This window comes from Lampris incognitus, chromosome 10 (genome assembly GCF_029633865.1).
Source record: "Lampris incognitus isolate fLamInc1 chromosome 10, fLamInc1.hap2, whole genome shotgun sequence".
Taxonomy (NCBI): domain Eukaryota; kingdom Metazoa; phylum Chordata; class Actinopteri; order Lampriformes; family Lampridae; genus Lampris; species Lampris incognitus.
Window position 1 is genome coordinate 48780427 of NC_079220.1, and position 127500 is coordinate 48907926.

General features: G+C 46.2%; 9 protein-coding genes across 15 annotated transcripts; 2 read left to right on the top strand and 7 right to left on the bottom strand.

The window, feature by feature from the left end:
* Nucleotides 1–25530: 25530 nt before the first annotated feature.
* slc25a10a (solute carrier family 25 member 10a) lies at nt 25531–40814 on the bottom strand. Its single transcript, XM_056288598.1, has 11 exons — nt 40725–40814; nt 33441–33560; nt 33174–33288; nt 33031–33079; nt 28165–28206; nt 28037–28080; nt 27870–27940; nt 27688–27780; nt 26287–26364; nt 25992–26048; nt 25531–25632 (listed from the first exon to the last, which is right to left on the bottom strand). Exons 1-11 carry the CDS (start codon nt 40812–40814, stop codon nt 25531–25533), a joined length of 861 nt encoding a protein of 286 aa, XP_056144573.1.
* Nucleotides 40815–42089: 1275 nt separating this feature from the next.
* Nucleotides 42090–47636, bottom strand: mrpl12 (mitochondrial ribosomal protein L12). The gene is made up of 5 exons (XM_056288260.1): nt 47430–47636; nt 46452–46647; nt 46247–46321; nt 44910–45047; nt 42090–43025 (listed from the first exon to the last, which is right to left on the bottom strand). The coding sequence occupies exons 1-5, from the start codon at nt 47486–47488 to the stop codon at nt 42909–42911; spliced, it is 585 nt and encodes a 194-aa protein (XP_056144235.1). The 5' UTR covers nt 47489–47636; the 3' UTR covers nt 42090–42908.
* A 224-nt stretch (nt 47637–47860) lies between these two features.
* Nucleotides 47861–50307, top strand: zgc:103625 (methyltransferase-like 26 B). The gene is made up of 8 exons (XM_056287268.1): nt 47861–48007; nt 48147–48353; nt 48457–48659; nt 49273–49435; nt 49558–49617; nt 49748–49815; nt 49944–50022; nt 50171–50307. The coding sequence occupies exons 2-8, from the start codon at nt 48339–48341 to the stop codon at nt 50216–50218; spliced, it is 636 nt and encodes a 211-aa protein (XP_056143243.1). The 5' UTR covers nt 47861–48007; nt 48147–48338; the 3' UTR covers nt 50219–50307.
* A 1769-nt stretch (nt 50308–52076) lies between these two features.
* On the bottom strand, nt 52077–68466 carry hgs (hepatocyte growth factor-regulated tyrosine kinase substrate). Of its 6 annotated transcripts, none has more exons than XM_056287263.1 (20): nt 68331–68466; nt 67128–67212; nt 66872–66947; nt 65544–65636; nt 64576–64693; nt 64423–64475; nt 64271–64339; nt 64004–64128; nt 62495–62606; nt 61128–61253; nt 60946–61041; nt 60025–60063; nt 59765–59929; nt 54958–55171; nt 54641–54813; nt 54383–54523; nt 53256–53439; nt 52925–53058; nt 52636–52818; nt 52077–52214 (listed from the first exon to the last, which is right to left on the bottom strand). In XM_056287263.1, exons 1-20 carry the CDS (start codon nt 68365–68367, stop codon nt 52116–52118), a joined length of 2322 nt encoding a protein of 773 aa, XP_056143238.1. In that variant the 5' UTR covers nt 68368–68466; the 3' UTR covers nt 52077–52115. The 6 variants fall into 6 exon arrangements, with proteins under 6 accessions (XP_056143238.1, XP_056143237.1, XP_056143241.1 ...); XM_056287262.1 differs by having other exon boundaries at nt 64576–64696; XM_056287266.1 differs by having other exon boundaries at nt 61128–61226; nt 62495–62579; nt 64576–64699.
* Nucleotides 68467–71236: 2770 nt separating this feature from the next.
* cldnk (claudin k) lies at nt 71237–72320 on the bottom strand. Its single transcript, XM_056287349.1, has one exon. The coding sequence runs from the start codon at nt 72299–72301 to the stop codon at nt 71654–71656; it is 648 nt and encodes a 215-aa protein (XP_056143324.1). The 5' UTR covers nt 72302–72320; the 3' UTR covers nt 71237–71653.
* Nucleotides 72321–73750: 1430 nt separating this feature from the next.
* Nucleotides 73751–81074, bottom strand: btr02 (bloodthirsty-related gene family, member 2). Of its 2 annotated transcripts, XR_008810812.1 has the most exons (9): nt 81019–81059; nt 80860–80907; nt 78398–78670; nt 78200–78277; nt 77402–77650; nt 77174–77306; nt 76535–76561; nt 74414–75057; nt 73751–73834 (listed from the first exon to the last, which is right to left on the bottom strand). XR_008810812.1 is itself a non-coding variant. In XM_056287347.1 (7 exons), the coding sequence occupies exons 2-7, from the start codon at nt 78665–78667 to the stop codon at nt 74513–74515; spliced, it is 1302 nt and encodes a 433-aa protein (XP_056143322.1). In that variant the 5' UTR covers nt 78668–78670; nt 81019–81074; the 3' UTR covers nt 74510–74512. The 2 variants fall into 2 exon arrangements, 1 of the variants encoding a protein (XP_056143322.1); XM_056287347.1 differs by lacking the exons at nt 73751–73834; nt 80860–80907 and having other exon boundaries at nt 74510–75057; nt 81019–81074.
* A 2499-nt stretch (nt 81075–83573) lies between these two features.
* Nucleotides 83574–84782, bottom strand: LOC130119842 (GTPase IMAP family member 4). The gene is made up of 2 exons (XM_056288434.1): nt 84764–84782; nt 83574–84598 (listed from the first exon to the last, which is right to left on the bottom strand). The coding sequence occupies exons 1-2, from the start codon at nt 84780–84782 to the stop codon at nt 83574–83576; spliced, it is 1044 nt and encodes a 347-aa protein (XP_056144409.1).
* A 6221-nt stretch (nt 84783–91003) lies between these two features.
* rsad1 (radical S-adenosyl methionine domain containing 1) lies at nt 91004–98150 on the top strand. The gene is made up of 9 exons (XM_056288435.1): nt 91004–91186; nt 91402–91535; nt 91706–91910; nt 93042–93407; nt 94015–94078; nt 94185–94332; nt 97308–97362; nt 97625–97728; nt 97842–98150. The coding sequence occupies exons 1-9, from the start codon at nt 91004–91006 to the stop codon at nt 97984–97986; spliced, it is 1404 nt and encodes a 467-aa protein (XP_056144410.1). The 3' UTR covers nt 97987–98150.
* Nucleotides 98151–101022: 2872 nt separating this feature from the next.
* On the bottom strand, nt 101023–102672 carry rasd2a (RASD family member 2a). The gene is made up of 3 exons (XM_056288648.1): nt 102298–102672; nt 101979–102222; nt 101023–101513 (listed from the first exon to the last, which is right to left on the bottom strand). Exons 1-3 carry the CDS (start codon nt 102670–102672, stop codon nt 101023–101025), a joined length of 1110 nt encoding a protein of 369 aa, XP_056144623.1.
* Between the last annotated feature and the right edge of the window lie 24828 nt (nt 102673–127500).

Below are 127500 nucleotides of genomic sequence, written 5' to 3' on the forward strand. Positions count from 1 at the left end.
GGTGGGGGGGGGGGGGGGCAAAAAAGGAAAAATTAAACATAAAGCACAAATTTTGGTTCCTCTCCGCAGCGTATGGCAGGGCTTACAGCATCCTTTAAGATGCAATCACACTGTCCTGAGCAGCTGTATAACAAACCTTTTTTAAACCCCATTAATGATATAATAAGAAAAACAAAACTGTAGGTCAAATATGGTGGTACTAGAGAGATTAAAGAACGACTGAAATTATTTCAGTATTCAATTATGCAGATGCTGCATGTGTCATGCATACAATGCATGGCAATATTTTTCAACAGGGTTGCTTCACTGGCAGAAAGCCATAACTTAAGCAACAAAATAACAATAACAATTATGTCCTACTTGGATCCTTTGAATTAACTGATGTGTTTGGACAAAGTGTTTGGCTAACAAAACATCATCCATCAGAGGCCTGTCAAGTAGAGGATGCTCCAACGTTCCCTATCAGCTGATGCTGAAAAGTAATGCAAACAAATAACTGACTGCTTTACACAAAGAGAGACAGACTAAAGGTTGATACTGTCAATTGGAAATGTGGCAAACACAGGCGAAAATTCCGTTTTATTCATAAATATCTCCATTTTTAGCTTTTGTGGTTAATATGGAAATATTCGATTTTATCTTTGCATACATATAGTAAAACAATACGTTTCCGCGTTTAGTGCAGAACTTCACTTTTTTTTTTTGTTTCCAAATTGCCAGAAACTCTCTAGGAAAGATAATTCACTGCTAACCACAAACATAATCTCTACAAGAAATTTTCCCAAGGTGTAGAAGGCGAGTTTTGTGACTTGGTAAGATTGATATGTCAGGAAATATTGATGAACATATTACTTCAGCTATAATTAAAGGTGCAACTCAAGCGACTGGGGAACAATTGGTAGGCCTAATAAATGTGTTAAGATGGTACCATGGTGGAATGAAGAATGTTCTGAAGCAATTCGAAATAGAAACAGGTCATTTAGAGAATTAAAAAAGATGCATTCTTTACAGAATTTATTAGATTATAAAAAAGCTCAAGCATTGGTCAGAAAAACTGTCAAAAGAGCAGAAAGGTTGTGTTGAAGAGGATTCTATTCAAATATTGGGATGACAACACCATTAGATAAAGTATGGGGAATGATGAAAAAGATGAGGGGGAATCAGACAGGAACGAAATCTACCTGTGTTACAAGATGGAGGGGCACTTGATTTTGGTAATATGGAAAAGGCAGAAATGTTAGCCAAGAACTTTGTTAAAGTCCATAATTCAGATAATTTCACAGAAGAAGGTACAATCAACAGGCAGCAAATGTTAGATGAACACCCCAATGTATATGAGAAAAGAAATGTATCTCACGAGTATTTTAGATGTACCTTTTTTCATTCATGAGTTGAGAAGGGCGCTAAATAAGTGTAAAATGACTGCCTGTGGAAAAGATAATGTATGCTATAAAATGTTGTCTAAATTAAGTGATTTTGCATTAGGAAGGCTGTTGGAGCTGTACAATAAGATATGGGAAGAAGGCAAGCTTCAAATAGTGTGGAAAGATTGTTCCTGTCAAAAAACCTGGGAGAGACCCTAACACTCCAGTTAGTTATAGGCCTATAGCTCTAACGTCACAAGTATGCAAAATTATGGAAAGAGCGATGACAGAAAGGTTGACGTATTACATAGAAAAGGATGAATTAATCACTTCATGTCTGAGTGGGTTTAGGAGAGTGCGTAGTACTTTAGATCCATTGTTATGTCTGGAGTCTGACATCAAGAAAGCTCAAGTAAATAGAGTGTGTTGTATCTGTTTCCTTTGATGTGGAAAAGGCTTATGACATGATGTGGAAGGAAGGACTCTTAATAAAATTGGATATTATGGGTGTTGGAGGTAAAGTATATAATTGGATTAGGGACTTTGTATTTGGCCATGCTATTCGAGTTCGTGTCGGGAACTCATTTTCAGAGAGATACTATGTAGTTGAGAATGGAACTCCTCAGGGTAGTGTGATTAGTCCTCTTCTGTTCTCCATTATGATAAACAATATACGAGCAGGTAGGTCCACATTTTGGTAAGTCACTTTTTGCAGATGATGGAGCACTTTGGAAAAGGGGTAGTAATATAAAATATCTTGTGGGAAAAGTTCAGCAGACAATTATAGAAGTTGAAAACTGGTCTCTGGCATGGGGGTTTACGTTGTCAGTAGAAAAATCAGAAACTGTATTTTTTACAAGGAAAAGGATAGGAGAAGATGTTAGTTTAAAACTCTACGGCCAAGGATTAAGGAATATTAAAGCATTTACATTCCTTGGAATATGGGTGGATGAGAGGGTCACATGGAAAAATCACATTGATAAAATAGAAGATAAATGTAAAGAGTTTCGAATGTTATAAGATTCTTGGCAGGCACTATGTGGGGGGCTGATACAGTTACTTTAAGGATAATTTATACAGCTTTAATTAGATCATTCATAAATTATGGTTTTATAGTGTTTGGCTCAGCTGCATGTACTTCTTTAAAAAAGCTAGACAGAATCCAGGCTCAAGCATTAAGGTTGTGTTGTGGAGGAGTCAAGTCTACACCAGTATCAGCACTTCAGGCAGAAGTTGGAGAAATGCCTCTTTATTTTAGAGGGAGACAGTTAATGGCTAATTACTGTGCAACTCTGCAGGGACATAAAGATTCACATCCTACAAAACAGCTTTTAGATATGAGACAGTCAGAACAAAGTTAAAAAAAGAGTTTGTGTTGTTATCTGAGATATATGTAAGGAATTTGGAATCAAAGACTCGAATATTAGTCAAACTGTTTTAATATTAGCTGTTCCACAATGGTTACTACCTCAACCAGTAGTAGATTTCTCTATATTGGATCGTTTACAATCAATGTGCAGACTTATCTGAACACTGTTATACGTGCCATATATGGACAATATATACATATATTTACTGAAGAATCCAAAAATCCAGAGAATGGAAAGATCGGTTGTGCATTTTATGTTCCTGAGATAAAGGTCAGAGTGAAAAAGCAAGCGAGTGATCACTTAGCAGTGTATATAGTAGAAATGTTGGCTATCTCATTAGCTCTTCAATGGGTAGAAGAAATTCAACCAAGGCAAGATTTAATTTGCCCAGACTCCAGTGCAGCCTTAAATAGCTTAACAAAAATACATCTTCAAACTGTCGACAAGATATTCTCTGTGAAATATTACAGCTATTACACAGGGTTGTTAGATTGGGAATAGATGCTCAGTTTGTGTGGATACAAGCTCATGTAGGTATTAGGGGAAATGAAACAGTGGACCAACTGACCAAAAACAGATTGAAAGCAAGTCATGTAGAACTGTCAGTTCCAATCAGCAAAGCAGAAACAAAATCATTTATAAGACACAAAATCAGGCACAATGGCAGGAATTATGGGACAATAATCGAAAAGGAAGACATCTATCTGTACCGGAGCCAACAGGAAGTAGGAGTAGAAAGGACTTGGGGGAAGAGCAGGAGAGAACAGAACATCAGTAGCAGGTTAAGATTAGGTCATGCAAGACTGAATTCGTCATTGCAACTCATCAGGAAACATCAAACTGGGAACTGTGATGTCTGCCACCAACCTGAGACTATAGAACATGTGTTTTTTTATTTGCCCAACATATGCAAGAGAGATCCGCATATTTAATAATCCGCAAATATATAAGCGGCAAGATTGAGATGGCTTGGGCATGTGTGGAGGAGAGATGCTGGGTATATTGAGAGAAGGATGCTGAATATGGAGCTGCCAGGGAAGAGGAAAAGACGAAGGCCAAAGAGGAGGTTTATGGATGTGGTGGGGGAAGACATGTAGGTGGCTGGTGTGACAGAGGAAGATGCAGAAGACAGGAAGAAATGGAAACGGATGATCCGGTGTGGCGACCCCTAACGGGAGCAGCCGAAAGTAGTAGTAGAGAGATGCAAGAGAGAGAGCCAAAACTATATTGGAACAAAGGAATTATGCACATGGACAAGGAACACTGGGAATGATGTACTTAAATACACCTTCACCTTTCTCAAGGATACTGGCCAGATGGGAAGGATATAATTTAAGAATAGACCGCCACACTACCCGGACACCAGGAGATATTCTCCTTTGTGGGATTAAAAGGTAAATCAGAATTCCAAAATAGATATGATAGACACATTTTCAATACACGTTCAGTGTACTCATGCAGTGGGATGTTGCATTTTGTGTGCTGGTATAGGCATAAGTGAATGTGTACCCACCTCACAGTTTCTCACCCCTTTCTCTCAAGCTAGCAGACAGAATTGGTCGAATGGTGAACTGGAACAATGAAAAAAAAATTTTCAACTTACCCCAGCAGTTAGTTTCCAGGAAAAAGAAAAAAAATAAACCTTCACTGTGTCTCTAACCTTGACACAGTATAAACTTTAATCAATAAATGCACTCTTTTCTCACACCGGTGGAGTTTCTTCAAAGTGTCCTGGGACAATAAAATAACCTTATTCCTATTTTCAGGGTGAAATTCCTTCCTAAAACTGCTTCACTCTGCTACTGAGGGGGAAAAAAATGTGAAGGCAGCTTAAGGCTGCGCTTCCAGAATGTAACCCTAATGCCCTGGTTACCCCTGAAAACCAGACTCTGATCAGAACCAAACCAGACTCTCATCAAAACCGGGCTGCAACCTCACTCAATCTGCTCTTCCAGCAATAAAACAAAACAGTTCACAACAATACACTTCGCCGTGGCGGTGCACAGTCGTCCTACACTCCGTTGCACAGTTCGTGTAAAGTTTGTAAATTTCCACTCGTTTAACCCGCCAACAGTGTCCGTTCCGCCCCGCCGCACGCCGAACAATAGCCGAAAACCTTGTTTTAAAAACGAATTCCTCCTTAAAACCAGCGCTGGAGTGGACGAGGTCAAGCGGTAGGGAATAAATACTCACAGGAGGGAGGGAGTGAGGGAGGTGGGGGGGCGAAACATCCAAACTTGCCGAAGATTCGCTGACGATGGCGCTCCTTACGGCAGCACGGACGGCCCGTTCACCTCAAACACGGCAGCCGTCGTCCATTTCTTTCCTTGTGTCTCGACAGCCTACTCGCACGACTCCGTTTTGCAGCTACTAACCTTTGGGTTACATTACCACAGTCAAAAATCAACTTCTCGTCCACACTTCCACCGCCTTCCTTATTTGGCCGCCATGTTCTCCTTCTTCCCGTAGTCAAAGATGTCCCGCCCTCTGCCACCGATCCTCAACTTCCTCTCCTTCCAATACGCCCACAGTTCCTGTCAGTCACTGATCGGCCAATGACGTGCCCACCCGTCACCAGAGGGCTTCAACCCTCTGCAAGCCAGTCAGTCCGATGCGGCTCGTCGCCACATCAGTCGAAATCTTTATAATCAAACGTTGTTAATGCAGTACTAATTAATGATCTGATAACGCGCTTACAGCAAATTTACATCCACCTATAGTTTTGCACGCAAGATGTTTTTGTATTGTGGAGCCGGGACGCGAACCCGTATCTCCCGCACCGCGGGCGACATTGCTAATCGCTCGACGAAAGGGTCCGACTCGTTAGCCGAGGGCTACCGAGCCTATCCATCCGTGGTCGTTGCAGTATCTACTCCCTCATAGTTCATCCGTTTCACCCCTCACTGTGACCTCAGATCCTCGTCCGCCCCCTGGACTCTGCAGCCCGCCAAACACGCCTTAAGCGAAACCCAGCGTAACCTCACGAGCCATACTCAGAGAAACTCGAAGCTCAAACACAAACGGTTTTCCGTGTCATGGTCCAACCTTGGGCGCCCTTTCGACAAACCTCGTTCTCATCCCGGCGAGAGGGGGCCCATTTGCGCCCACAAACATGAAACTGGAGCGTGTGAGAGGGAAAGTGCTTGAGAGTTTGGGTAGGTGGTAAATGCGATGCGTCCTGCTGGAGTGGAAAACCACTCTCGCCGCATGTGCACCGCAGGGGGAGTGCACGGGCTGGCTGGAGGAGGCCAGAGTACACAAAGTGCCTCTACGCGCTCTTGAGCGACCCGGCCGTCCGACACCTCCACTACCCAAATAATGAGATGATGCATCCGCTGATTATCAAGATGGACCCCGGTGCAACACCGAAATCGCTTCCGATTTAACAAGGTCGGTCATAAAAAAAAAAATCATTAAGTGTTAAGCGACGTCCTACCTCGCCTTTCACGGGCTTGCACTCGCGCACGTCTCTTGTGACGGCAGGCTGGTTGTATGTAGAAGGAGCCAAGGCCAGACATCTGGAAGCCATTGGGTGTTCAACGGGCCCCGGCTGCAAGCTCAAGGACAGACTCTCTGATTCAAAAGTCTGCTTCGGTTTTGTCATGCCGTGGTTCAAATATTGATTTATGATAATGCCGTCATGTATTCATTGACTGAACGCTAGAAAAACAAACGATGAAGCGAGCTCACTCCAGCAGCGCTGACGCGAGGCCAGGAGGCCTGGTCCGGTCCTGAAGCTGACTGCTATATTTGCATACGTTTCTGTTTACCTCTTGTATTAGTGCTACTGAGACCCGGTGGCGTCGGCGCTATATGTGATCTCCTTTTCTTTCCTTTCTTTTTTTTTTACACCCCCGAACCCCACAGGCACAACAGTGATGCTCGCACCACCTCCCCCAGTGTAAACCCCTCTGTGTGTGTGTGTGTCTGTGTGTGTCTGTGCAGATATAACTTTCATGTGATTCCCAATTTTTCTGCATTCCCTCGGGGAAAAACAAAGAGAGAATAATAAAATAATAGGTCTCAGACAGCACAAGGGACCCCCCCTCCCCCATTAAGTAGATCCACTTCTTTCACAGCAACTGCAGGGCTGCATGAGTCAATGTCACTTTATTTATTTTTTTATTTTTTTATTTTTTTATTTTCCTTACACAGACCTTCACTTAGCCTAATCCCATGTGAAAAGTTTGAATAAAACAACTGTGAAACCAGATTACACCGCCGGAATCAACGCAGGCCTCGTTTTTGAAATAGCCTCGAAAACCATCCTGGCCGTCTCTGTCCTTGTGTTTTTTTAAAAAAGAGAGAATGACCAGCATGGGAGAGAAGAGAGTGTCTTGAAATTAGAGTCCATCGGTCACGTCATGTTAGGCTGATAAGAAGTATGATTACCTTGGTCTGCCTGTCCGCTAATGGCCCCGGTAAGTCCATCGATGTTATCGAGGCATAACGATGGACGCAAGCCCCCCCCTCCCAAATTTGAGTCATCATTATGCTTTTGTTACTTCACTTCCTGCTGTAACGACCAAAATGGACGGACATTAAAGCCAACTGCTAAATTGCCCTGTCGAGGAAAATGGACCTGGAGCATTTGGATATGACACAACATGTCTCCATTACTGTTGTTTTTTTGGGGGGGGGGGGGGGGTTTAATGTATTTTATTTTGGGGTAGTGTTTGACCTTATCGGACAGACTGGCTGACATCAGCATAGTGGTCTAATATGCTCTGTTAGCATGAACTCATGAAAAACAAAAACAGCCACGACGAAGAAATTAGATAAATAAAGGAAAAGGAAAGAAATTGGAGATAAAATCTAATATTTTCAGACGGACAGTCCGAGAGCTCCGGGTCAATATTCTGTTAATACCAAGGCTTATGGGGAACATAACATGCCGGGGCCTGGAACACCCCCCCCCCCCCCCCCATCAAGTGCAGTAGCAGCTCCCTGTCTCTGTCTCTGTCTCTGTCTCTCTCTCTCTCTCTCTCTCTCTCTCTCTCTCTCTCTCTCTCTCTCTCTCTCTCTCTCTCTCTCTCTCTCTCTCTCTCTCTCTCTCTCTCTCTCTCTCTCTCTCTCTCTCTCTCTCTCTCTCTCTCTCTCTATCTCTCTCTCCTTCTCTCTATCTGTGCTGCAGCTTTCCAATTTTCTGTTTGGATAGAATGAGTTCATTGGCTCGGCGTTTCATTTAGAGACACCGAACGGCTGAAGGCAGAGGTGAGGGCAAAGAAAAACAGGGCCAATCTTTGCAGTACATCGACATTTCAGCAAAATTGGTTGGAATTTGAATTAGTTCGATACATGCCTGCAAATTAGAGCGAGTTATGAACAGGTTTGTGTTCCCCACAAAAAAAAAAAAACTGGTTGGTAGCAGGGTGGAACGAAAAAGCCTTAAAGTCCTATTTCTGATGCGAATGTGAGGGCCTTCCTCTGAAACCGATGCCCGGACGTGGTTGATGGCGCGAAGCACCGGTACACTGGCCTTCAGTGAATAGAGGTGAGGCCATGCTATCATCCGTACATAATGTCTTGAGCCCTGTTATGTTATGTTAATCCCATCCCTGTTTGACTTTTGTTGCAGTCAGCTTGAGGCTTGGTGGTCTGGCGGGCTGCAGGAGGCGATGCGAAGCCGAGAGGGAAGACGAACATTCGGACCTCCTGAGAGAAACCCGACGCCCACTTTCTATTCCATGAACTTCGTCCCGCCATCACTCATTGGCTCGCCTGTGATGCTGTGCCAAACCGAGCAGATCAGCACCGTTGCCACCCAGTGGGAAAACAGGCAATATGATCCATGCAGAAAAGAGGGAAAAGAGGTATATGTTTGATGAAATGTTGCTACCCTGGGTCTACCATCCTGATCTACTGCATGAGCCAGAGGAGCCAGATCAATAGACAGAGCCTTTGTGGTTTCCAGCAGGGTTCATTTGGAGGACTTGGCCTCTCCGGCTGGGGAAACTGGAGGAATTGGACTTTTGTTTGGATAAAACAAGCTGAAAATCCAGCTGAGGCTTTTGTTTGCTACTTAGTAGAGAGGGTTTTTTTGCAGAAGTCTGCATGGTAAGTGTTGCTGAATAAATTACACCAAGCAAACATCCATTCTCATTAACTGAATGAGGACCATGTATATGATCCAATGGGGTGTTTGTCGTTCCTTTAGCTCTTATCATTTGCATGACAATTTGGAAACACAATCCAATGAAATGACCTGTTATTAAGTTAAACTGTTCACCGCAGTATGCAGATAGCGATGCGAACATTGATTTTTCTTCATCTGGAGCGACGGTGCAGAACACAAAATCCCATCATGCGTATCAAGTTCAACTGACTCCATGACCCAGAAAGTTTCATTATTTTTCTAAATTAATATTTTTTTGGGTTGTCTGGAAACTGGTTTTGCTCAACGCGGAAGTGGCTCAGCAACCCCTCCCCAAGCTATTCTATCCACTCATATGAAAGCGGTCTTAAGGCGTGTCGCTGTGCATGAATGTTTACTGGGAAGCACCTTTTGCTGCGGCGCAGGTAAGGAGAAGCAATGCATTGATAGACCTGTTGCTCACAAGCCTACCCTACCCCAACCCTACGTTTAACCACTAACACACACACCTGGGCGGCATGGCGGCGCAGTGGTTACCACGGTTGCCTCACAGCAAGAAGGTCCTGGGTTCGAGCCCTGGGGTTGTCCAACCTTGGGGGTCATTCTGGGTCCTCCTCTGCATGGAGTTTGCATGTTCTCCCCGTGTCTGCGGTGGGTTTTCTCCGGGTGCTCCGGTTTCCCCCACCATCAAGAAGACATGCAGGTCAGGTGAATCGGCCGTACTAAATTGTCCCTACGTGTGAATGTGTGGGCCCTGTGATGGCCTGGCGGCCTGTCCAGGGTGTCTCCCCGCCTACCGCCCAATGACTGCTGGGATAAGCTCCAGCATCCCTGCGACCCTGAGAGCAGGATAAGCGGTTCAGATGATGGATGGATGGCTGGATATACACACCTACACACAGTCAGACATCACACCTCTCTTATGCTAAATAGGGTTTGTATACAGACTGATTGACTGATTAATTGATTGATTGATCGATCGATCGATCGACTTGTGTCAGCAGCTAGTCGTTAATTTTTTTTCAAAAAGTTGATCTGAACTGTGAGAGTTGTGCTCATCTGAGTGCTGCTAGTCGTGTCTGTCCTCAGTCTGTCTCTGGGGAGGGAACAACGAAAGCACCCGAGTATAAACAGGAACAAAGGCAGACAGCGGAACGAACCACTTCATTCAGTGCAATGCTGGAAAGGGTCAAGGGCTACAGTATGACAATATGCATGCAACAAAGAGATGGAGGAGAGGTCGGCAAGTGCACCTATGCAAAGCAGTAGTGTTTATTTTCTGGGGGAGAATGGTTGGGGTGTGGTTTGACAACACTTGATTGGCTTCATGCAGTGTGTAATAAGCGGAGGAGAGGATTGCAAGAGGAAAGAAAAATTGAATTCAGTTTTACATACATTTGGCTTCCTTCTGCTGTCAACATGATGTCTTAATGGGAGGCTGATTGCTTCCCAGATGTTTTCAGCTCTTGCCAAATGTGCTTATGAGGAAAGGAGGTGCAGTAAAAACTGGGTTTGACCGGTTCGGTCAGTTGCTTTTCATCTGTGTGAGGATTTAAAAGAAAAAACAAAATCAGTCAAAACAGGTAAATGCCCTCTGAACTGCTGTGCTGGATTTTGAACATTCGGAAAATGGTCCAGAAGAAAAAGGCTTTCTCTACGTCCGCGGCCTTCAATTTCAAGGATTCGGTATCTGTTGGTAATGTAATGGTAATTTTAAAAAGAAAATTGCTGTATCACTCAGGGGAGTGTGAATGGATATTTTGCTGTAATGGCTGGGAAACGTTTTGTCGTTTGAGATTTACTTTTAAATCCTGTGTTTCAGCAGCTACCAAACTATGCACCTGTATCTTTGGGTTATTTTCCCAAACCAAACCCTGAAATCAATTGCTGAAGACGTTTGCAAAAACTTTCCATATATCATCTGCATGCACAAATGCTAGAGATTGGGGCAGATGAAAACAATGTTTTAATTTTGATATTTACGATCCATTAGATGTTCTGGTATGGATACCACAAACATTGGGCGCCTGTCCCTTGCAGGTTTGTCCCCCGTTTCCTGGGTTTCTCTGGGACTAAGACATGTCTTGGCGATAAGGCCTTCACAGACTTTGTAATGTTTGCAGGCCAAGTTGAGCGAATGGCCAGTATGAAATGAAATATCAAAAAAAGTAGAGGCATCCGGGTAGTGTAGTGGTCTACTGCGTTGCCTACCAATATGGGGATCGCCGGTTCGACTCCCCGTGTTGCCTCCGTTTTGGTTGGGCATCCCTACAGAAACAATTGGCTGTGTCTGTGGGTGGGAAGCCAGATGACGGTATGTGTCCTGGTCGTAGTACTAGCGCCTCGTCTGGTCGTTCGGGGCGCCTGTTCGTGTGGGAGGGGGAACAGGGCGGAATAGCGTGGTCCTCCCATGCATTATGTCCCCCCTGGTGAAACTCCTCACTGTCAGGTGAAAACAAGCGGCTGGCGACTCCACATGTATGGGAGGAGGCATGTGGTAGTCTGCAGCCCTCCCCGGGTCGGCAGAGGAGGGTGGAGCAGCGACCGGCACGGCTCGGAAGAGTGGGGTAATTGGCCGGATACAATTGGGGAGAAAAAAAGGGAGGGGGTGGTTTTATTTGACACACTGTCACCCCCAGTTCAGTCAAGTCATCATACCCCACTCATTCTGTCGTTTTCCCTGTTTTATTTTGAAGTTCTCACCTGTCCTGTCTTGTCGTGTCAGTTCCTGCCCCCGGTTTGTCATCAGTCAACCCCGTGTACCCCACACATGTTCCCCAGTCCCTGCTTAGCTCCAGCACACATTCTCCCCCGTTCCTTTGCCAGGTTAAGCTGCCATGTGCTTCATGTCTCGCTCTGTAGCCTCCGCTCTGTTCATCTGAGACCCGTTGCCTGCCTGTTTTGAACCTTGCCTGTTTAACGCACTTTTGATTCTTGCGTTGCTCCTTGGCAGGTTTGTTTGCCTGGATTGCCTTCTCTGGTTTTGACCTTTGCCTGCCTCATCCTCCCCGTAAGCCTCTGTAGCCATTATGAAATCAGTGAACTGTATCAGTCTGCCTCAGTCGTCTCCATTTGGGTCCTTCCCCTGTATTCCTGTCACCCCGCTTGCACCAGCCGTGACGCTGCGGGCTGACTCTATAAAGAAATATGAAAGCAACAAACTCATTTCAGGGTAATTTGGGGCAGGTCGCATGACGATTGTAATGTCCGTAGACGCCTTGTCTTACTGACATAAGAATAATTCAAGAACGAGCCGACTTCGTAGGTTCTTAACTGTGTAGCTTTTACTAGCGTTCATCCGACATACAACCTTCATAACATGCGCTTCTTCACTTCCTGTATACGTCACACGCACTGCACGTACACCCGTGAGTAGATCAAGTTAAACACGTGACCTTTCATTCATTACATCTCCCCCTCTAAGATGATTTTCTAACCTGTATATCACCCCCCTTTTCACAAAAAATAAAAAATCCCCCACAATACACAAGTCAATACGCCTCACAAATCCAGCCGGATTGCAGGCTTGCTCACCCTGCCAGAGCGAGTAACATATGGTGTGGAAGTTGGCATTTCTGCTGCTCGGGACTCATCCGTGTTTCCACTCTCCCCTGGAGTGACATGGACAGGATCCCTGCTGACAAAGGTGAGTGTTTTGGGTGTGGCCAACAGGTGGCGCCTGTTCCTTCTGTAATGTTCACCTTGAGCTGTCTCCACTATGTAGGATCTGGGAGTGGAGCTCTGACTGTGAACAACTGCTGGCATTGTCCATGTTTTCTGTCCATCAAGTTTGGCGAGTACTGCGTCACCCGAGTTCAGTGGGCGCAGTGTCCGCACACCGTTCCTGCGGTTGTAGTAGAAAGCCTGCCTCGATTTGGCTGCGGCGTCAGCGGTTTTGATCAGTTCCTCTTTAGGCCAGGCCGGTTTCAGGTTATGCTGCAATGTGGGTAAGGTGGTTCTGAGTCTCCTACCCATGAGCAATTCCGCTGGACTGGCTCCAGTGGAAGAAGAGGGTGTAGCTCTGTATGTCAACAGGGCGAGGAGAGGGTCTTCCTGCCTTAATATGCTTTTGGCTATCTGAACAGCCCTCTCTGCCTGTCCATTACTCTGGGGGTAGTGTGGGCTTGAAGTCACATGGATGAAATCATAATCCTCACTGAACCTCCTCATCTCTTCTGAAACTAGCTGTGGCCCATTATCGCTAACTACAATTTCAGGGATACCAAAACGTGCAAATGTAGCCTTCAGCCTAGCTACAACCTGACTGCTAGTAGTTGTTGGTAGATTTAGGATCTCCAAAAACCTGGAATAATAGTCAGACACTATCAAGTAGTTTTGCTTTTTGTACTCACACAGGTCTATGCCAACTTTCTGCCATGGTCTGGATGGGAGCTCACTTGACATTAAAGGCTCTTTTCTCTGTGTGTTCTTGTGTTCTCTGCAGAATTGACATTGCTGTATCTTTGTTGTAATGTGCTCTGTCATTTTGGGCCACCACACTGACTGGCTAGCTCTCTCTCTGCACTTAACTATCCCCTGGTGCCCGCCGTGTATTCTGTCTAAGATCACCTCCCTCATCTCTGTGGGAATGACGATACGACTGCCTCTGATGACTAAACCATCTACCTCAGATAACTCCCCTCTCACCTGATAAAAGTCTCTGACTGTCTCCGGCACTTTATCGACATACTCAGGCCAGCCGTGTCTGATGAAGCCCAACACTGTCTGGAGCTGCAGATCCCCATCCGTGCTCTGTTTTATCTCCTGCATCCTTTGAGGTGTGGCAGGCACCTGGCACACGATGGCATCAATGTGCGCTGCAACATCATCATGAGAAGCACCATCTCCGTAGCACTGCTCTGGGCCTCTGGAGAGTGCATCAGCCACAGCTAAAGTTTTGCCTGGTGCGTATTCAGCCACTGCATTGAAACGCATCAGCCTCATTAACAGTCTCTGGCACCTAATGGGCACATTATCCAAGTCTTTGCTGTTCATGAGAGGCACTAGTGGTTTATGATCGGTGACAAGTCTGAAATTGTCAAGCCCAAACAAGTACTTCTCAAACCTTTCACATGCCCAGACGCTGGCTAAGCACTCTTTCTCGATCTGTGCGTACCTTGTCTCTGCGTCACTCAGCCGTCGGGAGCAGTAGGCCACGGGCTTCCAGTGTTCCCCGTGCTGCTGGAGCAGAACGCCTCCCAGCCTGTAGCTGCTGGCATCTGCTGACACCACCGTAGCCTTAGTGACGTCATAAAAGGTGAGTACCGGGGCGGTGGCGAGTGCTGCTTTAAGGTCTTGGAATGCTGTGTTCTGTGCAGGTCCCCACAGCCACTCTGTCGTTGCTTTAAGCAGTCCATAAAGCGGCTGACCTACAGTGGACAGCTCTGGGACGTATTTTGCCAAATAGTTCACCATCCTGAGGAACCTCTTGAGTTCCGTCACGTTCTGGGGCTGAGGAAAGTTCTCTATTCCGGCCACTTTGTCCGGGTCAGGTCTGATGCCTGCCTCGTTGATGATATGACCAAGGAAGCGGACTTGTTTCTGTTTGAACTTGCATTTCGCTTGGTTCAGTTTGAGACCTGCTGTTTCAATGACCCCCAGCGCCTCTGCTAGGCGCCCGTCATGGATTTCCTCAGTCTCTCCATGTATAAGGATGTCATCCATGTACACCTCTGTGCCCTCTAGCCCGGTCAGAGTTTCCGCCATCTTTCTCTGGAAAATCTCTGGAGCACTCGTTATACCAAATGGAAGGCGGCAGAAAGCATACCTCCCAAATGGGGTGATGAAAGTGGTGAGCCCCCTGCTGTCTTCATGCAAGGGGATCTGGTAAAACCCACTTGCTGCATCCAACGTTGTGAAGAACTTTGACCCTGCGAGCCTTGGCATTATTTCCTCCATAGTGGGCAGCACGTATTTCTCACGTTTCACTGCTCGATTCAGCCTCCTGAGGTCAGCGCAGCAGCGAACCTCTTTCTTGTTCGGTTTCAGCACCGGCACCATAGCGGCGCACCATTCCGTGGGCTGAGTCACTTTTTCAATAATGCCCTCATTTTCCATGCGCTGCAGTTCTTTCTTAACCAGTGGTACAAGTGGCAGCGGTATCCGTCTGGCTGTATGCACCGCGTATGGCTGGGCACCCTCCACCAGAGCTATTTTCACTGGGTCTGTTTTCAGCAGTCCACTTGAACCGAAAACTCCACTGACCTCATTCATCCGCTTCACTAGACCCATCTCCACTGCCTCTGGACGACTCAGCAGACAGCTGCCTCTCCCCTTGATCACATACACTGGAAAGGAGTATTGTTTCTCCTTGTAGTTGGTTGCGGCTTGAAACTGTCCTAGGCAGCTGATGTTTCCACCTGGGCTTATGAAGCATGTGTCAGGAGGTCCCAGTTTTATGTTTGGCTTCAGCTTTTTAAATGTCCCTTGGTTGATAACAGTAGCGTCAGCCCCCGTGTCAATTTTAAAGGTTATTGGTACATCACTTATTGTTAAACTAACAGTCCAATCTTCCTGACTGCTCTCTTTGCCAACTTCTCCCAGAAAGTACAGCTGTTTAACCTCTTCAGTGACTTCTCTCACCGCTTTAGAGTGACATACACGCTCCCAATGTCCCTTTTTATGACACTTGTTGCACTTACTGTTCGTTGCAGGACACTTCCGCTCATCGGTGTGCTGCGTCTTGCCGCACCTCCCGCATTCATCTACTTTGTTGGTTGCCGGACTGCCGCCACCATGACGCTGTCCGCCCTTTTTGTTTTGGCGTTCGTCCCGCCATCGGACAACATTGACGTTAGCCAGCTGGGCCTCTGGTTGGTTAGCTTGGAGGCTGAGCTGCTTTGTTATTGCCTCCACCTGGCGCACTTGTTCAATGACTTTCACCAGAGTAAGGTCCGCTGTGAGCTGGAACTGACGGGAGAGCACCTTATCTTTTATGCCCACTACCAGACGATCTCTGATATGTTCATCCCTCTTGTCCCCAAACTCACAGTGTTCAGACAGCTCATACAATGTCCGGATGTACATCTCCGCTGTTTCTCCTGGCTGCTGGCTACGTTGATAGAAGCACGCCCTCTCATGTATGATGTTACGGCGGGGAATAAAGTAGTCATCGAACTTTTTCAGTACGATATCATAGTCCACTTTATCACCCTCCGCCGCGAAGTCAAACGAGCTGAATATCTTTTCAGCCTCGCCGCCCATTGCATAAATCAGCGAACTCACTTGAATCTCCCCGTCGTCTTTATCCAGCTTTGTCGCGAGCCTGAAGCGCGAAAACCGTTGGTTCCACTCCGGCCATTCAACGGGGCAGTCAAACTTGAATTCACTCGGCGGATTAAACTTCGGCATGACCGCTCGTGTTCCGATACACAGACTATTCTGACACCATGTAATGTCCGTAGACGCCTTGTCTTACTGACATAAGAATAATTCAAGAACGAGCCGACTTCGTAGGTTCTTAACTGTGTAGCTTTTACTAGCGTTCATCCGACATACAACCTTCATAACATGCGCTTCTTCACTTCCTGTATACGTCACACGCACTGCACGTACACCCGTGAGTAGATCAAGTTAAACACGTGACCTTTCATTCATTACAACGATACTGCCATGTGAAAGTCCTGCGTTGTGTTCCTGCTGTCTTAACCCTCGAGATGTCCACACATTCTGTAAGCTGCCCTTGTCTTAAGGGTCATAATATGACCCGCCTTCATTAAACCTCTAAATTAAAGCAATTTTAATTTAATTTTAAACCCCAAATCTGTTTTGCACGAAGAAACAACCTGTCGTTCATCACAAACTTTGTGACTATCTGGGTTTTCCCTCTTCACAGTGCAGAAAGGCTGCATTTAATCGGTGGACACCACTCCTTTTTATAGGGTCACACATGATCCAATCCTAGTGCCCTAGTGGTGTACAGCTTTCACGGAAATATGAACCGAAACAATATACATAATTTTTTCTAATGTTGGGGTCACTCTAGGTAAAGTCGTCAAATTTCAGGTTGAAAAAAATTATTATTTAGAGTCTTTTCTCTGTTGTTAAACACTGTTATGGACCCTTTTGACCCGTAAGACAGCAGAAGGGTTAAATGAATGCCCCTGTCAGGGCATTCATATTTTTCAATTTTCAGTTTCAAACCAAAATCTGATACCCCCGGGCTTATTTCCCACTGATTCATTAAGAGTAGGAGAGGAAGGAAACGACAGATAAAAGGAAAGGAGAGAAAGTACGTTTGTGTGAATTAACTTTGTGCAGACAAGCATGCATGTGTGTGTGTGTGTGTGTGTGTGTGTGTGTGTGTGTGTGTGTGTGTGTGTGTGTGTGTGTGTGTGTGTGAGGGGACACACACGTGTACATGAGCGTGCACTATTATTTTTCCTCATGGTCTGTGGTATTTTACATTACCGGCATCCCTAATGGATATTGTCCATCACAGTGGACATTCTGTATTCTAGCAGCGATAGAGTGCATGATAAAAGACAAGCCACTAACATAAACCTTTTGTCTGCGGCCTCGCTCCGATGTAAGGCAAGACAAACTAAAAGAGGGGGAAACCTGCTCAATTAAAGGTCCAGACAGCCAGACAGTACCTGTATGGTGGTTTAACTGTAATTGACTTAAAGCAAGTGTCCAGCTCTTCAAGCTCTGTGACAGCCACAGGTGGCAGGAGTGTTTTCTCATCTGATCACTTTTCGATTTCGCGCAACTTAAGCTCTCAAAGGGAAAAGGTTAAGCTGGACAACAACATATCATCTGCTACCAGTTAAAGTATCTTATCCATCCATCCATCCATTATCCAACCTGCTTATCCTGCTCTCAGGGTCGCGGGGATGCTGGAGCCTATCCCAGCAGTCATTGGGCGGCAGGTGGGGAGACACCCTGGACAGGTCGCCAGGCCATCACACAGGGCCGACATACACATTCAAACGTAAGGACAATTTAGTATAGCCGATTCACCTGACCTACATGTCTTTGGACCGTGGGAGGAAACCCATTCAGACATGGGGAGAACATAAAAACTCCACACAGAGGATGAACCGGGATGACCCCCAAGGTTGGACTACCCTGGGGCTTGAACCCAGGACCTTCTTGCTGTGAGGTAACCACGCTAACCACTGTGCAACCGTGCCGCCCTTAAAGTATCTTATCCACCTGCCAAATCAGTAGCTGGATATATCATTTCCTGTTCACATGCTTAGGTACAGCACGGTGGCGCAGTTAGCGCGGTCGCCTCACAGCAAGAAGATCCTGGGTTCAAGCCCCGGGGTAGTCCAACCTTGAGGGTCGTCCCAGGTCGTCCTCTGTGTGGAGTTTGCATGTTTTCCCCATGTCTGCGTAGGTTTCCTCCGGGTGAATTGGCCGTACTAAATTGTTCCTAGGTGTGGGTGTGGGTGTGTGGGCCCTGTGATGGACTGGTGGCCTGTCCAGGGTGTCTCCCCGCCTGCTGCCCAATGACTGCTGGGATAGGCTCCAGCATCCCCGTGACCCTGAGAGCAGGATAAGCAGTTTGGATAATGAATGGATGGATGGATGCTTAGGTATAATTCGCTTTGTTTCATTAATATCTATCATTAAGCCACTGTTCTTGTGGACTCTGGTTTTGCCATAGCATTGCAGAGGATGACCTGAGGTGAGGTTTAGACACAGGACAACTATTATAGCTCATCAGAGAACCAGACAGACGGCAGGTTAATGCTGGGACATGGTGATTTATCTCATTTTGAAAAGTGAGCATGATAGATTGCACGCCATGTGAAAAGAACAGAGCACAGTCCTCATCTGAAACCCACATATTTGCACACACTCCACAGCCGTGCCAAGAGTCAGAATCCTCCCATCTAAATGCAAAAGTAAAGCCGTCTAGCGCACATCAAAGCTGCAGTTGGCAATATTATTCCACTATAATTTTGGTTGAAATACCCAATTTTGACCATTGCATGTCGCTAACAATATTTGATTGGAGGGTTCCTTCATAGAAACATCTGAGCGCCTGGCCCTCTGTTGTTGTTGTTGTTTTGTTTTGTTTTGTTTGGTTTGGTTTTTTGTAAAAGGGACCAGTGTGGAGTTAGAAAACAACGAGACAGGAGACGTGAGAGTAGACGTAGTCGAGGTAGTTTACTAGCTCCAACTTTGCATGTCATACGTTCGACAACGACACTGAACTGTGTACCGGAAGCGGAAGTGCATTATCTGACCCCTCGCCTCTTCCCTTAAAGGTACACCGTCCTCTTAGGTGAATGTCTCTAGTTATATAGATGTGGGTCACCACACCTGGTCTGAATCAAACAATCAATCAGGGTTCACTACCACGTAACTAGCCAATCACAGCGACTCTGTACAAACAAAGGGCATCCGGGTTTAGCACGCAGCAGCTTGTGCTAAATTTCCAACACTTTCTTTGCTTACAACGGCGTACAGTCCTAAACAAGGTAAAAGAGAAGAGCGATGCGGAGGTCCGTGACAGGTAGCGGCAGCGCTTGCTTCTTCCCTCTGGGTGCTGTACTGATGACAGTAGCTGTCGTAAAGAGGTTGACTTGACTGATGGTTGATGGCTGTTTTAAAGCTGGTTGTGACTTGATGATACTTAGAGTAAAGCTGCACAGCCGGTTGTGAGAGTATTATTTACATGTTATATAACATTACATGGTACCAGGATTTATAGAACACGCGGTAAGGACATACTGCTACGATAGAAGAAATAAAACCTCCCAGTAATCTGCCACTGGAAGGAAATGTGGATGAAAGCTGGCGCGCATTCAAGCAACGTTTTCTTCTCTCCATCACAGCGATGGGTGGTGCCTCGACTAGCTGGAGCACGTAAAGTAGCTTTGTTGCTAACAGTGGCTGGCCCACGGGCTATCGAGGTGTATAATATTGTAACGATCACACATAAGTAGGCTCGGTAGCCCTTTGCTAACGGGTCGGACCCTTTAGTCGACTGGTTAACGTTGTCGCCCGTGGTGCGGGAGCCACGAGTTCGCGTCCCGGCTGTGACGGTCCCTGTGGTTGCCCCCCCGAATTTGCTACATTGGTGTCAGAAGTGGGGTGTTGGAGCCTATCCCAGCAGTCACTGGGCGGATTGGACTCTTATCCTGCTCTCAGGGTCGTGGGGATGCTCGACTAAAGGGTCCGACTAGCGATGTCGCCCGCGGTGCCGGAGGTACGGGTTCGTGTCCCGGCTGCGGCGGTTCCTGTGGTTTCCCACCGAATTTGCTACAATATATTCACATTTGAAGCTGATGATGATAAAAGAAATTATCTGGATAAGGTGCTTAAACTTTCGATGAATACTGCACAACTCGAAAAAATGAAATCTGTGAGAGATTTGTTTCGCTCCCGCGTGCAAAAACAGGGAAATTCCTCTGATGCTTTTTTGACTAACTAGAAAACGAGAACGCAAACGTGTAACTCTGAACAACCTGAGGACTCGATGATATGTGATCAAGTTGTTTTTGGAATATTCGATAAGAGGGTGAGAGGAAAAAATGCGTAGGGACTGTGGCCTAACATTGGATGGTGCAGTGAAACTTTGTCACGCGAGTGAGCTTTCTGCTATGCACGGGAAAACGTTCGGAGGGTATAGCACCACAGTAATGGGTACAAGAACCCTTCTTTCTGGCGTACGGAAAAAACTGCAAAATGTAAAGGCAGAAATCACTTTGCTAAGATATGCATTTGGGAGGACAAATGCTATTGAGACACAAGAGGCATTATTTATTGGAATGGTGCAAAACGAGTCAAAACAGGTCAGATGAAGCAAATGAAGTACATTCTGTAGGACTACAGGGTGACGTTTGGATAGCTCCTTTGCTGGTAAATGACACCATATTCCTTTTAAGGTGGGCACAGGGGCTAAGGCAAACCTAATAGGCTGGAGTGATGTACAAAATCTCAAAGCAAGACCCAAAATACTTTGGCTTTGGAGGCATATAATGGAAAAAGCATTAAGGCAAAGGGAACATGTAGGCTAAAGGTTAAGGGTAAGAATTGCACTCACCAACTGATGTTTGTTGTAGTACCTGATGGACATTAGTCACTATTGGGAGATAAGGCATGTGTAGATATAGGCTTGGTAAAATGAGCTTCTACCATCAACGAAATGGCATATGTGCAGAGTGAGCCCCAAAACAGTGCAAACCTGACTCATTATTTATTTAATATATATATATACTTTAATGATCCCCGTGGGGAAATTACGCTCTACATTTAACCCATACTAGCTGTGTAGCTTGGAGCAGTAATGATGCTGTAACACACAAATATGCAGATGTATTTCAGGGTGTTGGAGCACTGCCCTTTACATACTCCGTCAAACTGAGAGGATATGCAACCTGTGATTCATGCACCCAGAAGAGTTCCACTGGCTCTCCGTGACAGACTAAGGGCAGAACTAGACCGCATGGAGGGCCTGGGTGTTATATAGAGGGTTGAAGAGCCCACTGACTGGGTAAATTCCGTGGTCTGTGTCAACTCAAAGAAAAATATTAAATTGCGTGTTTGTATGGATCTGAAGGATCCTAACGCCAGTATCAAAAGAGAGCACTACCAGATTCTGAAAAGAGGAAATAATCAGTGAAATGGCAGGAGCAAAGTACTTTTCCAAGATGGATGGATTCTGACAGCTGAAGATTGATGAAAACAGTGTGAAGCTGTGCACTTTTAACACCCCATTCGACAGGTACTCATATCAGTATTTACCCTTTGGAATTAGCTTCGCCCCCAGAATCTTCCACCGTGCAATGAAACATATTATTGAGGGGCTGTGCGGGTGTACGTAGATGATCTGGTCATATGGCTCTCCACTCAGAAGGCGCATGACACCAGACTGGAGAAAACTCTCAGGAGAATACAGCAATATGGACTCAAGTGAAACAGGGACAAATGTCAGTTCAGCGTCAGCGAGATCAAGTTCCTTGGGGACAAGATCTCCACGGAAGGGGTCCAACCAGACAGGGCAAAAGTAAAAGCCATATACGACATGGAAAAATCAAAGGACCGGAAATTGGTGTAACGGGCCCTTGGCTATTTGGGAAATTTCATACCGAATTTAGCAGTGAAAGCTGCTAATCTAAGAAAGCTATTATATCAAGAGACAGAGTTCCAATGGGGACATGAACATGAGACAGATTGGAAGGGGCTGCTACATGTTCTAGCAAGTGAACCCCTACTGAAGTTTTTCTGCCCCGGAAAGAGAAACGTGTCTACAGATGCCTCGAAGGAAGGTTTAGGGGCTGGGCTTCTGCAGGAAGTTGAGGGAGCAAGGTGACCATTGGCGTATGTGTCACGCTCCATGATGGCTACAGAATGCGGATACGCAGAAATCATAAAGGAATGCCTTGGTTTGGCTTTTGGGTGTGAACATTTTCATACCTACATCTATGGACTTCCTAAAGTTATCCTAAAAACAGACCATAAGCCACTGCTCAGGATTGTAAAACAAAACCCAAAAAAAACTGTGACATGTCGCTCTGGATACAGCGCCTAATGATAAGACTGCAGCGTTATGATTATGAGCTCACGTATGTGCCAGGAACACAAATGTTCATTGCGGATAGGCTGTCCAGGGCTGCACCGTGTGTCACATACAACAATGAGTCAGAAGAGGATGTGGCTCTTCATGCGGATATGGTCTATGCAGCATTGCCCACCACACAGGAACAACTCTCAAAGATAACCCCAGAGACATCAAAGGACCGTGTTCTGAAGAAAGTGATGAGCAATCTCCACGAGGGATGGAAGAAGGGGTCATGTAAACAATATTATCACATTTAGTCAGAGCTCTCTTTGGTCGACGGACTTCTGCTTAAGTGTGACAGGATTGTGGTGCCCACATCGATGTGACAGGAAATGCTCACCAGGATACACAAAGGGCACCTGGGTGCGTAAAAGTCAAAAAGAAGAGTACGTGAGGCTCTCTACTGGCCAAACATGAACTCTGATATTTACCGGCTGATCAGTGAATGTGCTACATGTCAGGAGTATCACTATAAGCAAACAAAGAAACCCCTCATTACTACAGAGTGCCCATCACAGTCTTGGGAAAGGTTAGGAACCAATATATTTCACTATGAGGGCAAAGTCTATTTGTTAGTCATAGTTAGTTTGTTACTGTTCCGATTATCCGGAATTGAAGTCAGTCTTTTTCAGGCAGGGCATCTCGCTAATTCTGGTTTCTGATAATGGCCCTCCCTATGCCAGTCACGAGTTTCAGGGCATTTGCTTCAGAGTATGAGTTCAATCATGTCACCTCCATTCCTCTTTATCCTCAGGCTGACGGGAAAGCAATGAAGCGGGTACGGATTGTGAAAAGAATATCAAAGAAAGCAGCACATAGCAACACTGACCTGTACCTGGTGCTGATGTCATACAAGGCAGCCCCGCTGGAAAGTGGCAAGTCTCCAGCCAAGCAATTTCTGGGTCGCAAGATCCGTACTCAATTGCCCAGTCATGGCTCATGCATGCCTGAACACAGAGATGAGCTGTGAGCAGACAAAGTCAGAAAAGACATGTCATGATTGCACAGCCACTGATCTTGTGCCTCTACAGGAGAAGGATGTAGTTCGCACAGGTCATGAGCTAAAAGAGCCATCATTCTGCAACAGGTCACTTCCAGGTCATAGAGTGTCATGACAGAGAATGCCGATGTCTTCTGCAGAAACAGGAAGCATCTTTTGAAAACCACAGAGTCATTGTAACCACAGGGGTACAGAGAGGATGACCTGATGAGATAGGAGCAATGGCACAAAATGATGAAGGACATAATAGTGACAATGTGACAGAGGTTCTGTGTGGTGCTGACATGGCCATAATGGACACACCTACGGAGGTTCAGCATCCTGTTCAACTGCGGAGGTCAGAGTGAACCAGAAAGCCTGTGGTTAAACTGGGCCTGTAGTTGCAAGTTGAAAAGACTGTACAGTAACCGTCATCGACTCTTGGGTGTGGGTAGTGTTCATAATTTACCTGTCAATGTTTTGAAAGGTGTAGTTTACAGGGGTGGGTAGTGTTCATAATTTACCGGCCAATGTTTTGAAAGGTATAGTTTAAACTACTTGTTCTTTATATGCTTGTTAGTGTTGTTTTCTTATGATAAGCTGTCTGCTGTATGTTGTCTTCACTGAGGGGGGAAGATGTACTGATGACAGCAGCTAACGTTAAGAGGTTGGATTGACTGATGGTTGATGGCTGATGTAAAGTTGGTTGTAACTTGATGATACTTAGAGTAAAGCTGCACCGCCGATCGTGAGACTATTATTTTCATCTTATAACATGACAAGCCCGACATAACTAGCCGAGTAGAACAGATGTTTGATTGCTAGCAAAATGCGTGTGCGTGTTTGGTACGTCATTTGGTGTCAGGGGCTTAGCGGAGTGATGCGGGGCAGCGGGGGGGAGGGGTGGTGGAGGTTTTGCATTGGAATATTCATGTTGTCTAATATGTTGAGTGTTTTGCTTTTCAGTATGCGCCATTGCATCCAAAAGCAATGGTTTCCAAGAGAGGACAATTTTAAATAAGGGGCACTTCCTTGATCAATCAAGTACCACCTGTGAGTGGCAAACCTTACAAGAAATTGAATGTGAATGTGTGCTTAGAGGAAGAGTAATGCTCAGACAAAGCTAAACCCCCTAACAAGATGGCAGTTCCATGAGGACACACAAAGCATCATGTTTGGAGAATGTCATTATCTCATCAGTGGAAACGACCTCGTTGACATCACCTTAATGTTGTCTATTTGCTGAAACACCTGAGGGGCCCTTCCAAGTTATGGCTTCACAGTATTACCAATATGAATGTTTTGAATTCCTCCACACATTCTTGGAAAACTTTAGGAGGAAGAGAAATACAAAACCAGGCATGACACACACAACAGAGGTTTACATAAAAAAGTTTACTGAATAATTCTCAAAAAAAATTACATCTTTCTATTCCTACACATCGACCTAATAAAGCCAGGAAACCAGACCTGCAATTTCTATAGTGTAACACTGCCCCCTATAGGTCAAACAAGGTACGTCAGGCAGAACTGGTCAACTGCAGATATCTGGTTATAGCTTATAAATACGTTTTTGTTTTTTTTACCTTCACACTGTTCACTTCTATAACATTATAATTCGTTAAATGCAGTACAATTACACCTTTTATTCTAATTAGCTTTCCCTCATCCAAATCAATGGTCCAAAGATACAAGGTGTCATCTACTATCATTCACTGTATCGACCCATTTCACTGTGGGAATTTAAAGCCCTCTCAGGCTTCAGCTGGGATCTATGGCTACATAAACAAACTTGATTTGAATTAAAATTATTCATAAACATTCTGTCACAGATGTTTTCTATCGCCAAGAATGATCTTAATGTCAATACCAATGTATGGCTGTATAAAGGGGAAAAACTGCTTCTTTTCCTGTCTAGTTAATATGAAACCTGATAAAATCAAAGTCCTTCTTTTTGTCTCTGGGGAATTAAGAGAGAAACGAGAGCTGTATCGGCATGGGAGCTCTTTGGACTCCTTGTACTTTATCCAGTCAGTGCCGTCTTGCTGGGTCCCGCCTATAGTCTGGAGTTATGGGAGTAGAGCACTGTTTTTCAAGGCAAAATTGATTCCTCTTCACCACCACAGTGCTGGGTTGAATCCATCGCAGAGGGATGTCTGGAGTCACAGAGCCCAGCCACGGCTACTGACCGCCGTGGACCAAACTCAGGTTACCACCAAGGCTCCAAAGTGCTTCTTCAGCTGTTCCAGGAATATGAAGGTGAGAACTGTGTGCGGGATGAGGCGGATAGCAGCTGGAACAAGACCCTGGCGGCACAACCAAACCATCAAGTCCAGGAGTAGGGCAACATTTACAATAGCATAAAAATCAGTATTTGTGGGGTTTTTTTTAATGGATGGGGGGGGCACCTCATTGCTAGAATGCCTTCTACTAACTGAGGGCCCCGCTGCTTCTGCCTTCTTTCAAAACAACCTTAAAAAATTTGTTCAGGAAGTTTTTCCTTCCTTTTTTGAGTGACAACTCACACCCCGCTCCACTCCTAATTCCCACTGTAATCTTGACAGTTTTGCCTTGCAAAACAGTGCTTTGAGATCTTCTTTTTTTTAACATAATCACTATCCCCATCGTCTATCATGCTCTCATGAATATTGAGGACTGAATCTACCTTGTAGAAAGCCTTAGGGCCCAGCTTGGCTGTCTCTCTCAGGCAGTGAAACACACCCTGAAACACAAAGAGACAAAACACTTTTAAAGAGTGTCAAGCTGCGTAACACTCTTCACCGGCCATGAATAAAACATGTTTGTCAGAGAAATGATAAGAGGATTGAGAGACAAGTCAACTCTTCCAAGGAGTTCTAACCCAACTCCCCCGCAGAGAAAAAGGGCTTACTGATCATCGATGTTTGCTGTGTCAGCTGGTGTGAATTACACGCAAAGAAAAAAACAAACAAAAAACTCACCCCATATTCCTCCTTTGAGTTCATTAATCTCGTTTTAACAACGTCCAACGGTTGGCAGAGGACTGTGGCACAACCCCCCTGTGGTGAAGAAAGTTCCTGTCATCCATCTATCTGTTTTTTCAGTTGACATACTGGGAATATGATTTTTCTTTGAAAATGACAAAGACTACTATGTCTACTATGTATACGTGTCACAGCAGCACCATTTTTTTTTACACTAATAACCACTGCTAATAATTTGCCACCAGAGCAAAACTGCGAATCCTTCATTATAGTTACTGGTTCACAAACCCAGATCAGTCAGAGTCGTCCATCCCTCTTCTCGACTAATGAAGTTTTCTACAGACTCGTGTCTCACCAGCCTTCTGGCAAAACAAGTCCATGTCATGCACACAATGTTACGGAGGAGGGTTAGGGTAGATTTGGGGAGCTAACTCTAAACCCTACATCATGGAAATAGCAGGTCGAGTGTCATCAGTGGAAAAATAGCAGGGACAAACAAGCTTCTGTCTGTGGCAAGCTGAAGAATTAGTGGCAACTTCGCTCGAGTTAAATCAGTAATTGACCCGAAGTCATGTAGTTTTCAGTAAACAGTATCACATGGCTGAGACAGTAACAAAAGCTCTTTGGCATCGTTGTTGATTGGCACATTGGGAATATCTTTGCGGGGCATCCGGGTGACGTGGCGATCTATTCCGTTGCCTACCGACACAGGGATTGCCGGTTCGAATCCCCGTGTTACCTCCGGCTTGGTCGGGCATCCCTACAGACAGGCCGTGTCTGAGGGTGAGAGGCTGGATGTGGGTATGTGTCCTGGTCGCTGCACTAGCGCCTCCTCTGGTCAGTTGGGGTGCCTGTTCAGGGGGGAGGGGGAACTGGGGGGAATAGCGTTATCCTCCCACGTGCTACATCCCCCTGGTGAAACTCCTCACTGTCAGGTGAAAAGAAGTGGCTGGTGACTCCACATGTATCGGAGGAGGCATGTGGTAGTCTGCAGCCCTCCCCGGATCAGCAGAGGGGGTGGAACAGCAACCGGGACGGCTCGGAAGAGTGGGGTAATTGGGCGGTTACAGTTGGGGAGAAAAAAGTGGAGGGGGGGGGAGGACTATCATTGCGTGTCTTTATTCATGTTCGCCTAAATTGGGAAAAGGTCCACCACCAATAAGTCAAGTCAAGTCAAGTCAATGTTATTTGTATAGCCCAACATCACAAATGACAAATAGCTTAACAGCAACACAACATCCTGTCCTTAGACCCTCTCATCGGATAAGATGTGCCTTCATTTTGTATTAATAAAACGCCGGCATTTACAGCCTTCGATTGATAATACCGTTGTCATTGTAATACCGTCGATAAAACCGCCCAACACACACCAGACTGCAACGAAAGGAAGTGACTCACTGCAAAGACGCTGGCCAGGAAGTGGGTGAGGATGTTGTCAGTCAGGTAACCGGTAGCAAGAACCAGCTGCTTCGACTGGTCGTAACACGCCAGCTGTAGGCACAAAGTTATTATGAATGCCCATACACTTGATTATTAACCTTTTTTTTGGCAGAATTGGCCTCGATAACGGGGTGCTTTACCTGTCCAACGGTGACCAGTGCTCCTCTCGTGGAAGCCATTGTGGCACCAGAGAACAGCTTCTTCATTCCCTCTTGGGTGACACAGTATGATCGATGTTAAGAATGAATGAAATCAGAATCATTTTCAGGTCAAAGTGGGTTCATCGGAGGGTTAACACGGACCTTACCTTCCTTCCATACACGATACAGTCCATCCAGCGCATGGGCGTAACTGGTGGGCAGACAAAACTCAATGCAGTGACTTGCACAAAAACGAGACAGTATTTCTCCTCTCTCAGTTTTCAGATGTACTCACTTTCTCCTGAGCTCTGCTGGCAATTTGACGTCGTTCTGCATTCTTGACAGATAGGAAATGGAGACACTTTAAAGTCAGTCTGAAGTTAGAAATTTTACCAAAGAACTTACTTTCTAATCATGGTGGTTATATCTTTCTGGATCTTTTACTTTTTTGATTCAAGAATAGGGAACCATTGAGTTTTGGGTTTTTTTTTTGTTTTTGTTTTTTTGTGCGTTTTGTTCTCCAGGCAGATATGGAGGCTCTACAGCACAATGATGTACCACTAAGCAATGAAGTACAACTGTTTATGGACATCCATGAGAACTCAGGCCGGCATTACTATTTGATAGACAAGAACAATGTTTTGAAGACTCTTTATCATTAAAGTTTACATTTCACACTAGATAAATGAAACATGAGTAGACACACGTCTTTATGCATGGGCAATAATCCAGGTAAGAAAATCAAAGAAAGTTGAATCAGTTCATCTCATCGCTCATCTAAGTGACCTCTTCGGTCTAAACTGACTGCAGGTGTCCCCACCCTTATAAACAATACAGTTGCATAGCGACCGAACCCAACAATGAGCTTCATATGCAAGTAACTAGAGTTTCAATGGCCATGTATACTATTCACAGAGGATTTGGGAATCAATATTTCTGAGGCAATCCCTACCCAGGAGAACAGTAAAATAATACCTCCCTGGCGACCTCTTTGATAGTGGCGGTCCGCAACGGTATTGCCTCTGAGTACCGGGTGACATAGTCTAGGATCATCAGGATGCAGCGGTGGCCTCGCGCTGCCTTTGGCAAGTGGCCCATGTCCATGGCTAACCGGCTCAATGGGATTAGGATAATGGGTGGGGCTACCAGCGGGCCAGATGCTGGTGTCATGGGGGCGGTTAGCTGGCATTCGGCACAGTGTTGACAGCTATCCTCGACTGCCTGTTTGACTCACGGCTAGTAGAGCCTTGCCACAATCTGCTTGTAGGTTTTCTGGGGCCCAAAATGTGCCCCCAAGTAGGTGGGTATGAGTGCAATACAGAACCTTAAAAATGGGACTGGGTACAAGTAACTGGTCATATTGGCTTTTTGTATCCTATATAGCAAACCATTTTGGCACGCAAAGTGAGGATATCCAAGTTCACTCACCCCAGGTTGGAGGGCCCCAACTATCACCTGCACGCCTCTCTGTGCTTGGGCCAGATTTGGATCCTATAGTTGGGCTGTGGCAAACCGGCCTGGCGTTTGGGCGTCTCCTGGTTCAGCAAGGGGAAATTGTGAGAAGAACTCCTCTTATTTGATCGCCTCGGTTGTTGTTCTCTGCTGAGCCGCCTCTCCAGCTGACTCCGTGTAGTCTCCTGGAGGGGAGTTGTGCTCTGACCCCCTTTCAGACTGGTTGGAGCCTCCTGGTGGTTGGTGAGAGGTACTACAGTGCACACTTGAGCCATGGGGTGTCTGCATCTTCTCTTCCTCTTTCGGTTGGTGGTGTTTCCACCACCCCTAGATGCCTTTTTCCAGAGTCGGAAGAAAAGAGGCGAGTCTGTCGCAATTAATACAGGAACTGGGAGGTTGTCGACCACTCCGGCTGGCAAGGTTGACTGTCCTTGGGTGGTCTGAAGGTACACAGAGGCTAGCGGGTAAGTCTTTACATCACCATGTACACAGGATACATCAAACTCACTGCTACAGGTTCTCCTGCATACTCCGGTCTGAGAAGGGTTACTTTGCTGCCAGAGTCTGGTAGGCCCTCCATGTATCTTCCTTGTGCCTATACAGGGATGTGCGGGGCCTTCATGTCTTCATGCTCACAGCAGGAGGTGACACAAAGGCAAGTTGGGGTGGCTGAGGCAACGGACAGCATGGTCACATCTCTGTCTGGACAATCCCCACTATGTGGCCCTCTTTTCCACATGTATAACAACACCTCTCATCCCTCTCACTGGCTGATCTTCTTTGGGTGGGGCTCCCCCTGGCCATCGTCCTCTGGAACCTCCCTCTTTCAGGTCTGTCTGTTTGGCACCAGCCTGCGCTGCCCCTCCCTTTCACCCAATTCTCTCTGGTGGGCCGCATCATCTCCATTGTTACCTGAAGATTTTCCAGAAAACTCACCAGGTGATCTACCCACTGGGGGCTGGTCTGGGCAGCATACTTCTTGGTGTCGGGTGGTAAGGCTCGGATGCATCGGTCTAACACCACTCGCTCCACTGCTGAGGGCCCACCCCCCTCTGTCTGCCAACTTCAAGTTTGGCAGCAGACGGATGCTATCTGAAATGGGCAGCTTGGTTGGGGTCATACCTCCATGAATGAAACTTTTTTGCCCAAGCTGACATGGCAGTCTTCATGGTTTGGAAGGTACTGGCCTGCGTGGGGTCAGGTCCTGACAGGCTCGTTGAGCTTCTCTGGTCAAGAATAGGGCTAGGATTCCTCCCCACTCTGCCTGTGGCCACCCTGCATGGCCTGCAGTCCTCTCAAATATCTCCGGGTAGGCCTCTACATCGTCCTCTGCTGTCAGTGTAGTCAGTACCTCTCTTGGTGTGGGGGTTGTGTCCTAAGAGTGTTGGCCCTGCTGGGATAGTTGATGCACGCCCATGGCCAGGGTAGCTTGGCTCATTAAAAGTTCTGCAAGGGCTGCTTCCATTTCTCTTTTGGGCAGCTGCAAAAATCACAGCACCCGCATTCTCCCCCATATGTGGGGTCCTTGTCCGAGAAAAATACAAGAGGGAGACAAGGTACCAAGTCGTCTTTGCCGTTCATCCATTGTCCATGCTCATGGTTGTCTCTTACTCCACCATCTGGTTGCTGGGGTCACTCTATCTCCAATGCCTGTCTCACAGAATACGGTCAAACCCACGTCTCCTTTTTCAACAAATTGTACTCAGGTTTCTCCCCTCCACTCTTCTCCCTCTCTCCCCAAAGTCTTAATAGTCTTTTTGTCTAGAGTGATTGCAGACTAGATTTGTTAATTGGGCATGGCCGTCAGCTGCTCTCCCTCCAGGGGTCTCATTTAAAAAACAGTGCGTAGGATCCTTACTAAAAGTGTATGTGCACACAAATGCCAAAAATGGCATGTGGCCATACAGGTAGACATAGACATACAGGTGCGCACATTCTCCCGTCAAGTTTGTTTTTATAGATCACAAATTTTGCGTGGGAAGTGGCGTACTCTTCTTTCAGGCTCCGTTTTGTGTGTACGCAATGAGACCCCAGAGGTCTGCCAGCAGAAGTAGGTGTGGTAGTATTGGGAGTTCAAGGCTACTCCCAATGGCTTCCTTCTAGGTGAGCCCTCACAACACACACACACTATGTATGCATTTTTGTGTTGTTCTCATGTGGAATGAATTAAATTGCTTTTGTGTGTACAAAATGAGTTATATCAATAAACTTTGATTGACTGATGTGTGAGGATATTAGATATGACTTTATATTTCTTCACAAATATATTCCTTATATTGATATGGGAATAATTCCCCTTTGGACTGCCCATTGGAATTCAGCAATTGTTCAGGGACACTTGCCAAAAAAACAAAAACGAGGACATGAACACATGTCCCCAGGCTCAGAAATGGTCTGTCCCACTCCCCGCACCACCCTGCTGTCCCATATGTTGTTTATTCTGTTTGCAAATAGAATTACCCATCTGTAAAAGAAGACACAGCAGATCTGCTCCGGTGGGAGTTTACTGAGGAGAAGGGCCACGACAGAGGAACCACTGCCCCATCCAACAAGAGAGCCAGCAACAGATCATGCAGAATACACAAAGGAATAACACTCAGTTTCTCAGTGGGGCAGGTCTCACAGAAGGCCACGTGCATGAGATGCACTGTGCATACACATCAGACAACACACAAACCAAATGAATAACACTGGGCAGCATGTAGGATGGCATCGAAAAGCAACAAATTACTGTAAAGTAATGTATGTTTCCTGTGGAGCACCATAGTCGTGAGTTAAAAGGCGATCAGTGAACGGTAGCTGGTTTATCCTTTGCTATGCTGGGGATAATCATGGCTCAGTAAATAGAGTAGTAATCTCTACAATAGAGCACATGGTGTGAGCAGCCTCTTTGCATGTCTGCAGTGTGTGGCCTCCTGTGGCGTCTGTGAGATGCCATTGTATTTGTAGCAACAACAATGATAATAAAAATAATGATAATTACAATTTCAATGATACGTTTTACTGTATTTTTCTGCATTTCTTAACGAATGAACTCTTTAAATCTACATAATTATTCTTTTTTTGTTGAATGTCAGCTGTGGCGACACCCTTGTAGGTGATAATGTAATTTTGACTTTGACTGTCCAGCTCCCTGCATAATCTTCCCCCGCAGCGGTGATGGACGAGGGCGCCATGTCCCCACATTTACATACAACTCTTAAAGAAATGAATGCATAAATGATCATAGAAATGCCAAATGGGACAGAGAAATGTGAAGAAGAAAATGTTCTTTCTGTTTTACATTCAAATTATCTCTTTACAAGCTGACTGCCACATTTTTCAGTGCGTTGTGGCACAACTGCCGTTAACAGTCAAGCATTTACAATTAAATGCCTGCATTTTGATATTAGAAAACATGATTCTCTATACTAATTATAACAAATGTACCCACACAACCCACTCCACCGCCACATGACACTTCTCCTCTTCCTCCTCTGTCTGCAGATAGAGAACCTGAGGCTGCCGAAGGGCTCGCGTCAGCACAAGATTTGTTCCCTCTTTCACAGGGGCGCTAAAAAAAACCCTCCCATGATGCACACTCATGACTAATGGAAGTAGACCTGGTCCTTTGTTGCTGCTAATGTGAATAAATGATGGAGTTTATCGTGTATGTCGCTCATGTAGTGAACATATGCTGATCTGTCTATATGTCTTTGTGTCTACTCACCTGACGTTCACCATATCAGCTGGGGTTCCGATAAGACCACCTGCAAACCCTGTGGGAGAAGACCCGCCCTATGACCACCGGATCAAGTACTGACACACAGGAATCAAACAGTGCTCTGATGAAGCATGTAGACAAACACGTACCTCCGAGGGCACCCAGTAGGACCTTCTGATAAAATGGCATGGGACCCTTGTTTCTGCTGCTCCACATGTCCCTCAGCGTCTCATATATAGCAAACCGGGACAGGGAATATGTCATCTGGAGGAAAGAGGGTTAAGTCATGATATCAAAACAGCCCGGTCAGGGGGTTAACACATGATGGATGGACTTTAAAAAACCTATGCGATGCATTTATTCAAGCTGTTTAGGTGTGTATACATGGGAAGGTGTCATTGTGTAAGGGTTTCCACCTGCCGACAGAGGGAGGCACTGAGACCACTGTAGAGAGCCAGATAGCCCTCCCTCCTCACCACGCTGACTGCCATGCCCCTCATCGTCATCCTCACCTCATGCTGAGTCTGCAAGTGCACCTATAAATGTCCAGAGATGAGCAGCAAAGAGCCTCACTGACAACCAAAGATCTACATTACAGGCCACTCAAGCAAGAACAATTAATAACAGGCCAGAGACACCGGTGTTTGTTATATGTACACCTAGACCTTGAGGGAGAGTTTAGCATGGTGGGTGAGGGTAGGAGGGGTGGCTGGTAATGTTGTCTCTGCGTGTTATAGGGTATGTTGAGGCTACATTTTATCTTAAGAGCTGGTGGGTGATTTATTTTTTTTATTTCACAAAATCATATCTCTCTCTCTCTCTCTCTCTCTCTATATATATATATATATATATATATATATATATATATACATACACACACACACACACACACATACAGTTAGGCCCATAAGTATTTGGACAGTGACACAATATTTGTAATTTTGCCCCTGTACACCACCACAGTAGCTTTGACATGAAGCAACCAATATGTGATTGAAGTGCGGACTTTCAGCTTTAATTTAAGGGGTTGCCCAAAAATATAGCATTAACCGTTCAGGAATTACAGCCAGTTTTATGTATGGTCACCCCATTTTCAGAGGACCAAAAGTAATTGGACACTTGACTAACAAGCGGTTTGATGGGCAAATAAGACCTTTTCTATCATTAGTCCATGACAAATTAAGCAGATAAAAGGTCTGGAGTTCATTCCAAGTATTTACATTTGCATTTGGTAGCTGTTCATCGGAACTCAACATGAAGTCCATAGCGGTGTCAATACAAGTGACGGAGGCCACCATTAGGTTGAAAAAGCAAAGGAAATCTATCAGATGGATAGTAAACACTTCAGGAGTGGCCAAATCAACATTTTGGTACATTCTTAAAAAGAAAGAATGCACTGGCAAGCTCAGCAACACCAAAAGGCTTGGAAGACCACAGAGCACAACTACAGTGGATGATCGCAGAATTCTTTCCCTAGTGAAGACAAACACATTCACAACATCTAGTGAAGTCAAAAACACTCTTGAGAGGGAGAGGTGTTATTGTACAAGTCTACAATCAAGAGACGCCTGCATGAAAATAAATACAGAGGGTTTACGACAAGGGGAAAACCACTGGTGTCACTTAAGAACAGGAAGGCCAGATTAGACTGTGTTTAAAACATATAAAACCAACCTAGTTCAGGAACAAGGTTCTTTGGACAGATGAAACAATGATTAACTTGTGCCGGGAGGATGGGAAGAGGAAAAGTGTGGAGAACAAAAGGAACAGCTCATGATTCTCAGCACACCATATCATCTGTCAAACATGTTGGAGATAGTGTTATGAAATGGGCATGTATGGTTGCCAGTGGAACTTGGCCATTGGTGTTTATTGATGATGCGACTACTGACAGAAGTACCAGGATGGATTGTGATGTTTATAAGGATATACCATTTGCTCAGATTTAGCCAAATGTCACAACATTGAGAGGACGGCGGTTCACACTGCAGATGGATAATGACACAGAAAAGTGGAATATTCATCAGTGACCAAGTCAGTCACCTGACCTCAACCCAACTGAGCATGCTTTTCACTTGCTGAAGATCAAACTAACGGCCAAACGACCCACAAACAACCAGCAACTGAAGGCAGCTGCCATTAAGTCTTGGCAGAGCATTTCAAAGGAGGAAACTCAGAATTTGAAGATGTCGAGGGGTTCCAGACTTCAGACAGTCATTGACTGCAAATGATTTTCCTCCAAACATTAAATATAATTGTTATAATCATAGTTATGTTCGTTTGTCCAATTACTTTTGAGCCTCTGAGAACAGTGTGACCCTGTATATCCATGGCTATAATTCCTGAACAGTTAATGCCATATTTTTATCCAACCCCTTAAATTAAAGCTGAAAGTCTACTCTTCAGTCACATCTCAAATACTTCATGTCAAATCCACTGTGGTGGTGTACAGGGGCAAAATTACAAATATTGCATAACTATATATATATATATATATATATATATATATATATATATATATATATATATATATAACTATATATATATATACACTCACCGGCCACTTTATTAGGCACACCTGTCCAACTGCTCGTTAACGCAAATTTCTAATCAGCCAATCACATGGCAGCAACTCAATGCATTTAGGCATGTAGACATGGTCAAGACGATCTGCTGCAGTTCAAACCGAGCATCAGAATGGGGAAGAAAGGTGATTTAAGTGACTTTGAACGTGGCATGGTTGTTGGTGCCAGACGGGCTGGTCTGAGTAGTTCAGAAACTGCTGATCTACTGGGATTTTCACGCACAACCATCTCTAGGGTTTACAGAGAATGGTCCGAAAAAGAGAAAATATCCAGTGAGCGGCAGTTCTGTGGGCGAAAATGCCTTGTTGATGCCAGAGGTCAGAGGAGAATGGCCAGACTGGTTCGAGCTGATAGAAAGGCAACAGTAACTCAAATAACCACTCATTACAACCGAGGTATGCAGAAGAGCATCTCTGAACGCACAACACGTCGAACCTTGAGGCAGATGGGCTACAGCAGCAGAAGACCACACCGGGTGCCACTCCTGTCAGCTAAGAACAGGAAACTGAGGCTACAATTCGCACAGGCTCACCAAAATTGGACAATAGAAGATTGGAAAAACGTTGCCTGGTCTGATGAGTCTCGATTTCTGCTGCGACATTCGGATGGTAGGGTCAGAATTTGGCGTCAACAACATGAAAGCATGGATCCATCCTGCCTTGTATCAACGGTTCAGGCTGCTGGTGGTGGTGTAATGGTGTGGGGGATATTTTCTTGGCACACTTTGGGCCCCTTAGTACCAATTGAGCATCGTGTCAACGCCACAGCCTACCTGAGTATTGTTGCTGACCATGTCCATCCCTTTATGACCACAGTGTTCCCATCTTCTGATGGCTTCTTCCAGCAGGATAACGCACCATGTCATAAAGCTCGAATCATCTCAGACTGGTTTCTTGAACATGACAATGAGTTCACTGTACTCAAATGGCCTCCACAGTCACCAGATCTCAATCCAATAGAGCACCTTTGGGATGTAGTGGACCGGGAGATTCGCATCATGGATGTGCAGCCGACAAATCTGCAGCAACTGCGTGATGCTATCATCTCAATATGGACCAGACTCTCTGAGGAATGTTTCCAGTACCTTGTTGAATCTATGCCACGAAGGATTAAGGCAGTTCTGAAGGCAAAAGGGGGTCCAACCCGGTACTAGCAAGGTGTACCTAATAAAGTGGCCAGTGAGTGTATATATATATATATATATATATATATATATATATATATATATATATATATATATATATATATATATATACACGCTGTGGCGACCCCTAACGGGAGCAGCCGAAAGTAGTAGTAGTAGATATAATATATATAAAAACATCAAGAGAGTAAGGCAGGTCCTGAGAAGCCAGCTCAATGGTAGGAATAAGATCCAAGCCATCAACATTTATACCCTACCAGTCATCAGACACTCAACTGGGATAACAACTTGTCCACAGGAGGGAATAGAGCCCACAGATGTCAAGACATGAAAATTCCTCACAATGTACGAAGGGTTCCACCCGAAGTCCAGCACCCTGAGACTGTACGAGCAACAAAAAGAGGGAGGGTGGGGATTGGTGAGTGTCAGAGCCACTGTCCAAGGTGAAACAAGGAGCACCCAAGAGTGCATCAGGAAGATGGCCTCTCAGGACAAACTGCTCAGTGAGCACATCAGGCAGCAGAGGACAGAGGGTGAAGAGGAAGAGAAGACATCGTGGAAGACCAAGCCCCTTCATGGCAAATAGAGGCTGACATCAAGAAATCCTACCAGTGGCTAGAAAAGACTGGTCTGAAGGACAGCCCAAAGGCTCTGATCATAAGCACAAGAGCAAGCACTCAACACCAAATCTATAGAGGCAGGGGTCCACCACAGCAGACAGGATCCAAGGCACAGGGCTGCAGGCTTTGCAGATACCCCTGAGACAGCCCAGCACATAGTAGTAGGGTATAAGATGCAGGCTGAGGCAGCATACACTGAGAGGCATAACCAAGAGTGGCTGGGATAGTGTACAGGAACATCTGTGCCAAATATGGACGTCCTAAAGTCCAGATAGGAAACGCCACCAAAGGTGGTTGAGAACAGCATAGCTAAGGTCCTGTGGCAAGTTCCCAGACGGACAAGCAGGTGCTGGCTAACCAACCAGACATTGTGGTGGTTGGCAAGGAACAGAAGAGAGCAGTAGTGATGGATGTGGCAATCCTGGGTGACAGAAACATCAGAAAGAAGGAGCATGGAAAGATAGAGAAGTACCAAGGGCTGAAGGAAACACTGGAATGGATGGGGAAGGTGAAGTCCAAAGTAGCCCCAGTGGTAATAAGGAGCAGTAGGGGCTGCGACCCCCAAACTGGGAGAGTGGCTCCAGCAGGTTCCAGGAGCAACAGGGCAGCATTGTCATATTATCTAAGTATAACATTGCTATATTTTATATAACAAACTTGCTTACATATTATACTATATCATGTATTACATACTTCAATCAAGCAGTAACCACCAGGAGTGAAAGTTGAAGCCAATGCAAAAGTGCCTTAAGTTGCAGGTCCACTCTGGTCTGGCTCCAAAACACTCTCAGTCCACTATAAAAGTTGTGGTTCGCACTGCCGCCTCACAGTAAGAGGTGTCCTGATTTTGATCCCAACCCTTCTGTGTGTAGTTTGCATGTTCTCGCTGTGATCGTGCCAGTTTATTCTGGGTACTACACACACACACACACACACACACACACACACACACACACACACACACACACACACACACACACACACACACACACACACACACGCACACACACACACACGCACACACACACACACTCCGATATGCATGTTAGGTGTGCAGTGGTGGTGTGAGGGGTGTTTGAATGGCAGATGGTAGTCCCATGCTGGGCAATGACGGCGTCAAAATCCAGCGCCAAGGTCCGCGGTGGTGTAGCGGTCTAAGCAGCGTTATTATTTTTCCCACCTGGATTCCGGGAAGACCCGCCCCTACTCTATCTCTGATTGGCTAACCCTATCCCTAACCCCACCCTAATCCTAACCGTAACCAACCTAATCAACGGAGGCAACGAGTACTAGCCAATCAGAGGCAGAGTTCCCGGAATGCGGGTCGGAAAAAAAAACAAGGCGTCTAAGCATCGGCTTTGTGTCGATGCAGTTGCCCACTGGGGACCGGAACCCCGGTCTCGTCAGATCCGACTATGGCCGGACTCGATGAAGCAGCAATAATTGACCTTTCGCAAAGTACCGCCCCAGAACGGTGCTTGTTCAATCCTACCTTAGCAACGGTCCGTCAAGCTTTCAAACACACAACAAAATGCTGACACGGTGTGCCTATGGGCTCTGCAAATCGGATACTAGATATCTGAAGTTTGGAGGGGTGTAATTTTCTTTGCCTTCCCGAAACCCAGAACGCAAGAAGCGCAATGTCGGCAATAGATTTCGCAGTACAGCAGACCCCATGGCCAGTCTGTTCCAAGCTAAGCTTGCTACTAGCTATTGTAAACTACTAATAAGACACGTTAGCCCCTAGCTAACGGGTCTGACCCTTTAGCCGAGCGGTTAGTGACGTCGCCTTGCGGTGCAGTACACCCCGTATCGAATCCCGCACCGGGCAAGAAAATAACCGGTCACATTGGTGGCAGCGGTGGGATCCGGAAGTGTGCAGATCCTCAGAAGTCTCTTCGGAGCGCGGGAATAACAAAGCGCGAGGGCGCGCTTGCGGGGAGGGTGACGATTGTAAACTACTAATAAGACACGTTAGCCCCTAGCTAACGGGTCTGACCCTTAAGCCGAGCGGTTAGTGACGTCGCCTTGTGGTTCAGTACACCCCGTGTCGAATCCCGCACCGGGCAAGACAATAACCGGTTACACTATTATTGATAGCTAATACAGCTAACGTATTATTACTGTTACTTTTACCCACACAATGCGCTGATTTCTTCCTTCATGTTTTGGTGTTTTCCGGCTACTTCCTGGATAGTTCTGAAATGCTGGACGGGCATAGCAACAGTAACTAGGGGGCGGGGCTTTGCGAAAAGGTCAATTGGCGACGCTGTCTTCGGGAGGGGGGCGGTGTCGGCTTGTGTTCGTCACATGAATGCGTCTCTGTGTCTGTGTGTGTGTGTGTGTGTGGGGGGGGGGGGAGCGGCGGTTCGGCCTGGGGAGTCGCCTTGTCACGGAAGTGGCGAGGCGTCTCCTTCGAGGCTGCCGGCCGGAGAGATGCAGTTTGCGAACGCATGCAGTACGAGGGTGGGTGTTTGAACTAAAATAGGGATCGATTGGCCACTAAATTGGGAGGAAAAAGGGAAAAATCCGAATTTTTTTTTAAAACATCCAGCGCCAACTGAGGCGAATAAGGCATGACGCAAGACACCAAAGACAACTGAAAGCGGATGCGGTCACTGTACGAGTCAGCTGACTGTCAAGCCCAGTTGATTAAATCCTCTCGCCTGACTCAGAGGTTGCAGAGACAGCCAAGGGCCACCAGGGTTTCCGTATTATCTGTCATCATTTCTCCACCTCTGTCATGGAGGTGGACGCAAGGCCAACTGAAATAGAGTTCGACGCTGTAAATGTCAAAGTCTACAATGAAATCAGCCCGATCCAAAAAAACAAAAAAGGCCCCTGAGTCCTTGTGTTACAGCCACTCAAATCAAGGTGTCTTATGGGTTATCTAACTATTTCAGGACAGCACAAGGGTGGGGGGGGGGGTTCATATACAAACAGAGTGGGCAACGGTGACATCTCAGGAAAACACAACTTACTGTCCAAAGATCAAATTAAAAACGTCTCTCAGTATTAGAAAGATGTGTTAAAAGCAGAGACGAAGCTACTGCGCTGAAAATTAAAACGTTATTACATGGTCGGCGATTAAAGGTAACGTTACACTGTAGCTATTGTGCCGCCATCAGCCCCGCACTACGAGCATGCGGTCATACACTGCTTCGAGAAACTACACTGGCAAGTCCAGCAGATCTGCACTTTAAATTTGTTTGCATGCATGGTACTGATCCATACTCCTGAAGTTAGGAAGTACCAACACTGCCTGCTCGGAATATTCAATGCCATGAACTGCACAGACCACTTAGTCCACTTTGTCTAACTTGAAATCTGCTAGCTTGCTGCGGTTGTTACCTTGATCAAATCCAGTGGGTGTGTTAAACAGGCTGCTGCGCTGGACGACAGGCCACCAAAATACCAGCGTGAAACGCGTTTCTCCTGCATGCTGGATATAAAAAAGAGCAAAGGAAGAAAAAAAACCCAGTGTGGTGAGGAGTCAGCCTCCTTTTCTGTGCCCCCTTTAAGTCATGTCCAGCACCGCTGAGGATGGATGGCCAGCTTTCATGCCAAATCTCCACAAAAAAAAATCTTGATATGAAACGTTTTGTTTTCTGGAATAGTCGATATAAGAGTTCAGTATCACATGTCTAGATCGGCTCTTATCGCTCCCTCAACAGATTAAGAAGACCTCCTTTACACATTTCCCCCTTTGCCAAGAGAGTTGTGCAGCTGGTTGCTGGGGTTGGATGTGTACGTGACTGATATAAAAATAGTAAGCCATCTTGAGCAGCTATAGATTTGTGAATGCGCCCCGCCAGTTGTCAGAGGCCAATCCCTGACCCGACGCAAAACCCTCCGCGGCATCTCGGAGGGAGGAAACCCTCCCGGGGGGGGGGTTGCAGACCGGGGGGGACACGGCAGCAGATTCAACTCGCAAACAAGTCACAGGTTATTAAAAAAAAAGCTCCTGTCAAGAATAGATGCAAGCCCCCCCCCCCCGCTTCATAGCAAGTACCAAGCAGCCCAAACAAAGGTCAAGACTTTGCAGGAGACTTTACAGCAGTCTCTTAAAAAGTTCCCCTTGTGTCGTTTTGCTGAGATTCCCTGTGCCCGAGGGAATGTTTGGGTTCACCGGCGTGACGTTGGCCCAAACGAGCGGCGCAGCGCTGCTATGAATGGAGAGGTCGGCTGCCGCGTGCGCTGCTGACTCAGAGGTGGTCTGGTAGGGAGGGAGGGGGGGCTCATGATAGAAACGGTAACCCGACACCCACTCCAGGTCAGAGCAATGGCATGAGGCGAGCAAGTGCTCCGTTTCGGGGGATCTTTGGAGTTCATAATGAAGGATACACAAGGTAAGCACACGCAGAGGTCACACAAGTGCGACGTTAACCACGCCCCCCACCCCCACCCCCTTCCCTTGACTAGAGAAAATGTTATGGGTGTGTGTATGTGTGTGCTTAGCTCAGTAATGACATTACGTGGCAGCATGTTATGACTCTCATTTGTAGTTTTTATAATGTTAACAGGCACCAAATGGCGACTTCTGGAAGTTTTCTGCACCTGTTACATTAATCAACATTAAGACTGATCTCAATTAATGAACATAATCAAGGTGCCCACACTTGCCACACTTGTCAAATATATGAATGCCCCATTTCTCCCGAGACTCACGTGACCCACTGGAATATTTTATTTTTTATTAAAAATGCATGAATAGATGTGTAATTTCAACAGAAAAATTGTCAATGTCAAATTTGTAAGATTCTGGCTAAATTTCCCATGTAGTTTAGACAGCCACATTGACTCTAGATGTCTTCTGACCTCTAGTGGCCAGCAGCAGTACAACAACCGGTGGAATGGAAGCTGTCAGCATACCAGATAAGACACATTTAAAGCATCACTTATACGATGATTCAATAATGTCATTCTCACTACATCCATATTCCCTCTGCATTCACAGGATTTTTGCACAGGAGCAAAATCAACCAAGAGAGAGCGAACAAATGAAAAGGGCAAGAAAGAAAATGTGGATAGTTTCCATTTTAATCACGTTATGGATGATCATATGAGGAATTTAAAGAAACGGCCCTTTCAACTGTATTAAATAACCTGTTTACTTCACCACAATCAACAGCAATAATTACCCTTTTAGCAACAACTTTAGAACAACCTTTGTGGTGAGGTAGAGATACACAGATGGACTTGACTGACTGACTTGGCACCCAGGGCCAGCGTTTCCATAGCCCAGTGGCTCACCAAAACATGAAATAAACAGGAATATGGACAAATGGACAAGCAGACAGCAGGGTGGCCTTTGTGTTCAAGTTAAGAACCTGAAAAGTTCAGTCTGTGTGTTGGACCACCCCACGTGACACAGATAAAGCAACAAATAATGTCAGGAAGGCATTGCTCCATTTCTTTTTGTTTTGTCTCCAGGTTCCTTTCTTCTTTTTGTTGTATAAAAAAAGGGGAAAACTGAATGAAGTAATAAGTGCACGAGCAGCCAAAAGGTGAAGGGCACGAGAAGGCAGGTCAGATCTACTCCAGTTCCACAGTGCCACCTGCTGCCTCCAGGGCCGCTTTCAGTTTCTCTGCCTCCTCTTTGGACACATTAGCCCGGATCTCTTGTGGAAGACTCTCCACCAGTTTTTTCGCCTGGGTGACAGAGGAGAGAAGAAGAACGTTCGTTAAGTGACCCCGAGCAAGTGATCGAAGAAGTTTTTTGCAACTGTTCAGTGAAGAAGATTTTAATGAGAAACGCTCCTTTGTACAGGGAAGAAATGGAAACGGATGATCCGCTGTGGCGACCCCTAATGGGAGCAGCCGAAAGTAGTAGTAGTAGTAGCTCCTTTGTACAGGGATGCACCAAAACTTTCCACCCATTTTAGTAAAGGCCAAATTACCTTGCTCCTATCGATTGATAATAATGCCAAAAATGTTCACCAATATTTATGTACATTTATATTCATTATTCTGCTCAGCAGCACTGTCAAATGTGATTATTTTCATTAATCCTCTCCTCGATGTCCTCCTTAGCCTATGTCAGCAGATGCATCGTGCATCTCTCCGACACGCTGCCTGTTCTGGTCACCTAACATGGGCGACAGTGTCAGCAGTATGGCCCGATTTATGGTTTCTGATCAGGACAGCAAAGTAGCTATTGGTAAACGCTGTTCCACTGAAATATTAAAGGCATGGGCATGAACTTTACATGAACATGAGCAGAGAACTTTCCTCTACAAACTGAAGAAATGAGACCCTTACTTTCCCCAACCAACATTCCAGCATCTGGTCGTAGTCGCCATCCATCCATCCAATATCTTAACCGCTTATCCTGCTCTCAGGGTTGCAGGGATGCTGGAGCCTATCCCAGCAGTCATTGGGCGGCAGGCAGGGAGACACCCTGGACAGGCCGCCAGGCCATCACAGGGCCGACACACACACACACACATTCATTCCTAGGGACAATTTAGTACAGCCAATTCACCTGACCTACATGTCTTTGGACTGTGGGAGGAAACCGGAGCCCCCGTAGCAAACCCACACAGACACGGCGAGAACATGCAAACTCCACACAGAGGACAACCTGGGATGACCCACCAAGGTTGGACTACCCCGGGGGGTCGAACCCAGGACCTTCTTGCTGTGAGAAGACCACGCTAACCACTGGGCCACCGTGCCACCTTGGTCGTAGTCTACAAATCCACCCCCCCGTGACATATTCCCCCATGTCTCAGACGCTGAAAAATATTTTTCAAAAATATCTTTTTTATTTATGCTACTAATAAAAAAATTCAAATAAAGGGATAATGCCCCATCCCTTTGGTTTTGTAAATGAATTTGGATTAAAAAATAAATAAATCACAAATCCAAAGTACAATGCATTTTTATACAATATAAATTCTGTAATAAATTAATTGCAGTTGCATTCACCATTTTGTTTTTTTCTAGATCCCCCTCCTTTTCTCCCCAATTGTACTTGGCCAATTACCCCACTCTTCCGAGCCGCCCCGGTCGCTGCTCCATCCCCTCTGCCGATCAGGGCAGGACCGCAGTCCACCACATGCCTCCTCCGATACATGTGGAGTCGCCAGCCGCTTCTTTTCACATGACAGTGAGGAGTTTCACCAGGAGGACACAGCGTGTGGGAGTAGCACACTATTCCCCCCAGTTCCACTTCCCCCCCTGAACAGGCGCCCCAACCAACCAGAGGAGGCGCTAGTGTAGCGACCAGGACACATACCCACACCCGGCTTCCCACCTGCAGACACAGCCAATTATGTCTGTAGGGACGCCCGACCAAGCCGTGTTGGTAGGTAACGGAATAGACCACCACGCCACCTGGACGCCCCCATCATTTTGGCTTTTAATTCATCATTGCACATCAAGATGTGTTGGCTAGGATTTTTTTCATTGTGGTGCATTGCTACTCGAATGAGGCTGTACAAGGAAAAATCAATTGTTTAAATCAAAGCCTATGACTTCAGTCACACGAATGAACCACATGAGCCAAAGAGCAGCATCGATGATGAGACGTACCTGCACCAGATTCAAGCCCTGGATGCAATTCTTTACTTCTTTTATGAGTTTGACCTTGTCGGCAGCCTTCAATTCTGTTAATTTTACAGTGAAATGAGTCTTTTCCTTCTTGGCTGGTATTTCCTCCTCTTCTATGGACTGGTTAAACAGTAAGAAAAAAAATCAGTTAGAATTATGATAATCAATATGTCATATCTTGTGTCCCCACGTGCAATGTTTCAATACGTAATTTTTAAGGACACTTTTAAAAAGTAATAAAACAAAAAGTAAATCAGCTGGTTTTTCATTGGCTGATTTTAAGCAATTAAAAAAAACATCTCATTGTGTGCAAGACTAGATTACACTATCAAAAACATTAATGAGAAATTCAGGGAAGAGTTGATGAGAATTACATGGCTTTGGAGAAATTCTCAAGTTGCATATAAACCGTTAATATCATATAATCTCTTAATTGGCACATCAACCATACTACCTCAAGCCTTTTTTGGGACTACCTTACTTTTATACATACATATCTTTATATATATATATATATATATATAAATATTTCGGCAGCACCGTTCAGCCTCTCTTATTCAAAACGTCACAAAAACAGTCATTTCCCCCTGCATCAGGCACTCACTACGCTTTCTGATGTGACAGATAGTCAACATTATTTAAACTAAATGTCTTGTTGTGAAAAAGTCAAGCTAATTCGTGTAGCCAAAAATCACAAGGTACTGCTAAAGGGCTTTACAATCAGTGCAATATAGAATATATGCCATTATATGACACCCTCTATCCTCTAGAGTAAATGACCAAATGAGTTTAGGTCAAAGCTATAACCTCTTGACTGAATTTACTAATTAATTCCTTTTTTTTTTGTTGCCATTTTCTATCTTTAATGGATAGTGACAGTAAAGACAGACAGGAAAGGCAGGGGATGACATGCAGCAAAGGCCCCGAGTCGGATTTGAACCCAGGCCGCTGCGATAAGGACTCAGCCTTATGTGGTATGCGCTCTACCAGGTGAGCCACAGGAGCACCCCAACTAATCAGTTCTACTCTAGTAATTAAAGTATAACTATAAATGAGGGGGAGGATAAGAATTAAAAATTAAAAAAAACAATTTTTAAGCCCCAAAGCAGACACAAACAGTGCAGAAATTGGTACTGTATATAGTATCAAGAGGGTGGTTTTCAGATTAAGTTAGCAAGTCAACTTCATGCTTTAGCTTCTTTTTAATGCTTCAGCTCCACAAAGTGCCATTCAGAGGAGAGATCTGAACTTTTTTCTTTTTCTAAATCCAACACTTGTTTGCATTTAAGTAAAAGCCCAATGATTAAAATAACGCTTACCTGAGCAGCAGGTCCAGCTGCTGAACCCATGGCCCCCATTGGCATCATCCCAACATCTTGAATGTTGAGTGTTTTCTGTGATGGAGACAAAAGAAGGGCTTCTGTGAAATATACACCACAGATGGATCGCCCCTCCCCCCCAAATTATGGCCACAACCATGTTAAATCAGGTTTTGCATCATTCACTTTGTATTTCTTGCAATACCTTAAGAAGCTCGTTGAGGTCTGACACCTCTAGTAAGGTGAGGCTGGCTATGTCGTTGACCAGTTGCTGAATTTTGGGGGAATAGTGTTTGGGCGCGCCGTCCAGCGGAGGGGCGGCGATGGAATCAGAGTGGCTAGCTGGACTGGTCTTGAGGAGTCTGAGGGCACTTAGTGCTGGTGTCCGCCGAAGTTCTTGCCTGTGAAGTAAACATGCATTAGCCAAATACTAGTAAATCAAATGAAACCATCGAGGAAAGTATGCACTAGACTCCTTGGGCAATCAGCAGGTTTTTTTAAAGTGCTAACTTTCAAAGATATCTCAAAGAACATGTGAGCGGCTTTCTGGCTACACTGAATAGCTGGGCCAAATTGGTCAGCCTCTCATCCAAACGAGATTTTAAAGCACATCTTTGCAAGTTAAGAAGATGCTCAGCTCATGACAGAACAAAGGTCTCGGTGCAGCAGAGTTCAATACACTATCACAAGTTGCAGGAGCATGACCTTGCCTCCAACGCGTACGTTTTCACTAGAGAGAGGCTGATGGCGCTGTAGGTCTTTTTAATGCATTTCTTCAGCACCAGGCTGGGACGAGGAATACCGGCACGCTGCCGAGTCTCGCGTGTAGCAATAACCAGCGGGGTGCAGCTTAACTCCTGGCATGGGTAGTGTACGTTTCAGCTAGCTAGCTAGCTACGGCTAACTGCCCACTGACCAACCGACACCTGACCTCGAAAACACGATACTGTAAACCGCTTGCCGATCACGACAACACGGACCCGAGGGACGACTCATCTCTGCGTATCCGAGCGGAGAAAAGAAAAGCGTCATGCAAACGCGAAAGCCGTCCGTTCTCTGCCCTTGAACCGCCAGGTAGCTTAGCATCCACAGCTACTACCCCCCACCCCACCCCCCCAGCCTGGCAAAGTATAACCAGAGTCTTCCACCATCCCGGTCCCGGTCGGCCAGTTCTGTTACATACCGGCGTGTGTTTGCCACGATTCGCAGCGCGGTCCGAAAGCAGTGCGTCGTGCAATACATCCTGTCCGCCACTTCCAACAAACCCCCCCGCGATGAAACAGCACAACCGATCGCAAAGTATCACACAGCCTCTCCGTCTGCCGCGAGTCTTCTTCCCTCTCTGTCTCTCTCTTGCGCTCTCTCAAAAGCACATGGCGTCCTTAGCGCAGTTCCTGACCTACCCACAATGCACTGCGCGCACGCAGGGACAGCGGCGAAACTTTATCAACACGGCACAGCCAAACAACAACTGTTCTCTTAAACATGTCGCCCCTTCGTCCGAAAGTGTTTTATCCCTCCGTTATTTGTTGTTTTTTTTTTTAAATATGACACAGCACACTTATATTCCATACACGTCAAGCTACCAGGTCTCCTTCTGTTGGCCGATTTATTTTCATTTTCAATTTAATGCGAAGCTCTGCCGTGATACAAGTGATACAAACATAAACTGATATTATTGTTTTCTTATTACGCACGTTACCATATTGTTATTATTTTAAACCTACAACCGGTGACACGAGTTCTTGTGAGACTACAACGGTATTGGGGGTTTTTTTTAAAATATGCTATGTCAAAATCCCGTGCGGGACAAATAATCATTTGTTGCTGACGTGATTTTAAAACCCGCTTGATTTGGGAATCGAGGTGTGATCTAATGTCACCTGACGTCTCAAAACAGGGGGGGGACCTATGCCAGGGCTGTCGAGAACTTTGGGGAGGAGCGCAGGGCGAGGAATCCTCTTAGCCAGGTAATCTCCAGGTCCATCTGGATCCACATGCTAGGACCAGCCTTCACCAACATGCCATTTCCCTAGCCTCTGTCAACCAGCGCGGGGGCAAGGAAGCCTATGTCGGTTTCTCTGGGGAGGAAATGCAACCCCAACCGGTCAGTATCTGTGCTGCCTTTTGTGGTTTCTCCAGAGCACCCAGGGGGACGCACAACATAGACACACACTCTCTCTCTCTCTCTCTCTCTCTCTCGCTCTCAGGTCATGTTGGTGTCTCCCTTAGCAGAGAGGAACTGGCAGGGTCTGTGTTCGGTTCTGGAGGATGTCCTGGAGGACCAGTCCCACAGGGAGCTGTTTGCGTTAGAACTGGGCTCTGGAACCGGGCAGCATGTGATACACTTCGCCCAGAGGATCCCCTTCATCACCTGGCAGCCATCAGACATCAAGGAGGAGTTCCATGACAGGTGGGTGCGTCGCTAACCTCTTCTCAGATTAGGGGAGGAGGAGGAGGAGGAGGAGGAGGGGGGGGGTTAATGACTAAACACTTTACTGTAGTCTGACACAATCAACAATGGGAAAAAAAGAATAATTTACTGGCACTGTCCATTTTGTTGGTAATCTGTTGTCCTCTCAACAGTACATTATAACTCCTAATAGTGCAATACTTAAATGCTACTTAATTGTGCTACTACTATAGAAGGACCCCTTTATATGCAGATTCACTATAGAGCAGATTAACCTTTAATGTTTTTGTTTTTACCCTCTGATTCAGGTCGTTGTCTAAATCCATTCATTCCATTGTCGACATGAATTATCTAGACACAGATAATAATAATAATAATAATAATAATTACATTTATATACTCTTTGAGTATATAAATGTATGCACAAATTTGATTAGTGATTTAGTAAAGTTGGCTTAAACTTGGCTTCACCAACATTGTGCATCTATCAGTTTACACAGTAGTTCATAAACCTGTTGTGTAATTTAAATCTGCATGTAAATCAAGAGCACACATTTAAGTCGTGTTTGAATTTGGTGGAAAAGGTCACTCTTACTCTGGATATTTCGTACAGTATCAAGGCCTACATTGTTGCAACCAAAGCGAAGACTGTGCTTCAACCCATTCACCTGGACGCCAGCGAGCCCTGGGAGAAATGGGCGGGGCTTCCACGCAACTCCTGTGACGTAATCCTGGCCATCAACCTGCTCCAGCACAGCCCCTTCAAAACGGCAGAGGTGCGTTATCTGGTCAACGTGAACGTTCACCCTGGGAGCATAAAACAATAATTGTATGTCTCCTGAGATCTTTTTCTCATATTTTGGTTTTAAGCATTTTTTAATTCTTATTATATTCCAAGGGTGTATTCGGTGGTGCAGGTCAGGTTCTCAGACAAAATGGACTTTTGTTAACATATGGGGTATGTACCGTTCATACTTGTTAAATCAGACACAAATGGACTCCCAACAATTATATAAGAGGAAGGTGCAACAGCAGGTTGCACAAAGTTATTGTTTCTTCCTGTTGACACCTCGCTGGGCTTCCCACAGGCATACGCCATTAACGGCATCATCACGCCGAGTTGTAATGAAGACCTGGACAGGGAGTTGCGTAAGATGTGAGTGTAGCTTTCACCAGTCAATTATACATGAGGGAACTGCATGAGTAACATCTGTTCGGCCTCCATCTCATTCTCCACGCTTAGGGTGGCAAGGTTTAAGTAGACTGTACTTCTCCGTCCCATAGGAACCCAGACTGGGGCCTCCCAGACACAGACGTACTGAGGCAGCTGGCCTACGGAAATGGGATGCGTCTGGAGAGGATGGTGAGTGAGGGTTTTTGCATATTCGTGTGTGTGTGTGTGTGTGTGTGTGTGTGTGTGTGTGTGTGTGTGTGTGTGAATGCCTTCGTAGTTCGGTGAGATTAAAAGATACGGCATGCTCTTGTTTAATTCCACAATGTTTCATTTCCAGATCGAGATGGAAGATTACAACAAATGCCTGATCTTCAGAAAATTTTAAATACACAAAAAAAACAATCACTGGAAGCAACACGTTTCAGCTGATACTATACTGCCAGAACAACCGAGCACCAACTAAATGCAAAGAAGCTCTTCACTGGCTAAGTGTCTTAGCAGGCACATCGGACATTTCAACAAATTTCATTCCCTTTCTTGTGTTTGGTATGTCTGTGTGTTAAGAAAAAAAAAAACTACACAACTTCAGCACATGTGATGTTCTGGCCTTTCCACAATAACAGCAGGACTAGCAGAGTCCAAATCCCACTTGTGGTCATATTGCAGTGCATTCAGCAGAAGCTGAGTAGACACTGTTGCTTCTGGCATCACTTTCCATCCTGCTTGGCCTGGGATCGAAATCCCACCAGAAACATTCTCTCCCGGCTCTCTCACCGTTTACCTCCCATCTAAATAAAAAATACTCAAAAAAATAAAAATTAAAAATAAAAATAAAGTCAAGTGACTGGGCTGTCAACTCTCCTTTGAAAATATATAAAGGAATGCTGGTAAGATAACAAACATTTGCATTCTTCCTATGAGGGATCATTCATACTGTATGCCTCTTTACGCATCCTCTTGGGGAGGGTATGGAAACAGAGGGGGTGAGGCCAATGGACAATAAGAACGAGATATTTATTAAATATAATCTTAAAATTACTTTGATGTCAGACAGATCAGTATGATGGAACAAAGAATTTCATGTCAATTTATGGGTTACAGAAGTCATTGATGTGGGCGTATATTTCACACATGCGGCGAATCGTGTTCATCCCGGCAAGCACGTTTGCATTTCTGAAGAGACCCTTCTCTTCTCGTACACTTGATAAAAGCGCACATAGACCTAGACACACACACACGCGCACACACACACACACACACACTTCAACTTACTCTGAAGAGAACCTCATCTCATGACACAGTCAACAGCCTTGTGCAAAACAGGGCTGCAGCTTCAGCATCTACACTCTCACAAGCTGTTTTCTTATCAGGCTATTCACCTACTTCAGCATAACTACAGAACATTTAAGGACTGTCCAACTAACACAACCCTCTAAACACACCATCCCCGCTCTAGTCGTCCTAATATTCTTGTTGTGAGACACCCAATACTGAGACATTTACAACAAACAAACACCAAGCTGGGATAACGCTACTGTGTCCGAGTGTGTGTCTGTTTGTATGTGCGCGGGCACATACGCGGGACTGATAATAAGAGACTACACTGGAATGTCAAAATTGTAGGCTTAATGGAGACGCAGATTAGCGCGTCCGATCTCAGGATTTCGACTGTGCCTCCCCTCCTCACGACGTATCCATTCATCCGTACACACATATCCACAGACTCTTTAAAACGAAACAGACATTGCTCAAGCGCCTCCAAAAGCCCCAGGATGATTCTAAACGCTCGATTCCATTTTCAGAAAATAATTACAATTTAACAACATGCAATTGTTCCGCTTTAGAAAAATATGAGACAAAGAATGGTTACGCCTACTGTTCCCCTTGATTAAGCGTTATATTTTACCCACTCAATTTTAAACTCTTCTAGCACTGACTATTTTTTGAGCTTCAGCATTTTGTTTGATAATGAAATACAATGCATGTATCGGGAGAGGGAGATAGAGGGAAGAAACGGCTGAGAGGGTATGGGCTACGGCGCCCTCCCTCGCCAATCCTATCTTCTGCTTCGGTTGAGGGGGTGGCTAAGAAGGAGACGGTTCTGCAACATCATCACAACATTTTCACATTGCCACATCACAGGAAGGTGGAAGGTAGGGAACCATGGCCGTCCGGAGAGGGGCTCCTCGGGAGTCCTCAGGGAGGGAGGAGAGAGACCAGGGGAGGAAGGAGGGGTGTAGTGCGTTAGGTCTTGCAGGGTCAAAAGATCAGGGTGCGGGCGGTCAGTCGAAGGAGATGAGCTGTGCCTCTGCGCTGCCGGGAACAGCCTGAGGGAGTGGCTGCTGCTGCGCCTGCTGCTGCGGGCCACCAGGGGGAGCCATCTAACCAGGGAGTGCATTGGTAAAGATAGGAAGATTAGTTCAAGAGTGAGTTTAAAAATAACCCACATACAGAGAAATGAGGAGCTAAAAAAGCAATAGCTGAGAACATAATTTCTTGATCTGTGCTATACTTAGCCAACAGAGAGCATACCTAGTCATATATGGAAAAGATTAAAAAAAATGTCCCCGTTAGAATATTACCCGTAAAAGCTGCTTGTTGCTGCCTATGAGTAGTTAGTGCAGTGTTAGATACTGATGCCCTGTGCATTCATTACTCAAAGGACAGTGTTTCGTTTTTTTTGTTTTTTTTTTAGCCTGAATCAGACTGTTTTTGACATGACTTGCTGCAGCACAATTACATCTCCCCACAGTTATCGAATATAATTTATCTTATTACAACGAAGAGGGACAAGGGACTGACCTGCTGGTACATGGGCTGCTGGCCCGGCATGTAAGGTTGTTGGGGAGGCATGTTGGGGTCCTGTCCTGGCAGCGCCGGCATCATGTTCTGCATGTTATAAGGCTGGTAGCCCATGTAGCCCATGCCGTTAGTAGGGGCTGCCTGGGACATGGGGGGCATACTCTGAGCTTGGGAGACCACATTCTGTGCATAGGAGCAAATAAGTCGAGTTAAGATACTGGCCTTCAATCTACAGACAAAAATATCTAAAGGACTGTGAAAGTAGGCTAACATGGCCAGTTAGTCACACCTGGTAACCCTGTGTGGGTGTGGGCTGGTAGCTGGAGTAAGCGGGGCTAGTGGTTGGAGGGACCTGACCAGGAGGGGCAGCCTGCCCATTGGTGCCAGCACCCTGGTACATATACGCATTCACCATGTTTGGATCTAAAGGGAAGCAGAACAAATGGGTCAAGTGCCGGGAGCTGCATTTATGGAAGTATTCCTTAACTACGATAAATTTGTGGGGCCATTTCACTAAAACTGTCTAAATATAACAGCAGTCGGATAAAATGTGTCATTTGGGAGTGTAACAATCTTCCAATATTATTTTCACATTTAGCTCCACATTTGGATTTTCTTACCTGTGGCTGAGACAGGCATGGCCTGATACTGTCCGGGAGCAGTCTGCCCTTGTTGGTTCATATAGACGTTATGCATGGGTGAGCCTTCCACCGAGCCGGCAGGGCTGAAGGTTCCTGGGTAGCTGGGTGGTGCGCCAGGCTGGTACACCACCCCTCCAGCCACATTAGGGGGCAAAGACTGCATCTGCACCATAGGACGAACAGCAACTAAGTAAACTAGCATTGTTACACAAGACTGTAGGGCTGGCCAATATCAATATTATATCGATATAATGATATAAGACTAGCTATCATCTGGGATTTTGGATATCGCAATATCGTGATATGACATAAGTGTTACCCTTTCCTGGTTTAAAAGGCTGCATTGCAGTAAAGAAATACAATTTTTTCCCTAACTCATTAGATTATTCTAACCGTTATGTTATTTGTTTCTACCTGTTGAACATCATATCCACATTACTAATGACTGTTTATCAAATATGTAATTATGTAAATATTTTGTGAGAGCTCCAATGGTCATCTCTACATATCATCAAAATACTGATAGAAGTATTCGGTCCATGATATTTGATTTTGTCCATGTCGTCCAGCCCTTCAAGACTGTGACTGAGGAGGAATTTGTTACCCAGCAGCATATTTCTAAAGGGACTAATTCTACAAAATCAGAATCAAAAATATGACACAAGAATGCTACACTGACAAAAAAGGTGTGACCAAATGACCGGGCCTTTAAACTCTGTGTGGAGAGTAGCCTCTACAGGACAAGATCAATGTTAATCTCATCACGGTTATGCCAGGGGCAGTTCAGATTACATGGGGAGGAAGAAAATACATCCCAAAAACAAACAGGATCAACATTGCTAAAAAAGTGTCCCACTAATGATTACAAAAAAAACAGTAGGCCTTGTAGAGTAATTTTTTTTAACCTTCCAGCCTAGTTTATTTTAGTTTTATAGGGTCAGCATTTTCATCCGCAGTTGCTGACTACATGACATTTCATTTCTGTGCCCAATTCTATCCATTGCACTCGTGTTATCCATCTTAGAAGACACACTGAGAACTTCTGACAGGACAAGCAGTGACAAGGAACAAATAAAGTGTAGCTGGGGATACAAGATAGTGCGTACCTGGGCGTAAGGAAGAGAGAAGGCAGGCATCTGGGCCCTCATCTGGATGGTGTGCTTCTGCTGCTCCAGGCGCATCTGCCTCTCCTTCTCCTGCTCCTGGAGACGCTGGATAGCCAACTGCCTCTGCATCTCCAGGTACTCCTGAATTACAAGACCCGGGACAACACATCTTCATCAGCCACTCTTGCAAATACATGCACGGTGTTCCAATCTTTTTTTTTTGTTTTTTTAAATGGAATGCATCCCACCACCGCCTACCTGTTTCTTCTGCCTCATGATTTCCAGTTTCTGTGCCAGCTGGATCTGCCTCTGCCTTTCAGCTTCCTCTGCTGCACGGCGAAGCTTTTCCCGGTGCTCATCTCGTAGGGCATTGAGGGCTGCCCGAGCGTCACGCACCTGAGCCAGCTTATCCTGTAACCCCTCATAATACACTGCAACCCCCCCACATCCACACACCAGAAGCCTTATTTAAACACAGCTATCAAGTCAATCGACGGTAGATGCACCTACAAACACACATTTCCACACAAAGCTTCTTTTGCACATACACACACGCACAAAAAACCAGCACTCACATCTCTTCTCGTCCAACTGGTTGAGGATGTCCAGCAGCTGTGGGTGCATGTTGTTGATTGACTGGAAGAGGGAGAGCACAGCACTGTCGTTGGTGATGCTGCGCCCACGCATGTGGTTGCTTTTCATGCGGTTGAGGAAAGTGGTGACGGCGTTCTGCAGGGCCTTCAGGAACTGCTCGTGGTTCTCCTCTGACTCCCCGTTCTGGTAGGGCTGCTGATGTGGGGTGGGGGAAGAGGACACACTTGAAGGCTCTTGATTCAGTTTAGCAGGTTATCGAAAGTAAAATGGGCTTTTTGCAACAACCATTGTGTGCACAAATTTGCTATTAAAGAGTACGTGGCTATTTGTGGAGTCTTATGACATTCAATAATTTTTTTCTTGATTTAGATTTGTTCGTTGGTAAAATGAAAACTTAAAAGTAACTCAGGCCTGTTGAATGCAAATCTGTATAAGAGACCAGAAGAATAAGTCCATGAATCATTTATCAAAATGCTATTGGCAGCTAAAATGGAAACTGACAAGACCTGGAAAATAATTCCTTTCATTTTTACCAGTTCCAATTCAAGCACTATGATATTTACATGTGATATTTACATCCCTCGTTGTGCAACAACTCTAGATGGAAAGGTAGCATCTCATCAGAGGTTTAAATTCCTACCAAGCTGTTTTTGGCTGGACAGCTCCAGCGGGCCAGTCCTACAAACATGAATGTCACTGAGCGACCATGTTTAGACTGACTGACTGACTGACTGAATGATCATGTTTGACACAATCGGGTTGCTGGATCAGGTGACCAATGATGTCACTGAAGTTACACGATAGCTTGTTTGCAGTCACGTGATTCTGACGACGCGCGAGATTCAGATGGAGGGCAGGAAGTGAAAACAGAATGGACGAGATGGAGCTAGTTTAGCCCGAACTGTGCTAGCTTAAGACGATATTATGAGAGAAAGGTATAAACAGAAAGTAAGATATGTTGGACATGGTCCTTATGTTATGAAGGGTGATTTTTTTGATGAAGTGGTCACTGCACACGTTATCCGACTCCGCTCCTCCCGACCACAGACAACGGTTCGCAAGCCATTTTTTCCAACGTTTTCCATCAATTTCTTGCATTTTTTCCCCCCTCATGAACAACCACTTTTGGTACTCAATAAAACTCCTTGTGGTTTCTCAGTTAATGACACCAAACATAGGCATTTCGAAAGTTTGTGATAGCGCTTCCTATGTAGAAAATCCCTTCCTGCCCTCCATCTGTAGTTCGTGACGTCATATGCAAACAACCTATTGGTCGGCCAGCCAGCCCAACAACTGCCAATGTCTGTCAGTCATCACAGTGTTGATTCCACTGTGCATGGCTGTTGCGTTCCGGCTACGATGCGATCACCAGAGCTGATTGTCCAAATGCCCATCGGTTCAGATTTGTGGACAATACCTGGGTTGACATGTCATGTCCAGATGAACCGATTCAACTTTCTGTGACTAACACCTGTTGATATACATATTTATTTTCTACAATTGCACTTTTATGATTGTGCTGTGATTGTATCGTCACTTTATGTAAAGCACACTGTGTTGCCCTGTGTATGAAATGTGCTATATTAAGTTTGACTTGGCTTGACCTGTCACCCGGGTTCGTCAAAGCCAGGAAGACGCCCAAACAGCGCACCAGCCGATCGAAGGGAGAAGGATGGACAACAGCTGCCGAAGTGTAAACCAGTGGTGATTCCAAATGTGGCCAGGGGTGTCAGAACGGTTGCGACACTTATTTTCCAAACCGCATCTCAGTGGTTTTTTTTTTTTTTTTTGCCTGCCCAAAAATACGCTGTGCCAGAAACTGGTCCCCCCCCCCCCCCCAAGGACTGGGTCCTCTGACACAAACAGAGTAATATATTATACACTGTTAAGCGCCAGGGGGATTGCCGTGACTTGTACATCGGGGCAACCAAACAGACGCTGGCCAAAAGAATGGCACAACACAGAAGGATTCCACAGTCTACACCCATCTACAGGCCAGTGGCCACTCTTTCAAGGATGAGGCTGTGCACATCCTTGATAGGAAGGACCGCTGGTTTGAACAGGGAGTCAAAGAGGCCATCTATGTGAAGAGGGAACGACCATCCCTGAACGGGGGGGGGGGGGGGGGGGGCTAAGAGTACATCTGTCACCATCTTACAATGCTGTGATTGCAACTATTCCCAAATCTTCTGTGAATAGTACGCATGGCCATCGAAACTCTAGTTAATGCTCACGGCAATTTGCATATGAAACTGATCGTTTTCGGTTATTATGTCACTGTATTGTTTATAAGGGTGGGGATACCTGCTGTCAGTTGAGACTGAAGACATCACTGAGATGTGTGACCAAATATTTCTCTCTCAAAAACGTATCCAAATGAACTGACTCAACTTTCTGTGATTTTCTTACCTGGATTATTGAGAATGTATAAAGACATTCTAACATGATCAGTGACAGACAACATGATCATTGACAGACAACATGATCAGTGATAGACATTTGCAGTCAGGCTGCACAAAGCAGATCAAGCCAGGCAGGAAATCAGACACTGGAACGGCATAGAGCATCCGGTCAATTTTCAAAATAAACCACCAGACTCCCAATCATATCTCACATCCCTACACCAACATTACACCATAACCTGTGGCACCAGGCCAGAAGTTCAGAAGTAGGAAATAACAGTAAACACAATTAAAACAGACAAAAAAAGAAATAATTTAACTACGTAGCCTGCTTACCAATGGTAGAAACATTTTTTTTTTTAATCAAGGAAAAATGACCAAATCAACAAGTCAACAAAATCGGGCAGGCAAAACACTCGGTGCCAAGCCTGGTGGAATCAAGGCGTTAGATGACTGAGGGAACAAGTTACAACATTAGGCCATTGGATGAGGTGACTAATTACATCACTGAAGTTACACGATTGGTCGGCTCGCCAATGACGTCACTGGTAAACACGCACCTATTGTATCGAATGTAGCTTAACCATGTCATGTGATATGCTACTTCAGTACAATTTGACAACGAATATTACTGGGACCACTACAAGAAAATTGTTGACGAACATTTAACATCCAGAAATTCACATTAAAGACACTACCACCGACTACCCTGCTCACAAATAGGACACAATTTTGAAAATTGACCATGCACAGTCCAGCCATATACTTGGTTTTGACCTCGTCTTGTTTTCTCCTATTTTTATACAGGACACTCAAATCATCTGTCTTTATATTGTCTTTGCGAGGCATAAACTATGCCAACTGACAGTTCACACATGCATTCCTTTTATGACTAAATGGCATTCAACATTCAAGAATATGAAAACAAATTTAAGAGAAATATGAGAGAGACGTTTAGGTGAGCATGAGGCTCAGGGTCTGTAGCGCCGCATTATGTAATAACGCCGCATTATGTAATAATGTAATAAATTTTCACATCATTATGTAATAACGCCACGTTTTTTTCAAATCAAGACATAAATTTTGGTGGTTTATTACATAATGCACCAAATTATTACATTTTCTTCATAAAAGTTGTTACATATTGCACCGGTTATTACAAAATGCGGATGTTACACTTTTTTATGAAGAAAATGTAATAATTTGGTGCATTATGTAATAAACCACCAAAATTTATGTCTTGATTTGAAAAAAACGTGGCGTTATTACATAATGATGTGAAAATTTATTACATTATTACATAATGCGGCGTTATTACATAATGCGGCGCTACAGGGTCTAAATCTTATACAGTCTTGCCATCCGTTATTATAAACATCAGACTATGTTTTGTTTGTTTTCCCCAAGGAAAACAAATCGAACTGAACAATTACAGTTAGTATTTTTTAACATTTTAACATCCCCATTTACCCACATCCTGCTCCCCTCTATCTACTCCTACCCTGTCCTGCAGGCCCCTTCTCAGAACAGAATTAAACCACATTACAGCAGGTTAAATATAAACACGAAAAATGAAACAAAAGAAACAAAACAAAAAACAAAAAAAATTTAGATAAGTGAAATAAATAACTAAATATAAAGAAGAGAAAAAATAAATAAATAAAGGAATAACTACTGTACTAGCATCTGCGCCACTTTAATGGTCTTTTGGGCTTTGTGAGGTTGGGTAACTGCTGGCCATCCATGTGGTGGGCAAGCTGCAAGGTATTCATTCATTCACCCCAGGCCGGCCCAAGCTCGAGTTCTATGGCGCCACCTCGCCAGGAGGGAGGCAATCAACATATTGAATCAATGGCTTCAAGGGAGAATAAAACCTATCAGAGGAGTCCCTCAGTGTAAACTTTACTTTTTCCAGTTTAAGTAGAAACAAAACGTCCCGTAGCCACGCTTTAATAGAGGGTGGCTGAGAGGATTTCCAAAGAATGAGGATTCTTCTACGGGCGATTAAAAAGGCAAAGGCCATAACATTAGATTGGATAGCAGTTGTAGTGATTTCATCTGGGGGTCTACCAAAGACTGCTATGTGAGGGGACGGACAGATTTTCAACTTCAAATTTTCTGAAATCATGTTAAAAAAACGAATGACAGAAGCCAGTTAGTTTGGGACATGACCAGAACATATGAGCCAAATCAAAAGGGCCTAGGGAATATCTTCATCAATTTTCACCCACTTTGCTTGGGTAAAGTTTGGCGAGCTTAGCCTTGCTATAATGGAGTCTATGAACTACTGTGAACCGTATGAGACTGAGCCTAGCATGACTAGCGGAGGAGTTGACAGCTTCCAGAGCCTTCTTCCAGAAAGCATCTGACAAAGTGGTCCGCTTACCTCCACTATGTTGACTGGCTGGACTGGAGCATGACTTTCCACTGGCTGACTGATTGGTGGCAGGGGCTCAGCCAATGGCACAGGCGCAGGGGCAGAGGGGGTGGGACTCTTACGGGCCTCTTCCTGTTTCTTCTCCCAGTAAGTTCTGTTCAGGTAACGAGCCAGCTGAAATGGGAGGCACATTCATATCAGTATTATGGGAACACAGCAGTATTTTCAAAAGACTAAAATGATGACGGTGAGCTTGGCGTTAGCTGTACCTCTGGGTCCACATCTTCAGCGGATGGAGCAGAAGAGTTCTGGAGAGAGAGATTAAACAACTCATCTAAAGTTATCACTTGCAAAATAATGACAGAAAATAATGACAGAAAAGAAGACACACCAGTGGGGTTTTTTTTGTTTTTGTGGATTTTTCCTCCATTTTCTCCCCAATTGTACCCGGCCAATTACCCCACTCTTCCGAGCCGTCCCGGTCACTGCTCTGACCCCCTCTGCTGAGCCGAGGGAGGGCTGCAGACTACCACATGCCTCCTCCGATACACATGGAGTCGCCAGCCGCTTCTTATCACCTGACAGTGAGGAGTTTCGCCAGGGGGACGTAGCGCGTGGGAGGATCACGCTATTCCCCCGTTTCCCCTCTCCCCTGAACAGGCGCCCCGACCAACCAGAGGAGGCGCTAGTGCAGTGACCAGGACACATACCCACATCCGGCTTCCTACCCGCAGACATGGCCAATTGTGTCTGTAGGGATGCACGACCAAGCCGGAGGTAACATGGGGATTCGAACCCGCAATCCCTGTGTTGGTAGACAAAGGAATAGAACACTACGCCACCTGGACCCCCCCACACCATTGTTTTTTAAGGCTTTAAGAAATGCCCTATTGGATAGCATGAAGCCCAACGAGACATTTCGGCAACCTGAAGCAATCAGCCAAGTTCTTTGTCAGTAGAGTTCTAAATGATTCCCAAAAACATTCTGACGAGGGATCAAAAAAATAAATCTATCCCTTAAATGTTTATTGGACATAGTAACAGTAACTAAGGGAGGTGGGATTTGGAGACATCTTGCAAACATTCAATTAAATGCTAAGTCACATGCAACCTTTCAGGGATATAAAGCATAGGCCTGAAACTGTAAGCATTTATTTTCTCAGAAAGGAGCAGACCAGAACAATTCTTACCACGGGGGAGGAGTAGAGGGTGCTGACTGGTGGGGCCGAGGAAGTCACTGGTGTGGGTTCAGCTTTGGGATACACCGAATATGAATTCTTCTGCCTCTGTAGTTGCACACAAAACCTTGGTATTGTTTTTTTCCAATATCAGATGATTTCCCCAGAGGAATTTTAAAAGTTGCACTACCTACCATCCTCTCCTTTTCCTCAGCCTCACTTTGGGATAAGGCAATAGCCAATTGAAGCTCCTCCTCTTCCTGCAGTGCGGTATCATCTCTCTTGGGGGGCATCTGAGGAGACAGGGAGTGCAGTGAGACCTGGGGAGGGATGGATGGGTAGAGAGGGGGCAGGGTAGAGAGTAAAAAAACCCGTACAGATGTGTAGGCAGGGAACACAGCTGAAGCCTCTAACATGGGACTTGGCAAAGATGAGTTGGATGAAACTCACACCGATTCAAACTCCATTTCCTAGCTGAGAGTCTGAATAATGGATGAAGGGACCATCCATCCATGCTTCAGAAGATGACACATGGGTTTTATGGCTAGGTATGGCAGAACAAGCCTAAAAAACATCTACATGAATAACTAAACATCAGATTCAACCATGTTTTTTGTTTAGTAATGGGGAAGGTGCTGAGGCAAGAGCACTTGCGACTGGGTTCCTTTTTTAATCAATCTCTGGGATTTGGAGTGATCTACCACCACTGCAATTACCACACGTATCTTCATAGCTTTCAGTGGATAAAGTAGACAAACAAAAATGACAGTCTCCAAAGTGGTAACTTTGAGGTACTCCTCTCTATTCTCTAACTTACTCAGTTTGCAGCGCTTGAGAAAATCTGTCTTAAAACGGCTTCTTTGTTGGGCAGTATCCCAATAAAGATCTCCTATTATAGTGAAAGAATAACACCACCGACTCGTCACACCCTCACCACAAATTTATACTGAATTCTTACAACTTCCTTCTTGCATTCAAAACATTATGCTGCATCTACCCCCCTGCTTTGACGGATATCGACTACACACCAGTACGACTTCTTGTTTATAATTTACCACTTTGCCTAAAATGAATTACTGTGGTCATTTGCATTCGCTATGTGCTTTGCAGCTACCCCGCATGCTGTACAGAGCTGTACTTATTTATTTATTTATTTCTGATTTTCCCCTTTTTCTCCCAATTTAGTGGCCAATCAATACCTATTTTAGTTGAAACTCCCACCCTCGTACTGTATGCATTCGCCAACTGCATCTCTCCGGCCGGCAGTCTCGAAGGAGACACCTCCCCACTTTCGTGACAAGGCGACTCCAGGCCGAACCACTGCTTTTTCCGACACACCCAGAGAAGCATTCATGTGACGAACACAAGCCGACTCCGCCCCCTCCCAAAGACAGCGTTGCCAATAATTGCTGCTTCATCGAGTCCGGCCATAGTCGGATCTGACAGAGCTGTACTTTTTATTGTACTTAAAAAAATAAAATAAACAAAAAACAAAGTGAACATGAAAATTCCCCAACAGTCAGCCTTCAGAGCGCCACACAAACATCTCTCTGACTGCTACCTGTGACTGCTGGGACAGAGGGCTGGTCAGGTACTCTGGAGGCAGCTCAGCAGTACCAGAGGACGGGGCTTTCCCCTCGGCTTTCCTGGGTGGAGGAGAGAGGGAGGGGTGGCTGGTGAGGAAGAGGGATCAGGGAGGACAAACATCCTTGTGAATCAGCAGAGGGTCAAAAGTTGTTTGGAACATCAAAAACGCTGAACAGCCATTACACACAAAAAAGGAAAAGAGCAACGCAGCCATGCAAGCAGAGTCAATTAGTGTGAGCAATTCAAACAAACTGAAGGACAGAGTGGCATAAGCTTTAACAGAGCCATGGATGAAACTGTTAGCTCAAAGAGTGCAGCAGCTGATGCTAAAAGCCAGCCTTAAATCATAGCATAATTAAAACTCTTCAGTACAGTGTTTTCAACATGGTGAAGCGTTAAAGCCACTGGAAACCCAAATCCACAAGAACCTTCTAACTATGAAATTCAGGTCTTATGTACATAATAAGCGGTTCGGCTAATGGATGGATGGGCGGATGGATGTACATAATAGTAAGCATCTAAAAAGTATTAGAAATTAGCTTCAATCCAAATTAAAATGATTGTCATTTAAGTTCCTGTAAACTGTCCGTCCTGATATTGGGTTTGAACTGGGTGTGGTTATGCTTGAACATTACGAAAATTACGCAATTAATTACACAAACCAGACAACTGACATGGATTTTTTTTTTTTATGATTGGAGCCAACTAGTCTCTACATAGCCTTTTGCAATTAGCTAGCGCACTCCCGACGGGGCCGGGGAGGCATTAAACTCCCCATCGCCTCCCTGGAGGAGAGGGTCGAGTCAGGTACCCACAGGCACATGGCGGGGATGTCATGGCGAGGCGAGCCGCACAAGTTTGTGGTTCCGAGAGTTTTGTTTGGGACCAAGCCCAGAAAGCACCGGAAGAGGCACAACATGGCTGCCGTTGCATCAACCCTAAGAGCGCACGACGACGGATGACATTAGCACCACCACCGGAGCAGGGGGCATCCGCGCAAATCCAGGGAGGTTCGATGTCCAGACTAGGAAAGAGGTTGTTTACATGCACACTGTGTCATTTTTCGGGTAAAAAAAATGACACACCACGGGCCCCGTGCAGAGGGGGATGTCAGTCAAAAAGGTGCCATGCCTACAGTCTTGAAAAATCTAAACTGCAAAATGAGTTGTTTTTTTTTAACTAGATTTCTAATAGCTATGAACATTTATTTTCACTCAGATTTTTTTGGATGCTTGATGAGACACTCAACTTTGATATCAAATATACATTTTTACTATTTCAAGCCAAATTTCCAGAGGCTTTAAAAAAAGAGAGCAACAGCATGATTTCATTATCAGAAATGTGATACTGAAGCATGAGGCCAGAAATGCAGTTCACATTACATGGGGACATATGCATCAGACTGGATTAAACACACTTCCTTTTGGAAAGAATGGAATTTGAGTTGGTTATGGGTTTTCCAGTTCGGGTTCTGAGTACTCACTTGTTCAGAAGCTCAAAGCAGGGTTCACACACACGGACTTCTTTCTCAATACCAAATTTGGGAATGGTAGAGTACTTGGAAGAGCACTTGCCACAGAAAATCTGACCGCAGGCACGACAATGGTGCTGGAAAAGCCAAAAACAGAAAATTAGGTCAAAAGCAAGTACACACCTACTAAAGTCAAGCAGGTAATAAATACAAAGCCGTGTCATTCAGTAAAAGGCAATCTGTCTCTTCATGGCCTAGTTTCAGGAAGGTTAAGTCTACCTTTCTTGTCATAACACCAAACTGAACTCTGCACCGGTGGCACTCCTCAGCGTCTACCCAGTCTGGGGCCTGGATAAGACACAGAGACGTTACACACCACCACAGACATTACACATCGAATAAACCCAAAAGAGGAAAAAAAAAAAATTTACTCTCTCTGCAGCAAACATTGCATCGCTCTCCTTAAACTCAGGGAAGACGTGGCCTGTATAGAGAAAAAGAACACAGAATTTATATGCCACTAGTGCAAAGATTAATAGGATGATGGATAGTGATATGTACAGTGAAAAAGCCAGCCCACTTACCCTCCACCTTCATGATCTGGTAAGTGTCCTGGACCACCTTGTACTTAGGCTCATTGCGGAAGGCATGTGCCCATGCCTGGATCAAGTACAGAATCTTATTTCTTACATTGGGTTCCGTCTGCTTCTAGAGAGACACCATAAACAGGCAAACGCCAATCAAATAAACAGTCCAGGTATCTATTTTAAACCTAAATTGGTTATATAAGCTTAATTCGGTCACACTGTTTGTTTTTTATTTTTGACTTCGTGTTCTGACTGAATGTCAAACTTTAATATACTTGAGGGCTTAATGTATCACACAAGTAGAAATAATCATGTCTTATGCTATTCTCTCCCTGAATGGGTAGGAACTGAGGCGGGAAGGTCCCAGTTTTTTTCCCGACCAAAAACACGTTGTGACCAGACAATGACATCACCAGGAAGTCAAATCCAGCATGAGCCGCAAAAGCCTGTGTCACATGACAAAGTATCTATCCAATCAGAGATTGCTAACTCATACTCCAATGCAGCTGGCTGCCAAACAGCAGCAGTGAGTGATTCAATAGAGACCTAGGGAAAGCTGATAAGAGTTACAGCCAAGATAACTTCAAACAAATCTACCACTTTAAACGTGACATAAATAGTAAGCAGTCCTTGTAACAAAGCTATCAGGCAATACATGTTTGAGATATTTTAGCGCTAGTTACAGTGTTTTGCTTTTTTTTCTGGAGGGGTTAGCTGAATGACTTATCAGTGTAGGACTATTTACAGTATACGCATCTTCAACAACAGTTTGAACTTAACAGTGAGAGAACAGTGGTGATTTCAGCAAAGGTCAAACCTAAGCAGATTTATGGTTGAGGCTTTCAAGGAAGTTGCGTACAGAGATTTAATCTCTGGGAATACATTAATGAAATGAATGGGAGCAGTGGAGGTTACATCAGAAACTGGTTGTCGAGTCAACAGCTGAGATCAAAAGCCAAGGTCACCTTGAGAAGATCCTTCAGTTCCTCCATGGTCTGCTTACTTGCCACCTCATCATGGACTGTCTGGCCACAGTTTTTTACCACTGACTCCAGGACCTGAACAAAAGACACATTATTTGTAATGTGCCCATGCTGACATCCAGTATGCAGTATGGTACTAACAGCAAATAGGAGATTTTATTAGTGCAAACTGTAAAAGTTCCAATTTTTGAAGAAACAAAATAAAGACTAATAACACTACCAAGAGCTCCTACTTTCATACTAGTTCTTAAATATATTTGTATGCAATTTCTTTTTCCACCCCAAATCTGTTAAACCACCTCTAATATACACAGACTTTACTGATATCATGCAAGTTACATGTCTTATATACATAGAAAACCATATTTCTAATATATTTAGAATGCCAATCACATCTATTTATATTTTCTATGTGTAACTGTGTTCTTTGCTTTATGGCTCAGTGTTATGGTAAATAATGCATCAAGTCAAAACCCCGGTGTGTGAAAACTTGAAAGATTTATACTGCCACAAATTTGGCAATACGTTTCCTATCATTATGTGTAACAATTCAATATATTGTGATATTTTATGATACTACAAAAGTTGTGATAACTTGGAATATTTTATCAAAAGTTTAGAAAAATTTTATAAAGAAAACACCTCAATATGCATAAAATCAAAGCAACTACAGCCATAACTAGTGTGGCACTGGCATGGCCTGCTGTATTGTTGTAGTTCTGTGCAGCCCTATCACAATACTACACCTTCCACATAGTGGTTGGAGATGTAAAAATAATCAAGTAGCGTCACTGCCACATCTCCTATGTAATCCTAAGAATCGGTAGTGTTTTTAAAAATCCATACAATCTGCTACTACTACTACTTTCGGCTGCTCCCGTTAGGAGTCGCCACAGTGTATCATCCATTTCCATTTTTTCCTGTCCTCTGCATCTTCCTCTGTCACAACAGCCACCTGCTTGTCCTCTCTCACCACATCCATAAACCTCCTCTTTGGCCTTCCTCTTTTTCTCTTCCCTGGCATTCAGTATCCTTCTCCCAATATACCCAGTATCTCTCCTCCACACATGTCCAAGCCATCCCAATCTTGCCTCTTTTGCTTTGTCTCCAAAAAAATCCATCCAATATATCATACATAACAAGATAGTGTTGCCATACTTAAGTGTTTCAATTATTTCTTACACCCCTAAAACTTACTTGAAAAATAAAACAGATTCTGATTCTTAATATTTCATTGAGTGTTGGTGCAGAGTTGTCAATCAAAAGCTGAACCACAAATAAGACCATTTTTCACTATATATCCATCCTACCTCGAGTGCATAGAGGGCCACGTGTGGATTTTTGTCATTCAACTTCTTCTTAATGGCACCAATTGCATATTTTGCTCTGCAGGCAGAAAACACATTACAACTTAAGACTCTTTATGATCAGTTCAGTGGGATGTAATACACTGCTAAGTGTCTATTTAAGACATATTCTTTAATTAAAAAAAGCAAATGTTTAGACCATTTTAAATGTCAGAGACAACTTATGTGGATGAGTCGAGAAATGGGCATGACCACTCACTGTGTGTCTCCTTGCCGAATAAGATCACAAATCTGCAGAATTGACTCCCAGTCTGTCTCCAGTAGCAGCTGACTGGTGGCTTTATCTGCAGCAGTCAATTTAAAAATGAAGTAAAAAAAACTAAGTATCTCAAAGCTTAACTTTACAAACTATCTGCCTGTTATTTGATGTCAAAAAGTCACCAAACCATTACCTGCTTTCTGTAGGGTTGCTTTATTATGTTTACCATAAGCATTTTGACGTGAGTCAAGTTAGCCTATGCAAATAGCTTGGGCCTATAAACTTGTTCATCATGAAAGCTTAGATTCTTCTGATATTCAGTAATGATCAGACCGCTGCGTTGCATCACAGTAATACTTTGTTTATTATCGTGGGACTACTGCAGCTAAACTTAGAAACCACTGATTTTCCGAACAAATGAAATTCGTGTATCAATCGTGTAGCTATTTTGTCAAACCGCATAACCTCAGGAGCAGCTACTGTTTTTTGTTTGTTTGTTTGTTTGTTTGTTTGTTTGTTTTTATTTTTGAACGCAAGGATGGAAGAGCTAAATACATTGACTGCTATTAACTAGCCAACTACATTGCTGGTTTCAACTCGTAGAGTAAATGTTTAAATATTACTGCCCCAGCTGTCGCGCTGTTCAGGGTTACTCCACTTGTTAACAGTTAGCTAGCCAGTTCTACAGTCAACAACGTACCGATGAACAATAAAGTCGCCATTACATGCATTGTGTTACGCATTTACGCTAGCTAATCATTTATTGTTCGGTTAACGGGGGTGTGCATACGGAACTGTCATGCTGGCGATTGTAATATTAACGTAAACCAACTTCAGATATTGGTCAAGACGACAGCCGACACCTAAGTGTAGGGGGGGGCAGTTTCACATTTTCCAAATTACTACCCGAAGACAACGACTGTGATTTCAACCGCAGTTTGAATAAATAACAGTCAAGAGGGGACAGCGTCCGCCTCTAAAACAAAGTTGATAAATTCAATTTCTTAAATCAACGTTATAGGCCTCCGAACAATAGCAGCAACTAGCTAGCTAGCTGGCTGTAGCTAGCAGGCTAAAATTAGACGGCCGGGTAACCACAGCCCGAGCGTCTGTCAAAACAACAGGGGGCGAAAACGTCCCACTCTGCCCAATAATCAAAATACACCCGCAAGACAAGCAGATATTTGCGTAGCGTCATCTTACCCAGAAGCCGCTCGAATGTACCTCCACCTTTCCCCATATTAGATCCAAAGTCTCAGGCTACCTGACACGACGCGTTAATTTTGAGGCTATTTTTCACCGTTGAGGTTAGCTTGATAGCCACCCCAGTCAGCCACAGGCATAAAGTTTTCCCTACTTCCTACTTCCGGTTCTGTGTGCGCTCACTCGACCATCTTTATTGGAACGTTGCTTCCTCTAGCGGAGGAAGTGTATACTGCATTGAATCCATCAATCATATATATATGCAGATATATATATATATATATATATATATATATATATATATATATATATATATATATATATATATATATATATATATATATATATACATTATCTGAACTGCTTATCCTGCTCTCAGGGATGCTGGAGCCTATTCCAGCAGTCACCCTGGACAGGCCGCCAGGCCATCACAGCCCCCCCCCCGCACACACACACACACACACACCCATTCATACCTAGGGACAATTTAGTACGGCCAAGCCTACTACAAGCCTGTTTCATGCCATAAGCAATCAATCAACTGTCAATATCCAAAGGAGTTGAATCAAGTGCAACTGGACTTGGTATATATCCGTGAAGACGTTTTGCCTCTCATCCCAGAGGCTTCCTCAGTTCGTGCCTTTCTGACTACACCAAGCTAGTCTGACTGGCTGGTGATGAGACTCAGAATTTATCCTCTTTGGAGTCGTTGTCAGAGCTATAGTAGGTGTCCATGGCTCTTTGTGTCCCGATGTTTACCAACGCCCGTTGGAACACAAAGAGCCATGGACATCTATAGCTCTGACAACGACTCCAAAGAGGATACATTCTGAGTCTCATCACCAGCCAGTCAGACTAGCTTGGTCTAATCAGAAAGGCACGAACTGAGGAAGCCTCTGGGATGAGAGGCAAAACGTCTTCACGGATATATACCGAGTCCAGTTGCACTCGATTCAACACCGTTGGATAACCATGACCTGGATGAAGGAGAACATTAACAGACAACTGTCAATAAATCATCAGCTGTCTCATAAAGAATTTACTTGACTCACTGGATTATTTTTCCCCTTATTTGTTGAGCACATTCCCTCCCGTGCTCAACAAAGTTTATATATATATACTAAAATGTGATGTATGTAAGAGAAGGCATAGCGATAAAAAGAAGGTAAAGGTAAAAGAAGCAGACAGAAGAAAGGGAAACATCTGGCCCAGCAGAAGTTCTCAGTAGTTATGCTCATCTGGTTAGTGATTCCAACCATTTCAATTATTTGAGCCAATTTCTTTTTTAGTGGAAGTCAAACCCCTGTCCCAGCTCTGTTTGGAGGGGACTCAAACCAAATGAAAAATGTTGGCAGTAGTGTAACAGGGCAAAGCATCCCCTTAAGGTCTGATTTTAAAATTAAAATTCTGCTAGGAGAAACATGATTCTTGAAAGAGTTTGCTTCTGCAGAACGTATAATTTTGGGGGGGGGAATCACAAATGAGATATTTGTCTTAATCTTGAAAATTTAATTTCTAAATTTTTTTTTAATCATCTGATTTCTAGCGCTTTCGTATCGGTGTTGTGAACAGAACTCCCTCAGATTGTATTTCCACCTTCCGATTATAACTGGACTCAAATAGGGTCCACTTTATAGCTTACTACTCTGGTGGGTTCTGCAGGTTTCCTATTTTGTGCAGTTAATCAACAGTTGTTTGTTTCATTGTTCTAACTCCATATAGAGGATGAGTGTTTTGTTGAATTGTGATAGGCTTGTGGGAATGCACTTAGTGCAGAGATCCTGTTCAGTGCTGTTAAGACCATCCAAATAGTGAGACTCTCTTGCATTTCATACTGATTGTTACTTTGCACAGAAAAACGAAACAAACTGCCTTACTGTATTCACTGCTTTACTCTACTGCCAGCACTGGTATAGGCCTTGCTTAGGTCATTTATGAGTCACTACCTGGCACTTGGCACACTGGTCACTTGGCACACTGGTATCCATTGTTATTGTAGTGCTGTAATGCTCTGTAAAGTGGCATTGTGTTGCTCAGGACTCATCTGTTATATATATATACAGAAAAAAGGGAGGAAACCAAGCATGCTCTCATTATTATGGACTCTTGTACTGCTTACAGCAGATGGAGCAGTGTATGGTGTGCAGTTTATTTGTGTAATTCGAGGAGGCTCCAGAGCAATGGAATAAAGCGGGTCAATATGTGCCCGAAAACTAAAGCTCTTGAGGGTTGGTTTAATTCACCAGAGTAATTATAATTGTAATTATAATGTCCATTTAAAGTAGACAGAATCTGGGGGATGTCAACAATGTCTCATGAATAAAGATATACTTTCATTCTGAGGCTTGGCGCATCCCACATTGCACACTTACACACATACACACACACACACACACACACACACACACACACACACACACACACACACACACACACACACACACACACACACACACACACACAAATACACATTCGAAACAATTATTTTTTCCATTTTATATGATTCTGAATCAAGTCATAAATATCCAAGTGATGTGGAAGATACTTTTTTATTTACTTCCATTATTACTTGGAAGTGGGGAAGACACAAGAACCAGCTTTTTCAAATGTCTGTTTAGTTGTTTGTTAAGTGGCTTGGTTTGTTATTGGTCCATTGTGAAATTAATCTATGGAGGGACACGATGTCTGATGTTTCCTGAGACGGGAGATGGAGAACAACGAGTTGGGTAGAAGAGAATTCTCACACACACACACACACACACACACACACACACACACACACACACACACACACACACACACACACACACACAGAGGCACTTGACAGCAGTATGGCACCACATAGAAACGTACACATGCCTCTATTGTTCTATTGTTGCCCTCCAATCAGCGGGACTCAAATCAGTGTTCAGATAAATGAGAAAAGAGACAAGGACCTCATCTCTTCTGCCTGCACCATTCAATATAACAAGCACTAAAATTCAATAGAAAAACAGTTTCCATATGTGTTTATTCCATAAAAACATGGATTCACACCTTTTATTCAGTGGAGGAATTGGAAAATCGAAATTTTATTGCATTTTTACACTGTCAGACAGATAAAAAGGTTATCAGAGGACACGGGGTACGAAATAACAAAATGAGTTCAAATATCCTGAAATGGCCTCCTGTGGCTTATCAGAACGAAGAAAAAAAAGCAAAATGGAGTAACATTAAATATCAAAGAATTAAAAGGAGCAATACCATGAGAGAGAAAAAAATAAGGTTTGTCATTGGTCAGGGCAGATTTGTGGGACTGGGTGGTATCTAGACTTCTTGGAGGCTTAGACATAACCCTTCACTTGTGTGGCGGGTGCCCTGCGAGGACTGCTCTCTCCACTGCTGAAGGTGGGAGAGCCTGGGATGCCGGGGGGACTTGACCCAGCATAGAGCAAAGATCCCCCAATAAGAAGCAAGGCGGAAGCTCCCCAGCCGATGTAGAGGGCAGGGCCCAGCTCACGCTTGTGCGGGGCTGCCACATGTGGGTCGTAGAAATCCCTGATGATGGAGTGGGCAGTCCAGCAGATGGGCACAAGGTAGAGGAACCCAGCGATGGCAAAGAGGGCACCGGAGATGCGAGCAATGCGGGCCTTCAGGCTGTTTACACCGATGCACTTGGTGCACTTGACTCCCACAACGCCCAGAGCCAGAGCCAAGCCACACATAAGGATCGAGAGTACCGTTAGGCCCCGGGCAGCCTGCATATCGCTGGGTAGGGCAAGCATGCTGTCATACACCTTGCATTGGATCTGACCCGTGCTTTGCACAATGCAAGTCATCCAAAGGCCCTCCCAGATGATCTGAGCTGTCACGATGTTGTTACCGATGAAGGCAGTGACACGCCACAGAGGGATGGTGCACACTATGGCCCCACCCACCCAGCCTATGATGGACAGGATCAGGCCTAGCAATTGCATGCCCGTTGTTGCCATGGCAAAAGATGTTGACCGAATCACCTGGGTTTGTCTTGGCTATACGATATTCTTTGTTGCACAGGGCCCAGCTGTAGTCCCGATAATTGATCCAACGAGGCCAACGCAATCCCCCGAAGTGGAACTATCTGGCTCCGGCGTAGGATCCTCTTGGGGTGAAAGCGTTGTTGAGGTCAGCTTGGGGCAGAGAAGGGCAGGTACCCTAAAATACAAATAAATATGTAATGACTGCTGTAGCTCATTTGAAAGCATTTTTTTCCTATCACACAAATAGCACCTCACACCATAATAACAGCAACAAGTATGATAAATCAGCGCTCAATATAGTGAGTCAGTCCTTATTACAAATAGCATAGCATTAGTAAAACTATCAAAAGACCCATGGAGCATATATTTATCATAAATATTTGGAAACAGGCTGGTAGCCTCATGGTTCGTGGATTCCAGCGAGGACTGGAGAGAATGGCTTTCTTTGACACAGCTGTGGGTGGAGAGCTACGTCTTGCCGGGCGAGTGGATTATCTCAGAAAAACATGAGGAAATTCTAAACACAAGCAGCTTTCATGGAGGCTTGCAGAGTGGGCTAGGAGGGCCTGTGTCATCTATTTATCATAGCTCTCAGTGTCCATCTTTAACCAGTACTGCGAATCACACAGTCTTTTCAACGGATCAAGCGGGTAACTTATTCCATAGGTTTGCCAAACCATTGCATAACAGGGACCCACAAAGAGATAAACAATGCAGCACAGACGCCTGTTGGAAACGATTTTGCTCTTGATGCCCTTTTTGTTATTCCCGTCTGAGAAGATTGCTGTTGCTAAGCTTGGTTTGGTTAAGGGAAGCGTGTTTGATCATTCTGTAAATTGGGAGATAAGAGCGAAGAGAGTGAAACCTATTCGTCATTCCTCCATTGGGCTTATCAGGGGCAGAGTATTTGTCAGGGAACTCATGTAAATATTAACTTGGAACCAGGACACCAAGAACCATTACACATATTAACTTCCGACACAAGGTTCAAAACGCATGTACGGTAAATACTGGTACAGCAGAACATGGCAAAACAATCTGTATAACTTAGTATCACACATTTGGGTCACTGATGGGCCTATTTCAATGTTGCTGTTGACGATTGCTGAGATTTTGGATAAATAAACATTGATAGAGACAAGATCAAAGAACGTGAAATCAGTTCATGTGGATACAATGTTTATTGTTGTAGCCACATGTGGATACAACCCTTATCATTGTATCCACATGAGCTATTCAACCTTCTTTGATCTTCTTACCTGGATTATTGAGCATGCATCAAGACATTGATAGGGACAAGATCTTAGTTACCTCAAAAGAAGTCTTTTAGACTGTTCCCCTTAGAGATGGGCCGCAGGCTAGTGTTGGGTTTCCGCAGTCCCTCTGGTGCCGCAGGTCAGTTTTTTGTGAATTGCTGGCGCTGGTTGGCAGAGGCCCTGAGAATTCAGTTCGGTCCACTGGAGAACCGGAGAGCCGCGGGGAATCTGTCTCGGCTGCTCAGGGGAGCTGAAGAAGAGAAAGGGTCGATCAGCTTCGACACCCAGAGACTGGAGTGGAGAACGGGCTTGCCCTCCGAGATGCCAGCGAAGGTCTGTGCGGCGGTGGGCAGAAGCACGCGCTTGTGTGCGCGACCGTGTCAGTGTGTGACTGCATGAATGTGTCCGAGTGTGTCTACCAGTGCCTGGTGTGCAAGCACAAAGCCCTGCTGTTCTGCTGTGCGCCCCCCCCCTGCCCCCCCAATACCCGTCCAGCTCCTCGTCAACCTCTGTCCCACCCTGCGCCCTCTACCTCTTTCCATCCATTCAACCCAACAACCCATTCTTCCCTCTCCTTTTCATCTTTCTTGTTCCTTGATGTGAGCCTTTTCCTCTGATCTCCACCTCTCTCTCCTCCTCACTCATTTTTATGGGTTTCCACCGATTCCCATTTTTTCTTTTGAGTGTGTGTGTGTGTGTGGGGGGGGGTCAGTCCTTTGTGTTATGCAACCTATCTGTCGAGACAGGTAAAATAAAATCTCTATTTACATGATACAATTGAGGTTTATCATACGTTATTGCTATGAATCATTTTAATAAATATAATTACGTCACTGGCTTGATGATGAAAACGTTATTGAAAGGATGAGAAATGCATTCATAAACGGAGGTGCCAACGTGAGATGCCACATTGTGTTTGTGATGAGGTTCAGATGCTGCAGCAGCTTGAGATGATGATGAGGGGAGCGGCGTTTTTGCCACCGTGCAGCCGACCGGGACTGAACAACGGATGGAGCCTGTCGGTAAACTTATCCACGAAGGTGTGGATGTGGACCCCGGAGTCAGCACAGTAGAAAGAAACCCGTCCTTCTGTGTAATCTAGAAACACGCCAATCTTTCCAGGTCTCTGTTCAAGTGCCACCGAGGAGACGGGGGAGGTGTTAGCCACGTACTGGCCTCCAGTCTTCAGGCACAAAGTCCAGAAGCCGTTGGCTGGGCAGACGGTGAACTTGCCCTTCCTGTTTATAGACTGTCTGACTACACCCAGGTGCCACTCAGCCTTCTCTCCAACCTCCACCTCCCAGTAGTACCTCCCGCTGCTGAAGCTCTCTTTGCTTAGGATGTTCACGACGCGGTCGAACCTCTTGGAGTTGTCCGGCACCTCCTGGAGTTTGCCAGTGTGTCTCACCTGTTTTCTGTCCTCTGAGACTGAGAGGAAGGGATGAGCTGTCTTGGGGCTCAGATTTACCTCCACTAAGAGATTAGTAGGAGAGAAGGTCAGCGACAGGTAAAATAGTACCTACAATATCTGCAGAAACATGCATCTCCGATAGTATGTATATATATATATATATATATATATATATATATATATATATATATATATATATATATATATATATATATATATATATACACTACCGTTCAAAAGTTTGGGATCACCCAAACAATTTCGTGTTTTCCATGAAAAGTCACACTTATTCACCACCATATGTTGTGAAATGAATAGAAAATAGAGTCAAGACATTGACAAGGTTAGAAATAATGATTTGTATTTGAAATAAGATTTTTTTTACATCAAACTTTGCTTTCGTCAAAGAATCCTCCATTTGCAGCAATTACAGCATTGCAGACCTTTGGCATTCTAGCTGTTAATTTGTTGAGGTAATCTGGAGAAATTGCACCCCACGCTTCCAGAAGCAGCTCCCACAAGTTGGATTGGTTGGATGGGCACTTCTTTGAGCAGATTGAGTTTCTGGAGCATCACATTTGTGGGGTCAATTAAACGCTCAAAATGGCCAGAAAAAGAGAACTTTCATCTGAAACTCGACAGTCTATTCTTGCTCTTAGAAATGAAGGCTATTCCATGCGAGAAATTGCTAAGAAATTGAAGATTTCCTACACCGGTGTGTACTACTCCCTTCAGAGGACAGCACAAACAGGCTCTAACAGGTACTATTTAATGAAGATGCCAGTTGGGGACCTGTGAGGCATCTGTTTCTCAAACTAGAGACTCTAATGTACTTATCTTCTTGCTCAGTTGTGCAACGCGGCCTCCCACTTCTTTTTCTACTCTGGTTAGAGCCTGTTTGTGCTGTCCTCTGAAGGGAGTAGTACACACCGGTGTAGGAAATCTTCAATTTCTTAGCAATTTCTCGCATGGAATAGCCTTCATTTCTAAGAACAAGAATAGACTGTCGAGTTTCAGATGAAAGTTCTCTTTTTCTGGCTATTTTGAGCGTTTAATTGACCCCACAAATGTGATGCTCCAGAAACTCAATCTGCTCAAAGAAGTGCCCATCCAACCAATCCAACTTGTGGGAGCTGCTTCTGGAAGCGTGGGGTGCAATTTCTCCAGATTACCTCAACAAATTAACAGCTAGAATGCCAAAGGTCTGCAATGCTGTAATTGCTGCAAATGGAGGATTCTTTGACGAAAGCAAAGTTTGATGTAAAAAAAATCTTATTTCAAATACAAATCATTATTTCTAACCTTGTCAATGTCTTGACTCTATTTTCTATTCATTTCACAACATATGGTGGTGAATAAGTGTGACTTTTCATGGAAAACACAAAATTGTTTGGGTGATCCCAAACTTTTGAACGGTAGTGTATATATATATATATATATATATATATATATATATATATATATATATATATTCACCACTGGGGATCCAAAACCATGCACGATGTTGGCAGAGTGTGTCTTTGCAGATAAAAGACTTACCGGTGTATTTCTGTATCCTCTTGAGTTCTGCAAAGGAGGTAGTTGAAATATAAATGTACTTAAAACTATAGTGACACTTTGGAAGTCCTGGACGAAGTAAATTTGATTAATTTATACATCCGTCCATTCATCCATCCATTATCCAAACCACTTATCCTGCTCTCGGGGTCATGGGGGTACTGGAGCCTATCCCAGCAGTCATTGGGCGGCAGGCGGGGAGACACCCTGGACAGGCCGCCAGGCCGCCACAGGGCTGAACGTTTTTTTTCCACTGGTATTATATTTAATGTGCATTCCAGTCTCCTTGGCTGTCTGACCTTTACACTGATGTTGTCTAAACTCATTCTATTATTCATGATATAGAAAGAGATGATGATAACTGGGACCTACAGACATGCTTCCTTAAAATACCCCTCCACGGTTAAATTTAAAAATGCTCTGAGAAAATTAACCTATTGTTTAACATGGTTTTCTCACATTAAAAAAAAAACTGAAATGGGGCGAGAAGCATATCTACTCTTTCTCCCCCATTGAGAAATTCAGGATCTCTGAATACGCAAATTATCTCAGAGCGGTTTTGGATCAAAAAAACATAATACGATGAGAGTTGCGTTACATAAAAGGCCTCACGTTACTAACCAGACTTTGACAGCCTGTTGAGCTCTTCCTTCATCCTATCCATCATGTCCGACAACGCTCTTCTGGTGATCCCCACGCACGGGTCACTTTCCACTGTAACCCTGGACCAGTCCTTCATCTCGGAAGCGATGCTCTGCACAACATTGGTGAAGAGAAAACATAATCTCAACTCTGACGGTAGCAGGCAACAACGACAAGACATCGTGACCCTCCGGCGTCGGCACTCACCAAAGTAACCTGCTCCTTATCATCACTTTCTTCACCGTTTACAAGAATCTGAGAAGTTGATTTGAGGTTGCCGTTCCTCAGCTGTTTGATCTCCTGCTTGAGCTCCTTCACCAGCGTTTCAACCCTGCATTCCTCTTCTTGCTGCCTCTCTTCAATCGCGGCGACCACTGCTTTGTGACTCCTCTCCATGGAGTTGACCAGGGCAGAGAACACCTTCTGGCTCTCACGAACCTCTCTGAGACAGGAGCTCTGATTGGACATCATCATCATCATCATCATCATCACTGTCTTGGTCATTATCGATCACACATGGCTTTGTTCAGGTTTTAATCATTGCCCTGTTCTACACAGTATATCTGTGGTTGTCCTTGTCATCATCGCTTTTGCGGTTGCTCATTTTAGCTGTGCACTTAAATAAAGAATGTTTGAGCGGGAAACTGAAATATATGGCGTCACACCAATGAAAGACATCACTCGTAGATAAAACCCCATCCTTTTAGTGCGAATATGATAACACATGCATTTTCTGTAATAAATCTACCGACACACACCGCTGCTTGTTGAACTCAACCATAGGCATACAGTCCCGAATGTGAATATGTCCAAGTACTTCTGTCCACACACACATACGTTTAAAAACAACAACACAACAACACAATAAACAGAGGCAGTCTGATCTCAATCGACCACTTCCCTTTTTTTCTGTCTGTGCTTGCAGCATGCAATCAATAGCATGAACGTTATACTTTAACGAAGAGAGACGAACGCTTTCATTATGATGGAGGGTTTTGAACGCACCTTCACGAGCTGGAGGGAACATTTGAGCCTTTCTATCTTCTGGAGCCTCTCCTGAATCATTTGCTCGACATCTAGAACCTGCATGTGTGCATGAACGAGTAAGGCGAGAAATGCAATAACACTGAGATATATGTCAAATAATAGATATCACTTAATGAATATCTTCATCCTGCTGGGACAGCAGCAGGGTCACAGTACCTTCTCCTGGACCGCTGGTTTCTCTGGGCGACTCCTCCTGTAATTGTCTGTGACATCTGCCAGGATGTGGTTGACACTGAGGTCAAGCTTTGCAGCAAACACCCTCCTACATTTAGGGCAGTAGTTGGAGTGGTGTTGGGTCCAGTGCTGACAGAGGCAGGCCTTGCAGAAGCTGTGTCCACACGGAATGGTCACCGGGCTGCTGAATATCTCTCTGCACAGAGGACACAAGAAGTGCTTCTCGGAGAGGAGGCCGATGGTAGAGGCCATGCTCTGCAAAGACAATGCCTTTTTAGAGAGCGGCGTTGACAAGTAGGACTGTATGCAGAGAGACATCGAGACTTCGTTTTGTTTTTGTGCAAATGCCAAAGACTCCTGCCCCTCCCCCCTTCTGCCCCCCCCCCCACACACACACAATATTGTAACGTGCATGGATAAGAAGACACGCTGGCCACAGGCTCGCGGGTCTGACCCTTTAGTCGAGCGGTTAGCGATGCCTCCTGCGATGCGGGCGATACGGGTTCGCTTACCGACCGCGGCAGGTCCTGTGGTTGCGTTGACCCCCGAATTCGCTACAATATTCAACATTAGATACTGAGCGTAAACAGGAAGAAGGAAATTTGTCCAGTTGGCACTATGGAGCTGAAGATGAATACCAGTTTAACAACACATTTGTCAGGCAATTATTTGGTGTATTAATGTTAGCGTAACTCATACGGACAGCACATGGACCATTATGACGAGTTATTAGGAAGAATGCAAAAAAAAGAGTAGAAAAACCCAATAGTGAATAGATTTTTTTTTTTTGCTTTGTTCTCCCTGTTTTGTATGTTTTTGGCGGTGTCATTTCTGGGAAATTTTGGATGTGTTTTTTGTGTTGCACTGCTGTGGGCTGGTCTTTGTGTATGTAAGTACAAGTAAGAAACGACAATAAACTGTTCCTAATCCTGAGTCCTGATATTCTTCTTTAGTAACCTTTTAAACTAGTCAGATCCAGCTCCGCAGCATATAAGGGAGAACTACTTCTCATAAAATACGTGAACATGGGGCGTCTGGGTAGCGTAGCGGTCTATTCCGTTGCCTACCAACACGGGGATCGCCGGTTCGAATCCCAGTCTTACCTCTGGTTCGGGGGGGCGTCCCTACAGACACAATTGGCCGTGTCTGCGGGTGGGAAGCCGGATGCGGGTATGTGCCCTGGTCGCTGCTCTAGCGCCTCCTCTGGTGGGTCGGGGCGCCTGTTCGGGGTGAGGGGGTAGCGTGATCCTCCCACGCGCTACGTCCCCCCAAGCGAAACTCATCACTGTCAGGTGAAAAGAAGCGGCTGGCGACTCCACATGTATCGGAGGAGACATGTGGTAGTCCTGCAACCTTCCCCGGTTCGGCAGAGGGGGTGGAGCAGCGACCGGGACAGCTCGGAAGAGTGGGGCAATACAATTGGGGTGAAAAAGGGAGGGAGTGGATAAGTGCACATCACCATAAACCTGTGCAAATGCTTTTAAGCAAACTGTTGAGTTTTTCCATTGAATCCCACTGAAATATTCGGTAACACTTTCTATGAAGCTTGCATCTATAACGCCCTATAAGCATCTATAACGCCCTATAAGTGTAGCTATAAGTCATTGGAAGATTCATTATAACCATGTATACGCCCTCACACCTCATAACCACCTTTATGATACATTATGTCAATTTAAAACGGAATAGTCCTTCTACAAGACGGTTGAAATATTTTTGGTATTTGCATCACGTCAAATATTATATATCATGGTATATATGAGTCCTAGTAAGAGCGATATTCAGTCTGGTGACCACCGTAGAGAGACAAGTTAACAGGTAGATTCGAGAGGTAAATAGAACGTGCTGTGGGCAGCATTCCATCCAGCATGACGTCACGTCAGTACACACAAGGCACGTTGTGTACATTCCCCCATCCCTCCGATAATGGTTAACACTTGGCTCCTGTGCTGTGTCTTAATCCCCTGACTATTTCCCCCCGCACATCCGGTCGCCGCTCTACTTCGTTTTCCATTGTACCTCTGGAGAACTCAAGTCTTTCTGTGATCAAGTCGAGTCGGTTGTATTTGTGTAGCACAACGTCACAAATGACAAATCTGCCTCAGCGGGCTTTGCAGCAACACAACATCCCGTCCTTAGAGCCTCTCATCGGATAAGGAACAACTGCCTAGGAAAAGGACACACGAGGAGGACGGACCTTCTGCACTGGAGGCAGAGTCCAACAGCGAGGAACGTGGTGGGAAGTATGCTGTAAAACAGGTTGGCACGAATGCCTCCTGACGTCACCGGCTGTCTAAAAGCCTCCTGAAACCTTCCAGCTGCTTTTAAAGTCGTGTGGGGGAGGGGTTTCCCCCCTTTCCTCCAACGCTGATCTTGGTTTCGAACTGGAGACTTTCGCGTCTACCGTAACGTGGTAAATCTGACTACCGCTCTATGGGGATCACCTTACACGACTCAGGAGATGGCACTCACAGTTCATTCCCAGTCGGCTCCTTTCAGAGTCAGTAAAGCAAATCAGAATAAAGTTTTTTAAAAAAAAATACAATCAAAAATCAGGAATCACGTGCTGATCGTCGTAATTCAAGTTAAGCGGAGGTCCTTACCTGTTTCAGCTGCTGCGATAACCAGACTCCCAATGTGGCCCGTGAGGTTGACTCAGAGGCAGTTCAGTGCAATATACACACAAGTGTACACCGGGGGGGGGGGGCAGGGCTTCAGAAAAGGAAGGTAGTCAAAGAGAAAAAAAAAACTCCACCCAAAGCATTATCAGAGTTACTGGTGAACACGGGGAATGTCGGAGGTGCAGCATTCTCCCTCTGGCTGTCGAAGCAGAGCGACTGCAAAGCACAAATTCTGAGAGAGGCTCGCTGCTGAAAGTCATGGCGACGTTTATTTGTAATGACTATCCGGTTTAAAACAGTGTGAGAAGACAACAAATGGTACCTTAAGGCGGGGGGGGGGGCTGGGAAGGAAAAATGTGCCCTGGCGGCACGGTGGTGCAGTGGTTAGGAAGGTCCTGGGTTCGAGCCCCGGGGCAGTCCAGCCTTGGGGGTCGTCCCGGGTCGTCCTCTGTGTGGAGTTTGCATGTTCTCCCCATGTCTGCGTGGGTTTCCTCCGGGGGCTCCGGTTTCCTCCCACAGTCCAAAGACCTGCAGGTCAGCTGATGTGTGTGTGTGTGTGTGGGGGGGGGGGTGCCCTATGATGGCCCAGCAGTCTGTGCAGGGTGTCTCCCCGCCTGCCGCCCAGTGACTGCTGGGATAGGCCCCAGCATCCCCGTGACCCTGAGAGCAGGATAAGCGGTTTGGATAATGGATGGATGAAAGGACTTTTTGATTCAGACACCACCACCACCCCCCACCCCCCAGCGATACACCACCACCCGCGCAAACCACCGAGCAAACTCGGCCCGTCCGCCATTGCCTTAAGGTAATACTTCCCTTGAACAGTAACATGCAGAACAAGCATATAATTTGCCCCCCGTTCAGAGATCTGCAGACATAGATTTGTCCCAAAACCGTCCTTTCGATGCACCAACACAGCAGCTGGGCAATCTTGTTTCATGAACAGAAATGTAAAGCAAAACATAACAGTGTAATTTGCCGGACAGTAAGACTGACTGTGGTTGTACATTTACTTTATTTAACATGGTATTGAGCCACACAAACAACCGTTACACACCACTATCACATGATATACACCCATCAGCCAAAACACTAAAACCACTTGCCTAATACAGTGTAGGTCTCCCTCGTGCCGCCGAAACAGTTCTGACCCACTGAGACATGGATTCCACAAGACCTCTGAAGGTGTCCTCTGGTATCTGGCACCAAGACGTTAGCAGCAGGTCCTTTAAGTCCTGTAACTTGCGAGGTGGGGCCTCCGTGGATCAGACTTCTTTTTCCAGCACACCCCACAGAGGCTCGATCAGATTGAGATCTGGGGAATTTGGAGGCCAAAGCAGCACCCTGAACTCTTTGTCGTGTTCCTCAAACCATTCCTGAACTATTTTTGCAGTGTGGCAGGGCACATTATCCTGCTGGAAGAGGCCACTGCCATCAGGGAATACCGCTGCCATGAAGAGGTGTACTTGGTCTGCAATGATGGTTAGGCAGGTGGTACATGTCAAAGTAACATCCACATGAATGCCAGGACCCAAGGTTTCCCAGCAGAACCTTACCCAGAGCATCACACTGCCTCTGCCGGCTTGCCTTCTTCCCATAGTGCATCCTGGTGCCATCTCTTCCCCGGGTAAATGATATACATGCACCCGGCTGTCCACGTGATGTAAAAGAAAACATGATTCATCAGACCAGGCCACCTTCTTCCACTGCTCCATGGTCCAGTTCTGACGCTCATGTGCCCATTTTTCGGCGGTGAACAGAGGTCATCATGAGCACTCTGACCGGTCTGCAGCTACGCAGCCCCATACGCAGCAAGCTGTGGTGCACCTTGTGCCCTGACACCTGTCTATCATAGCCAGCATGAACTTTTTCAGCAGTATGAGCTACAGTAGCTCTTCTGTGGGATCGGACCAGATGGGCTAGCCTTCGCTCCCCAAGCGCATCAATGAGCCTTGGGCGTCCATGACCCTGTCGCCAGTTCACTGGTTGTCCTTCCTTGGACTACTTTTGGTAGGTACTGACCACTGCATACCAGGAACACCCCCCACAAGACCTGCTGTTTTGGAGATGCTCTGACACAGTCATCTAGCCATCACAATCTGGCCCCTGTCAAAGTCGCTGAGATCCTTACGCTTGCCCATTTTTCCTGCTTCCAACACATCAACTTCAAGAACTGACAGTTCACTTGCTGCCTAATAATCCCACCCCTTGACAGGTGCCATTGTAAGAAGGCAATCAATGCTATTCACTTACCTGTCAGTGGTTTTAATGTTTTGGCTGATCGGTGTATAGTTATTTTTCCACTATGTTTCTGCGTATAGAAGCTTTGAAGGTGAGATCTGTAATAGCATCAAACAATGGTACTTTGCACACATCCTTTTTGGTCTGATTTGTGGACACTTGTGTGTTTGAGTTGAATATAAGTAATGTAAGCCAAATGCATTAACCACGTGGGGCTCATTTGCTAACAGGTCCCTTTTTAACACTAGTACAGATGCTACCTTTAAAAAGCAAAGCAAAGGTTAATGCAGCTCAGGTCACTGACGCGGGGACGAGAAAAAGCGATTGATGAAGATTGAGTTGAAGTTGAGTCTGGCGGAGGGTGTAACTCTCTCCTCCAAATGTTGTATGGCCACCTGGGCTGTACCTCCCGCTGATACCCCTACCGCGCCACCCAGTATACCATACAGAATCATGCCCCCGGGTCCCTCTACAGCCCCAACCAGTATGCCCATGCTGGCCCCTGCAGCTAAGCCCATCCCCAGCCCCCTGACCAGGGAGGTTCTGAGCCAGCCATTGTCCATCTCCGCCTTGGCCCTGACCTCTGCCTCGACACCGGCATTGTAGGCATCCCTCTGCCAGCGCAGCTCCTCCCCACTGTAATAGTTCTCCAGCTCGCGCCGCACCTTCTCCATCTCCGCTTTCCGCTGCTTCATCAGCTTCTTCTCCTCCCGCTTCACGTTATCCTCCGCTCTCTGGAAAGCTCTGCTTGAGAAATAGCTCCCTCCCAAAGAGGCCACCATGCGCTCCACTTTCTGGAGCAGCTCTCGGTCCCGGCTGCGATCTCTCCAGTTTGTGCTGAAGATGTGGAAGCGTCCTCCGAACTTCTCAATCAGTTCTCTCAGGTGCCAGTTGGTCCGCAGCACCCGGTCATCCAGACCGGCTCCCTCCAGGTTCCCCTCGTAGGCCAGAAGAACCATGCAGTGACTGAGGCAGTTTTCTCCAAAGTGCTTCATCACTAGCTTGGGAGTCTTGATGTCATTTGGGGAGATGTTCTCCATCTCAAACACAACCAGCAGGGCATGAGGCCCCGGAATACATAAGCACTTGGACCTTCTCAGCTCGGTTTCCCTCTTGGTTTGAGTTATGTCTTTGTCGTAGATGTTGGGGGCATTGATCACAGCCACTCGTCTCCCGGCCAGCTCTCCTGTATTCTTCCTGCTGCCCGGGATGCTGGTGACATCCTTGGAAAACTCCTCCCTCCCGAGTATGGCGTTGGTCAGCTGGAACTGACAGGGACCACTGCTACCGACCACCATGAGCCTCAGCTCGGTAGCGGATGCTGTTAAAGAATACGAGCCTTAATTTCATTTAAGAAACAAACAACAACTGAATACAACAAAACCAACGCCCAGCTTGGTGCCCTTGTCATAAGCACTGCGTGACGTGTTTAGCATCAACACAAATAACAACCTGGTTGTACCCACAGTAAAGTAAGGCACCTCACCTTTTTTCCTTTTATCCATCTGGCAAAGTTGCAGCCCAGAGATTCACTCCTTGAACGTGGACTATGACAAAAGAAAGTGTTTGGGTGCCGGCTTGATTCGAGGATGTTGCACGTAACCATTCAGTGGATGCAACTACATACCCCCCCCCCCGTTCTCTTCTCTCTCTCTCTCTTTCTCTGTCTGCTGCTGATTGGGTAATTGGATGTACAATTTAATACTAGGTGGAAAAACCCCTTGGGGTAGGAAGCTGGTGGCTAGCACATCCACATTTATCGACCCCTTCATCAAAATATGTTTGTTCATTATGCAATAAACAAATCACATTGTCACACAGTAGAACTATTCACTGGGACCCTGAATATACAAGAATGGCCGTTGAATTGTTTGTTTCCTAGAGATATTGATAATAATAATAATAAATAAATACATTTATATGGTGCTTTTCTAGCATTGTTAATGAATATCCATTTCCCATGCTTTTATATGCCTTTTGAATGTTCCCGTATAAGATGAAGAATGATGTGGGCAAGTTAACAGTCTCTCATGATGGTAACTCGGGCGCAGCCATAGCGAAGGCACGGGGATAACTGTGTCTTTATTCACATTAAAACATGCGGTCACTGGAGTCGTTAACCTGCAGGATTTATGCAACCCGCTTCATTTCACAACATCAGGTTCATACGATTAATTGAAGGGTGACCCCCGGAGGTTACTGCAGCTTGACTAATCAGTAAAGTCAGTGATCAGTCTACCACATGCTGTTTTGCCTGGAATCAGGAAAATCAATAACTCATTATGTCAGTCGGCTCCTGTGCGAATAGGACATAAAATAGCTCTCAAATACAGAATAGTGTCCATTTGTCGTCACTGTCTGGAGAGAGATGCTGATATTGGGGTCAGTCTGTAACGCCCCCCCCACCCCCCACCCAAGCAACGCAGATGACCATGAAAGGAAAAAAAAAAGAACTGTAGTCCATGATATTTCAAGGGTTTTTGTAGGGGATGAATTATGACACACTTTTCATTCATTTCTGATTCATAAATAAAGAAGTGTCATTCAATATGATAAAAGAATGAACGATGAAGTATTGCCGGGAGGAAATGTTGAATGGGGTGGCTAAAAAGGCACCATTGATGTTTTTTTGGGGGGGGGGGGCACTCAAAACATTCTTTGGATTTTAGTCTTTACAATACAATTGCAATCTGTGTAGTTGTGCAATCAAGAGGATTTCATAAATGCAAATGAGTATTTGAAGATAATAGCATAAGAATCCTCTTTGAAAATATTGAGATTTGAAAATATCATGCTCCGCACTATCTTTGTAGTCTCCCTGGTTAATATAGCATAGTTTCAGTATTTGCAGACAACTCTATGGTACAGTATTGAAATATCTAGATACAAGCCCATATAGATACAGCCCATAGATAGATAGATAGATAGATAGATAGATAGATAGATAGATAGATAGATAGATAGATAGATAGATAGATAGATAGATAGATAGATAGATAGATAGATAGATAGATAGATAGATAGATAGATAGATAGATAGATAGATAGATAGATAGATAGATAGATAGATAGATAGATAGATAGATAGATAGATAAAGCCCATATAGATCCTCCGGAAATGCTCCGACCAGCTGGCTGAGGTCTTCACAACTATATTTAACTTCTCACTGTCCCAATCTAAAGTCCCGGCATGCTTTACGACCACCTCTATCATTCCTGTCTCCAAGAATCCAACACCCACATGTCTGAATGACTACCGACCCATAGCACTCACCTCCATTGCCATGAAGTGCTTTGAGAGACTGGTTCTGGCTCACATCAGAAACACTATCCCCTGCCACATTTGACCCACATCAGTTCGCCTACCGTCCCAAAAGGTCTATGGAGGACGCCATTGCCACTGCCCTGCACTTTGCTCTGAACCACCTTGAACTTAACAACACTTACATCCGGATGCTGTTTATAGATTATAGCTCTGCCTTCAACACTATCATCCCCGCCAAACTAACCATCAAACTCCTGTCCCTTGGCCTCAACCCCTCCCTCTGTAACTGGACCCTGGACTTCCTGACCAACAGACCTCAGTCTATTCACTTAGGTGACCACACCTCCTCCACCCTGACCCTCAGCACAGCTGCCCCCCAATGCTGTGTTCTGAGCCCCCTCCTTTTCTCCCTCTTTACCCACGACTGCCTGCCAACTCGCCCCTCAAATGTAATAGTTAAGTTTGCGGATGACACCACAGTCGTAGGCTGTATCACCAACGATGACGAGACAGCCTACAGGGGTGAGATTCAGTACCTCACATCATGGTGCACTACCAACAATCTTGTTCTCAATGTGCAGAAGACGATGGAGCTGATTGTGGACTTCAGGAGGTCTAGAAGCTGCAGCCACTCCCCCATACTCAGCAATGTGGTGGAAGTGGAGCGTGTCTCCAGCTTTAAATTCCTTGGCGTCCACCCCCAAAATTCTCGCCAACTTCTACCACTGCACCACAGAGAGCATCCTGGCCAGCTGCATCTCAGTGTGGTACAGCAACTGCACCTCAGTAGGCCAGAAAAGTCTGCAGCGGGTCGTCACCGGTACCCAGCTCCCAGCCATAAAAGACATTTATCACAAACGCTGCTTTTGAAGGGGTCTCGGCATCAGGAGAGATCCCACCCACCTCAACCATGGCCTGTTCTCCCCCCCTGCGCTCTGGGAGGCGCTACAGGAGCCTCAGAGCCCGCACTACCAGGCTCAAAAACACCTTCTTTCCCCCAAGCCGTTACCCACCTGAACCTGGCCACCCACTGAATGTCTGTAAATATACTGCTCAAAAAAATAAAGGGAACACATAAGCAATGCAATGTAGCGCCAAGTCAATCACACTTTTGAGATATCAACCTGTCCAGTTAGGAAGCAACACTGATTTGTGAATCAATTTCACCTGTTGGTAAATTATCTAATTTCCACCAGGTGGAAATTAGACAATTTGCAAGACAACCCCTATAAAAGGAATGGATTTGCAGGTGGTGGCCACAGACCATTTGCCTGTCCTCATCTTTTCTGGCCGATCTTTGGTTAGTTTTTCATTTTGCTAGTGCCCTCACCACTAGAGGTGGCATGAGGCGGTATCTGCAACCTACAGAAGTTGCTCAGGTAGTGCAGCTCATCCAGGATGGCACATCAATGCGTGCTGTGGCAAGAAGATTTGATGTGTCTCCCAGCACAGTGTCCAGAGCATTGAGGAGGTACCAGGAGACAGGCCAGTACACCAGGAGACGTGGAGGGGGCCGCAGGAGGACAACAACCCCGCAGCAGGACCGCTATCTGGTCCTTTGTGCAAGGAGGAACAGGAGGAGCACTGCCGGAGCCCTACAAAACGACCTTCAACAGGCCACTAATGTGCAGGTTTCTGCTCAAACAGTGAGAAACAGAATGCATGAGGATGGTATGAGGGCCCGACGTCCACAATTGGGGCCTGTGCTCACAGCCCAACACCGTGCAGCCCGATTGACCTTTGCCAGAGAACATCTTGGTTGGCAGATTCGCCATTGGCGCCCTGTGCTCTTCACAGATGAGAGCAGGTTCACACTGAACACATGTGACAGACGTGAGAGTCTAGAGACGCTGTGGAGAACGTTCTGCTGCCTGCAACATCCTCCAGCATGACCGGTTTGGCGGGGGGTCAGTGATGGTCTGGGAAGGCATATCCTTGGAGGGCCGCACAGACCTCTACGTGCTAGCCAGAGGTACCATGACTGCCATTAGGTACCGGGATGAGAGCCTCAGACCCATTGTCAGACCATATGCTGGTGCAGTGGGCCCTGGGTTCCTGCTCATGCATGACAATGCTCGTCCTCATGTGGCCAGAGTGTGTAACCAGTTCCTGTATGTCGAGGGCATTGATGCTATGGACTGGCCTGCACGTTCCCCAGACCTGAATCCAATCGAGCACCTCTGGGACATCATGTCTCGTACCATCCGCCAACGCGATGTCGCACCACAGACTGTCCAGGAGTTGACCGATGCCCTGATCCAGGTCTGGGAGGAGATCCCTCAGGAGACCATCCGTCGTCTCATCAGGAGCATGCCCAGACGTTGTAGGCAGTGCATACAGGCACGTGGAGGCCAGACACACTACTGAGCCTCATTTCGAATCGTCTTGAAGAATTTCCACAGAAGTTGGATCAGCCTATGTTCTCATTTTCCACTTTGATTTTGAGTATGATTCTGAATCCAGACCTTAATGGGCTAATGATTTTGATTTCCATGGATCATTCTTAGGTTATTTTGCTCTAAACACATTCCTCTGTCTAATACATAAAGATTTTCAGCTGAAATATTTCATTCATCGAGGTCTATATTGTGTTTTTAGGTGTTCCCTTTATTTTTTTGAGCAGTGTATGTTTATACTCGTGCTCTCTTTTTCTCTTTAACTTATCTTCAGCTTTTAGTCTTCGTCTGTATATATCTTATACTATGTTTGCTATGCTTGTCTATGCCTGTCTTGCACTGTTTGGCGAAGCCGCAGCCGTTATTTCGTTTTTAGCATGTTTTTAATGACATTGAATTGAATTGACCTATAATTTTGGGGTATTTTTTAAGAATTGTAGGAATACTGATCTGAGGTCAAAATCAAATCAAATCAAATCAATTTTATTTGTATAGCCCAATATCACAAATTACAAATTTGCCTCAGTGGGCTTAACAGCAACACAGCATCCTGTCCTTAGATCCTCTCATCGGATAAGGAAAAACTCCCTAAAAAAACCCTTTAACAGGGAGAAAAAATAGGAAGAAACCTCAGGGAGAGCAACAGAGGAGGGATCTCTCTCCCAAGATGGACAGCGTGCAATGGAAGTTGTGTTCACGCAATTTACATAATACAACATTGAAAGAGGATAACAGAATTACAATGGACATAAAATGTATGAAGAACATGATGCACAGGATGCCAAGCGGTGTCCACATGCCAACGGAGCAGTCCAGGACCCAAGCCACGTGACCAGCATCATCATGTAATAAGAAGAACTTAGGTGAGGAGTGGTCAATAAGTTTATCATGAAGCGGTGTTTTTTGTTTTTTGTTTTGCTATAGAAGGTGGGGTGGCAACAAGGCCCGATCTGTCCTTATTCATGAGACTACAGCAAAAAGTCGTTGTAAAATGTTTATTTAGTTTGTAACTATATAAACACAATCGGGGTCAGACCGGTCCCATCTTTATTGACGATTTAAATTTAAATTTAGATCTAAATGGCACCTCTGTAGCCTAAGACAGTGGTTCTCAACCTTTTTGGGGTCCTGGACCCCCTGCGTATTTTTGATCTACCCTGAGGACCCCTCCACCTGATCTTGGGGGAGGGGGGTTGCAATTTGATAGAAACAGTAGAAACTGCATTTTAAATTGCATTATAGCATTTATTCACTCTTTGGGGCAAAAATAAGAGCTTTCAGTTGTAACTTAGATATAGTTAACAAAACAGAATTCTTATGCAGTAACTTTCAGATATATAGTTAACAAAACAGAATATGTATTCAGTAACTTTCAGATAGATGTAACAACAGAATTTTTATGCAGTAACTTTTAACAACGCAAACGGGAGCGAGATCTCTTATTAAAATACAATAAATTACACTTGTGAAACAGAGGTAATTAGAGAAAAAAGTCCTGTTACCCTTTATAGTTTAGGTAGATAAAGGTCTCAGTCACATTTGAGTAAAATAATCCTATTTCTATAAATGTCATAGGATCTTTTTTTTAAAGATTTTTTTTTTCACGGACCCCTTGCAATTACACCACGGACCACTAGGGGTCCGCGGACCCCGGGTTGAGAAACACTGGCCTAAGATATTTCTTATAAAACTCTCCATGGAGACTTGCATCTCGCCCTGAGCCAGACGCCAGAGAGCGTCATTTCAACAGAACAGCGCCGTGGTGTGGTCGGAGTCTGTAACTCACAAAGCGGAAACGCTCACTGTCTTCTTCCTGTTAGTAGTTGGCTGCGGGGACGTAACCCGAGAGGTCGCTGGGACGCGTTCCGCTGGAATCGTTCGCCAAACTGCAATTAAGTGAAACCGAGTTAATTAACCAACTTCCGGTGCGTCACGCGCTGTCAAACCGGTGTGAGGCTGCGCAAGCGTGTAGCTGCAACACACGTGAGAGGAACAGAGCCGACAGGGACTCGCGGCCGCGTCTGCTGTCTGTCAGCGGAGTCACCGACAGTTGCCGTTATTCGGGATGTTTGGCAAAACTATAGCGGGAACGATTACGCGCCAATCGGTCGCGGCGGTACGCGCTCCCCCCAGGTGTGCCATCCGGTTCCGGCGCGGCTCCTCGACCGGGACGGAGGTGGACGGGGACGAGGTAATTGGGGCCCTGGACTCCTCACAGCGCCCCCGGCGCGCTTCGCTCTACGTACACGTGAGTTGGCAGCGGCCGCGTCTCCTGATAGGCCCATTTATATGCAGGCGGACACACAAATCAATGAGTGAGGAAATCACCGATTGAGCTGGATCCATTTTGGGCCTGTCTGACGTTTTGGTGCTTGAGCTATTTTTGGTCCGTGCCCCGAGAGTGTCTGGTCATCCGTCTCCTCTCCTCCCTTTAATTTTAACCCGCCCCGCCCCGCCCTGCAGTGGCCCTACTGCCTGCGAAGGTGTTCCTATTGCAACTTCAACAAGTACATCCTCAGAGGCGACAACGGCTCCAGCATGACTGAGTGCCTTCAACGAGAGACTGAGACGCTGTTGGGGCTGAGTCAGGTATCCAGGTACGTTCATTCATTCGTGATGTTCAGATCATGCCCTTGATATCGCCCAGTTTCCCCCCCTTACCTACCATCCACCCAGCAACAACTGTCCTCTCTTATTTCACCTTTGCTCTTGAACAGCGGCGTGATCTGTTGTGTTTCTCCTCCTCAATTCTGGTGTCTCTCTGCAGCATCACATCGGTGTTCTTTGGCGGTGGAACTCCAAGTCTGGCCCACCCCTCGACCATCGCCGCGGTGCTGGAGTCTGTTTCGAAACGTGCTAATATCTTGGACAAGGCCGAGGTCACACTTGAGGTCAACCCTACCCCGGAGGGAATGTCTAAGTTAGAGGACTACTGCCGTGCTGGGGTGAACCGTTTCTCCATAGGTGTGCAGGTGAATTTGACCTACGGAACAGTTATTATAGCCCATAATGATGGATAGATGGATTGAAATTATTTTCTGTTACCAATGCATGGAAACACAGACAACAGTATATGAAACTTAAAGACCACACAGGACTCAAATGCAGAACATAAAACACGAAAGTGCACATAGATACACCATAATAAAACCCATAATAAGTATAAAAACCCCTGCAACATCCACAGAGTTGTTCACTGATTCATTTTCTAGTCTCATTTTAATTTTGATGCTTGTCTTTGAGTCCGATTCCTCGCAGAATCGGACAAAATGATTTAAGGCGCACAGACAGCATACAAACTCACAATTAAGAGATACATTATCTCAACACTGTCTGTTTTGCAAATGCCTATTTTTTTTCCAAAACACCACTACATCGCTCCTCTCATCTAGACAAATTCCCAACCCACCAGAAGGTAAATGTAGATCTTTACGACAATTAAGTTGTTCTTCCACAAAATGCTACCGCTTTTGTCCACAGGGTTGCACAAAGTCAGCAAAAATCCAAACTCGTCCTGGCAGCTTTAAGCAATAGTAGAGCAGCAATAAAGGACCAGGTCCCTGCAGCCAGTAATCATGAGTATCGTGTGCCCCCCCCCCCCCGGTACCACATAACCACAATGTCCCTGGTTCAGTTTCAGCCAGTGACCTTCGCTGCATGTCCCCATCTCACTGTCCACTTGTTTCCTGCCTGCCACTTCACTATCCTCTATTCAATAAAGGCCAAAAATGCCAAAATAAATAATCTTAAATCACGAGTATCGGTCATAGGAGGAATGTATTCGGTGCTCCTTTGGCAGAGGTAACACCACTTCTGCTGAGGTGGGTGCTGTGGCACCTGAGGGTCCTGCATTTGCAGCCTGAGTGGGTGGTCTAGGTCATGAGCTATTCATTCTAAGTGCTTTGTGTGACCTCATTGTGACGATGACATCTGGTTCGTCAGAAGTAGTTGGATCATTTACCTTCCAAGATGCATCTGTGTGATAAACATCTGCTGACTTGAGACACAGAAGAATCAGAAGCGTATGATATGTGCTCCCAACGTCATGTATCCATAACTCCTGAATGATTCACCCTTTATTTTTTTTTCTTCTAACTATACAGTCTCTGCAGGATGAAGACTTGAAATTTCTCGGGAGAGACCACAATTCCCAGCACGCACTGCAGACTCTCGCAGAGGCTCGAAGGCTGTGCCCCGGCAGAGTGTCGGTGGATGTCATGTTCGGACGACCCGGACAGAGCGTGGAATCCTGGGAGAGGGAATTGTCTGAGCTGCTGTCGGTTTGCGACGACCACGTGTCTCTGTACCAGCTGACTCTGGAGAGAGGCACTCAGCTGTTCAAGCAGGTCCAACAGGGGGAACTGGCTCTGCCTGCTGACGATGCCACTGCTGTTATGTACCAGTTAGCCAGGAGGATGCTGCATGAGCGTGGCTTTCTGCAGTACGAGGTGTCGAACTTCGCTAAACATGTAAGTTTCTCGGTAAGGTGAGGCACCACTGATGAGTTCACCTCAATACTGTTTGGTTCTCAGAGTGGGAGCCATATATTCCTCCACAAAGCTTCTCTAATAGGTGATAGATTGTCCACACTACAAACCCTGTAATTTCTGTACAAGTGCTGACCTCCTTCATGCAGCGATGTGAATAACAACTATAAAGGAAAATAGACAAGATGAGCAAATGCAGATGGGAAGGTAGCGGATACCCAATATGTTTGCTGCCGTCTACCATCTTCAGACAACATTATGAGATATAATTTTGCTACGATTGCTATGTTGCTTTATTTTGTTTTGATCACTGCCTTTCAGAAACCCCTGCTAACAATAACTTGTCATAATATGCTTCAGGAAAGCCAAAATGTAACATACAGCCCCTTTAAAATGGACAATATTTGCACGCTTAGTTTCAAGTCCTGTAATTTCATAATTCATGAGATAAAATACAATCCAATTAATTTTTTTTTGCCACTGTTTTCATTAATACACCATTTATAAGGGAGATGTCTTAGGCGTAATGATATTCCATCACTTATATATCGGCGCAAAATAACAACCTTTTCCACTTTGTTTTATGTAGGACGCTATCAGCCATCACAACATGAGCTACTGGAAGGGGGAGCAGTATGTTGGCGTGGGCCCAGGTAAGCCGTTAGCAGAATAGGATGCATTTCTGTGTGTATGTGACACTTCTGAAGGTGGTGCTTAGACCACTGATGTCACTGAACGACGGGATGCTCTCTTTGACAGGAGCACATGGGCGCTTTGTTCCTCTGGCGGAAGGAGGTGTGGTTCGGGAGGCCCGGACCCAGACCCTGGAGCCCGATGTCTGGATCCAAGAAGTTCGTCGGAGAGGGCACGGGACACGGAGGAGGATCCCGCTCAGCCATCTTGGACTGTGAGCTGCTGACTTAACTCTTGTCCTCAGTTAGACTTGTCACACCGGTACCATTTTTGCACTGTTATGGCTAACCTCCAGTCCCGCTGACGGTTATTCAGACTTTGTTTATACAGGTAGTCCCCGGGTTATGAACGCCCGACATACGAACTCCCGTGCTTACGAACCGACCTCCGTAAAGCCTATTATTTTAAAAACTCAATTTACACACAATGGTTCGTATTAATGAATGGACGGACTACTTTGCGTGGCGCGTGCGCGTTTTAGGTGGTTCGTCGGCCTGAGGGAGAACAACCCCACGCTGTCTTTGCCATTTTAGGTCGGCTTGTATAAACATTGTTGTGTGCGTTATGTTTTGACTTAAATGTTTTGTGCGTTTACCCTCGTAATCACGGCTTCAAAGCGTAAATCTGACGCAAGTGATGGTGACGCGTCGAAGAGAAGGAAAACGATCACAACTGAAACGAAAGTGTCCAGAGAGGTGAAACGCTCTTTTATCGTTTTTTCACTTACCCGGTGAGGCAGGGAGGCGAGCCCCGAGCGGTCTTTTGTTTCTGGCATCAAACAGCCGGTCACGACCCGGCAGATAGGGAGTTTGAAATGTAAAAAATGTTTCTTTAAAGTTTTTTATAGCTATACACCCATTCTCCCTTGCTGCTCCACCCCCTTTGCCAATCAGGGAGGCCTGCAGACTACCACATACCTCCTCCGATACATGTGGAGTCGCCAGCCGCTTCTTTTCACCTGACAGTGAGGAGTTTCACCAGGGGAATGTAGTGCGTGGGAGGATCACGCTATTGCCCTCAGTCCCCCCTCCCCCCCGAACAAGCGCCCCAATCGACTAGAGGAGACTGTAGTGTAGCGACCAGGACACCCGCATCCGGCTTCCCAACCGCAGACGTGGCCAATTGTGTCTCTAGGGACGCCCGACCAAGCCGGAGGTAACACAGGGATTCGAACCGCCAAGCCCCGTGTTGGTAGGCAACGGAATACACCGCTACGCTACCTGGACACCCACTGTATAGTAGGGCTGCACGATATTAGGAAAACATGCGATAACATTGTTGAATATTGCGATGACGTTATGACTCGCGATAAATAATGCACCTGGCTACAGCAGCTATATTGACAATGAACAAATACCACCAACTTGGTTGCATGGCAATACAGTTTCTTCATCACTTTGACAGAACTTCTAGGCCTGTTTAAAGCAGCTGCTGGGAGTTTATATTATAAATTATTACGTAACAGTCTCAACTCAAAACTGGTGTCTTACCAGTTTTGCAGAGTGAGTAACTAAGGTTCGAATTTTATTTTTTTACATTATATTTTGTTGTTACTGAGGTTGAATCGGCCGAGTGACACTACCGCCTTTTTTCCAGAAGGGGGCACCAAAGTCAACACAAACTCCTGGTTGTATGCAGAGTATGAATACATGGCGCGTGCATATCGCTGTTCAAGCAGTCTGCTGCGATACGTATATCGTGCATGTTGATATCGCGATGAAGGTGAATTTTCGATATATCGTGCAGCCCTACTGTATCGTATATTTTGCCCAAAAAATTGCAACACATTATACATCAAGCGGGAACATATAAAAACAAAAGAGGAAAAAAATATACATATACAAAATACAAGGCATATACAAAATTAAATACTAAAAGGGTGAATACAAACCTTGGTCAGGGTACTGGCCAGGTGCCTGTATGCAAGTATGCTGACATGCAGTGTTTGGGCAGGATAGAGGCCCGGGTAAGGGTAACGGAGGGGGTGGTTAGTTTTGGTTTGGTTTGGGCCCAGTTGGATACAAACAAGGGAGAAGTAAATGTCCCAAGTGGGAGTATGTGTGTATGATAACCAGAATTACTGCCTTTCACGTCTGAAGGGGCTCTTTGGTCTTCGTTAAGTACTGAAAAACTTCTGCCATAATGTTTCATAGTGAATCTTTTGGCAGGAAGACTGCTCCGTCTGCGGAGATTTTTGAATTTGATAGCAGTAAACAACACCATGTGGCTGGATGGATAAATCGATCAGCACCGTTATTGATTTATAATTGTTTGGTTAGATACGCGGTTACGCGGGTTAATTCATTCAGCCTGACTGGTAAACATTAGTGCTGGAGCAATTATATCCTTTCACTTTGTAATGACAAAATATAAGTACTGAGGGTGTTGAGTGTTTACCATTGTTGCTTAAATATTATAGTTACACCATTAGGAAAACTGCACATGATGAAAAGCTCTACCCTCAATATATGTTAAATCTTTCAGCCAATGTTGTGCTTTGTTTCCCTGCTTTTATTCCTAATTAACAATACTAATATATAGGATCCTCGGTAGTATAGCGGTGAGTAACCTCGCCTGTCATGCGGGAGACTGCGGTTCAATTCCCCGACAGGGAGTACTCTGTCAGGCGACACGGTGGCCGAGTGGTTAGCACTTTGTTGCCTCACAGCAAGAAGGTCCTGGGTTCGAATCCCAGGCCGTCGCAGGTCTTTTCTGTGTGGAGTTTGCATGTTCTCCCCGTGTCTGCGCGGGTTTCCCCCAGGTGCTCCAGTTTCCTCCCACCATCAAAAAGACTGTTAGGGTTAATACTCCTGTCGGTGCCCCTGATCAAGGCAATGGAAAGAAGAACTGGAGTTGGTCCGCGGGCGCTGCAGCTGCCCACTGCTGCTATACAATAGGATGGGCTAAATGCAGAGAACACATTTGTTGTGAGAATACAATGTCGAATAAGGTGGCTTTCATATGCCAGCTACTAATTCTGTAGTTGTAACACGTAGTGCTGAAAACAAGAGAAATATATCTATACTGAACTCATTCAGATGTTCATTTGCTCACTCTGCTCTCCTCACATACTATTCTAGTTCCCATTCTGCTGTCAGTTCGGGGCTTGTCAGGTTAAAGTCAGAACCCAGTCACTGTGGGACTTTGTCAATAACCCTGTGTGATGATCTCTCATTTCTTCCTGGGCAGATTAGAGGAAGTGTTGGTGATGGGCCTGAGAATGACAGAAGGCATTACTCACAAGGTGAGTCACATTTATGTCCAAACCCTGCAGTATCAGCAAACACTGTGACGCATCAGAGTTTAGATCTCACGAGTTGCCATGGATCTCTCTCTCCTGTCAAGGGAGTCGTGGGTGTCGGTAGACGTAATGCGATAAAAGCCTCTGAAATACAACAAGGCAGCCTGTGGCATTTGAGTGAAGCACTAATAATAGAAATTCACCTGATAAATCTACGCATTGTCTTTTTTAAAACCTACTTGTATTTTGGATGGTATTTCTACAGCATTGGAAAGGGTTCAGCCCTGAAGCGGATCTTCAGACAGTCTTCGGTGGGTCTGTGGATGACCAAGAGTTGCTGTCGAACGGACAACTCGTCCTTGATGACAGGTAAATGATGGACATCAGGGGGTGCTTTCAATATTCCAGACTTTTCACCTGAAAGAGAAAAGAGCCGCTTTTAATCAAATCTCTTACGTAATGTATGCTCTTCCGTATTGTAGGGGCCTACGCTGCTCCTGGGGAGGACTGGCCCTTCTGGACAGCATGCTGCCAACTCTGCTACTAGCACTGGAAAACCATATTACCCAGAGACTGCAGAGAGATCAGTTGATTGATGGACAGAGCTATCAAACCTTTCCGCTTTGATGACAGAACAGACATGGAGCAGCTACGAACAGAAAGAGCTCCATTTTTGTTTTGGTCAGACTGACTTGACTGACAAGAGAAAAAAAGGATGGGCATCCGAGTGGCATGGCGGTCTATTCCGTTGCCTACCAACACGGGGTTCGCTGGATCGAATCCTTGTGTTACCTCCGGCTTGGTCAGATGTCCCTACAGACATAACTGGTCGTGTCTGCGGGTGGGAAGCCGAATGTGGGTGTGTGTCTTGGTCGCTGCACTAGCACCTCCTCTGGTCAGTTGGGGTGCCTGTTCGCGGGGGAGGGGTGATTGGGAGAAATAGCGGGATCGTCCCACATGCTACGTCCCCCTGGCAAAACTCCTCATTGTCAGGTGAAAAGAAGCAGCTGGCGACTCCACATGTATCGGAGGAGGCATGTGGTAGTCGTCAGCCATCCCCAGATCGACAGAGGGGGTGGAACAGCGACCGGGACAGCTCGGAAGAGTGGGGTAATTGGCTGGATACAATTGGGGAGAAAAAGGGGGGAAAGCCAAAAAAGAAAAATAAAGGATTTTTATAGGATGTAAAGGGTCTGCTCTGCTCCCAACATCCTGCTCTACATGATAACATCTGTCTTTTTACCAGCCATGTAGTTCAAGATGGTATGGACAGACTAGATCAGCCGAGCTACCTTTTCTAATCTAGTTTGCATGTCACAGAGTTCCAGCTCCTATGGTAGCTGATCGCTACAGTATGGATGCAGTGTAGCTCCTGTTGCAGGTACACTGCATCCATCATTGGTGTCATTGATATATTCTCTGCACCGTTGCACTTTATCACCTTATTTCGCCTGTATGAGTCAATCCTTGTGTATATATCTGAAGACTGTTGTGTTGTAGTGTTGCTATTCTATGTTAAGTACACTGCGAGAGCCATGAAACCTGAGTCAAATTCCATGTATGTGCAAACCTACATGGCTAATAAACACAATTGTGGTTCTGATTTCCCTGGATGTGTCTATCCCTCCCTGTTGCTGACTGCTTGGCATGGCACAAGGTGAACCATTCGTTAAGTGATGGCTAATCTAGATCTCACATCTGGCCCGGGTGTATTTGCTCTCAGTACAGGTGAAAGTTAAAAAAGTTACTGGCCCGTTTCTTAAGTCACAAGTTACGATCCTTTTGAGAGTGGTGCTAATAATTATGGGAAACGGAGTCTCTAACAGTTAACACAGCCTGTGACACAAGAAACGGGCTCTGCAGACTGCCTAGTGGGTTTGATGTGGGAAAGCAGCCGTGCAGCATGTAATCACAACGCTCGTGATGTGAGCTGTAGCAAGTGATAAATAGCGTGTCAGATTTTCACACGTTTCACAAAGCTACTATGTGCTGTCATGCTTATTTAGCTGGCATGGCAATATTTTCAATACAGATCTGGTACGGTCATTTAAGGGTACTTATTACTCGTCTTCTGTAAACCAAGACCTGCGTAGACACTCTGCCTCTGCACACTAAACCTGTTAAGATCATCTGAACTGAAATGCGTAGCTGTTCGTTCTTCTCTGCACACCTCCGTATTCATTTCCGGTCAGGATTTTGTTGCTTTTGCTGCTACGAAGGACGTTAAAATTGAAATTGGGGGGAAAAAACGAATCCGCCCTCATATCTTATCACGTGCACACAGACAGTGTTTTCTGCATACTTACAAAAGCATTGACATCTCATGATCGCCGTCGCATACAAGTAATTTCTGTCGCATGTAACTACTGCATGTGCCAGAAGCAGTGGAGATGTCAGATGTAGAAGAGAATTTTGCTTCCCGGTGCAGCTCTAACAGGGATCACTATAATACACACACAGTGGTGTGTGCATGTGAGCGTCGCTGCAGCTCAGTAACTGCTTCTGCTGTCTGTGATGAGAAGGATATAGTGAGAACCGTGTCTTTTCTGGACATGGACACCCAGGTGAACATAGTCTTTAGGTTGAGATGATTTCCCAGTCTAAATACCACATCATATAGCGTGAGGGTAAGAAGAAACTGACACATCCACTTGCGTGTAATGAGTGATTTGTGTGTTAATCGTGGACACACTTGTGAAACACTTAGAGAAACCGCAGCTTCTTCCATAAAGACCACTACTGTGCTTGCCAGCATGATGCTGTTATAGGTAATTTAAATCTGTGCTTTGGAACATGGCATCGTAATTAGAAATGGTCACATTAGTGACTTATACTCAGTTGGTGAGTCACATTACTGATTTATCTGAATCCCCCCAGAATAATAAGGGAAACTCTCATTTTTGGGGGGGGGGGGTGAGCAGAGGTACTATATTAAGCAACAGACTATTGCTTTCTCCTTTGGTTTGTCTGTTTTTCATTCTCAAATTTACAGGTCCTGTGTCTGCCAGCAACAGCACCCACATCTGAGTAACCGCACTGAAAAATGCGCCGTTGTAATAACCAAGTGGCACAGTTTCTATCAGACCAAGAGGCAGAACTTGATATTATGCAATGGATTATTCATCCATCCATCCATTATCCAAACCGCTTATTTCCGTGCATTTTGCTGGTTTCATTAAGTTAACAATTCTCAGCTCGCTTTTGTTTTCCTTTCTCCTTTGAATTAATTCAATTTCCCTTTTCCCCTTGAAATAATGAGAACATATAATTGTGCAGAACGTATAATTGTGCAGCCTATTCACAGCGGCGTGGGCGCCGCCCGGAAGTGGCAACAACTGCTTGGTGACAGCGAGGCGAAGCCTTTGTTGTGGTCGTGTGTATGTCCGGGGAGCGATGGCCGGAATGATCATTTGACAAGGGGGGAATCAATAACTAGTGTTCTCAGACGATCGGCACCACAGTTGGACGTGAATGAGCACGGCACACATATCAGTAAACAGCATCTCTTTATTATTTATGCAAGTAATACAGCCGTACAGCACCCCGTACAAAAACAGTGCTATAAGTGCATCGGTCCAGCCAGATGCTAGAGTATAACTCCTTACATTGTTAAACATTGTAGCATACTACCACAATGGGGTTTTTAATGAGAGGTCCCACAATTCATTGAACGTGGCACCTCTCGGTTTTGCCGGGTTTGGCGCTCGGGCCGAGCACCTGCCGCAGGTCGCTGCGGAAGCTCGGCCGGCGCGCCAGCGGGAAAACGGCGGCGCACGGCGCGCCGGGGCGGCGCACGGCGCGCAGTGACTGATAGGCGACGACGGACACGGTCCGATGCGCTGACGGGCTGGTCTCGACCGGCAGTCCGCCGAGCGCGGCCAGGGCCCCGAACACGTCCTCAAGCCCGGTGCCCTCTTTCGCCGAGGTCTCGAAGAAGGCGGCGCCCTCGCCGAGGACCCCCTCCGTCTCCGACCGGCCGACGACCCGCTGCGCGCGCAGGTCCGCCTTGTTCCCGCATATCACCACTGGCACTTTGCCGGCGTCCTTCGGCTTCATCAGCTTCGCCTTCGCCGCCCTGATCTCGTCGCGCAACTCGCAGACCTCCGTCAGCGTCCCCCTGTCGTCCAGGCTGAACACCAGCAGGAAAATGTCACCTGGTTAGAAAGAACAAGAGGGCGGCACACGCTCCGTTAGTGCATGCACGGGGGTGGGGGGGGGGTCTTTCTTACTTTTATTGGCAACTCTTTTATAATGAGTGGCTGTAAATAATGATTAATAAATGGGTATTAGGGTACTTTAATAAGATCTTATATTTGTTAGCATTGGAAGACGTCTTAACCCAAACTAGACTAAAAAAAATCTTTTCTTTAACCTTAACCATCAAGGATTCTGTACCCAAACTTGATCATCACAGATGTCAGGTGCAAATTATAATTTCAATTTGCTTTGACGTTTTCTCGTGCTTTTCTTGTAATACTATTAACAACTATTAAAAAAACAACATAGGACTTATATCTTATATGTTAACCCGTCTGATTATGTTAACAAGCGTGTTGTATAGGAGCTGAAGTGCCCTGCAGTCCTTTCGTCATGCTGGGGGGTTATTTCTGCGCCCTCACCTGTCAGTATGGTGAGCCTCCGTTTGGCGGGAAAGTCTCTCTCCCTCGCCGCGTCCACAATGTCAATCTGGTAAGTTTCGCCTCGTATCTGGTACAGTTTCCTGCTGAAGTCCTCGGATGTGGGTTCGTAGTGCTCTTCAAATTCGCCACCCAGGAACCGCTGGAGAATGTTAGTCTTGCCAACTTTCGGTGCGCCAAGCACCACTATTCTCCGACAGTTCCTCGGCTTGGTCAGAGCCGGTGTCTGTGCCGGTGCCGGTGTCGGTGCCGGTTCCGGTGCCGGCGGGTTTTCCCGGGTCTCATCGCGAAGAGAGGGTGCCGTCAGCGGTTCTACGCGCCTCCGCCGGAGCCGATCAGATGATGGCCGCTGGTCGCCGGTGCTGGAGGACCTGGCGACCCCCCCTCTCTTATCCCGCTGTCTCCACCGCGCTCTGACGGTCTTGATGATGCCCATGCTCGCCTTCGATATATTCGAGACTTTGACGCCGGGGTTTGACGGGTGCTGGCTGTGGACTTTGCTCTGGAGTCGCCGGCTGGGACTGGGAGATGATTTGCGGTGTAAACTGGTCAATTTGGGAAGAGGGATTTTTTTCCCGCCGGCCGTTCGTAAACCCAGTTGGTGATGATCGGCGCACGGTTTGAACGTTTCGGCGATGCCATCAACGGAAAGATAAAACTTCTCGGTTGTGTTCATCTCCATGTTCTTCAGAGCATTTCCAAACACAGATGGGGGGGGGGGACTATATGCGGGTTGTGTAGGGCCGATGTTGCATGGCATGTGCGCACCGAAACGGCGCTGCGTGCCATCTCTTATACTCCCGCATCAAGCGCAAACCCCTGCGTCACCAAGTCTAATCTGAGGACCACAACACTCCTTTTACGGCATAATGTGAACACCCCCCTCCCTCCCCCCCAACACAAGCCCACGCAGTATACTCTTTGTGATGGGTTTTATGGCAATTAATGTGTTTAAAACCTGGGTGAGCTCAGAATAGCATGTAAATGCCCATTGTGTAGTGTTTTCCCTACATCATACAAAAAGTGAATATGTTACTGGATAGCCTATCTTGTCTGTGAATGTTCTCATTCATCCAGGTCATGGTTATCCAAAGGAGTTGAATCAAGTGCAACTGGACTTGGTTATATATCCGTGAAGACGTTTCGCCTCTCATCCAAGAGGCTTCCTCAGTTCGTGCCTTTCTGACTAGACCAAGCTAGTCTGACTGGCTGGTGATGAGACTCAGAATTTATCCTCTTTGGAGTCGTTGTCAGAGCTATAGATGTCCACTGGCGTTGGTAAACATCGGAACACAAAGAGCCATGGACATCTATAGCTCTGACAACGACTCCAAAGAGGATAAATTCTGAGTCTCATCACCAGACTAGCTTGGTCTAGTTAGAAAGGCACGAACTGAGGAAGCCTCTTGGATGAGAGGCGAAACGTCTTCACGGATATATACCAAGTCCAGTTGCACTTGATTCAACTCCTTTGGATAGCCTATCTTGTTCTGAGAGGGAATGGTTTTCTTCTTCTTTTTAACTTGGATAAAATTCAATTCATGTAAGTCTAGTAACTTTTCAGATTTACTGCAATGGTCTGTTTTCTGGATCTGTGGGTCGCCCCGTCCCTTCCTCCGACCGTGATATCTCTTAAGACACGTCAGTCCAAATAAAACCCGGTGGAAATGGTGCATCCTGACACTGCGCACTAGCTGAAATGATTGGCCCAACGTGACATCCCGTGGAGCCATAACCCAGACTTTAACAGGCACGACTTTCTCATTATGGCATGTGAAGTCGTGAAATGTAGTCGATATCCATGCACCCCCCCCCCCTGAGCGTTTGCCTTTCATCCACTCATATGTCCTGATAATCCGCACAATGCTTTTGCAGATTCCACCGCTGTGATCTCAGTGAAAGGGGTCGCTGCGTCGTTTGTTGGGTGACAAGTTTACTGTTGCCTTGTTGGATACGTGATGTTCGGATATCCTTCCTGTCATGATGGATCGACGGACAGAGCGTTCCAATAAATGGCCAAATTATTGTTGTCATGGAAACTCCAATTGCGAAACGTGTGAGCATCGATTTAAATAATGCTTGTGTTCCCTTGCAGTGCTACTAGACAGTAGGCATTTAGTGTGATTGTGGATTTTAAATGCATAGGACGACATCAAGTTAAATTCAGTCACACTCTATATTTGCAACAAATCGCAGAGGGATCATTACCCGTGAGGATATTAAGCAGTGCATACCTGCACACACTGATGGTGAGACTGTGCGTCTGGGGTTTGGTCACTCACAGCGCCAGCACGCATGCGCTTTGTTCTTGCTGAATAACAAAGCCCACTGTGTTCTGCAGTGATCACGATCGCTGAGCTGTCCTCTCTTTAAGTGCTAAGATAGCAGCAACAGCTGTGATTCACAAGTCCTGCTGATGATGAGTGCTCTCACACCCCAACTTCAGGGGTAGCATTCTGAATTTATAGCTGTCACAGCCACACGCTTGCAACCACATCACTGCGTAAAGACGTGCTTAACAGGATGAGGGTGAAACAATCTCCGTAGATTTGCTGGAGATATCAGCACTCCGGGCCACAACACTAAACGTTATAAGGGAACAGCCCAAGGATGTTTGCTCTATATTTACACAGATATGAGTCGTGAATGGGTTGGCTTTGTCTCGAGGTTTCTGCGACAACATTGGCCTTAGACCACACAATTTTACCAACAGCATAATTTGCCACAGATAATTTATTTGGCGTATAGGCAACATAAAATGTAGACTAAGCGGTCATGTCATCCTGACATGAAATATGACCCGTTCAATAGGTGCTATCAGCGAACAAGTGGGAGAGAAAATGAGAACATCATATGATCACAAAATGATGACCTAACTATAACCGAGGGAGCAGGTGCATGGTTGATTCATTGCAGAGATGAGTGCAATGAATTGCCCTTATAGGGAAGGAAGGTGCTTTGCAGCAGTTGCCTACTCTTCTCTGCATGAAAAGCCCACATAATACATCCCCCCTACACACACAAAAAAAACCTGAGCCTTGGCCTGGATGTGTCTTGATATAGAAGGGAGAGCTTATTGCCATGGAGACTGGGGTCTCCTAACAACATCAACATCTCTTTGTGCTGCCCAGGAACGCGTTGGTAAGGAAGAACCGCACGGCCTGAGACTCGCCGCACCGCGTCTGATGGAGATGTGCTGCTGTTGAGAGGGCTTCGAGGGCTTTTCTTTTTTTTTTACTCTTGTTTTACACAAAAGCCATATTTTATTTAAAATTTTTGTGAATTTGAACAGAATATTTGCAAAAAATAATATGAAGAGCACAGCATAATTTGGTGCTACGGTTCAGCTGTGAAGCTAGTGATGAGCTGTCTGTTGATAAGTAACATGTCCTTAGGATTGGCCTGTATGTACAGAAATCATTCTTTAACATTTTGAATATATATATATTGTGGCGAATTTGGAGGGCAGCCCGGCCGGACCGTCACAGCCGGGACGCGAACTCGGATTTCCCGCACCGCGGGCGACAACGTTAACCAGTCGACTAAAGGGTCCGACCCGTTAGCCAACGTGTCTATTCATCCATAATCGTCACATTGCCCCCCTTCCTTCGGGATTCGACACAGCCGGGACGCGAACCCGTGGCTCTCGCACCACGGGTGACAACGTTAACCAGTCGACTAGAGGGTCCGACCCGTTAGCCAAGGCAAGGGCTACCGAGCCTAGTCATCCATGATCGTTACTATATATATATATGTAGAGAGAGAGAGATTCAACTTGGCAGCTGATGAGTGCGCGACGCACGAAACAGGCTTGTACTGCTATGAATTAAAGGGTTTTTCTACATCTATCTATCTATCTATCTATCTATCTATCTATCTATCTATCTATCTATCTATCTATCTATCTATCTATCTATCTATATAGCGTTTTGTTTTGTTTTTTTCAGAAACCGTCAATGGTGTTATAAGAGTGCTCAACTAATGAGTGGAATATCAATATAAATGTAGGACATTTTTTAAATACATAGCAGTACAAGCTTGTTTCGTGCGTCGCGCACTCATCAGCTGCTAAGAGCTCATTTAAGGCTCATGTATGCTCCCTTTACGTACGTAAATAGATACGTCCGTTCCAAATGTTCTAAACGCCACTGCCCGCATACTTCCCATCCGTTTTTTTACGTTGGCATGGTTGTTAAGCAATACATCCACTAGAGGGCAGATAAGAGTTAAGTTCAGAGTTCACGTCCGCGATCTGAGGTAAGGTGTCTAGTCATCCGGAAATTCACACGAAGAAGAAGAAGAAGAAGAAGAAGAGAGCATACACGGCGACGGTGGAGGAGATCATGATCATGTATGTTAAAAAAGAGGCAAAAGAAAAAAAATGCAGCGTAGTAGACGGCGGTGGTCTGTGCGGCCATTAAATACATGGCGGCATGTGGACGGAGAATTCTTCCCCCTGATTTTACCTATGAGAGAAATTTACGACGAACGCCATTTCCAATATTTTCGCACAGACTTTCCTCAAAAAGTTCCGCCGTTTCTTCGTCTTCTTTGTTGTGTGTTGCTGGCTGGTCGCGCGTGAGCTATTAACTACACTGTAGTTGTTATGGGGCTACATAATTCCCCTTATTGAGCTGGTAGGAACGTTAGTTTACAGCTGCTGTTTCCTCGGTTCGGGTTTACAGTGACACACTTCCGCTGCGCGGGTTTTTTGGTTGTTGAAATGGTGGAAGGAATAAATGGTGCACGTTGTGTAGCCGAAAGAGAAAGTTGTCACGACTCCTGCTTGAGCTCCTCTACACTGGTGACCCCGACGTTTGTCTCTTGGTAGTTATCAGAGACAATCTTTCGAACGAACATGGTTGACGAAATCAACGCGGTTTCTCTCAAATTGCCAGAGTTCTGGGAGTCATCGGCAACGACGTGGTTCGCCCAGGCGGAAGCGCAGTTTGCTATCCGCAAAATAACGGATGATGCTACTAAATACTACTACGTGGTATCGGCGCTCGGGTGTTCGACTGCAACTAGAGTGGTGAGTCTCCTTACAAATCCTCCGGCGGCAGACAAATACAAGGGGCTCAAAGATCACCTCTTGAAGATTTTTGAACTTTCCGACGCCGAGAGGGCCCACCGTCTCTTTTCTCCGCAAGGCTTGGGTGACAGCAAGCCATCCGAGCTCATGGACAAAATGCTGAATCTGCTGGGACCGGCGCACACACCTGATTTCCTCTTTGTACAACTATTTCTGCGACAACTGCCTGCTCAGGTGCGGGCCGCTTTGGCTAACACCAGCATTGCCGATTGCCGCAAGCTAGCTGAAGAAGCTGACAAGTTCTTCCTGGCCAGCCAACAGCAGCACTGCGCGTCCGCGCTCACCCCTGCCCATCCCCACACGCCACCACCTGGTGACTCCATGGTGGTCGTCGCGGCAACCCCCGGTCGGCGACAGGAGCCCGGCCTGTGCTTTTACCATGTGTAGCCGGGTGGTAAATATGTTAAATGATTTTCCACTTAAATTTAGTATAGTTTAACTGTTAATATATGTAATTGTTACACTGTCAAGCCATGTAAAATGTCATTTGATGTAGTTAAATTGTGGCGCAGATTGTGAGTGTATTTTTATAGTTTTGGTTGTCATTGCATGTTTTGACCAGTAAGTGGCAGTGTTGCGGACTTTTATTGTAACTCCGTTCAAGTTATCCAAGTGCATCTTGGGTATTCTTTCTTTTTTTTTCTTGTGTGGAGCGCCTGAAGATTGCGGTGTGACGGTGCTCTGACTCCGCAGTAAGTAAGGGTAAATATCTTGTGAAATATACCTGTAACATTATTCCAAACAATATTGTATGTCGGTAATTTGACAAGATGGTTTGATTTAGACGCTACTGGAGTTGATGTTCGGTGATTTTGGGCGCGAGCCGTCGACCACTGTTCGCCATTGCAGGCATGACAAGGTAATGTTGGCGTGAATAAAGCCACACCATGCCATTGTATTTGGGATGTAAAGATTTTATATGCATTTTAATTCTGTTTAAAGGTAACTGACAGAGTGAGAAGTTGCGCGATCTTCAGGAAGTTCCACATGTCTTTGTTAAACCCTGTTTAACATACATAGTCCACTGCCGTATTTTGCACCGTATGTTGTATGTTGTATTTATTCTCCTTTTAAAATCTTTTCTGTTAAACTTGCCACATCTGTGAACATTTATGAGCTTTTTGCTCGAAAGACACTGAAATTTATGCACTCAGTAAAACGATCTGCATTCGAAGGTTCAAACAATAAAATTAAAGCTACAAGAACCCCGGAAGTAATTGTGTCCTGTGTGGTATCTAATTCCACGGGCTACATAATTTTGGTACCAGGAGTGGGGTGTAGCTAAAACATTTTTTTTAAATTGGCAACAGAGTGGCTTATTTTTACTTAAAAAATAATTAGAAAAAATACGGCAGTGGTGAAGATTGCTGGTGACGTCCGTTGGTGTTGAGTCTGAAGCCATCCTGCTGTGGAGGTGGTGACCAGCGAGAGACGACGTGAGGGGCTCTACGAGGTTCTGGTGCTTCCTGTGTCACACGACTCAGCCGTACCAGCGCAGAGGACTCCAGCGCTAACTTCAGCTACAAAGACCAAGATTCAGCAAGGCTCCAAGTTAAAGACTGTCCTTGTAGTATCCTTGAACCAGGTTTTGAACTAAATATCCTCATTTATACTGGACTGAGTAAAGATTAATATATCATTATGTCTAGTGATTCTGGTGATGAAGGGAGTTCACGTAATGATAATGGCCACACCTCAGGTGGCATAACGGGTATAGGTGAAGGTGCTACAAAAGAAATGCAGACCACCATGCAAGAGCTCGCCAGACTGCGAGATGAGCTCACCAGGTTAAATGGTGAAGCAAGGGCTCAGAGAGCAAGTGATAACAGTGCACCCACACGTTCATACATCTACGTTCCAAGAGAACGCCAGATCCAAGCATTTAGTGGGGAGTGTGGTACAGACAGGAGATCTGTCGAAGAGTTTATTGAAGAGGTTGAAAGGGTTTTAAGATACAGAGAGCAAACAACAGAAGAACAATGTGACTATATACTATCTCTATTGCGTGGCCCTGCATTGGAAGAGGTGCGACTATGCATGAGGGGTCAGTCAGTGGGGCCCAGTGATTTATACTCTTACCTGAGCAATGCATTTGGGGAAAAGCGCAGTTCCACACAGCTTTTGCAGACCTTTTACAACCGTAACCAAACTGATGGAGAAGACCTCCGTGACTACTCGCATGCACTATCCCAGATTTTGAGCTCTGTACTGAAACAGTCCACAGATGTAATACCTAATGAGAAAACTGTGCTCAGAGACCGGTTTATTGAGGGTTTAAGAGAAGCAGCACTCAGGCGTGAACTCAGGAAAATGGTTAGGGACAAACCAGAGAGCAGTCTTCTAGATGTGAGGAACGAGGCCCTCCTGTGGGAGATGGAGGACAGCAGGTCTCATCGTCCCAGGGTCATAAAGAGCAACCAAGTTACATCAGAGGTTCCGGAAACCCAGTGCTCTATTATTAAAACGAACAATGACCAAGGTACTGCATTAAATGATGTTCGGAGAGCAGTAGCCCATCAGGAAAAACAGCTAGCAGAGTTAGGCAAAACACTTGCTGATCTAGCCTTTGCTGTAGGTGAACTGAGTAAGCGCAACACTCAACAGACATTCCTAGAGCCCAAGCCACGACCTAGACCCCAGCCAAAGTTCACACCAGATGGTCAGCCTATCTGTTTCAAGTGTAGAGGCATAGGTCACATTGCAAGAAAATGCTCACAGGCCAGAGGGGGTCAAGGGGACGCAACACCTAGTTCTTATGTAGTGCAGGAAAACTCGCACCCTCAGTTGTCATGAGCCACACAACTCGAGGGGAGGAAGCTGGCTCACCAAAAGAGACTCCAGACAGAAGCAGGATCTTAGAGCGTGCAGTCGGAGAATGTAAAACTGTTGAGGTGAAACTACGAGGTGTTACAGTGTCCTGCTTACTTGACACTGGTAGCCAGGTCAGTACAATTTCTGAGAGTTTTTTCAGGGAACACCTGTCAGTGAAAGGCGAAGACATTCACCCGGCATTTGAGTGGTTAAAGATCACTGCAGCTAATGGATTAGACATACCCTATATGGGCTATGTGGAGCTTGATGTAGAAGCCATGGGTCTGACTATCCCAGAGCGAGGTTTTCTGATAGTTAAAGATTCTGAACACTCTTCCTCTGTTCCAGGTCTAATAGGGATGAACATTGTCAAAAAATGCAGAGAGCTAGTACACACTGAGTTTGACACCACACTGCAGGAGAGGTTTGACTCAAACTAGACAGAGGCTTTTAATCATCTTCATGCAGTACATGCAACAGACAGACTCTCTTTCGCTAGGGTAGCTGGTAAGGATGTAGTCCATATACCTGCTTCATCTGCTGCTACAGTTATGGCTAGGGGCCTCAGGACCGTGAGTGAGGATGGTTCTTTTTTGTTGCTGGAGTCTGTGGGTGTCCCCGTTCCTGGAGGTTTGGTTGTTGTGCCTACTTTGGTTTCATCGGGCAATCACATTTTTCCAGTCCGAGTCATGAACATGTCTGATGAAGATATCTGGCTAGGGCCACGGACTAGGCTAGGGGTTTTGACTCAGGTAGACTGTGTGAAAAGTGATGAGCTTTGTGAGGTACAGTTCCAGAGAATCTCAGCAGACACTGAACAAGTGAGTATCAGTGAACACCCCGAAACACCGACAGATGTGCAGGAAATTCTCGGCAAGCTCAATTTTTGTGGTAGCCCAGAACAGCAAGCACAGCTGACTTTGTTACTGGAGAAGTACTCTTTTGTGTTGGCAACAGAAGATGAAGATCTAGGCCACACTGACAAAGTACAACATGAGATCCATCTGACAGATGACATACCTGTAACACAGCCATACTGGAGAAGTACTCTTTTGTGTTTGCAACAGAAGATGAAGATCTAGGCCACACTGACAAAGTACAACATGAGATCCATCTGACAGATGACATACCTGTAACACAGCCATACAGACGAATCCCACCCACACAGTACAGTGAAGTCAGGGAACATATTGGCAAGCTGCTTAAAAAAGGGGTCATTCAAGAAAGCTCTAGTGCTTATGCTTCGCCCATAGTACTAGTGAGAAAGGCAGATGGTTGTCTGAGGCTATGTGTCGATTACAGGAAACTCAACTCAAAGACAAGACGTGATGCATTCCCGCTCCCGAGAATTGATGAGAGTTTTGATGCGCTGAGAGGGGCAAAGTTCTTTTCGACCATAGATCTGGCGAGTGGATACCACCAGGTAGCTATGCACGAGAGAGATCGGACTAAGACTGCATTTACTACACCGTTTGGTCTGTATGAGTACGTGAGAATGCCTTTTGGTGTTTGTAACGGTCCAGCTACATTTCAGAGACTTATGCAAGTTACTATGAATGATCTCATTTTTCAGATACTCCTGGTCTACCTAGATGACATCTTGGTTTTTTCAGAGACATTTGAGCAGCATTTGGAGAGACTTGAGACTGTGTTTAAGAGACTGGCAGAGACGGGCCTTAAGGTGAAGTTGCAGAAGTGTGCTTTTCTACAACAGTCAGTAAAGTTTTTGGGTCATCAGGTGTCAGCAGAAGGTATAGGAACTGACCCCTCCAAGGTCTCTGCTGTTAAGAACTGGAAGGTCCCAACCACTGCCAAAGAGCTGCAGTCGTTCTTGGGTTTCTGTAGTTACTACAGGAGATTCATTCGAGGCTTCTCACAGATTGCCGGGCCACTGCATGACCTAGTCAACAAATGTTCAGGTGTGAAAAAAACAGGGAAAGTAGGTCACCAGTTTTGTAATATGTGGACACCAGAGTGTGACTCTTCCTTTGAGCAGTTAAAGGAAAAACTTACCTCTGCTCCCATTTTGGGTTTTGCCGATTTCACACAACCATTTGTAGTTGAGACAGATGCTAGTCAGCATGGATTAGGCGCTGTATTGTGTCAGCAGTAAGGTGACACCAGACGTGTCCTAGCATATGCTAGCCGCAGACTACGCCAGGCTGAGAAGAATGACCGAAATTATAGTAGCATGAAGTTGGAGTTGCTTGCCTTAAAATGGGCAGTTGCTGAAAAATTCAGGGGTTACTTGCTTGGTTCAAAGTTTGTTGTCCTGACTGATAACAATCCCCTCTGCCACCTCAAGACAGCCAAGCTAGGTGCTATAGAGCAGAGGTGGGTAGCGCAACTGTCTGTTTTTGATTTCGAGGTTAAGTACCGTCCTGGTTGCAGTAATGCCGCCGCAGATGCTCTCTCTAGGCAGGAGTTTGCAGGGGAGCCTGAAACAGACCCTGACTCGGATTTTGACGACTGTATCACTGTGTGTAACCTGATTGAGCGAGGAACAGTTCTGGATCCTGGTCTTGTCTCTAGAGGTCTGGAGTGTTACAAAGTGAGACAGATCCGTGCTGGGGAGTCGAGGTCTGGTGAGACAGGTACTAAACAGGGCAACACCCCCACACTGCCAGGTTATACCAGAGAGGAGCTGGTAGGTTTTCAGGCCGGTGACCCCACCCTAAAAGAGTTTAGGGCATTTTGGGATCGGGGGAGGAGGCCATGTCCCAGAGAGAGAGCAGCCCTGTCTAGTCAAGTGAAAAGATTGTTGAAACAATGGAGATGCATACAACAACGAGAAGGGTTGTTGTACAGGGTTATCACAGACCCACGTCATGGAGAAGTGTGGCAGTTACTCGTGCCTAGTTGTTTGAGGGACCAAGTTCTAGAAAATGTACTAACAACATGGGACATCAGGGCATAGAGCGCACTGTAAACTTGCTAAGAGGGAGGTGTTTTTGGGTAGGACTATGCGAGGATGTTGAAAGCTGGGTTAAAAACTGCGAGCGGTGCATTTTGACCAAGAAGCCTCAGCCAAAAATCCATGCTCCAGTTCAGGCATTCCTGGCCTCCCGACCTCTAGAAGTGGTGGCTGTTGATTTTACAGTGTTGGAGGCAGCTTCAGATGGCCGTGAAAATGTCCTTGTTGTGACCGATGTGTTTACAAAGTTCACACAAGCGTATGCTACCAAAGACCAGAAGGCTGACACTACAGCTAAAGTTTTGCTCAGGGAGTGGTTCATGAAATATGGGGTCCCAGAGAGACTGCACTCAGACCAAGGTCGAAATTTCGAGAGTGAAATTATAGCAGAGCTGTGCAAACTCTATGGGGTTAAAAAGACACGGACAACTCCCTACAGGCCACAGGGAAACGGTCAGTGTGAAAGATACAATCGCACACTCCATGACTTGTTAAGGACACTCCCACCAGAGAAAAAAAAGCGTTGGCCAGAGCATCTGTCTGAAGTAGTATTTGCCTATAATGTCACTCCTCATTCCACCACAGGGTACTCGCCTTATTATTTGCTTTTCGGGGTACAGCCACATCTCCCAGTAGATGCTTTATTAGGGTGTGAGTGTGTGTCAGACAGGAAACAGGATTGGTTGTCTGTTCATCAGGAGAGACTCCGACAGGCACATGAGAGAGCCAGAGAGTACTCAGAGCAGAAGGCAGCTGAGAGGATCTCACTGCAAAATGAGAAGGTGTATTGTCCTGCTGTGGACATTGGTCAGTTGGTTTTCCTACGTCACAGACCCCCAGGTAGACATAAGATTCAGGACACATGGACCTCAACAGTCTACAAGGTAGTTGACATCCAGGGTACCACACACACTGTTGAACCTTTTGAGGGAGGTCCCATTAAAAGAGTTCATAGGTCAGAGTTGCGACCTTGTGCGAAACCAGTTCCCAAACCAAGAACTAGAACTAGGTTACAGACCACTACACAGCCTGTAGCTGAGGATGAGCCTGAGTCACCTGAGGCTGATTTTGTTATTGTTGAGGAAGTCATCCCTCGCCGGCTTGTGCAAGTGCCTAACCTGCCTCTTGCAGCAGAAAGTGTTAGTTTACCTGTGACAGCACCCACAGATGAGAGTGACGGTGAAGGACCTGAGGAAGGTTATTCAGATATGAGAAATTGTGGCACAGAAACAGAACGTGTTAATGATGTGCATCCAGACGTTAGCGACAGTGACTTGCCCATTATTGAAAACAGGGACAGGCCCGCACTAACAGAGGATGCTGGTGGAGCAGGACGTAGAACCTATGCACCTAAACCTGCCATTAGGAAAAGCAAGCGGGAAATGGCTGGATCTCATTCAAACCCATTTCATCTGCCAAAGTCAGCCTGTAATGCAGTCTCAGTCAGCACAGACATGGTCTCTAAGGTTTTGACAAGCCTGGGTGCTGCTCTCTTTGAAAAGGCCTTGCAGGGAGTATTTGAGTCAGTTCATGTTTCGTAGTCACCGAGGACGTTGACTATATTTGCAGGGGAGTATGTAGCCGGGTGGTAAATCTGTTAAATATGTTAAATGATTTTCCACTTAAATTTAGTATAGTTTAACTGTTAATATATGTAATTGTTACACTGTCAAGCCATGTAAAATGTCATTTGATGTAGTTAAATTGTGGCGCAGATTGTGAGTGTATTTTTATAGTTTTGGTTGTCATTGCATGTTTTGACCAGTAAGTGGCAGTGTTGCGGACTTTTATTGTAACTCTGTGCAAGTTATCCAAGTGCATCTTGGGTATTCTTTCTTTTTTTTTCTTGTGTGGAGCACCTGAAGATTGCGGTGTGACGGTGCTCTGACTCCGCAGTAAGTAAGGGTAAATATCTTGTGAAATATACCTGTAACATTATTCCAAACAATATTGTATGTCGGTAATTTGACAAGATGGTTTGATTTAGATGCTACTGGAGTTGATGTTCGGTGATTTTGGGCGCGAGCCGTCGACCACTGTTCGCCATTGCAGGCATGACAAGGTAATGTTGGCGTGAATAAAGCCACACCATGCCATTGTATTTGGGATGTAAAGGTTTTATATGCATTTTAATTCTGTTTAAAGGTAACTGACAGAGTGAGAAGTTGCGCGATCTTCAGGAAGTTCCACATGTCTTTGTTAAACCCTGTTTAACATACATAGTCCACTGCCGTATTTTGCACCGTATGTTGTATGTTGTATTTATTCTCCTTTTAAAATCTTTTCTGTTAAACATGCCACATCTGTGAACATTTATGAGCTGTTTGCTCGAAAGACACTGAAATTTATGCACTCAGTAAAACGATCTGCATTCGAAGGTTCAAACAATAAAATTAAAGCTACAAGAACCCCGGAAGTAATTGTGTCCTGTGTGGTATCTAATTCCACGGGCTACACATGCAAAGTTCGGGGCCAAGGCGAAAAAGTGCACCTACCTCCCCGTGCAATTTCAGCTCATCGGGAAACGCCAAGGCCGGCGCTCACTAGTGGCCATGGGCGTCGGCGTGGAGGACAACAGGCTACTTTTCCTGCGAGACTCCATCTCGGGGCGGCGTTTCCTATGCGACACTGGGGCGCAGAGGAGTGTCATACCTGCATCGAGTGTGGACGCCCTGTCGGGCGCTCACGGCCCTCCCATGGAAGCTGCTAACGGCAGCTCTATCCGTACGTACGGCACGAGGCACATTGACATGTGTTTTAATGGACAGTGGTTCAGCTGGGATTTTGTCACCGCCGACGTGGCATTTCCCCTCCTCGGTGCAGATTTTCTTTGTGCTCATGGGCTGCTGGTGGACGTCAGGAATCGACGCCTGATTGACGCCGTCACCTTCGCTTCACACGCGTGTGCACTCAGCGATACAGGCTCAGTCAGGCTGTCCAGCATGCTCTCCAATGAGGACGTGTTTCTCCATCTTCTCTCCGAGTTCCCTGACCTCACTCAGCCCACATTCTCGTCATCTACGACCAAACATGGGGTTGAGCACCACATCGTCACCACCGGCCCACCGGTGCACGCCCGAGCTCGGTGCCTCGACCCGACCAAGCTCTTTGTCGCCAAGGCGGAGTTTGAGAACATGGAGCGCCTCAGCATCATCCGTCGCTCCAGCAGCCCGTGGGCTTCACCCCTCCACATAGTGCCTAAGCCTGGCGGTGGGTGGCGTCCATGTGGTGACTACCGTCGGCTCAATGACGCAACAACACCGGACCGCTACCCGGTCCCTCACATCCAAGATTTCTCCGCCCACCTGGCTGGGAAAGTGATCTTTTCCAAGGTGGACCTCGTCCGTGGATACCACCAGGTGCCCGTCCATCCCGCTGATGTCCCCAAAACGGCTGTGACAACTCCGTTTGGACTGTTCGAGTTCCTGCGCATGCCGTTTGGGCTTAAGAACGCCGCGCAGTCCTTCCAACGCCTCATGGACTCAGTGTTGCGGGACCTGCCTCTCCTCTTTGTTTACCTGGATGACATCCTGGTCGCTAGCACCTCCGTGTCCGAGCACTTGTCCCACCTCAGAGCCCTTTTCGAGAGACTCAGCCTGCACGGGTTGATAGTTAACCCGGCCAAATGCCAGCACCATTGACTTCCTGGGCCACCGGGTCACCAAGGACGGGGCGGCCCCCCTTCCATCTAAGGTGGAGGCTGTCGCAGACTTTCCACGCCCACACATGGCGCAGTCCCTCCGGGAGTTCATTGGCATGGTGTCCTTCTACCACCGGTTTATCCCCCGGGCTGCCGATCTCCTCCATCCCCTATATGAGGCTCTGAAGGGCACAGCCCCAAAACACGCTGTGGACTGGTCTGCAGAGGGGGACACGGCTTTTAAGGATGTGAAGGCCGCCCTGGCTGATGTGGCGATGCTGGCACACCCTGTGTCTGGAGCGCCCATTGCCATCACGACGGATGCTTCGGACTACGCTGTCGGCGCGGTTTACGAGCAGTGGGTGAGCGGTGCGTGGCAGCCGCTTGCCTTCTTCAGCCGGCAGTTGAACCTGAGAGAGCGCAAATACAGCACCTTTGATCGTGAGCCGCTTGGGCTTTTCCTCGCTGTTAGGCACTTTCGTTTCCTACTGGAGGGCCGTCAGTTCACGGCTTTCGTCGATCACGAACCGCTGGTGTTCGCGATGGCCAAGGTGGCAGAGCTGTGGTCAGCCCGCCAGCAGCGACAGTTGGCCTACATCTCAGAGTTTACCACCAACGTGAGGCATGTCGCTGGGAAGTCCAACCCGGTCGCTGACTGTCTCTCCCTGGCCATCGCTGGTGCCGCCCATTTGGGACTCGACTACAGCCAGATGGCGGCTGACCAGGCTGCCGACCCAGGAGTGCAGGGCATGCAGGACCGCCGACACAGGGCTGCAGTTGGAGGATGTGGCTTTCAACGACGCCAGCGCCACGCTCCTGTGCGTAGTCTCTACGGGTCAGCCCCAACCAGTCGTTCCGACTGCTTGGAGGCGACGGGTCTTCGACGCAGTCCATGGGCTGTCTCACCCTGGCAGAAAGCCTTCACAGAGGTTGGTGGCGGCAAAGTTTGTCTGGCATGGACTCAAAAAGGATGTGAGGGCCTGGGCTGACACCTGTGTGGAGTGCCAACGCTCCAAAGTGCTCCGGCACGTCAAAGCGCCCCTGATACCTTGCACGGTACCTGAGAGGAGGTTCGACCACGTGAATGTGGACCTGGTAGGCCCCCTACCCCCCTCCCGTGGTTTCACATACCTGCTCACCATGGTCGACAGGACCACGCGATGGCCAGAGGCCGTCCCGCTTTCGTCCACGACAGCACCTGAGGTTGCCCGAGCATTCATCGGAACCTGGGTCGCCCGCTTTGGCACCCCATCTGACCTCTCCTCGGACAGAGGGCCGCAATTCACGTCAGCGCTCTGGGAGGAGATCGCCGCGGGTTTAGGGGTGAGGCTCCATCGCACCACAGCAAATCACCCTCAGGCGAATGGATTGGTCGAGAGGTTCCATCGCTCGATGAAGGCCGCATTGCGGGCTACCCTCAAGGACGACCGCTGGGACGACAAACTGCCTTGGGTCATGCTTGGGCTCAGGATGGCTCCCAAGGAGGACCTCCAGACCTCATCCGCCGAACTGGTCTACGGACAGCCACTTCGGGTCCCGGGGGATTTCCTTCCGACTGCCACAGCTCCCTGGTCCGCCAGATGCCAACGGACTGCGCTGCAGGAGGAAGCCAGGGCTTTTGCACCGGTCCCCACTTCTCAGCATGGCGGCTCTCAGTCCTATGTCCCCACGGAGCTGCGATCGGTGGAGTATGTTTTCATCCGTCACGACGCGCACCGCGGTCCCCTGCAGCCACCCTACGATGGCCCATTTCGGGTACGGGACACTGGAGATAAGCACTTTGTGGTGGAGGTTGGCAGCAGGCTGGAGCGGGTTTCTGTAGACCGCCTCAAGCCTGCTCACCTGGACTTAGACCGCCCTGTTGGTCTTGCCCTGCCCCCACGGCGGGGGCGCCCCCCGGCCCTGCCCCCCTCCCCCGGCGAGCCGCCCCCTGCTTCCCCAGCCCCTCCCTTTCCCCGGTCCAGCTGTGAGGACTCTGCTGCTTTGCCTGCGGTTAACCAGCCCCCAGCTCCTGTTCAGCGGAGCCGTTGGGGCAGAGAGATCCGCCCCCCCGCCACATTGACTTTTCGTATTAAGTTGAATTCTGGGGGGACGCGTGTAGTGGTTATGGGGCTACATAATTCCCCTTATTGAGCTAGTAGGAACGTTAGTTTACAGCTGCTGTTTCTTCGGTTCGGGTTTACAGTGACACACTTCCGCTGCGCGGGTTTTTTGGTTGTTGTTGTAATGGTGGAAGGAATAAATGGTGCACGTTGTGTAGCCGAAAGAGAAAGTTGTCACGACTCCTGCTTGAGACCCTCTACAACACTGCACAACAGTGTAACGTGCATGGATAAGTAGACACGTTGGTCCTTGACTAACGGGTCGGACCCCTTTTTTCACGGGTTCACGTCCCGGCTGTGGTGATACCCGGGCTGCCCTCTGAATTCGCTACATTGGTGTAAGAAGTGGGATGGTGAGACCGTGAGGTCATTGGAAGCGCGTGCGCCCAGAGGTGTGAAGGATATGCTGAAACGCCGGGACGCGCTTCCCGAAGGAAGGGGGTAGTGTAACGTGCATGGATAAGTAGACACGTTGGTCCTTGATTAACGGGTCGGACCCTTTAGTCGACTGGTTAACGTTGTCGCTTGCGGAGTGGGAGACATGGATTCGCGTTCCGGCTGTGGCGACGGTTTCTGTGGTTGCTCCCCCTGAATTCACTACAATATATATAAGTCATAGTAAGAGCGATATTCAGTCAGCGATATTCAGGGCTGCCCCCTGAATTCGCTACAATAGGGCCCCGCGGCCCTCCAGCCGCCTCCGAAGTCTGGTTGCCCCGCGGCCCTCCAGCCGCCTCTGAAGTCTGGTTGCCCCGCGGCCCTCCAGCCGCCTCCAAAGTCTGGTTGCCCCGCGGCCCTCCAGCCGCTTCCGAAGTCTAGTTGCCCCGTGGCCCTCCAGCCGCCTCCGTAGTCCAGTTGCCCAGCGGCCCTCCAGCCACGGTGGTACTATCGACATTGTCTATCGGCCCGTCCACTGGAGATGCTCTGCCTCCTGTGTCCTGGTTGCCCCCCTGATCGGTCCCAGCCCTCGGGTCGCCCACCTGAGATCCCTGGCCCCATTCATCCTCCCCCTGGGCCCTTCGTCCTCCCCCTGGGCCCCTCTGTCCATCCTGCTGGGTCCTTTGGTTTTGGGACGTCTGAAATCCGTCCCTGGGAGGGGGGTACTGACATGATCACTGGCCAGAGGATCAGCAGCCAACGGGTGATATTTCCCTATCGGCCTGCAATCAGCCAGTATGAGTTGCACCTGCATACTGGTTGGCCTGTGATTAGGTGCACCTGTGCTGGGGACTATTTGACTGGTGGCTTTGCAGACATTCCAGGTCGAGTGTTGGAAAGGTTTCACGTTGGTCTGCGGAAGCCCGTGTCTCCTGAACCCTTGTCTGCCTCCTCTGCATGAGAGTGTTTCCTTTGCCTCCTCTGTGTGAGTGTTTTTGCGTCATTTAGTTTTGTATGCTTATTCTAGTTTGCGTTATTGCCTGCCCTGTTGTGCAGTGGTCTTTTGCTATTTTGTGTTGTTTCGAAGTCCAGTAAAATACTTGTTACTTTACAAACTGCCTCTGCTTCTTCTCTACAATTGGGTCCAAACACACTGCGTTACAATGGCAACTTCAGCAGCTTTAGGAGGTACACTTAGGAGGTACACTTTACCCATCAAACAACCAGCGTTGTAAGGTTTAAGTCTATTGCTTTTAAGGGACATGCTTAGCATAGAGTACCACTAGATAACAACTCAGGTGGGAGCAACTCCGGCGGAAAGACAGCAACCGGACTGAAGATGTTCAGATGATACATCACCCTTATCTCTGTCAGAGTTACCTTAATCTCTGTGAGCTCCTGGCAGCCCATATAGGAAAAACCAACTCTCACACCAGACAGGCAGTAAGTGCAGAGACGAGAGCAGCTGTCACTTTGTGGCATTTTGGTAGCGGGGTTGAAGAGAGGAGGGTTCTTTGAAGGCAGGGCATTGTCAATGGGGGAACATCAGTGGGGAAATATCCTCCTCAGCCTCCCAAACAAGCGCCGGAGAGGGCCCTTCCTGTGCTTGACTTTATGCTCTCGGCCTCCTTATCTTCATCGGGGGAGGGTGTTGGTGCCCTGGCCTTCTTCTCCTCTTCATCCGGGGAGGGTGTTTCTGCCTTGGCCTCATGTTCAATCTCATCAGGCAAGGATGTTTCTTCTTTGGCTTCCTCCTCTTTCTGCTTGGAGGAGTTCTCTCCCTGATAGGAGGTCTGAGATGAAGCTCTGTAAAGTACAAAACTCTCGTCATTCTACTGTCAATACACTATAATACATTCCACTGTTGCACACTGATTTTCTGACTTTTTACAGCAAACTTGTTTGATCCATTTCTCTGAGACACATGGAAAAGTTGTATACTTGTCTATAATGTGTATTGGGTTTTTTTCCCATCTACCGATAGAAACACAGTGATCATACTTGTCTCGGCATTCTGCACTGCTGTCCATGGGTCTGTCCCCCTTTTCTTCCTTGGCTAGTAGTTTTTTCTCCTGCTCCTTGAGGGCAGCGTCTCTCTGCAGGGCCTTCACCTGCTGCAGGAGTACGTCTTTGTCCAGGAGGATCAACTCCTTTCCTCACTCCATGGCCTCCATGCTAGAAAGGGCAGCCTTTGCCTCTTCAGATTTGAGACGACACTCTCTCTGGAGGATCTCATTCTGACAGAAGAATTCCTCGTGATACATAGCTCTCTCCTGGTGACATCTCTGGACGAATATAGTACTTTTCAGGATGGCTCGTGAGAGCTCTTCCATCTCTCTCATCCATTCCTGCAATGCCATCGACTCCTTTACTTGCTCCTTGGCCTCCTTGTCAGAAAAAGTGGCCTTTTCCTCTATTTTAGTTAACTCGGATTATTGTCACAGCCAATATATTTATATTGTAGCGAATTTGGGGGGCAGCCCTGGAACCGTCGCCACAGCCAGGACGTGAACCCGTATCTCCCGCACCGCGGGCGACAACGTTAACCAGTTGACTAAAGGGTCCGACCCGTTAGCCAAGGGCTAACATGTCTACTTATTCGTGTACGTTACAATATACACACACACACACACTCACTTCTACCGGCGGTTAGTATTTGTAGCAGCATCAATCTGATTAACTTTGATGCATATAATGGACGACAGCGCCCCATCTTGTCTGTTTCTACACTCTGTTTTGTTCAGACTCGTTCTGCATCTGCATTAGAGTGAAGTAGGCAGAGAACAAGAGAACAAGCTGTGCCATCAAAACAAAACAAAACAAAACACACACAAATGCCATTGTTTAGCGTAGCTTTCATTATTTTCTCTAGACAGCTAACGTAAGCTAGCTAGCTGTTTACATAGCTTAAGCTAGTTTAAATGTACTCTGTAACCTATAGAGCACCTATTCAAAACAAATATTACAAACACCCTGAGTTCGTTAATTAATCCATGATTGATAGCTGTCCTAGTCAATTACCTTGGCTTTGTTCATGCCAGGTTTGTTGAAAGTGTGGCTGGCTTGCTTGAACGCCTTTCAATACGTCCAATCAGCACGGAGATAAGCATCGCGCACCATTCAGCGAGTAATTTAAGTCGCGGCTCCGTGCAAACGCCTATATGAAACACCCGGTTTTCGAATACTCGGCTATGTTCTGGAGTCGTCACTTGCTTTAACCAGAAAGACTTTGACCATAATACTGTAGCGAATTCGGGGGGGGGCAGGCGGGAACCGCCGCAGCCGGGACGCGAACCCGGGTCTCCCGCACCACGTTCGACTACGTTAACCACTCGGGTCTGACCCGTTAGCCAAGGGCTAGCGAGTCTAGTCATCCGTGGTCGTTACACTACCCCCCTCCTTCGGGCGCTTCAGCATATCAGCTCCCTCTGGGTGCACGCGCTTCCGATGGCCTCACGGTCTCACCATCCCACTTCTGACACCAATGTAGCGAATTCAGGGGACAACCAGGAGCCGCCGCAGCCGGGACGCGAACCCGGATCTCCCGCACCACGGGCGACTACGTTAACCAGTCGACTAAAGGGTCCGACCCGTTAGCCATGTGCTAGCGACTCTAGTCATCCGTGGTCTTTACAATACGTTCGCCTGTTCACCTCTGTTGGTGTCGCAGTGTTTTGGCGTGAGAATTGTTCAGGCAGCGTGAGAGCATGAGGCTGAAAGCGCGTGTCATGTGTGTCATACATCAGAAGCGGGTACGGTTGTCATGAAGTGCTTGTCATGCAATTTGACCAGTAACACAAAATCAGCGTCTGTTTCTTTTTTAGACGGTGTGGTGGCAACAGGGTCAACTGTTAGATCCATCTATCCATCCATCTATCCATCCATCCATTATCCGAACCGCTTATCCTGCTCTCAGTGTCACGGGGATGCTGGAGCCTATCTCAGCAGTCATTTGGGCAGCAGGCAGGGAGACACCCTGGACAGGCCGCCAGGCCATCACACAGGGCCGACACACACACACACACACACACACACACACACACACACACACACACACACACACACACACACACACACACACACACACACACACACACACACACTTACTTGCTTGCTTGCTTGCTGGTTGTCCATCGTGCCCGATGATGACCATCTTCTTCTATTTGTGGGTCCTTTGGTGGCTGAATAGTCCGATCCTGGATGCACAGTTGCAGTTGCAGACCGGGCATGTAAAAATGGTGCTGGAGGGGGTAGGGGTAGCTTTGCGAGCATGCCTCTTCGCACGCTTTGCTACACGGTGTTGTGTGCGCTGGTTTTCCATGTACTTCACTCCCTCTGAGATGTGAGAGCGCCAGGTTGTGCGACAGAAAGCAAGTTCCTCCAAAGAAGAGGGGTTGATCTGACATCTTTTTAGTGTGGTCTTCATTTGATCTTTGAACCGCTTCTTCTGCCCACCAGCAGTGCGTTGGCCAAGGCGTAGTTGGCCGTAGAGGACTTTTCGTGGGAGTCGTTCGCTGGGCATGCGAATAACATGCCCAAGCCACCTGAGTTGATGGTGTTTTAGGGTAGACTCCACGCTGCAGCTGCCTGCCCGCTCTAACACCTCTGTGTGTGGCACTCTGTCCTCCCAAGTAATGCCGAGGATCCTCTGGAGACATTTTACATGGAAGGCCTCCAGGCTTCTGAGATGGTGGCTGTAGATGGTCCATGCCTCACATCCATAGAGTAGTGTGGAGATGCACACTGCTCTGTAAACAAGCACTTTAGTGTGGAGATTGAGGTTGCTGTTTTGGAAAACCCTTCTCCTTAGACGGCCAAAAGATGTTGAGGCTTGTTTGAGGCGGTGCTGAATCTCATCGTCTATTTTGCAGGTGTCGGATAGCATACTTCCCAGATATTTGAAGGCAGGAACAGTGGCCAGTTGTTGCCCTTCTGCTGTGAAGGTTGTTGGGTGGTTTGGGAGGCCGGCAGTCAACTGACAGATTACCTCTGTCTTTTGGATGTTAATAATCAGTCCCATTCTCCTGTATGCAGTTACAACTGCCGACAGAGTGTTTTGTAGAGCTTCTGGTGTGTGAGCTACCAGGGCACAATCGTCGGCATACTGTAGCTCAATAATGGTCTCAGAGGTCAACTTGGTGGTTGCTTGAAACCTCCTGATGTTGAATAGGTTTCCATCGAGCCTGAAGTCAATGGTAACTCCAGCCTGCTTCTCCAGCCTCCTTCATAACAGTGTTGTAACAGAGACTAAGAAGATATTGAACAGGACTGGGGCTAGCACACAGCCTTGTCTGACTCCAGTTTGCACACCAAAGGGCTCAGAACTGCGGTTCCCCACTACCACTCGGGCCATCATTCCTGAGTGAAACTGTCCAAGAATGGTAAGAAACTTGGGTGGACATCCAAATTTCTTCAGGACTTGCCACAGCAGGGCCCGGTTAACTGTATCAAATGCCTTTGAGAGGTCTATGAATGCTATGTATAAATCCTTGTGCTGTTCCTCTGCATTTCTCCTGGAGCTGGCATGTCACAAGATCATGTCAACGGTCCCTCTATCCTTTCGGAAGCCGCATTGTGACTCTGGTATGACCTGTTCGGCTATTGCGAGTGTTAGTCTGCGGAGCATGATCTCGGCTAGAACCTTTCCTGCAATGGCCAGCAGTGAATTACCCCTACTGTTGGAGCAGATGGATTTGTCTCCTTTGTTTTTATAAATGGCCACAATGTTGGCATCTTTCCACTGTTGGGGGACACACTCGCAACTCCACACCTCAACGATATAGAGATACAGTGTCCTCGTACAGAGGTAGCCTCCTTCCTTGAGGATTTCAGCTGGAATATTATCAGGTCCAGGGGTTTTGTTGTTTTTCAGGGTCTTGACTGCATGTAGGATTTCTTTAAAAGATGGTGGGAGGTCTAGGTCTTGCAAGGCAGGCTGTTCAGGGAGTTCAGCCAGTACAGTTGAGTCCACTAGGGTGGGCTGGTTGAGCAGGGTGTTAAAATGCTCGGCCCACCGCTCCACTAACAGGGCCTGATCCTTGATGAGAGTTGTTCCATCAGCAGACCTAACGGGTGTCAGGGAGCAGTTTCTGGGGCCATAGATGGCCTTAACTGCATCATAGAAACCATGCATGTCGTTCCTGTCTGCATGAGCCTGGATTTCGTTGGCTTTCAAAATCCACCACTCATTTTGCAGTTTCCGCAGAGTTGCTTGGGCCTCAGAGCGGAGGTCTTGCCATTTTTTCTTGAGAGGTTGGGATAGTGGGTTGCTGAGGGCAGGTCTGTCTGCCTTATGCATGTTGTCCAGGAGGGTGGAGATCGTTCCGGCATTGTCATCAAACCAGTCCTGATGTTTCTTGGTTTTGAAGCCAATGGATTGGGCTGCATTGTCAAAGAGGGTGGTGCTCAGAGAGGTCCACTTTTCATCCATCCCAGACTCTGAGTTGATCAGCTGTTCAATGTCAACTAAGTTGTCGGCTAGAGAACGACGGAAGGTGTTTCGGGTGTCGCTGTTGGATAGTCTGCCGCAGTGGAGTGGTTTCTTTTTTGGCCCAGATTGGCGTCTCAAGGGTCGGACTTGTACTCTGACTTTTGTCAGGATCACACACACACACACACACACACACACACACACACACACACACACACACACACACACACACACACACTCATATAGGGGCAATTTAGTACGGCCGATTCACCTGACCTGCATGTCTTTGGACTGTGGGAAGAAACCGGAGCACCCGGAGGAAACCCGCGCAGAACATGCAAACTCCACACGGAGGTGGACCCCCCCCCAGGTTGGACTAACCTGGGGCTCGAACTCAGAACCCTCTTGCTGTGAGGCGACCGCGCCAACCACTGACTGCGCCACGTGCCGCCCCCCTCCCCCCGTTAGATCCTCCCTTGGTAAAATCTAAAGTCAAGGGAAAAAATGACCTTCCAACCACATTCTTAAATGGGATATAACCATGCCATACACTATTTTCTGACCATATAGAATGTTTTTATGGGGCGTCCGGGTAACGTAGCGGTCTATTCAGTTGGCTACCAACACGGGGATTACTGGTTCGAATCCCCGTCTTATCTCCGGCTTGGTCGGGCGTCATTACAGATACAACTGGCCGTGTCTGCGGGTGGGAAACCGGATGTGGGTATGTGTCCTGGTCGCTGCACTAGCGCCTCATATAATCGGTTGGGGCACCTGTTCGGTCCGGAGGGGGAACTGGGGGGAATAGCGTGATCCTACCACGCGCTACGTCCCCCTGGCGAAACTCCTCACTGTCAGGTGAAAAGAAGCGGCTAGCGACTCCACATGTATCGGAGGAGACTTGGTAGTCTCCAGCTCTCCCCGGATCGGCAGAGGGGGTGGAGCAGCGACCGGGATGGCTCGGAAGAGTGGGATAATTGGCTGGATAAAAAAAAAAGTCTCCCCAATTTTAAAAATGACAAGGGGGGGGGGGATAAAAAAAGAATTGTTTTTGTGCCATACAGTACACCTGAAGACAGTATACAGAAACTGTTTGTCTAGGATATACTGAATGCTTGAATAAATGACAGACACGTGTGCCAAGCTCAGAACGTGTCATCTCAATAAGCATGTTAAAGCGCAATATAAAAGGCAACTTGATTGATTGATTGATCGATTGAATGATTGATTGAATGATTGATTGATTGATTGATTGATTGATTGATTGATTGATTGATTGATTGATTGATTGAACTCTACTACATCCAGCGTTATGCATGAAACAACAAACAAGTAGATTGCCGATGGCATCGATCTCACCCTATAACATCCTCCTTTTCCAAAGTAAACACCAACACATTAGAGCATCGTGCAAGATGTCACAATATAACTTGTAAATAAAATAAATCTTTTCCTGTATCAAAACATTACAACAGTTTAACTACTGTTGTAATGTTAACTACTGTTTTTTCCGGATTCCTTCTGGTTCCCTTCCCTTCCCTTTTTTGTTTTTTGTTTTGTTTTGTTTTTGTTTTTTTAATGGCAACAGCCATACACTGTCCATATTATAGTTGAGTTTCTCAGGTGGCTTAGACAGCCATCCGGCCCCTGTGTCCCTCTGAGGGTCCGGCTCCAACTGAACTGAGAGAGGCCCTTGGTGTGAGCCTGATGGGTCTTGACTTGGCCACAACTGAGGGAGCCTCTGCAGCCCTATTCTCTGGAACACGTGTGGGCTCTGGTGAGTGATGTGCACCTGTTACGTTGCTTGTTGACTCAGCTTCAGAACTAATCAAGTCCGATCTTGACATAGCCCAGCCACTCAGCTAATAAATAAATCCATGAACGCGAGTTCAACTACTTCTGACATCATGTTTGTCTAGGATGTACTGAATGCATGAATAAATGTCAGACACGTGTGTCAATCTCAGAACGTGTAATCTCAAGAAGCACGTAACAACTCCACTACAGCCGGGGTCATGCATGAAACAACAAACAAGTAGATTGCCGATGGCATCGATATCACTAACAGGGGGTGGCAATCTTACCCAGAAAGGGCCGGTGTGGGTGCAGGTTTTTGTTCCAACCAAGCAGTTACACA

Excerpts from the sequence above, each read along its gene's own strand:
- hgs (XM_056287261.1), bottom strand. The coding sequence starts at position 68,367 with ATGGGGAAAGGTGGAGGTACATTCGAGCGGCTTCTGG. Across the intron at positions 64,700-65,543 it reads AACTGAAGGATCTTCTCAAG|AAGCAGACGGAACCCAATGT; the intron begins GTGACCTTGGCT and ends GTGTCTCTCTAG. Across the intron at positions 53,059-53,255 it reads CATGCCTGTCTCAGCCACAG|ATCCAAACATGGTGAATGCG; the intron begins GTAAGAAAATCC and ends GCTTCCCTTTAG.
- btr02 (XM_056287347.1), bottom strand. The coding sequence starts at position 78,667 with ATGGCCTCTACCATCGGCCTCCTCTCCGAGAAGCACTTCTTGTGTCCT. Across the intron at positions 76,562-77,173 it reads CAACAGGCTGTCAAAGTCTG|AACTCAAGAGGATACAGAAA; the intron begins GTTAGTAACGTG and ends CCTCCTTTGCAG. Across the intron at positions 75,058-76,534 it reads GAGGATACAGAAATACACCG|TGGAGGTAAATCTGAGCCCC; the intron begins GTAAGTCTTTTA and ends CTAATCTCTTAG.
- zgc:103625 (XM_056287268.1), top strand. Across the intron at positions 49,816-49,943 it reads GACAGGGAGTTGCGTAAGAT|GAACCCAGACTGGGGCCTCC; the intron begins GTGAGTGTAGCT and ends TCCGTCCCATAG. Across the intron at positions 50,023-50,170 it reads GGATGCGTCTGGAGAGGATG|ATCGAGATGGAAGATTACAA; the intron begins GTGAGTGAGGGT and ends TTTCATTTCCAG.
- rasd2a (XM_056288648.1), bottom strand. The coding sequence starts at position 102,672 with ATGAACACAACCGAGAAGTTTTATCTTTCCGTTGATGGCATCGCCGAA. Across the intron at positions 102,223-102,297 it reads GGCGCGTAGAACCGCTGACG|ACACCGGCTCTGACCAAGCC; the intron begins GCACCCTCTCTT and ends GCACCGGCACAG. Across the intron at positions 101,514-101,978 it reads GAGGCTCACCATACTGACAG|GTGACATTTTCCTGCTGGTG; the intron begins GTGAGGGCGCAG and ends CTTTCTAACCAG.
- slc25a10a (XM_056288598.1), bottom strand. The coding sequence starts at position 40,814 with ATGCAGGAGAAACGCGTTTCACGCTGGTATTTTGGTGGCCTGTCGTCC. Across the intron at positions 33,561-40,724 it reads ACCCACTGGATTTGATCAAG|GTGCACTTGCAGACTCAGCA; the intron begins GTAACAACCGCA and ends GGACATTTATAG. Across the intron at positions 26,365-27,687 it reads TCCTGGCCAGCGTCTTTGCA|GGGGGTTGTGCCACAGTCCT; the intron begins GTGAGTCACTTC and ends TCTTCACCACAG.
- mrpl12 (XM_056288260.1), bottom strand. The coding sequence starts at position 47,488 with ATGTATTGCACGACGCACTGCTTTCGGACCGCGCTGCGAATCGTGGCA. Across the intron at positions 46,322-46,451 it reads ACCTCAACGAGCTTCTTAAG|AAAACACTCAACATTCAAGA; the intron begins GTATTGCAAGAA and ends TCTCCATCACAG. Across the intron at positions 43,026-44,909 it reads AGGGCTTGAATCTGGTGCAG|GCGAAAAAACTGGTGGAGAG; the intron begins GTACGTCTCATC and ends TCTGTCACCCAG.
- cldnk (XM_056287349.1), bottom strand. The coding sequence starts at position 72,301 with ATGGCAACAACGGGCATGCAATTGCTAGGCCTGATCCTGTCCATCATA.
- rsad1 (XM_056288435.1), top strand. The coding sequence starts at position 91,004 with ATGTTTGGCAAAACTATAGCGGGAACGATTACGCGCCAATCGGTCGCG. Across the intron at positions 91,536-91,705 it reads GGGCTGAGTCAGGTATCCAG|CATCACATCGGTGTTCTTTG; the intron begins GTACGTTCATTC and ends GTCTCTCTGCAG. Across the intron at positions 91,911-93,041 it reads GTTTCTCCATAGGTGTGCAG|TCTCTGCAGGATGAAGACTT; the intron begins GTGAATTTGACC and ends CTAACTATACAG.